Source organism: Saccostrea cucullata, unplaced genomic scaffold (genome assembly GCF_032062105.1).
Source record: "Saccostrea cucullata isolate Sc308-1 unplaced genomic scaffold, CSIRO_AGI_Scuc_v1 ctg760, whole genome shotgun sequence".
NCBI classification, from domain to species: Eukaryota; Metazoa; Mollusca; class Bivalvia; order Ostreida; family Ostreidae; genus Saccostrea; species Saccostrea cuccullata.
Genome location: NW_026920159.1, coordinates 43,564 through 169,379, shown reverse-complemented (window position 1 = coordinate 169,379; position 125,816 = coordinate 43,564). Strand labels below are relative to the sequence as shown.

General features: G+C 33.9%; 3 protein-coding genes, 1 non-coding gene and 1 pseudogene across 4 annotated transcripts; 1 reads left to right on the top strand and 4 right to left on the bottom strand.

The window, feature by feature from the left end:
- Window positions 1-4,657: 4,657 nt before the first annotated feature.
- Window positions 4,658-17,185, bottom strand: LOC134244382 (uncharacterized). Its single transcript, XM_062726663.1, has 5 exons — window positions 17,113-17,185; window positions 16,498-16,761; window positions 14,491-15,045; window positions 12,806-12,903; window positions 4,658-4,926 (listed from the first exon to the last, which is right to left on the bottom strand). Exons 1-5 carry the CDS (start codon window positions 17,183-17,185, stop codon window positions 4,663-4,665), a joined length of 1,254 nt encoding a protein of 417 aa, XP_062582647.1. The 3' UTR covers window positions 4,658-4,662.
- A 2,221-nt stretch (window positions 17,186-19,406) lies between these two features.
- On the bottom strand, window positions 19,407-36,511 carry LOC134244371 (uncharacterized). The gene is made up of 5 exons (XM_062726652.1): window positions 36,304-36,511; window positions 20,459-20,530; window positions 20,135-20,311; window positions 19,748-20,098; window positions 19,407-19,411 (listed from the first exon to the last, which is right to left on the bottom strand). The coding sequence occupies exons 1-5, from the start codon at window positions 36,509-36,511 to the stop codon at window positions 19,407-19,409; spliced, it is 813 nt and encodes a 270-aa protein (XP_062582636.1).
- On the bottom strand, window positions 36,452-71,726 carry LOC134244362 (uncharacterized). Its single transcript, XM_062726643.1, has 7 exons — window positions 70,790-71,726; window positions 58,344-58,607; window positions 56,421-56,972; window positions 52,027-52,124; window positions 43,232-44,455; window positions 37,509-37,551; window positions 36,452-37,356 (listed from the first exon to the last, which is right to left on the bottom strand). The coding sequence occupies exons 1-7, from the start codon at window positions 71,724-71,726 to the stop codon at window positions 36,809-36,811; spliced, it is 3,666 nt and encodes a 1,221-aa protein (XP_062582627.1). The 3' UTR covers window positions 36,452-36,808.
- Window positions 71,727-89,291: 17,565 nt separating this feature from the next.
- Window positions 89,292-89,364, top strand: Trnaf-aaa (transfer RNA phenylalanine (anticodon AAA)). The gene has a single exon. It is a non-coding gene; the product is annotated as a tRNA-Phe (tRNA).
- A 15,177-nt stretch (window positions 89,365-104,541) lies between these two features.
- On the bottom strand, window positions 104,542-113,708 carry LOC134244351 (uncharacterized; annotated as a pseudogene).
- Between the last annotated feature and the right edge of the window lie 12,108 nt (window positions 113,709-125,816).

The window sequence follows — 125,816 nt, the reverse complement described above, 5'->3', positions numbered from 1 at the left end:
TAGCTACAGTGTATCATAGCTATAGTAATGAACTAAACTTTGCAGAAAGATAAGAAAAGTGTAGAATAATTCTTTATGTACAAGTATTTAGCGAAGCTTAACAAAATGAAAAAAGTTTATAATAATTTTTAGAAAAGCATGTTTTAGAAAATTTACTATTGTAACTATTCAACCATTCAATAATATAATCACATACGAGAAATTTATCATTATTTGGTAAACTGGTTTGCCATACTTTTCGAACTGGTCAATAAATCTGAAGTAAACCTGATGTCATTGAGATAGTTTTTATTTCGAAGGGTCCTGCGTATGTAAAAAGAAGAAAAGTAGGATGGAAGATAATTGTATTAAGAAAATATAGTTTAAACAGGCCCATTGGGAACAATTCTCACTTGAGAAAAACTTTAGCTCTTGTTTTCTTCACCAGATTCCCCTTCGTGCTCTTCTGGCCCCACCTTTACCCAGGGGTCATGATTTGAACAGTTTAGACTTGAAACCTTCCCAGGATGTTTCACAAAAGTTTAAGCTATTCTGGTCCACTTGTTCTTGATTAGATTTTTTTCAAAGATTTTTTCCTTAAAACAAAATGTACAATTGTGGCATCGTCCTTCCTCCAGGGGTCACAATTTAGACAAGAATCCCATGGGTCTTTAGGTCACATGAGCATCATATAAAAACTTTATAGCATTTGAATTTTGTTCATGTTTTACACCAATGGCCAATGTTAAAAAGATTTTAAAAGAGCATCAGTGCTAATTATAACTTTACACTAACATGATTATTGTGATAACGTAACAGTTAGAAGCAAAAGGAACAAAAAAAGAGGTCCATTGGTCAGATCCCTAATCTGAGCACATTAGCTAGGAAGCACCCTTCCTCATCATCACTACCCTGACAAAAAAACTATAGTTAAGTATAGTTTGTTTTAATTAACTATAGTTAACTATAATTTATTTTTTGGATCGTGGCCTGTGCTTATATTTTAATTCTTTGCTGAAGGTAGTCAGATATGCATGTTTTCTGCAAATTTCAAGAACATTGCAATTTCTAAATGAGAGCACCAAGTGTCTATTTTGTTTTGATATATGAAATGGGAAAGAGGGTGATAGTTTATTAATTGATATAAGTACAGGGTCATTTTATACATAAGATAACTCTTTCTCTTTCGTTTCCCTTTTTTGAAAATTACTATACGAGGGGTTATCAAAAAGTTCGCGAACTACTCTATATCTAAAAAAAAAACACCACGATTCAAATAAAAAAATGGTACACACTTAGCATACACGTTCTATAAATATCATATGCTGAATAAAGTTTTGCTTCTTGTTAGTGACGTCATAATCTGAAAATGACGTCAGTATGTAGGACACTTTTGACAAAATATGGTTATCTCAGTCGAATTCGAATGTAAAATTTATGGTATGTCTTAGAAATTCCTTTGCAGTAGCTTATAATAATTTGTACACAATTTATTTAGACAAAAGACTTCCTATAAATTAAATCAATGTTTGGACTGATCGTTTGATGGTTAAAAGTGATACTTGTTCTGTGTGAAAGCAAGTTTGAAAAGAAATGTGTTTTTCATTAAGCAATTAACAATCAAAGACTTCCAATTTACACTTTGAAAAATAGTTGAATATCTTGACAGTAATATAATTATTAAATACCTAAGATATCTTAGACTATATCGGAAACTAAAATGGTACGGCCACGTTTCACACTCAAGTGACCTTGCAAAGTCTAACCTGCAAATGACAGTTAAATGTGGACAAAGACAGGGAAGACAAAAGAAGAGGTGGGAAGACAACATGCCTGAATGGACTGGACTGAGTTTTGCAGAAACCCAAAGAGCGACTGAAAACTGAGACGTATGGATAAAAGTGTGGGATAGGTCTTCGAAAGTCCCCCAACGACATCAACGAAGTCAAGGGATAGGTGAAGGTGAAGAAGGTGAAGATATCTTGTACTTTACAGTTAAAACATACTACATATGATTAAAAGGAGGAGCCCAATCTCTATCAACCTTGAAATAAACGTCTCTCCCGAGACAAAGAATTTTGATGGTTGCCATGCTTACTTTTGGAAAAGATATTCTAATCCAGCCATTCTGTTGCCGAGATTTGACCATTTCTGACAAATGAACTGTTCTTGTTATAAAAATTAGCTTACATGGAAAACAATGTAAAACTCAGAAAAATCTTTCAATTTTCTTCACAAAACACTAAGGAAGGGTCAGTTGACCGCCTCTTTCGAGTGATTCGCGCATGAGCAGAACGGGGTAGATGTGCATTAAAATCGGAGATGACTAATTCAAAATATAATCAACACTGAAAACAAATATTGTTTCTTTTATAGAAATGATTCAATTAGTTCGCTAACTTTTTGATCACCTTTCTTATTCTTGTTTAGCAGAACGCACATCGTAAACAGGTAGACAAAAACAGATAGCAATATAACATATAGAGCCTCGCGTGACCTAAAAAGAGCCTTTGTTGGATCCTCATCAAAATCATAATATAAATTTATGTCTTGAAAAATCTTAAACTGAAGCGAGAACTTACTCTATTTTGCATTTGAAAATTGTATTTTCATAACGTCTATAAGCAATATTTGCGTCAATGGGGAACATTTTCTACTTTCTCCTTTAGAAGATACATGTATGGTAAGGAAAGAAATAGAAATATATGTATTTTTTAAATTGATCGAATGACCTTGGGCTTAGATCAAGACCCATCTATAGGAAATTATTTAAAAACCTGAATACAAATTACGTCGACCACATGGCGCAGAGGTTGGATGGTCAGCTCTACAGTCGCAAAGTAAGGAGTTGATTCTTACGTCATGGGTTCGAATCCCACTGTGGGGCGCTGAGATCGGTCCATCGGATGAGACCGTTTTAACCGAGGTCCTGTGTAACAGTAGGTGCTGGCATGAAAAATACCCTTCCCTGCTCAATGGCCGAGAGTGTCAAGTATAGGACAAAATTTGCAGCTTTCCACTGGCAAGTGATGACGTCTCCATATGAGTGAAAAATCATCGAGAGGGACGTTAAACAATATACAATCAATCAATCGAATTATGAACTTCCAATGCCTCCATGAATCATTTATGAACTGGACACAAATGTTAATAATTTTGTCCTTGGTATTTAATAAAAATCAGGTCATGATGATACACATAAGTTATAAGCAGTCTCTCTGCCGTTGTGATTTTACAATGATTTGAAGCCTCAACATAAATGCAGACAAACTAAGATGAGACCATTTTAACCAAGGTCATGTGTCACAGGCCCCTCCCTGCTTAATGCCCCTGAATGCCAAGTATAGAACAAAATTTGCGGCTCTTCACTGGAAGGTGGTGGCGTCTCCATGAGTGAAAAAATCATCAAGAGGGATGTTAAACAATATACAATCAATCAATCAAATTATGAACTTCCAATGTCTCCATGAATCAATTATGACCTGGACAAAAATGTTAAAATTTTTGTCCTAGGTTTTTGGTAAAAATCAGATCATGATGATTCACATAAGTTATAACCAACCTCTCTGCCAGTGTGATCTTACAATGATTTTCCACAGTTAAAGCCCCAATATAAACATGATAAATGCAGACAAACTAACAAAAGAAAGGACAAGATGATTATTACATACTTTGCTAATGTTAATCTTTGTTTACCGTGGGTGTAAACATTTACGTATAGTTACCTTTTCCCAGAAACTCAGAGTCTTTTGTACATTTATGACATGTTTTTTCTGTTGTTGACACATGCACTCTGTTTCTTCATCAGTTTTAATTTGGGAGAGATCATCTGCAAGGGAGAAAGATGAATCTTTTTCATCACAAATAATGTAATGACATTTGAATCCTTTGTGGAATACTTTTGTGCCCATAAATGTTTCTGTCAGTTTTTTTATGGCTTTTTCAATGGATTCTCCCATTTCATTTGATACGCCTTTGTCTATAGTCAGTGGTGTGATTCTCAATACTTGTAACTGGATATCATCATTAGATATGCCAACAACAGCAGTGTGTTGTTTGTGACTAAACACTGCTGCTGTTTGATAAAGACAAGGACTTCTTTGATTGTCTTCGTTTTTTGAAACTCTCCATTTTAGAGAGCTCATGCAGTATGCCACCAGTCTGTAGAACACAAACATGGCAAAAGAAGTGAACCGAAAGCATAAAATGGAGGAGCATTCCCCTATTTCTTCATAGTTTGCTTTAAATTGGTGTTTGTTCATACATGGGACATACCATGACATGTTGCCTTCTGATACAGCCTCAAAAGTGTCCAGAGGTACAAGCATTTGAAGCTTCTCCATGTACGACATAATTTCACTCTTGTGTTCCAGGTACGAGGGTTCATCTTTCCATAGAGCGTCTATCACTTTATCTTTAAGTTCACCCGTTTTGTTGAAAGATTTCCATTCTGTTATTAATCTCGTTTTGCAGTCTTCATTAATATGGTTTTTATCAGCAATAATCTTGCTGAAAGCTTTAGCAAACCACTGAATGTCAAGTACTGCATGTTCCCTCAATTTCTCTTCATTATAGTATAAAACAAGGCCATTGTCATGGAAACATTTTAGAAACATAGACATTTCCTCATCACTTTTAATTTGGTATTCATGGGGAAGGGATGCATTGAGCTTCCAAATTTCACTACGGGGGCAAAACTTTCCAGGCTCCTTCATATAATAACTGCTCCATTAAAGCCCATGAAGAAGGTAACTCAATTTTTGTATTGTTCTCATTTGTAAATAGTTCAACGATGGACTTTGTCATGGAATCCAGGTTTCTTTTCGTGTGATCATTAAGTTTAACTAGACCCACTGTATATGTACGGTCTTTAAGAGATTCTTTTAACCAATCTCTGTCCTCAGCTGGTACTGCCTCCCAGAATTCCTCAAAATACTTCTCTATCTCCTGAAAAGGTAAATAAAGACATACATTAAAACATAATATGAGGCCCAAGAGCCAGAACACTCCAATGATTCTAACAGCATTCACGTTTTTAACTACATTTTAGGTCACCTGAGCAAACTCACGTGACCTATTGCTATCAATTATCATCTGTCGTCATGCGTCGTCTGTCCTGCATTGTATATTAACCTTTGAACATTTTCAGCTTTTTTTCTCAACTGCTCAACCAATTTCAACCCATTTTTATACAAAGCATCTATGGGTGAAGGGGAACAAAAATTGTGGATTTTATGGAACCTGCCTCACTGGGGCTTGAGTGGAGGGGTCAAAAACATATATTAAACTAGAACTGTCCAAACGGGACAAAATACCCCCTGCTGGGTTTTTCAGAAGTAAGTTCTTCCATAATAAAGATATGTATCGAACATGAATAATGAAATTTTTATTCCAGTGACCATAAACTTCCCCAAATGACCTTGGATTAAGGTCATGACACACCCTTAGGTCATGGGCAATCTTTGAGTGAAATGAGAACCTACCAAGATTATCCGTAAGAAAGATATGGACCGGACACGAATCATGAAATTTTTCTACCAGTGACCTTGAACTTCTCCAAATGACCTTGGGTCAAGGTCATGACACACCCTTGGGTCAAGTGCAATCTTTGTGTGAAATGAGAACCTACTAAGTTTATCCATAAGAAAGATATGGACCGGACACGAATTATGAATTTTTTCTACCTGTGACCTTCTCCAAATGACCTTGGGTCAAGGTCATGACACACCCTTGGGTCATGGGCAATCTTTGTGTGAAATGAGAACCTATCAAGTTTATCCATAAGAAAGATATGTATCAAGCATGATTGATGAAATTTTTCTTCCAGTGACCTTGAACTTCCCCAATGACCTTGTGTCAAGGTCATGACACATCCTTGGGTCATGGGCAATCTTTGTGTGAAATGAGAACCTATCAAGTTTATCCATAAAAGATATGTATCAAGCATGATTGATGAAATTTTTCTTCCAGTGACCTTGAACTTCCCCAATGACCTTATCCATAAGAAAGATATGGACCGGACACGAATTATGAAATTTTTCTGCCAATGACCTTGAACTTCCCCAAATGACCTTGGGTCAAGGTCATGACACACCCTTAGGTCATGTGCAATCTTAGTGTGGAATAGTAGATTCTAATGTCCCTCTGTAAGAAAGATATGGACCGGACACGATTGCACAGACAGACGGATGGACAGACAGATGGACAGACAGACAGCTAGACGGACAGACAGACAGACGGACAGGGTGATTCCTATATCCCCCCAAACTTCGTTTGCGTGGGGTATAAATATAACAAGAGGCCAAAGCCCAGAACACTCAAGTGAATCTATTGATTTGCCTGTTCTTTACTCCATTTTTTTTCAAAATGTCATTTTATTCTCATGAAAAAATCTTCTTCATTAAATTCTAGAATATTGACCTGCTACTATGAACAAATCTTAATTATTAAAGCCATAATATGGAAAGAGGTCCAAAGGGTTCTTTTTCCTAAATATTTCATCTAAAACTTTTATTTATAGCATACCTTTACAACGAAGAAAGATTCCAAATAAATATGACAAATCAGGTTTCCCCGTTTCCTTGAAAAGAATACTAGTAACTGTATTTTAAATTTATATCTCCTTGTATTTTCATGTAAATCCTAGTAAGTGCTCATTGTGGCTCAATCCTAATTCCGAGGGTCATGATTTGAACAAAATTGAATGTATTTTACTAGCAGCTGCTTTTAAATATGACCGACATGGCTTTGTTGTTTTATGAACACTAATTTTAAAGACCTCTCTACTTTTTTAAAAAAAATAAAATTCTGATCCCTTTTTTCTGCCATTTCATAGACCAAAGGGGACATACAAAATAACAAATTATGACTTTGCTGTTCTTCAGAAGACAAAAAGCTTTTCTTCCCTGTATATTTCTATGTATGATCCCCTCATAAAAGTTGGATCCCTTGTTTCCCCACCCTGGGTGTCATGATTTGAACAAACTGGAAAATATATAAACTTTCTTAAACAAGAGGCCCATGGGCAACATCGCTCACCTGAGCACATCGACTAGGAGAATGCACAAATCAGATCAGAATTGAAAAGTTTACTGAGATGGTGGGGTGGGGTGGGGTGGGGGCTTGAATTCTAACACTACTTGAGAATGTCTCTATATCAATTCTGCATTTAACTTATAGAGAGAGTTCTCTATATATTCCTATGTAAAACTTTGATCTGCCATTGTGGCCCCACCCTACCCCCGGGGGTCATGATTTGAATGAAATGAAATGTACACTACATGAGGATGATTCCACATGAGTTTCATCTTTCCTGTCCCAATGGTTCTTGAGAAGAAGATTTTAAAGATTTTTTTCTCTATATTTCTATGTCAAACTTTGATCGGCATTTTGGCCCCACCCCTGCCATGGGAGTTATGATTTGAACAAACTTGAATGCACACTATTTGAGGAAGACTCAATAGGACTTTCAACTTTCCTGTCCCTATGGTTCTTGAGAAGAAGATTTTTGAAAGATTTTATACGAGGGCTGTTCAATAAATAATGTCATGAGCTGTATGACATATAATACCGATACCGATATCATATGACATTATGAGCTGGACTTTCTCTCATTATTTAATCTTTAATGAATTTATAACAGTTCATGTGACCACTTTTCATCACATAGTTTCATTGTGAGAAGCTAGAAAACAAGGGCTATTCGAGACACTGCATTATAAATGAATGGTAAAGAAGAAGTACACTAGAGTGAAAATAAAAGCTTCATTAAAGCTGCTGTTGAACTTGTTAAGAATCTCAAAGAAATATTCACTGAAATATGTGACATTTACAGCAACCAATGTCTGTTTTATAGATAAATGAGCAGTTGAATTTTAATGATAAAAAAATTATATAATGGGTATCAAAAATGGGTACCGTTCTTGCCAAAAAAAATTGTAACAACTGATGTACTCTTTGCAAAATTTAAACAAATAATATTTAATAATGTTTGATTGACTTTAAGACAAAAAGCAAATTCAACAGACATCACTGGGGGTACTTTACACTTTTTTCAAGAAACGTTTGACGGTAAAAAAAAAGCTTAGTACTCAAAGGTCATTATATATTTTGAAAAATAAGTGAAAACGACAGCGTGTAAGAATGTCTTAACAATTGTTATAAAATATCAGTAATTGTAGTTATACACGTTTGTGTTATATTCAAACAGATAATAGAACTTCAATCTATTGCTTAAAATCATCAAAACAAAATTTACCATAAGATGTACTTGATAACAAGAGGCCCAATGGCCTTGAATCACTCTTCTGATAAATTGTACAATCTATCACTTCTATTAGAAGCCTCTAACTCTATTAGTATCATAAGACCCAAAATGCATCAACTTACAAAGTTTGGTAATATTTAGCCAGTTAAGACTGAAGATATTATAATATAATTATAAAATACCATAAGTAGGTCACAGTGACCTACCTTTTGATTGAAATTTTCTGAGGACTCAAGATACATTAATTGACAAAGACTGATGATTCTACTGATGATTCTAATTAAATAAGTACTTGAGATATTCAAAAGTAGGTCACCATGACCTACTTTTTGGTCAACATTCTCTGAAAACCCAAGATGTATCAACTAATAAAGTTTGATGATTCTAAGCCAATTAGTACCAGAGATAATTAAATAGAGCCATCAAATGTCAAAAGTAGGTCACAGTGACCTACATTTTGGTCGACGTTATCCAAAAACCCAAGATGCCTAAACTGACAAAATTTGATGATTCTAAGCCAATGAATACCTGAGATATTCAAAAGTAGGTCGCCGTGACCTACTTCTTGTTGAACATTCAATGAAACCGTAAGATGCCTCAACTGACAAAGTTTGATGATTCCGAGCCAATAAGTACCAGATATAATGAAATATAGCCATAAAATGTCAAAAGTAGGTCACAGTGACCTACTTTTTGGTCGATGTTCTCCGAAATCCCAAGGTGCCTAAACTGACAAAGTTTGATGATTCTCTAACCTAATACGTACCTCTGATATATTTAAAAGTAGGTCACTGTGACCTACTTTTTGGTCGACAATCTCCGAAAACCCAAGATGCCTCAACTGACAAAGTTTGATGATTCTTAGCCAATAAGTGCCTGAGATACTTAAAAATAGCCATAAAATGTCAAAAGTAGGTCACTGTGACCCACTTTTTGGTCGACAATCTCCGAAAACCCAAGATGCATCAACTCCCAAAGTTTGATGATTTTAGGTCAATAAGTACCAGAGATACTTAATTATAGCCACAAAATGTCAAAAGTAGGTCACCATGACCTACTTTTTGGTCGTCACTCTCTGAAAACCCAAGATGCATCAACTCACAAAGTTTGATGATTCTAAGCCAATAAGTACCGGAGATACTTAAATAAAGCCATAAAATGTCAAAAGTAGGTCACCGTGACCTACTTTTGGTCGTCACTCTTACAAAACTAAATATGCATCCACTCACAAAGTTTGATGATTCTAAGCCAATAAATACCTAAGATACTTAAATCTAGCCATAAAATGTCGAAAGTAGGTCATCATGACCTACATTTTGGTCGACATTTTTCAAAGACCCAAGATGCATCTACTGACCAAGTTTGATGATTGTAGGTCTGAAGGTAATCAAAATATGCATTTTAAACAATTTGAAAACAAATGTTGGCAAAATTCAAAAAGTAGGTCACAGTGAACTACTTTTTCATAAATATGTTTTAAGGTCCCTAGATGCATCAAAGTACAAGATTTGATGATTCTAAACCTCCCAGTGTCTGAAATAATGGGATTTAATGTTTTTAAAAGGATAAGTCATAAAGTTCAAAAAGTAGGTTACGATAACCTTTTTTTACGTTGACATTCTTCGAAGACCCAAGATGCATCAACTGACAAAGTTTGGAGACCATAGGCCTTAAAGTGTCAAAAAATATGCCTTCAAATCAATTTGAAAACAAATCCCTGCAAAATTTAAAAAAAAGGTCACTGTGACCTACTTTTGAGTTAACATGATGTGAAGTCGTAAGATGCATCAACTTACAAGATTTGATGATCCTAGTCCTTATAGTAAGCAAAATATACACGTTTTTATTAATTGTAAATTTAGGTCAACTTTGAAGTGACCTTGAGACCACGCCCTTTGCCCCAGGGTAATTCCCCGTGCAAATTTTAATCTTCGACATATTCTGTTCCTTGTATGTAAGTTTGGTGAAAATCTGCCTGGTGGTTATGGAGAAGAAGATTTTTTAGCAACCAGTACTTTTGGTTTTGTTTTCCTGATTATCTCCCTTTTTTTAAGGGTCCCAACCCTTATTTTAGTATAAATGGTAGCCCTTGGGCCAAGGGATACCCTGTGACAAATTTGGTACTGATTGGCCAAGGGGTTCTAGAGTTATGGCCCATATTCTAAAAAGTTTACGCACACCGCACAAATGGCCATAGCATTAGCTCTTTGAGCCTTTGGCTCAGAAGAGCTAAAAACAGCGAAGGACTGACAAGTGCAAAGAATTGCAAGAGCACAAAGACAGATTTATATCCAATTTCTTAAATATTAGTGGTATTGTTGTTCAAATTCGTATTCGGGGAGACAGATTAGGTTCTGGAGGAGTCTAGAAAGCAAAATTTTTGCCACAAAATTGAAAGATTCATGAGAGGAAGGACCCAGAATCAGGAATCCACTACATTAAATTTCTTCATGACAGCGGCCAAATCCACACGCCCTGAATAGTAAAAGGATATTTGGGATAAAGAGAAAATTAATGTTTTTTCACATCAACAGTATTCGCCAGATCTTTGACCTTTTGACTTGATTCTATTTCCAAACTTGAAAAAAAACACCTTTCAGAAGGAAGAAACAAGTCCAGGAAATCATTGGATCTGCCATTTTCCAGTATATTAAGGGTCATGCTCACAAATGAGTTCTAAAAACAATCAGAAATTGGATAAAAAATCTTACGGTCATGTGTTTTATTAAAAGAGATTAATAAGTTAAATCATGAAAACTAAATAATTAAAAAGCTTCTTTTGCTTCTTTCCGAGCACCGAGGGCATTATTTATTGAACAGCCCTCGTATTCCTATGTAAAACTTTGATTAGCCATTGTGGCCCCACCCTCCCCCCGGGGGGTCATGATTTGAACAAACTTGAATGTACACTATCTGAGGATGATTCAACATGAGTATCATTTTTCCTGTCCCAATGGTTCTTGAGAAGAAGATTTTTAAAGATTTTTCCTACATATTCCTATGTAAAACTTTGATCGGCCATTGTTGTCCCATCCTACCCCCGGTGGTCATGATTTGAACAAATTTGAATGTACACTATCTGAGGATGATTCAGCATGAGTATCATCTTTCCTGTCCCAATGGTTCTTAAGAAGATTTTAAAGATTTTTCCTATATATTTCTATGTAAAACTTTGATCGGCCATTTTGGTCCCGCCCCTGCCCCGGGGATCATCATTTTAACAAATTTGAATCTGCACTACATGAGGATGATTCCACATGAGTTTCATCTTTCCTGGTCCAGTGTTTCTTGAGAAGAAGATTTTTTTTAAAAATGCGATTAAGTTTTCACTAATTCATAATTATCTCCCTTTGGAAGAGGGTGTGGCCCTTCATTTGAACAAATTTGAGTCCCCCTTACCCAAGGATACTATGTACCAAGTATGGTTGAAATTGGTCCAATGGCTTTTGAGAAGAAGATGAAAATGTGAAAAGTTTACAACACCAACGACGACAGACAATGGATAAATTTTGATCAGAAAAGCTCATTTGAGCCTTTGGCTCAGGTGAGCTAAAAATCATACGTTAATTTTTATCTGATCAAATGAGTCTTGAGATGAAAACTTTGGAAAATGGCATATTTTATTTATTCTTAATTATCCCACCTTCAAAGCCGATGTGACCTTTTTTGATTCATTTTATAGGATGTTTCGTGCCAAGTTTGGTTGAAATTTGTCCATGCTGCTAGGATAAGGCTGCACATAAAAATTAAACTGTTCAAACTGTAGTAACTTCAATGAACACTAATTGAATTTAATAGGGAATTGTGTGATGTTTATCCAGTTTTGTATAAATTGAAATAAAGAGTGGGAAAAAAACCCTTCTTATTTTAGTTAGTTAAATTCCCCGTAAAATGTTTTTAAGAAGTAAATATTAAACCTGCCCCCAGCACTTTCCATGTACCAGAGATGACGATTAATTTATCTATGTAACAAACTTTGAACAATTATTTTGTTTTGCACTTGTGCCGAGGCGACCATTGTGCAACATATAAGAATATCATAAATGCCCCACAAAATCAACAAAAATGCTTTATCTTAATGCCTGATTAAACTATTATCCGCAATTTTAGGCAAGGACTACATATTGAAATTAAAATCTAGCTCAAAATAAATTAAATATTTAAGGCATTTAATTATAAGCCTTCATACAGCCTATTATAACTCTGCAGTGGTTCTTGAGAGGAAGTCGTGAATCTGAACAAACAAATGGAAAACTAGACAGCTAGACGGACGAGTGACACAATACGACCAGGAAACCTTATCAAATGTGTTAAAATTGTACCAGTTGAATTTTTTAAGGTAGAAAGGTAAAAAAAAATAATGATGATAACAGCAACAAAAGTGGATATAAAAAAACGTCTTTTGGTTAGCTTGCCAAAAATAGTGTCTGAGTGAAAAATTCTAGAGAGGGACGTCAAACATAAACAAACAAATGTTGAATAATTTATTTTTTTTCTTTTTCTAATTTACGCTCAGATGGAAATATATAGATCTGTTAGCATAATAAAGCCAATGCTAACATCAGTAGATTTTCTTTCTGTGTGTGTGACAACGAGAAACAATGGTGCCTTAGTGCCTCCAAATTTCTTGATTGAGGTTATCCAGAACTTAAGGTAGTCTGGAAGAACAAATAGAAGAAAATGGAGATAACGAACAGTATTCAATATTAAAGTCCATAAAACAATACAATAAAGGAGCAGAGCAAACACGGACCTGCGAAACATCAGAGGTGGGATCAGATGCCATGGAGTAGTGAGCATTCCTTGCTGTAGAGTATCATAATAGGATAAAACAGACTGGTGTGTGAGCTTAGTTCTACTGCATTATACTTAAAACAGTACGTACTAGTGGAATTTGTACCTTTACTTCAAAAATATGTTAACATGCTTTAGTATTTGATAACTTATTTTTCAAAACACTTTGCTTACTTTTGCGAAAAAAATCTTTAATCTTTAATTGGGAAACACAATTTTCAGGAAATATGGTTTTTGCATGATTATATACTCAATAACCATGATGAAACATCTTTGGGTTTAACAGGATTAACGGGGCTCAAGAAGACACTTGATATAATAAAATTATATATTTTACCGAGTAACCGGGTATACGATCGGAAAAACGTTCGAGTACAAATGTAACCGATTATCAAACATTGACCAAGTTGATATCCCTATTAGAATTAGAAGTCTTAACATGCGTTCTCTGTAAGCACCAAAAAATCTTGGAAACGACATATCTCCGATTTTTATGAAATTTGCCCCACAGTTGCACCTTGGTACAAAACCAGCAAATATATTGATAGTTTGAGTTGTCTCTCTGTTTTAGGTAAACTCCAGACGAGCAGATGGTCTGCTCAGCAATGTGTTTATAAAACAGGAAAAAAAGAAGGGCACATGGTTTATGGTATTTAATGGTAAATGATTTAAAAATTATAGTAAAACTCGGTTATTACGAAGCAAGGGGGGCCAAAAAATTACTTCGCTACATCCGTAATTCATTATATCTGTATAACATGTATAAGAAATATATTACATTTATATAGTTGGGGATCAAAGATGCGTTTATCATATCCGTGAAATCGCAATATCCGTGTTCAAACTAACCAAATTCTACTGTAAACATTATTGTTTACATTGTTATAATTTGATAAATTGAACCTCTCCTTTTAAATTCGGTTTACGATATTACAAGTAATTGATGTAAATCAAAATACTTTAGTATCACAACATGATATAATTATACCTTTGTAAGCCTTGATATTATGACATTATATAATATCAGAAGGTTATTTTCATAATTTCCATTGGCTGAAAGGATGTCACATGATAATCCTCCTTTTGCAATAGGGACGTGAAAGCGCGTTGGCGAAAAATGATATCGCACGACACACCGTTCTGATGCATTGAAGTTACGTAAGAACATGACGGCATAATATAGGAAGAGTGTTTTTAACAATTGTAACGTAATGACAGCCAAATCCGTTTAGTTAGGACTGTGATAGCTAGTGCATTTACATTGAGTAATTATATAATATAACTATTATGGACTTCAGTGAACGGCTCGGTCGCTATCACTTTCTGTGTCTTCGGTCAATATTAATTGCCATAAATCCTTAACACATAACCACATTTCGACCTAGACTCAAGTCCATTTTTGTATAATGTCTAACATTTGTAACGTCTTGATATCACGTTTCCTGTCTTACCTTTGTAAGTCCACACAGAGAAGATTGATCCTTCCTGGTTATCTTTCTCTTTACTGACAATATTGTCAAACCTCTTAGTCATGTCCAACACAAGGATGAAGAAGGCCTTTGGTGTTACGTAAATTTGGTGGCAAGCATAATACGCTAACTGACCAGCAAAGTCCAGCATGCTTACTGTTGGAAACTTTTCTTTCTCAGACAAGATTTTTTCCAAAATTTCATACTCAACCATTGCTTGTGCCTCTGAGGAGAGAACATTGGTCATTATTTCTACTGTATTCTCTTCTTCGCCTTCACTCGGGGACATAGACTTTTCCATATTCCCTTCTTTCTTTTCTTCTTTGCCTTTAGTTGGAGAACTGGACACCTCAACATTCCTTTCTTTCTTTTCTTCTCTGCTGTCTGTTACTTCAGTGTCTTTATCAGAACTTTTTGCATCCAAATTGTCTTCATTTTCATTCGAGTTGGAGGTGTCATCTGCACTGCTCGGTTCTGGTTTCAATTCTTCAGCGTTTATCCTGATAAATGCCTTCAATGGTGAGTCATCACCAGCCACTGTAAAAAAGGAATTTTGTTATTTAGTTAATAATATCTTTTTAAAACACATCATTTAGTGGCAATATATCTCTTTTATCAAGCTAAGGATTAAATACAAACATGCACTTTTACAATTTAAGCTGAGGATTAAGAACAAACATACACTTTTTACAGTTTATACATACAGGTAATTAAATTGTGTTCCCATATATCTTCACAGATAAATGATGGAGTAATTTTACATTGTAGTTAAATGTGAAGTGTTTTGTGGATATGCCTAATAATAATAATTTAAAAACAAACAAAAGGACCATGGGCAACATCACTCAACTAGGCAAAATGGCTTTATCATGTTAAAAAAGGAATAAATGCATAAAATGGAGGCTGGTTTTAATTTTTTGATCTTGAGTCTACGCCTACTAAGAATGCTTACTTATTTCGTTGCTTAACTGTGTTTTTTTCCATAAAAGTTTGAATTTCATTTATCCCCCCCACCTAAATATGTTTATTTTTTCCTACCCCAGTGGTCCCTAGGGTTTTATAATGCCCCCACTAAATTTTAACTACTGTATTTGTTAATCATCTTTACTTGGAGGAGGATGAGGTCCTTCATATGAACAAGCTTTAAGAGACCTAGGGGTCTCATATGTCACCTAAGTATCATGAAACATTTTTTTTTACTTTCCAACAATTGAATATGGTTCAGTACACTTCCTGTTTAAAAGCAGAGGCCATGTCATTCACACTTTTTAAAGAGACACCATTTCTTGTCATAAGTATACACTTAGCAACCCTTATTTGGTTACGAAATATTCATTGGGGAACAAAAAATGAATTTCAACTATTCATTAATAATAAGAAATAATCAGTAGTGCCTCACCTCAAAGGAACCCTTTACCTTGGGTTCCACACATTTCAGAATTTTGGAAAAGACAACTTTACTCATGATAAATGTTTGATTACTACCAAGAAGCAGATTTCCAAGCATTAATTCATTTTCTGTATATAATTAGAGAATCCCTTAACATGTACCTTATCCTTGACCCAGTTGCCTTGAATTCAAAATTCTGGAAGAAGGAAACACGTTTATTATCACTACGTACTAGGTAGTTTATCTGCTCAATATCATGGAGCAGAGGAAAAGATTTTCAAAGAAATTATGCATTTTTGCTTTATAATCAAAAGAGCACTGCCCTAAAATCAAAACTCCCGACCCAAGGGCCATGAAGTTCATAATTTAAATGATTCACCCTTCTTCATCGGGGTTGTCTGGGAAATACCTGGGGTAGAAAGGATGACTGCACTTAAGTACATCAATTTTGCGTTTCGTTCTAAGTCATTGAATTTTGACGGATTTATGGCATTTTTATTATTTTTTTAATTGGAATTGCAATAATGTTTGTGATTCACTGATTTAATGTTCCATTCAAGTTTCGTTCTTAAAGGGAAAATGTACAGAAATTGTTTTACCTTCTAAAATTCCATCTCTAACAATGAAGAGATGTTTATGGACTTCCAGTCCCCTGGTGGACTCTGTAACTTCACCAACATTTTGATGTTTCCCTTTAAATCGATTCAGCAGTGTTGTTAGTCCCTTTGTCGACTTTTTCACGTCACTGTGATTTTGGCATTGCTCTCTTAATCGCTTCAGTAGTGTTGTTTTCCCAGCCTCGCCACATCCAACAAGTATTCCTCTGGCATGAAAAACAGTGGTTTTCTCCTTTTTCAGAAAATCTACAAAACAAATAAAAACATGAAAAAAACTGATTTAATTCTTTACATTTCAAAACAAAACGCATATTTTTGACAGCAGAGCTTAAAACAAGTAAAAATCCTAACCCGACTAGTTTATTGTGCTTCATGGAAGATGTAGAACTTAATAGCCCTCTGACTGAGAAAATTTGGATAGATTAGTCAGTTCTATTGTAGCAATAATAATTAATACATTCAATAATCCAAGGATATTAGGTCATGTCAATGAGTTAGATTTTAGGTCAAATGATAAGAACAGGTCTACTGAATTTGAGTTCAGGCCAAGTTTTGTTGAGGTCAGTTCTAATTAAGATGAGGTCAGGTCTAGTCAACATGAGGTCAGGAGAAGTGAAGATGAAGTCGGAAATAGTGAAGATGATATCAGGTATAGTGAAGATGATGTCATGCCTAGTGAAGATAAAGTCATGCCTAGTGAAGATGAAGTCATGTCTAGTGAAGATAAAGTCATGTCTAGTGAAGATGAAGTCATGTCTAGTGAAGATGATGTCATGTCTAGTGAAGATAAGGTCATGTATAGTGAAGATGAAGTCATGCCTAGTGAAGATAAAGTCATGCCTAGTGAAGATGAAGTCATGTCTAGTGAAGATAAAGTCATGTCTAGTGAAGATGAAGTCATTTCTAGTGAAGATGATGTCAGGTATAGTGAAGATGATGTCAGGTCTAGTGAAGATAAAGTCATGTCTAGTGAAGATGAATTCATGTCTCCTGTAAAAAAAAGTCATGTCTAGTGAAGATGAAGTCCGATTTAGTGCAGATGAAGTAAGGTGTAGTGAAGATGAAGTCAGGTCTAGTTAGGATGATATCAGGTATAGTGAAGATGATGACAGGTAAAGTGAAGATGTGGTCATGTCTAGTGAAGATGAAGTCATGTCTAGTGAAGATAAGGTCAGGTGTAGTGAAGATAAGGTCAGGTGTAGTGAAGTGAAGTCAGGTTTTTAGAAGTCGAAAACGTGAAAAGTTTACAGAGTGACAGACAACTATACGGACAGAAGACGGACAAATCTGACCAGAAATGCTCAATTTAGCCTTAGGCGCAGGTGAGCTGAAAATGAATCTCCTCATATTGCAATTACCTCAATACAGAGTGTATTAAAATTTCAAGCATCTTCAAAATGTTAAATGAGTAATTGCAGAGAAAACTATGACAAAAAATTAGTTCTTATTGTACAGACAGACACACAGATAAACAGGATATTGACAACAATTAAAACAAATTTAAATCCAATCATATGCCATGCCTAAACAAAGAGCATGTTACAATTCTAAGCATCTTCAATGAGTAGACAATTGTTGTTGAAAAAAAATGATGAGAATTTTTGCTTTGTATGGTACCGACAGACACACGGATAAACATGAAGTTGACATATTCATACAAAAACGAATCCCGCCATATGGCATGTTGCTAAAAGAATTAAGCAACTCTAATGAAAAAATACTAAAAAAAAAAACTGTGGAAAAAAGACACACACCATGACTTCATTTTCATTTTGGCAAAAAAAGAAATAATATAATACATCATGCACATGAGGAATGTCAAAACAACACGCAGTGTAGATTTTCTAAACACCTGCTATAGAAATGCACAACATTCCTGGACAGAGCTTTGTTAATATCAATGATGTCTATATCTCACTGTCAACTTGTACAAAATACCATCTGGTAACTGTACAAATTCTTTTTCATGTACATTGATTGATTGAATGATGGTTTATTATTTGACGTCCCTCTCGAATATATTTCCCCGTCTAAGTTGACCTACAAACTAGACAATTGGACTGTTACTGATTTACTCACTTTACTACATGTAGGAGTGGACAATAAAAGGTCAACCCAATAGAAGATAATATCAATAAGATTTGTTTTACATCTATTTCTTTAGCCAAAGAAAGCTGTCCATAAAGCTCCTGGACAACATTGATAATTACTGACAAACATTGAGAGTCGTTGTACATGTAATTTATTAGCCAAGGACAGAAGATTTAACATTGTTTGTGATCATGGGTGATGTAGGACAGAGTCAACTGTACTATACATACTACTATTAATGCATTTTAACCTGTCTCTTATATCCATAATGTCTGATGTAGTGTTTAATTTAATTCGTTATTATGAGTATTATCATCACTTTTTATTTATTTATTTTTCTCTTTTAATGCAAACAAAGTGGATAATATTTTTTTTAAATAAAATATCACTGGGCTGTTTCCAAGGTTATCTTATAAATCTACTATGTGTGTGGCATATGTACATGCTCGCATCTTTGTATTTTTAATCATCCTTAATTTTATTGCTTTTTTTTATATTTTTAACTGTGATAGTCGGTTAAGAAATCTACAGAAAACATGTTGACTTTACATTAATATTTACTTACTTTCAAATTTAATGCAGAATCAGTAGTTTGCCAAACATAACAAACAAATGACAAAGTTATAACTAAACCAATTACATATTAAAGAACTCTTAAGCATTTTATCTGAAATGTATTTACTTAAGTTATCAAAGTAATAAATAACAGTTTATGATTTATGTATCCTCATATCATGTATTAGTAATAATTCTTATTACTTAATTCAACAAGTTATAATAGAATTAATTATGTAATTTAATTACACTAAATACAATACAAATTTTAGTTAATGTCTTGTAAAAACATAAAAAAAAACACAAATAATAATTACTGTAAACGTATTATATTTGGCTATTCATTCTTTTTAGCGCGTTTTATGGGAAGACACTTCCGCTAATTCAAGTACAACGCTAAATGTTTTGTACTTATATACATAAATAAGAATGATAAGAAATGTGCTGAATTAAATCTACGCTAACTTGTTCAATTTCCGCCAAACATCATACACGGTAAATATAATACATTTACAGTAATTGTACACAAGTAACATTGTACAGTCATGTAAAACAAAACACACAATTATACTGATGTAATACTTACCAGTCAGGGAGTGTTCCAGTCTGTGAATGTTCACTGTGTTGTTGTCGTCTGATCCCATCCAGACACAGTGAGTTCTGTTATCATAACTCAGACCCAGTGGTCTGTTTATCCCGTGTTGTTCTCTTTTTATTTGTGACAGGAGTCGCCCGTCACTGTCAAGTATATGTATCATGTTGGTAAAATAATCACACACCAGGATGTGTGACAGCGCATCAGTACAGATTTCATGTGGATCTAGTCCTGATCCTGATGGGTGACCTGTGTAGGAGAAGCGGTGTCTACCTCTACTGTTTGTCACCACCACAGCATAACGGCCAATGTCAGACACAATTACATCTCCATTGCGGTTCTCTGTGATTTAGATAGGATATTCATAAAGCTCCTGACCTGTGTTGTCATTCTCTATGGTCTGTATGTGTTCTCCTGTGTTAGTATACCGGTTTACCTGGCTTGTATCTTTATCACCTCTATACATCACGACCAGCAGGTCTCCAGTGGAGAGGGAGCTGTAGACACATTTTGGTATCCATGGTGATGTGTACGGTATCATCTTTACTTTGTGATCTGTAGAAAGTTTAATAATATTACGGTCACTGTCTATATAAATTAAATAACTGTCCCCAGTCACAGTATGTGCGCCACGGACACCTCTATTTATATTTGTAATATGACGTAGTTCATCACCCGCCATGTTTGTCAGTATGAGATTACCATCACCATCAGCGATCCAGACCCGGTCTGGTGTCACGTGGGTAATGTGACGACCACGTCTAACACCTGGCACTGTGATAGATTTGTGTAACACCAATCTATACATCAGTGAAACCTGACATTTATTTCATCTTTATCCACTGGATTCAGATTCTCGTGTTGATTTCTTCATTATCTTTAAATAACAAAACTTTGTTTTAATTATCTAAATCAATAACAGGGTTCTGTTTACATTACAATATGTGTATATTCATTTAACAATGTCTTGGTTTTACATAACATATAGAAAAGAAAAGAATTAATACCAAGATAACCACTGTACTGAGTACTCATCTCAGTGTTATAACAGCCTCCATGTCTCCTCAGTCATACCTGTTTAACAAAGCATTTATCAATTAAAACACCTAATTATAAATAATGAAATGATGGAAAACTTTTAAGGAAATAATATAAGACATTCTATAACATTGTATTTACCTTTATTGAGTCAATTTTATCATTTACAAAAGAATTACAAATAAAATAACAAGGTTGTGCAGCATTCAATCTTGATGTTCTTAATAAAAAGAAAATAAGATACACTCTGTATTAAAGCATGATCAAAGTTTTTTTTTAATTTTTTTTTTAAAAATATAGAGTTATATTACGTAACAAATAAAATAATTGATTACCACATCAATTTCTTGTATCTGGTAACAACAAGTTTGTCTATTTTTAACTTGCTTTTTGTCACAGTTAATGAAAAAACACATTTTTTCACATTATTTTTAATCATTCTTAAGACAAAAACTTATTTCAATTACTTTCTTTCATTCAATTATGATTATAAATCTAAAATTAGAATTATACATGATTTTTTAAATACAAACACACACACACCCTCACACACCACACCGGAACAAAACATGTACTTAAACACATGTACTGTATCTCTTTTTGGTGCAATAGGCCAAAAAATGAATCTTACTTTTTACAGCATTTTACTTATATGTTTCTCAATCTTTTTGTTTTGACAGTCAACAAAATGGCGACATTTACCTATTCTTACTTTTTGTACTCTTATATTAAAAATGAATCAGCTCAAAATGATTTTGATACAGATATTTTATTTTAAAGGAGTTAATCCATAAAATGCAATTTTTATAAGATAAACATTGTGAATATAACAATAGGCCCATGGGACAGGGCGCTCACCTGAGTCACCTTGCTGTTCTTCATTTATAGATTTGTTTATTTAATTAATATTTATATTTTCCCATGTTAAATTTTGATCACATTTATGTGACCCAAACTTACTCCCAGGTGTCATGATCTGAATTAATTTGAATCTTCACTATCCGAGGAGATTATGACAAATCTTAACTTTTCTGATCTCAGAAAAAAAAAGATTTTAAAGATGTTTCCCCTTGATCATTGTTTATATCTTTATTTTTAACTCAGATGGCCCACTGTGACCCACCCTATCCCTGGGGTATCAAAATTTGAACAATCTTAAATCTGCACTACCTAAGAATACTTCCATATCATTGCAAATTATCATGGCTTTGCTTTTTTATAGCAAAATATTTTTAGGTAACATGAGCAAACTCAGGTGACCTATAACAGTCCGTTTTCGTTTGTCGTCGTACATCCTCCGTCCTGCGTCAGGGTTTCTTGTGTTAGGGCGGAACCCTATGGATATATAGTGAAAAAACATCAATTCTTTGAAAATCTCCTTAGCTCCAAGGTATTAAACAAACAATTTGCAATTGAAAGTACATAGTTATAATGAGTGAAAATGCCTCTTCCCAAATTGTGATTTCTATGGCCCCATGGGTCAGGGGTTCTGGTGTTAAAGCGGGGCTTTTTTGGTTACATAGTAAAAATGCAATAAATTTTAGAAAATATTCTCTGCTCCTGGGTATCTAATAAACAAACTGAGTATAAAGTTATAATAAGCGTGAATGCTTCTTCCAAAAATATGAATTCTATGGCCCCTAGTGTCAAGGGTTTTGAATTATTAAGGGCAGGGCTCTATTGATTTTATAGAAAAAATGCATTTATTCTTTAAAAATCTTTTCTCTGCTCCTGTTTATTAGATAAATTAATCAAGTATATGATTATGTTAGATAATGCTGCCTCTTTCAAAATTGTGAGTTTCATGGCCCCAGGGTCTGGCTTTCTTTTCCTCAAACTTCCAAAATTTGTTGGCAAAAAGTATGTGATTTTACAGTTTTTTAATCACCTCCTCTTGAAAGAGGGCATGGGTCCTCCTTCAAAAAAACTTAGCAAAGAAGATTCTTTATCACAAGTTTGAATGAGGAATTGACCCAGTGGTTCTGGAGAAGTTGAAAAATGTGAAATACAGTATTTACAGATGGATGGATGGACAGACAGCTAGATGAAAGACAGACAAAAATGTGCTTAGCAAAGCTCACTGGTATCTATTAGCATATACATGTATGATGTATGAAAAATGGGAATGGGTCAAACTTTCACTTGGAAAAGATGGTAAAATGAATTATTTCCCTTATCAATATGGTTTATCTTATATGCAGCGGTGACAGAGGAAGTATAAACAAATTATTTTTGGCTTTATGATTTTTTGCAATTGAATGAAATGTAAAAACCTGTAATGTGATGATTTCTGGGTTCTCTTTTCAACTGCTCAGCACTTTTGGGAAGTTGTCAAAAATTTCAAAACGCTAACCTTTTTTCCTATCTAGCAGGTAACACGAGATTTAATTGGTTAATAATTTGGGTCTTGTGCGTAGCCAGGCGTATGTTTGTGCAATGTATGCACAAACGTCCACATCTTTTTTCAAAGGTGAGAGAGGGGGCGTAATTCCCATGTAATTTTGTATGCTCTTAAAGCGTACACTTAATTTTGCTATAGATATTTAAAACAAATTATTTTTATGTTTGAGTGCATAATGGTAAAATTATGTTAGGCAATATTAAGCAAGATATTAAGCTTGGACCTACCTTAAACGATACATAATGACTTCGGAAAGGATATTTGAACTTGATAATGTTATAAATGTACTAAAGATAAGTTTATTTGCGCTGTACAGAAATAAGATATGAAATGAGATAAAACAAGGAGGTAATGAGGTAACTGTGATAAAGTGATTTTAACCGATTTGATCAGCTGAGTATTATTCATCATTTTGTTGGCTTAATATTCGTTAATATGGTTTCATTTCCCAACTTTTGATAGTCATGCTTTCGATTGTTAGAGATTTTCCACTTAATTTTTTGTAAGACCAGCTAAATTGTTCTTCAACGGTGAGAAGAGTGCTATTCAGTTAAGTTATTATTATACATGAAGATTTTTTTATTTATTATATCAATATTTTGACGAAACCTCGCCTCTTTGTAAATTTTATTTTTTATGAACTATAATATCAATGAGATATTCTGCCCTCAATGGTAAATGGCGACAAAAGTGAAAACTCTCGAACATTATACAATCAGTCAATTAATCAATTAAGGTATACCAGTACTACTTCTATATTAATATTAAAGAACGAATTATTTGGTTATATTTTTAAACTATTTAAATCCCCGTGTATGTAAAGCAATTTCGATAATGATTAAATTATCCTATTGACTAATAAAGTGGGATCAGGTGCCATGGAGTGAGTAGCCCCTGCCGACCGATCACACCCGCTTCTTGTCATAATGGGGGAAAACGGAAAAAACGTCGTCAATTAAGTGTATAAATAATGAACTAGCAATAAGTATGAAAAACGTTAGTCAGCATTTGACTCAATTATAAATTGTATTCCATCACAAGGTCATTGTTTCGACCATGGAACTAAATGATGACTTCAAACGAGCCTCCTGAAATTCTTGTTTTATCAACTTGTTTGTCAATAATTTTACTCCTCGTATATATTATTCATACATGTATGTCTAGCATGAGTTATGTAAACTTCGTATTTAGGTGAGGAAGGTATATCGCTGCATAAGTAAGGAAATTTGATAGAAAAGATATCATGTTTATCATAGAGCTTGGTTGTTATATTACCATTAACGTCTTTTTGAAGTAAACTGTAAAGATATGAAACAAATTTGTCAGACTCTGTGGTAACTTTTATCTCAAGCTCACCAGGATATATCGTATCGACATAAGAATGGAAATACCTCTGTTAATTGATAGTATGTCAGTCATTTTGAAATTTTTTCATTACCAAAACACGGGAAATCAATCAAGGCAACATTGTACAATGTCACATATAGGTAATGGGAAATGATATTAGTCAGTGTCTTTGGGAGATCTCTAAAAGTGAAGTGCTGAGGTTTTCTAATGAAAGATACCAAGACTTATGTCATATTTAAAGGGTTGTTTCTTATCTCAAGCTCACCAAGATATATCAAATCGACAAGGAAATGGAATTTATTGTTGTTTATTGACAATACGTCGTCGATATATGTAAATGTTGAATTGAAGGCCACAGCAATTGTTTTCTTCTTTTCACGCATAATATTTTGCACAAATTCTGCTTCATATGATTACAAAACTAGGTCTGCTAATAACTGAGTGCAATAGGTACCCATGTTTTTTTCCCAATAGATTGTTGGAAGACCTGATCTCCAAAAATCACATAGATTCTGACAACAAGAAACTCAAGCATCTTTTTGCTGTCAACGTTAAATATAAATCTACATATGCACATATGACCGGCAAGTCATGGTGACCAAGTTGTGAAACGTTCTTGATATAACGATAAACAAAAAATATACAAAACTGATCAAGTTGAAGCGGTACAGCACGGTGCTGCAGGGTGGGTATGGTAAGATCACAGAAGGACATCGTGTGTATCCATTTTGCTACAAACTCTACACAAGCGCAGTTTGCAATCACGGAGAATCAAAGTCAGGAACAAACTCAAATGCAAGATAGTACATTGTCTTATAGCCATTCATTCAGTCCAACTTACCCCCTCCCCAGTAAAACTTTTTGGGCATCTTATTCCCTCATCTTTTTTACGGTACAGTCTACTAAAGATTATTAAGGGAAGAGATTGTCGGGCAGTGTTGTCTCGTTTTCAGATAATGAGCAACACAAACTGGAGGTTGGCAATTTGAACCAGTGAAGACCTAAGTTATATTATCAAATGCGGAATCGCTTAAAATCGGTGTGCCTCAGGGCTCGGTTCTTGTACCCCGGTTGTACTGTTTGTTTTCGAAACCTATAGGAAATATATCGGCTTGGCCGAGATCAGGTACCCATGTTGGTTGCAGATTGACCAAAAAATAAAGTCAAATGAAAAGTATTATAAAAATGTTCTTTGTAACACTACATCCCTTTGGCAGATATTCTGAAATTTCTGTCCATTTTTGTCAAGCGGTTTAAAAGATTTCGCTCTTACTATAAAAGAGACCCAAGAGGGCAACGGACTATACATATTCAGACATAACATTTATCTTTATCATATTCAATTGGACAAAAATATATAATTCAAATAGAAACACTTCACAAAATATTGTCTGAGCAAAAAACATCACATAATATAGTTAGTCCTTTCCAAATATAAATGTTACAGTATGTATAGGACATGGGTTATTCTGTTAATCTTTGAGAGTTTTTTTACTCTTAATATTTGGACATTTAAAACAATATATGTTAAAATACTTTCATTTTTTTTAAAGAAACTGTATTTGGGAATGATAATTTCAAACTTATTTGGTAATATTCAGAGAAAAACTGCGTCAGGTATTTTATGATTGGCTATTTTGAGACCCTGGGTTACGGACTATACATAGAGTATTTTTCATATAAGAAGAGGCCATACAAAAAATAGTTGCTTTTATAAGTAAATATTTGCTAAAATTATTATTTTGGTGTCCACAGGTGTTTAAAAGATCCTTCCAGTAGGAAATTAAATAAAGTTTTACAAATGTACTGTGAAAATTAACAAAAATAAATTAAAATCTAATATAGGTTCCCTATATAAGTAAAATATGAATTGTCAGAACTAACTAAAACATGTCAGAACCACATGTAATTGGTGTTTCCATAAAAAAATATTGTCTAAAACCATCTAAAGACCAAGAATAAACTTTAATTTAGCATCTTAGAAGGTCAAATTTTACGAGAGCACGGGGGCTACGGACTACACCGTTAAAAGCTCTATTGTGGACAATCATCTTTAAGAAAATATTATAATATGTTCAATCCTTGGGAAATCTTTATTATTTTTGTTGGTTTCTACTAAAGTTCACAGAAGTTTTTAGTATTTATAATACTATATTGCTTAAATATCAATTGTCTAATGTACTGTGTACTTTCAATGCCAAATGGGATTCAAGTTCAAACAATAATAGCATCACTGATGTTGAAACAAGGAGTTGGTCCTTATGTTTTTGGATCAAATCCCTCTTTTATGGGATGTGAAGACTGGTTAGTGAAAACTAGTAAACAGTTGAACCACATTTTGTGGTTAGGCAGTCAGGAAAAAATCTCTTGCTGAATTAAAGTATCGTTATATGGTCTTTAAAATTGGTAAACTATTTGAAGATATACAGCCCTTTTGTAAGTAGGATCTGTGTGGCCAAATATTCATTTTGAAAAGTTCCAAAGCTAATTATTACAAATGGATTGATAGTATGTAGCATAAGAAGGAAAACTTTATCTTATACATTCAGAAATAGGCTGTGACCACAAACGGAACAGGACAGATTACAGAAGCAAACCTTTGGTTGAATATGTTAATATTTTGACACTATATTTTTAATTAAACAGTCGATTATGTATTTAAAACCACTGTACGTGTTCGAATGAACATATTGTTATGATGTTGTTATTGTATCAATAATGTATCTGACTTTTTCTGATAGTTGTAATATTGGGGCTACGGACTATACAGGGCTACGGTCACCAATCACTCTTCTATAACTTCTTTTAATGTTGTTGTAAAAGTTATTCATTACTGTTTTTATTCTTTACTGGTTATTATGAAAATATTACACAAGAGCATTATAAGTTATACATTATTCTGTTGAATCCTTATTTCATATACAAGGATGAAAACTTGGAGTTTATGACAGCAGATATTAAACTTCTTAATTCTCCGAAAATCACCGTTGGAGTTGTATATAGACCGCCTGATTCAAACGCGCAATGGATGGATGATTTCGAGGAGCGGATAGAAGAAATATCAATCACCGGCACTGAACAAGTAATCATGGGTGATTTTAATATAGATCAATTAAAAACTTCAAGTTTTAAATCCATGATGGATGTCTGTGGTCTAATTCAAATCATTAATGAGCCTACCCGCGAGACGATAGACAGCAGTACTTTGATTGATCATATATATGTTAATCATCCCGTGCTCTATAATTCCAGTGGAGTAATACCAATCGGGCTGAGCGATCATCACTTGGTGTATTCGGTTCGAAAGAAATTTAAAGGCGATCCGCAACTAGACCATGTTTACGTTAAATATAGAGATCAAAAGAAACTTATTGAAAACGATTTTATAAATGATTTATACGCCGTTGATTGGAATTTGATAAGATCACTATCTGACGTAGATAGTATGTGGTCATCTTTTCGCACTATGTTCATGTCAGTTGTCGACAAGCACATGCCCATAAAAGAACAACGTATTAGAAGCGATTCCGAAAAATGGATAAATGACGAAATTCTCTCGGAAATGCGACAGCGGGATATCCTTCACCTTCGGGCTTTAAAGACTCGTGATCAATCCGATTGGATACTATAACGGGCGGCGAGAAACAGGGTAGTTACTATAATAAACGATGCAAAACGTGAGTTTGTGGAAAATGCTATTGATCAAGCCAACACAAAACCAAAGGACATGTGGAGAGAGTTAAAGCAATTTTTACCAACGAAATCAGCATCGGCTTCACCATCATACTTAGAAGTGAATGGCGAATCGGTTTCCAATATAAAAGACATGGCCAATAGTTTTAACGACTTCTTTTGTAGCATCGGACATAAATTTGCTGAGAAATTTGATAATTCCTTACCAGAAATTGAACAGTTAATGCCTAAAGGGTCTTTTAGTATTTCAAACATTTCCATAGATTTTGTCATAAAAGAAATAAAAGCAATGTCAAATTCTAAGGCTACAGGTTTGGATGCTATTTCTGTATAATTGTTGAAAATTAGCTCAGATGTTATTGCCGACATTTTAACTTTTATGATGAATAAGTCTATAAGAAATGGTCACGTTCCATCTGAATGGAAGAAAGCTAGAGTTACTCCCCTTTTTATATCGGGTGAAAATTTTATTCTTAACAATTATCGACCAGTGTCAGTTTTACCAATTGTTAGCAAAATCATAGAAAGGCATGTTTTTAACTCTTTTTATGAGTATTTGAATAATAATAATCTTTTAACGGAACATCAATCTGGTTTCAGGCCAAAGCATTCATGTGAAACGGCCTTGCATAACATCATTGATAAATGGTTAAACAATATAGACAATGGCAATTTAACTGGTGTTCTTTTTATTGATCTTAGTAAAGCTTTTGACACTGTAAATCATGCAGTATTGTTGCACAAACTTTTGTCATATGGCATATGTCAAAGATCTTTTAACTGGTTTCAGTCTTATCTTAGTGGAAGATCACAATGCGTTAGATGGAAAAGTGTCTTATCTGATGAAAAAGATGTTACAATAGGAGTGCCACAAGGATCTATATTGGGGCCTTTATTTTTTATTTTATTTGTAAATGATTATCCAAATTGTCTGAAGCACTCAAATGTCAATATTTATGCAGATGATACGTCACAGGATGTGTCACATAAATCTATTGATGTTAATGAAGAAAGGTTGCATGATGATCTTTTAAATTCTATGAAATGGATGAAAAGTAATAAGCTTACGATGAACTTAAAGCAAACACAATGCATGTTGATTGGTACTGCACAAAAGCTCTCAAAATGTAGAAAATTGTGTATCAAAGTAGGTGATGTTGTATTAGATACTATTAAAAGTGCCAAACTACTTGGTGTACATATAGATGAATGTTTAACCTGGTCTGTACAAATTGAATTTTTATGTAATAAGCTTTCACAAAAATAGGTATTTTACGCCGTCTTCAAAGTTTTATGTCGAAGGCAGCATTGTTAAAAGTTTATAACACTGTTATTTTTCCTCATTTTAACTATTGTTGCACTGTTTGGTGTTCAGCCAAAAACAAGAGTTTTATTGATAGAATTTTTAGATTACAGAAAAAGGCCGCTAGAATTATCATGAATGTGAAAGACATTCAAACTCCTACTGTTGACATTTTTAGTGCTCTTAAATGGATGCCTATACATGATTATTTTATATATAGAAAACTTGTCCTTGCTTTTAAAGTTATGAAAAGTTTGACACCAGAATATTTGCATGTTTTTAGATATGTTAGCCAGGTTAGCTCTAGGGCAACAAGGAGTAGTGTTAGTGGCCTTTTATACATTCCAAAAGCACGAACAGAGTATTATAAACGATCTTTTAATGTTTCAACTGCAATTTTATGGAACCAGTTGCCTGACACTGTTAGAAACTGTAATTCTTTAGCTTCTTTTAAATCTGCATATTTGCAAAATTATAATTTGAACAGGTGAAGAATTTTTTTTTCTTCAATGAATATTATCGTATGGTGTCATATTTAATACTAGTAGTTTATTTATTATTATGTACAAATATGTCTGATATAACATGCTATGTATGTATTTCTTTTTACTCTAGTTTCTACTCTCTTTTTTTTTATATCTGTCTGTAAATATGTTTTATACAGGACCACAATGTAAACTAGTCATATGTACTAATTGTGCTATCCTGTCTAAATAAAAGAATTTATTATTTATTATTATTATTATTGAACACAAATAAAAATGAAATACGGGGCTACGGACTATACCAAAAATTAGATCGGTATGCAAAACAAATTACAAAGTGTGCACACTATTTACCATATAACCACTATATTTTTCTTAAAGAACTTTTTTTCTTAAGTAAAATAAAATCTTTCAAACCAATTTTATTTGCTCTTTATCTGCTGGAAATAATGCATTAATTAAAACATTCAAAAATCTTAAATTATATAACAAAGTTATATCTGCATACATTTATTCATATTTTCCACATTTTTTTATCCTTTTTCTGTTTTGTAAAAAGTAAATTTAACCAGAATGATTTCTTTATCACACAATGTATCTATTTTGGAATGCTTTATTCAAAATAATATAATTTAACCATTTTTTAAAATGTAAAAAATCAAGTGCAACAGCATAACGCTTCAAAAAGCATGAATTCGAGACTTTATTCTGTTGTTTTTTCAAAGATGCAGGTTCTATATATGTACTATGATACACCAATGGAAAGCTCTCAATCTGCTCTTTGCAATGCAACCCAAGACATTTAGAATAATTGTAACTTTAAAGAGTTACGTCCATATAACATCATTCATGTGGAAATGGGCACCTAATCTTGGCCAAGCCGATATGCAAGCGTCATAAAATGCGGTACACTGCTATGCAGATGATACCCAAATATATCTCGTTATTGAGCCAGACGAAGACTTGAATAATGTGGCCTCTTCTCTTAATGCTTGTCTAGTCGACATAAAACAATGGATGTCCACCAATCTTTTAAAATTAAATCATGAAAAGACTGAATTGATGTTCTTTTGTCCAAAACATAAAATAAAAGACGTTTCTGCATTCAATCTTGTTTTTGGAGAGAGCTCAATTAGTGACTCGCCTTTTGTGAAGAACCTTGGAGCCTATTTCGACCAGACTCTAAGTATGGAGAAAAACTGCACTTCAATAGTTAGAACATGCTTCAATAATATCCGGAAAATCGGTCGCATCCGTCCGTACATCACTGACGAAGCATGCAAAACCTTGATAAATTCACTTGTGATTTCCCGCCTCGATTATGCAAACTCGTTGATGTATGGCATAAATAAGCAACTTGTGAATAAACTGCAAAAAGTCCAAAATACTGCTGCGCGGCTGATAACTTGTACCAGGAAATCTGATCACGTGACCCCAATCTTGAAAGATCTCCACTGGCCCCCTGTCCAATAGAGAAGTCAATATAAAATACTTTTGTTTGTATACAATGCATTGAACAATCGTGCTCCAAATTACTTGTCCGAGCTTCTCAAAATATACTCTCCCTCCAGGTCCTTGCGTTCACAGTGTTCTTTTCTTTTGGATGTTCCTAAAGTTAGAACTGTTACGTACGGCAGTCGTCGATTTGACTACGCCGCCGCCTCACTATGGAACTCTCTCCCTCTGTATCTTAAAAATTCCAAATCTGTTTCCGCTTTTAAAAAAAGACTTAAAACTCACCTCTTTGAACGAGCTTACGAGGGAATGTAAAATATTGTTTTTATAGTGATATATATACCTAATGTAAAAGGACATTGAACTGATCAAAATGTTTTTAATATTTTTTATTTCGTGCTCTAGTGATCGAGTACAGGTTCCTTTAATATTTATTATTATTATTTTTAAAAATGTTTCATAAGTTGTAAATTTTTTAAAATGACTCCCACGCAACGTGATTTTTTACGGTCTTTTAGTACACATAAAGTCTTTTAGATATCTTATTTTATGCATAAATATGTATCATGTATTTTTTAAGGTAATTTGTTCGCCATTTTGTAAGCTTATATCTATTTTAATGTGAAGCGCACTAGAGTGTCATTATTATAATGCGCTATAGAAATTATTGTATTGTATTGTATTGTATTGTATTAACAGTAACGCATTCCAAAATCTAAATAGATTGTATTTTTCAGCTTTGAGCATTTTGCTCTGAGGTATTTACAAAAGCAAACAAAAAAGAGAATTTTTAAAGGCATTTATTAGAAAGATGATGAAAATTCATTATGTTTAAGTATATAGACGATCTAGTGTCAAAACCAAACTTATTTGAAAACCAGAAGTCTCTGTCGAGACTGAAGCTCTACTGGTTTGTACTTATAGCAAAGGAAGAGAAAAGTTCTTAAGAAGTTGGGAATTAAAACTTTACCACAGCAATAGAAAGAATAATGATCCTTGATTAAGTCTCTTTATGTTCTTAGTATAGTCTACTTGCATGCCACATTATATTACAATCTGACTTAAAATGCAGGAGGAGTAGCATTTTCGAGATTTTTTTAACAGAAATTCCTAATTTTAGTGACCATGGCAACACCGTTCATCGAAATCAAAAACAAATATAAAGAATAACGTATCTTAGTGTAGTCTACTTGTGTGCCAAGTTTTATTGAAATCAGACCAAAAATGTAGGAGGAGTAGCATTTTGAAAGAATTTCACAGAAATTTCTATTTTTAGCAACAACGTTAACACCGTTAATTGAAATCAAAAATCGATACACAGAATTATGTATCTTAGTGTAGTCTACTTGTGTGGTAAGTTATTTAAGGAATAACTGTCTAGTTTTGAGGGTATGCAAGGGCATCAACAATAGTGGGAAACATGGGATAATTTGCATAACGGGCGAATTTTACTATAAAAAATAGTCCCCAAAAAACGAAACAATTTATTGACTACTTATATTTACCGTGGTCAAATATAAACATTTATAAAATAAACAAGAAAAGAATTTTATATGATGATCAAAGTAATCCTGTTGACTTTAATTATATATGTGACCTAGATTCAGGTTGTCGGAAGCACGAATATAAATAAGCACTATGTCACTTCTCCGCCGCCATATTGAAAACAATGTTGCTGAAACGGGAGCTGGTCAGCATGGTCAGGAAACCGATTTGTATGGATGTTATAATAACAGAAGAAGTTGAGTTGCTTAAGAAGTCGGATGGTAATGACTAAGGGACGATGTCTGTATCAGATGATAGAGTACGTGCAGATCCATGTGGCAATGTCAATTTCTCCACGTGGCTGTTACGGAAGTGGTGTTCTCGGACTCGCGAGACCTCGGTCATAGTGGACAGCGTTGCACAAGTGACTTGCTTTCGAGCCGAAGATAATTCATTATTTATTTTGTTTGTTAAAAAATATATTTCATATCAAATTACTTGGTAAACAATTAAAACATCTATTTTTTTTTGGGTATATTTATACGCCAGTGATATACATGCAGGTTGACACCTGACCTTTCAGTAATAGAGAAATATACATACCACAGGATATTATCATGAAATTAACAAGAAACACTTTTGTAGTGTTTATCGTAGAGAAAACAATTGGAAATGGAAATATATTGAAATCAGACCAAAAATGTAGAAGGAGTAGTATTTTGAAAGAATTTCACAGAAATTTCTATTTCTAGTAACCACTGCAACACTGTTCATCGAAATAAAAAACCGATACACAGAATTATGTATCTTAGTGTAGTCTACTTATGTGTCAAGTTATATTGAAATCAGACCAAAACTGTAAGAGAAGTAGCATTTTGAAAGAATTTCACAGAAATTTCTATTTTTAGTAACAACGGCAATACATGTACCGTTAATCGAAATCAAAAACCAATATACAGAATTATGTATTAGTGTATTCTACTTGTGTGCCAAGTTATATTGAAATCAGACCAAAACTGTAGGAGGAGTAGCATTTTGAAAGATTGTTTACAGACAGACAGACAGACAGACGGACGGACGGACGACGGACGCATTACTATCGCATAAGCTCTTCTGGTCTCTGACCAGTAGAGCTAAAAATTAGGTTGTCACTTTTCCTAAGGATTAAGAATAAGTTTAAAATTTGTGAAAGTGCAAGAATGTGTCAATCAAACCCATCAACAAATTTGACGCTTTAATAACCTTTAAATGAAATATTTTTTTAATCAATTTTTGTGAAAAATGCTATTAAAGTATATAAGTCGAAACATTATAGAAAAAAATAATAATTTCAAATCTGTGTCAAAGTACCTTTAAGAAACGAGAGGAAGGATTAGAACTGAAGGGCTCAATTAAGTGACCAATAATCATAAATACTTTCATTTACAAATAACAAACTAGAAAGAAACAAAAATTGTGATAATTGTGCACAAAAAATGAAGCAAAAGCATATGCTCTAGAATTCTAAATTAAATTTACAAATATCGCTTAGGATATGGAGATAACGAACAGTATTCAACATCAAAGTCTATACAACAATGCAAAATAACAAACACGGACCTCCGAAACATTTGAGATATGTACAGATATATCTAGCAACATGAAAAAATCAAATGAAAAAATATGAAAAACCTAAAACTAAAAAAAAAAAAAAACAGGTCAAATTTATGTACACATTCTAAACAATAAACAAATAGTTTATAGCAGTTTTTTTTCCTCACATTGTATCAATTTTAAAGAAATACATTCAAGTAACACTAAAGGATACATTTGTATTCATTTTTATAAGACCAAAAGTATATAAAGCACAATATACAAAAAAATATTTGGAAACTACATATCGACTTCCAATTGGCCTTAAAATGAAGTGTAACGCAAGGACGAAATATTACTTTATTTCTATTTTCTTATAAGGGAATTCACATTGTTATGGGAAAAGGTGTCCTTTAAACAGATTAAATTTTCACATAAAGAGACAATATTGGCATGTTGGTTTATCAAATTTACCATTTCCGAAAAAGATTGGAGAATAAGACGGGTGAAGTGCCTATAAATCGACAGATAAGAAGTGAAAAATTAAATCTCAATTATATCCTAATATTATTTGATATTTCATCTAATGCTTAAATGCAAAATCTCTACAGTTTACAAAAATCACACAAAGACTGAAAATGTATGCCTATGGAAAAGTACACACACACTGAAAAAACTATCAGTTTCTCATAATTAACAATTTATTTTTCATATAAGTGGGTCTTCGTTCCATTTTTACCGGTCACGGTAGCCTAGTGGTAGAGCGTTCTCTTTGTGATCGGGAGGTCCGGGTTCGATTCTCATTCGTGGCGCCGCGTCATACCTAAGACGTAAACAAAGGTAGTGACTATTCCTTCGCCAAGCGCTCGGCACTAGAAGTGAAAGTCACGGGTCTTTCGGATATGACCTCAAAAACGTAGGTCCCTTGTCACGGTAGGTGCTGGCACGATAAAGAACCCTTACTGCTGAATGGCCCTGAGTGCCGAGTATAGGTCTAAATTTGAAGCCCTTCACCGGCATATGGTGACGTCTCCATATGAGTAAAAAATTCTCAAGAGGGACGTTAAACAATATACAATCAATCAATCAATCGTTCCATTTTTTTTAAAGATAATCCTAAAAGTTTGCAATATACAATATATACAAAATATGCATTTTTTTTACAAAGACATGGAGCAAAGACCAAATAGTACCTTAAAAGTACACTTTTATGGCAATATATTCGCATTTTGCCAAGAAATAGTTCAAGTCCTTTAACCCCCTTCCCCGCAGTCACGCATACATCATTTCCTTTTTCTAAAGCAAAATCACGCATATACTGTTTTCCCACAATCACGCATTTACACGCACTTTAAAAAGTTCATTTAATCTTTAATGAAGTGCCAATTTCATTCTATTTCATTCTTGCAAAAATTTCATAAAATAAGAAAAGTTTCTTTATTAAAATATGACGTCATATTATTTAGGCTAAACGTTTGAGAAACGTGTACCACGCTTTAAGGTGCTTGCGGGTAAATGTTAAATTTCTATTTCTATGACGTGAATATTTAAGTATATGTTGCATACATTTCAATAAGTTTTAAAGAGTTAAGTCAAGGGTCATATCACTAGCATGATTTAAATGCCAACAATCAGCGTAAGACATGTAGCATATTGGTTAGTGCGTTAGTCTCAAAGCAGTATCATTCTTTTTTGGATTTTTATTTCTAGGGCTCGAATCCCAGGAATACCATCTAATATGTTATTCTTCATTTAGACAAAAAATCACCAGTTTCTGCAGCACCAACTTCTGTGATTGTGTAATGTTTATAATGTATACAGGGTGTTGTTCGTCTATCGTTGGGACGATGACCACTGCCTTGACTGCCTTGTTTTGCTGCAGACGACGTGTTAGCTTCACGGCTCTTGGCGCCCTCCAATGTGAACTGCGGCTCTCCACCCACACCTGACTTGTGCTGCAACTTCCAGTGAGTCATGGTTGACACTGAATGCCTTGAAGGAGGCCTTTAGGATGTCCTAGAATCATTTTTGGGTGGCACCACGGGGCAAACTTTCCTTCCAGTAGTTCACCTAAGTTAAGTTTCTTGGGGAGTCGATGGTCTGGCATACGGACTGTGTGTCCCGCCTAGTTTATGATTATATACATGTATATGATATAACTAGTCATCAGTTATTATTTCTATGAATGCTCTACACAGGTATGCAATGCATGGGTCCTTACAAAATGTAATATACCGAATTTTATATATATGCGATTCCATATCTTTTGCGTCCTATTTAAATTTCCAATGCTTATTCAGCAAATCAATGATATCGCTTCGTTCTATGAACTTCAAACCTCTACATATGTCCTTACGGCTTAAATTTGGACGTCTTTCTTTCAATATCATGAATGATTTATGCATCCTTTCTTTAACAAATGTCATGTCTTCCTCGAGCTGTTCTATACATACATGCGGCAGACCTAAAAATCTCAGCAAATGCGTGTAATCCTTTGAAAGGTTTCCCTTTAATATATCGAAGTCACTCTCTGAAACAGGTTGTTCAGGCATTGATATATCACTACATTCAAAGTCTGACACCTGAAAAGTCTCAACGTAATCGGCGGCTTCTCCGTCTTCAGCGTCACGTAAAATTCTCTCCAACTCTCTTAGGTGATCCAGTGCTGAATTTTTGCATTTCCATTTATAGAGAATTCTAAATCTATCCTCTTCAACATTGGATGTTTCTTTTATATGGACTCCAAAAGTCGAAGCAAGCAGGGAGGTGGATGGAATCCCATGAAGTTTTCTGGACACCGCATTCAAAATCAAATCAGTAGCTTAAATTAAAAGATATTATAAAAGATTCCACAAATAATATTCCTTATTTACAAATTTTGAAATATCAATATTTCAGTAAAATGTTCTCTTTCCCAAAAATATCAAAATCATGAAAAATAAAATGGTGAAAGCCAACAATGCTGATACATACGTTGACCGGATTCTTCAACAATTATATTCTCTTCTTGGTGTTCCTGTTTGATAAAAATATTATTTTTGTTATCATATTCTCAAAATCTTATTATGCTTTTCATGTACAAGAATTTTCTGTATTATTGAATCTTCGGTATAATTAACCACACTCATCTTGTTTAGTATTCTAAATATATGATGAAGGAGCTTAGTTGTACATTTAATTTCTTCTATTTGAAAATGATTTCTAATAATTTGCTATGAGAGGACACTTTAATGTCGGACATGATAACTTTTTTCTAAAACAAAATTAGCCTTAATAAATGGGAAGAAACCAATTATGTATAAACATAAGAAACCATATATTTTAGCTGACACGGGGTTTCAGCCCCAGATGAACAAGCTATCATCAAAATACCAAAGTAAGTCAACATTACCACCCGCTAAAATATCCCCCTGAAGGGCACTTTATTATATGGGAAGATACTCTTTTTGGCATGAAGGATATCCAGATAACACTATAACAAACAGTATTTAATACAAAAGTTCAGAAAACAACAAAAATACAGGCAGAGCAAACACGGATCTCCAAACATCAGAAGTGGGATCAGGTGCCATGGAGGAGTTGGCATCCCCTCCCGACGGGTCACACCCATTGTGTGCTCTATGTCATGATTGAAAAATATTGCAAAAATTATTTGCAAAACTTAGTACCTGATACAAGAGGCAATATTTCAGGATACACTACAAGGAATTCTTTAAATTATTCTTTGCCAAAATATAGATTAGAACTCTACAATAAATCATTTATTCCCGATACCGTAAGAAAGTGGAATTCCCTTAGTCTAAAAACAAGAGAGGCAACTTCTATTAAAACTTTCAAAAATTATCTTCAAAATAGTAATGTTAAACCTCAGAAATATTTTTCTTATGGAAAAAGGTTTTTGAACATAACTCATACAAGATTAAGACACAATTGTATTTTAAAATCTGATTTATATCGCTGTAACCTAATTACCAGTCCTAATTGTTCTTGTGGACTAATAGAGGATACATATCATCTGTTTTTTGTTTGTAAACATTATGTAAAAGCAAGAAATTCCTTAATGAATAAGCTACTGTCATTAAATTATTTACATATTATAGATGTACATTTAATGCTATGGGGCGATGATTCTTTAACTTTCGAACAAAATGCTGAACTTTTTAAGAATATTCAAACTTTCTTAAATGAATGTTGACGTTTTTCAAAATAATTTTTTCTCAACATCTCAAATTATTTCTGTATATTTAAAGATTCTATTCCTGTTTATTGCTACAATGTATACAATGTATATAGTAGACCATATGTATATATGTTTGTTTTACTTTGGCAATTTTACAAAATGTTATATTAGGAGAGGACTATCTAAGTTACAGAACTTGTGTCCGATCCTTTTGACTTTGTCAATAAAATATGTTCAATTCAATTCAATTCATTGAAAAATAACCAATTAAATAAGAGGGAAATCCGTCGTCAATTCGATTTGAGTTGCGTCAAGCGAAAAGGGACCTTCGTGACCAAATTTTCGAAAATCGTTTTTTCGCCGTTTCTGAAAGATCTAGTTTTTCTGAATATTTTGATACCAAGCTTTTTATTATATGCCTTTGAAATTCAAATTAAAATTCCAATTTAAAACAATGCAAAATTTTAATCTAACAAGATAACGCCGTAAAACGTTGAATAACGTCACATAACGTCATGTTGATAATTGGAACGCCATTCATGAAATACCCTTTAGAACTGGTTTTAAATCGTTTTTTCAACTTGTATTTTAAAGTTTTTTAAATATATATTTCTCGATATATTAGCATTTTTATTGTAAATTAGTGGTAACTTAAAGGTTGTTGAAAAAAATATACTGTAGACGTACTTTTTTCCAGGGGGTCATTCAATTTCTGTTTAATCCACGGGTAGAAAATTACGCGGATGTTCTAGATTGGCACTGTATGCCTTACATTTATATTAAGTACGCTATGGCCGAGTACGTATATAATGTTAAGTAATACCACACGTGAAAAAGTACTTTTACAGTAACCTAAATGTACATGTACATATTGAAATAAATTTGTATTTGAAAGGATCTTGACCAGCTAGGACAGACCGCTGACCATTAATAAAAACAATAGAGTTCCCATCCTGAAATCATCTCGCAAGACATTCGTAACAACATGATATTTTTCAAGATAAATAATTTACATGTAGTGTTCAGGGAATTCACCGAGTTTCTACGATTGCTCGCAGTGGGGTAAAAAGAATATCTAACATCACTGTTCAGGCATGTAGTAAGGTCTTAAGGATTGATCCTGGTCAAAGTAATGTTATTGCTCTTTCGGTATAATCGGCAAACTCGCCTTTCCGAAAAACAAATCCTGAAGCAGTACCTAAATATTTTATGGTTCTTCTCTGAACTAAATTTTGAGAGCGGTTCAGGGGATGAAACTTCAAGCTTCGTAATTTTTACCTTTAATTATTTCACACTTCTTTCAAAAACTATTTCCCTTCATTTTAAATTAATTGAAAATTATATTGAAATATAGAAAATCTAGAAAATTATAAATTCAAATCAGAATAAACGTGTTTTTTTTAATCCCCTCCAGTGATGCTACTTGTTTGTGTGAAAATTTAATTAAGTAATACTATACTGGTACACATATTGTATCAATAATTGTGATTTTACCATACATCAGTGAAATTAATAAAATTTTTGAACAGTTTTGTACATTGGGAAAGGGGGGAGGAGGATGTCTTCTTCGAAAATGAGCCCGGCATATTCTGCCTTAAACAAAGTTGCGTAAATTCAATGCATTCATTCATTCAGTTCGATTTCTGTTGTTCAATGTGAAAAAACGTGCTTTTTATTCTCATCGGAATTATCAAGGAGTTAAATTTAATTTGCTCTGCACTAAAAATACCGAAGAAAAATGCCTAGGTTATGTAATATATATATCTAGGCTTGATGCACCACAATTCAGTGTCAGACGTTAAATTCGACTATCAGAATGTACTAAAATGGTTTAAGCTTATGTGCCAACTTTTCACGAGTTAGTCTGATCCTTAATTTATGAAATATTTTATTGACCAAGTCAGGGTCCCAATGACATTTTAACTTGCAGATATACAATCTAAACATCACTTGAATATAGAAGTACATTACAGATTTACATACATGTAAATTGAATAATCAGTTAAATGGGCGTTGGAAGTAAATTGAAAGTGGGGGCTAAACCAGCAAAAAGGTAAAACCCAATTTCAATGCCTACCCCCCCTCCCCGGTTCTGACGCATATGAGACAAGTGAAATTCATATTTTATGGATGCAACTAATAAAATAAAGATGGTTGAAAATGGGTCTCACCCCTGAAAATCAATATGTATTTACGCTGTCATCGGTAAAAAAATTCTAAAATTTGTTCTCAGCATGTGATTGTAAGCATAAACTTCAATTATTTGCATTTTTTATGAGTAGATCTCGTTATGCATAATTTGCACACTACAGTCGTTAATCCTCGGCTTACTGTGCTACAGTAACACATCGTATACGAGACATCCGAGGAGCTCCGAGGGATATATGTGTACGCAATTACACCTCCCCCCCCAAAAAAAAGATCATGAAGTAACCAATAAATGATGATTGTGGGATAAAATTCAAAAAGCGTATTTAATTTTTTTTTTATAATCCTAACTTTTCTTTCTTATAGTCTGGTTATGGTTGGTTAAAATAAAAAAAGGTCAAGAATAATTTCCATAATTCCTGATTCTTCAAAGCAACTCCATTTGCGGAAAAGGTTATTTTACAAAGAGAAAAAGGGAGTCATTAGACAAAATTATTTCCAATAGTTCATAGAATTCATAAAAATAAGTGTTCGTAAAATATATAAGCAAATAATCAAAAATCCCAAATATCAAATTATCATGATACTCTGCATATATCGTCTATAAGTAAGAAAGGATACAGAGTTTTATCGAAGAATTTTTTTACATAACTTAATTGATGAAGTGAATTTCAAGACAATAATTCGGTACTTTGTTTATTGATCAAATATATGAGCAATGTTTTATTTTAAAAATAGCTAGGGGGTGGGTGGGTTGTACCCAGTGTTTTCATAGTTGTAATGGTCAATCTAAAAAACATAAAGTATTAAATTAAATACGTAAAAATGAAAATGAACAAAATTAATTTATTTTAAAAACGTAAGAAAGAAATAAGAAAAAAAATTACGTAAAGAAGAATTATTCTTTGAAAGGCTCTCCTTTCCCGTTTCATTAGTAATAAAACATCTATAAAAAAAAAGGTGGGGGTCAAATTTAATTACATATCATGTAAGATTATAATCTCAAGATGTGTTCATATTTATAGTATAGTATAGTATTTAATACTATTTATAGTATATTTACAGTACTGCTTTTCCCTGAAGTTATCAGAGAATAAAACTAACGGCCTTCATGCGTCTGATTTTACATGGCCTACACAGTATTTCCAATTCGCTCGTCAGTAATTTTCGACTACAACTTTACCTTAAGTCACCGAGTTTAGTTTGAATTTACTAAAATTAATTTAGGCAATGAATACAAGACCACAAATTAGTTTTGAAAATGTCCAATGTTTATTATCTTCACATTTAATTGTGTCACCTCAGAGTGTTGCGCCAACGTGTACGTGTTATGAGTAAATATGGCAGTCCGTATGGGTTTCGCCGCTTCATCCTTTATGACATGGCTGTTTCTCAGCTGCTGCATTATTATTTTTTCCTGATATGAATTTACAAAATGCTGTTGCAACCATGCTAGAATCAGTTAACTTTATTCAAATATTAATCTTGGACAACAAACTGTGGGCACTGAGTCGCCAATTCTCGGGCCTTTCTGTCTAACGGAGAAACAATCTGGAATGTTTCACACATATCCCCCCCCCCCTAATTAAAGCAAAACAAAAAAAAAACATTGAAATAAATGCAGGGATCACTTGCTTATCTGTCAAAAATGGAGCTCGGCCGTAAAGACCGAAGAAGCGTTTGGTTTCAGATCTTAATGAGATAGTCAGGTACATTAATTTGTTGATGAACATTTTTTGACAGCTCAATAATAAAACCATTCATAAACAATCAAAATTAAATAAGTTTATAAATTATTTTGGAAAATTACCAGTAAATCTATATATTGACGACATTAAACATTTTTTCAAGATAGTTTTAGACGTGTCTTTTTTAAATATATATATGTATTCCGATAATATATTTTTGTTTTGATTTATATCGTGCGATTTTTTTTTTCATCGGCAAACACGCAGATGCGACGTCATGTCTTTGAAGCGCTATTGTGACGTAATTACGTTCATGTCACGAAGGTCCCTTTTCGCTTGACTGAACTCATTTATAAATAATTGACTAACAATAAGTATGGTAAATAAAGAATCCAGAATAGTTTTGAAACCCACGATAAATTACACGATAACATTCTTAAAGAGGAGAACTAAAATTTTAAGACTTTATTCGCGAGGTGAGCATCAAAATAATGAAGATATTTACAATTCTTCACTCTGTGTGCCTTATCTATCCGAATTTTCATCGATCTACAGTTCTGCAGCAAATTCAGAGGGTATCCTGCAACATTCATGACAAATACTAGAGAGAAAGATAAGATGATTCTTCCATTTCCCTTCAGTTTAAGTGTGTCATGGGCATTAACATGAGTAAAAATTACCTTTTCCCAGTATCTCAGAGTCGTTTGAACATTTATCACATGTTTCTCCAGAAGATGACACTTGCACTGTATTTCTTTTTCGGTTTTGATATTGGAGAGCTCACTTGCTAGGGTGAAAGATGAATCTTTCTCATCACAAATATTTTTTTGACATTTGAATCCTTTGTGGAATATTTTGGAGCCAATAAATGTTTCTGTCAGTTTTTCTATGGCTTTTTCAATGGATTCCCCAATTTCATTTGATACATCTTTGTCTATAGTCAGTGGTGTAATTCTCAGTACTTGCAACTGGATATCGTCATTGCATATGCCAACAACAACCGTGTGTTCATTGTGATCAAACACTGCTGCTGTTTGATAAAGACAAGGACTTCCTTCATGGTCTTCGTCTTTTGAAACACTCCATTTTAGAAAACTCATGCAGTACGCTACCAGTCTGTAGAACACAAACATGGCAAAAGAAGTGAATCGAAAGCATAAAATGGAGGAGCATTCCCACATTCCCTCGCAAAAGTCGGACTTAAACTGCTTTTTATTCATACATGGGACATACCATGACATGTCGCCTTCTGATACAGCCTCAAAAGAGTCCAAAGGTACCAGCATTTGAAGTTTCTCCATGTACGACATTATTTTACTTTTGTGTTCCAAGTACGATGTTTCATCTTTCCATAGAGCATCTATCACTTTATCTTTCAGTTCCCCCGTTCTGTTAAAGGATTTCCATTCTGTTATTAATCTCGTTTTGCAGTCTTCATTAATATGGTTTTTATCGGCAATAATCTTGCTGAAAGCCTTAGCAAACCACTGAATGTCTAGTACTGTATGCTCCCTCAATTTCTCTTCATCATAATATAAAAGAAGGCCATTGTCATGGAAACATTTTAAGAACACAGACATTTCCTCATCACTTTTAATTTGGTATTCAAGGGGAAGGGATGCATTGAGCTTTCGAATTTCACTCAAGGGCAAAACCTTCCAGGCTCCTTCATATAATAACTGCTCCATTAATGCCCATGAAGAAGGCAACTCAATTTTTGTATTGTTCTCATTTGCAAATAGTTCAACTATGGACTTTGTCATTGAATCCAGATTTCTTTTCGTGTTGTCATTAAGTTTAACTAGACCCACTGTATATGTACGGTCTTTAAGAGATTCTTTTAACCAATTTCTGTCCTCAGCTGGTACAGCCTCCCAGAATTCCTCAAAATACTTCTCTATCTCCTGAAAAAGTAAATAAAGTCATACATTAAAATATAGCATGTGGCCCAAGGCCAGAACACTCACCTGAATCTATTGATTTGCCTGTTCTTTACTACATTTTTTTTAAATGTCATTTTATTCTCATGAAAAAATCTTCTTTGTTAAATTTTAGAATATTGATCTGCTACGGTGAAAAAATCTTAATTCTTAAAGCCATAATCATGATAATATGAAAAGAGGCCCAAGGGATTCTTTTTCCTAAATATTTCATCTAAAACTTTTATAGCATATCTTAACAACTGAGAAAGATTCCAAATAAATATAATAAATCAGGTTCCCCTGTTTCCTTGAAAGGAATACTAGTATTTTAAATTATTCCTTGTATTTCCATGTAAACCCTAGTAAGTGTTCATTGTGGCTCAATCCTATTTCCGAGAGTCATGATTTGAACAAAATTGAATGTATATCATACTAGCAGTGCTTTTATATATGACATGGCTTTGTTGTTTTAGGAACACTAATTTTTAAGACATCTCCACTATGTTCAAAAATAAAATTCTGATCCCCTTTTTTCTGCCCTTTCCTACACCAAAGGGGACATACAAAATAACAAATTATGACTTTGCTGTTCTTCAGAAGACAAAAACCAAAAATTTAAGCTTTTTTCCCTATATATTTCCCTTTATATTTCTATGTACGATCCCATCATAAAAGTTGGATCCCTTATTGTTTCCCCACCCTAACCATGCTAACCCAGGGTGCATGATTTGAACAAACTGGAACAAGAGGCCCAGGGGCCACATCGCTCACCTGAGCAAATCGGCTAGGAAAAAGCACAAATCAAATCTGAACTAAAAAGTGTACAAAAGGCTGGGGGTGGGGGATGGGGGCTTCAATTTTAATACAACTTGAGAATGCCTTCATATTAATACGGCATATGACTTTGCTGTTCTTGAAAAAAAGATCTTTTTTAAGCATTTTCTTCCTATGCGCAACTTCATAATAATTTTAATTTGATTCCCCACTGTTTCCTTTCCTACTCTAGAGGGCCATGATTTGAATAAATCTAAATCTTCAATAAATGAGGATGCTTTCATGTATATATGACTAGACATTACTTTTCTGTTCTTGGGATTTTACCTCTTATTTTTCTATGTAACATTTTGATCCATCATTGTGGCCCCACCCTACTCATACGGGGTCAAGGGCATCATGGAAACAAGTTATTTTTGAAATAATTTGTTTCAGTTATTAAATATCAACATTTTGGGTTATCTTTCCCTGATTACGCTTTTCTTCAGTAACTTATTCCAGATATTGATACTTTACTATTCATTATTGTAAACTTACTGGCATCTGAAAGGCTTTAGTCATGCTGTGCTTGGGTTATTAAGTACCGGTAGATGGTTCATGACAGTAAAAGTAATCTATCTTTAACACTTAACACACTGAAATCCAACATATTATAACTTATTTCATTGATTTCATCCTTATCCCACCTCACTTTAAAACTCTTGCACAAAAATCTACAGCTTTGCACAAACAAGAGGCCCATGGGCCGCATCGCTCACCTGAGCACCAAGGGTAGGAAACATAGGTAATCAGAGATTACAGAGCTCACCTCAACGAATGTTGTCTTTAAGTAAGGCAAAGTCACACAATTAACCAACAAAAAGGTGTACATTCCAAAAATGAAAATATTTAAGCAATTTTGATCTGATACTTTGAAAGAGACCTACATAAAAAATTTAATCTAGTTCTTCTTCATGAAAATGTAATCAAAATCCAGCATCTAAAGCAAATTTGAGAGTTTTCATCTCTTGATGCAACATTTGTGCAAGTTTGGTTTATACAATGTTATATAAGCCTTATAGTTTTTTGGAAACAGACCTGCAACCATAACTTTTACCTGGTCTATTATCTGAAAAATGTATGTCGAATTCAGCATCCAAAGCAAGTACATTAAAGTGCATCCTAAGATGTATCGTCCATGCAAATTTGCTCATTATAGGGCTCATAGTTAATTGGAAATGAAACATGAATCAAAAACTAACATTTTCACTCATCCACAAAAAGGAGGTCAGATTCAGCATCCAAAGCGAGCCTGGTAGTATGCATCCTTAGATGTATCATCCATGCAAGATTGGTCATTAAAGAACTCTAATTACTTGAAATGAAACCTGCACCAAAAACTTTAACCTGTTCACTCAACCAGAAAATGTAGGTCAGATTCAGCTTCCAAAGCAAGCCCTCTAGTGTGCATCATTAGATGTATCATCCATGCAAGTTTGATCAACATAGGGCTTAAAGTTACTTGAAAATGAAACCTGCACAAAAAAATTTAACCTGTTCACTCAACCAGAAAATGTAGGTCAGATTCAGCATCTGAAGCAAGCCCGGTAGTATGCATCCTTAGATGTATCATCAATGCAAGTTTGGTCATCATAGGGCTTATAATTACTTATAAGTCCCATGACCAATCATGGATTTGCTATTTTTTAGAAAATGATTTTTAAAGAATTTTCCTATATATACCTTTAAAAACTTTCGTCCACCATTTTGGCCCCGCCCTACCCCCGGAGGTCATGATTTGAACAAACTTGAATCTACACTACCTGAGCATGCTTCCATATAAATATGATGAATTATGGCTTTGTCACTCTTGAGAAGAAGATTTTCAAAGAATTTTCCTATATATTTCTATGTAAAACTTTGGTCGGCCATTTTGGCCTTGCCCTACCCCCGGGGGTCATGATCTGAACAATCTTGAATCTACACTACCTAAGCATGCTTCCATATAAATATGATGAAATATGGCTTTGTCATTCTTGAGAAGAAGATTTTTAAAGAATTTTCCTATATATTTCTATGTAAAACTTTGGTCGACCATTTTGGCCCCGCCCTACCCCCGGGGATCATGATTTGAACAAAATTAAATCTACACTACCTGAGCATGCTTCCATATAATTATGATGAATTATGGCTTTGTCATTCTTGAGAAGAAGATTTTAAAAGAATTTTCCTATATATTTCTATGTAAAAATTTGGTCGGCCATTTTGGCCCCGCCCTACCCCCGGGGGTCATGATTTGAACAAACTTGAATCTACACTACCTGAGCATGGTTCCCCATAAGTTTCATCTTTCCTGGCACAGTGGTTCTTGAGAAGAAGATTTTTTAAATATGCCACCAAATTTTCATAAATTCCCAATTATCTCCCCTAGAGTGAGGGCGTGGCCCTTCATTTGAACAAATCTGAATATCCTTCACCCAAGGATACTTTGTGGCAAGTTTGGTTGAAATTGGCCCAGCGGTTCTTGAGAAGAAGTCGAAAATGTGAAAAGTTTACAGATAGGCGGACAGACAGACAGACGGACAAACAGACAGACAGACAGACAGACAGACAGACAGACAGACAGACAGACAGACAGACAGACGGACGCCGGACAATTAATGTGATCAGAAAAGCTCACCTGAGCTTTCAGCTCAGGTGAGCTAAAAATGTAAGACAAAGAGATTGTACAATGATATCCAAAGATTTTAGGAAAATTAGTCTCAATGTTGGCAAAATTGGCGGAAGATGTGTAATTGACCTCTGAAATGTTAATGAAATGGAATTATTTTTCATTGAAAAATATCATGTTATTTTCTTAATATCATCATAACTGCTCAGAAGATAATAAGTTTGTTGAGTCTATTAAAAACAGTACATATATTTACAATTTTCCTAGCCTTAAATCATCTTAAATCAGCAGCAAACTCAAAATATTAATGTTTTTTGCAAAACTAATAGGTGTTCTACTTTTTAATCATTAACTCAAATGAGTTACTTTTTTGTTTAGTAATAAATAAGTGAAGTAACATAAACAAGTTATTTTAGAAAATAACTTGATTCCATCATGCTGACTGTTGACTATTGAGAATGAGATCAAAAGTGAGCTCATCTAAGTTTTATGGCTCTCAGGCCAAGTTGTAGGGGTTATGATTTGAACAAATCTAATTCTACAATACCCAAGAATCTTTCCAAATAAATATTTGTATCACTAATCATGCCTTTGCTATTCTTGAGAAGAAGATTTTTTGAAATATATTTTAATGTAAAATGGATCCTCCAATGTGGCCCACCCTATCCCTGGGGGTTATAATTTGAACAAACTAGAATCTACACTACCTGAGGATTATTCCATATAATAATAAATATCACTAATCATGGTTTTGCAGCACTTGAGAAGAAGATTTTTAAAGATTTCCCTATATAGTCTTATGTAAAACTTGGGTCGGCATTTTTGGCCCCACCCTACCCCCAGGGGTCATGATTTGAACAAACTTTAATGTACACTACCTGAGGATGATTCCACATGAGTTGCATCTTTCCTGGCCCAGTGGTTCTTGAGAAGAAGATTTTTTTTTAAAAAATCCTATATATTCGTATGTAAAACTTTGATCGGCCATTGTGGCCCCACCCTAACCCCAGGGGTCATGATTTGAACAATCTTGAATCTACACTACCTGAGGATGTTTCCACATGAGTTTCATCTTATTTGACTAATTCATAATTATCTCCCCTTTGAAGAGGGCCTGGTCCTTCATTGAACAAACTTGATTCTCTTCACCTAATGATACTTTGTGGAAAGTTTGGTTGAAATTGGTCGGGCCAAAAAAAAATTATAGTTTGTTTGGAATTGTCGCCCACCTCTTTAAAATAACCCCCGCTCAAAAAAATTTATTGGCAAAACATTAACAATATTTTTTTTTATCGTTTCATCGTCTTACCTTACATTGTTAAGTACAAGTTAGTTCGTTCGTCGAAATAGCTTTTTAAAGTCGGGTTTGAGCTCACATAAATTTAACAACTCGGGTCAATAAAACGCTTTCTTCATAGTATTTATGATATAGCGATTATAGGTGGCGATTTGACAAAATAAAAGCCGCCAAATGTCAGACCATGTTGGAAACATTCAATTTCAAGCATTGTGTTGAAGAGCAGAACATTTATGCATCTCTATAAAAATCAAACGTGAATAAAAATTAAATTAAATGATACATCGATACCTGGAAAGAGTTATTGTAATAGATTGCACATTGAACTTGATAAGTTAACTCCGTCATGTTGAAAAAAAATCGTTCAAATCCCACTTAAAAATTACATGGATCAGAAACGTTTTATCCCAAATACTAAAGGAAAACTGTTGTCTGTCAGTATGACAAGTCTTTGAAACGTAATATTAAAATTGATGCATGGTTAAAAACTCAAGAATGTACCTCCCAGATTTCCACAAAACATCCCAACTCTTCTCAAGAAATTTTGTGTGGTTCAAACTGTTTGCAAGCGTTGTCTTAACAAAGGGCTAAATTTCAAAGAGAAATGCTATGAAATGGACAGATAAAAGTATTGTTTAATAAAGATTCTTAAAATAAACTAGAAGTTTGATGCTGAAATTTAACTTTTAATAAATGAACAGATCTTAACATCTAAATGAGATTAATATTTGAGTACCGTTCTGTGTTTTTTTTTTAAAATTGGACAAAATAATATTAACAAAATAAAAGGAAGAGGATAATAAATGAAAATTACCACTGTTCATTGATATTTTTATTCTTTATCATTTAGCTTCAACCTTTGTGCAACATATAAGAATTCGAATATCATAAATGCCCCATGTGATCAAAAAAATGCTTTATCTTAATACCTGATTAAATTATTATCTGTACTTTTAAGCAAGGATTACATATTGAAATTAAAATCTTGCTAAAAAAAATTTTAAATATTTTTAAGGCATTTCAGCCTTCATACAGCCTTATTATAACTCAACAGCGGTTTTTGAGAAGAAGTCGGAAATCTGAACAAAGAAATGGAAAACAAGATAGCTAGACGGGCGAGTGACACAATTTGATCAAGAAATCTTATCATTTGTGATGAAAATGGACAAGTTGAATTTTTTAAGCTACAAAGGTAAAAAAAAAACCAAGAGGCCCATGGGCCACATCGCTCACCTGAGTAACTTTTGTGATGCAGTTCTTTACCAGATTTCCCCTCCTCTTATATCTATTGTGGCCCCTTACCCCCCCATCTTGATTTTTACAATTTAGAATCTACACTACCCCAGGATGCTTCCACCTAAGTTTCAGCTTTCCTGTCCAACTGGTTCTTGGGAAGACAATTTTTCCTATATATTTCCATATAAAAATCAGATTCTCCATTGTGGCCACGCCCTGCCCCGGGGGTCATGATTTTAACAATTTAAAATCTACACTACCCCAGGATGATTTCACATTTGTTTCAGCTATCCTTGCCCACTGGTTCTTTATAAGAAATTTTTAAAGATTATTCCCATGTATTTCTATGTAAAAAAATTCTTATTGTGTCCCCGCCCTACCCTGGGGATCAGGATTTTAATAAATTAAGATTCTACACTACCCCAGGATGCTTCCATATTATTTTCAGCTTTACTGGCCCACTGGTTCTTGAGAAGAAAATTTTTCCTATATATTTCTATGTAAAACTTGGAATTCCTATTGTGGCCCCGCCCTACCCCCGGGAGTCATGATTTTAACAATTTAGAATCTATACTACCCAGGATGCTTCCACATATGTTTCAGCTTTTCTAGCCCACTAGTTCTTGAGGAGAAGATTTTTAAAGATTTTTCCTATATATTTCTATGTAAAACTTGGATTTCCAATTGTGGCCCCGCCCTACCCCCGGGGGTCATGATTTTATCAATTTAGAATCTACACTACCCCAGGATGCTTCCACATATGTTTCAGCCTTTCTGGCCCAGTAGTTCTTGAAAAGATGATTTTTAAACATTTTCCCCACATATTTCTATGTAAAACTTGGATTCCCTATTGTGGCCCCGTCCTACCCCCGGGGGTCAAGATTTTAACAATTTAGAATCTACACTACCTAAGGATGCTTCCAGTTAAGTTTCCGCTTTTCTGGCCCACTAGTCCTTGAGGAGAAGATTTTTAAAGATTTTTACTATATATTTCTATGTAAAACTTGGATTTCCTATTGTGGCCCCGCCCTACCCCCGGGGGTCATGATTTTAACAATTTAGAATCTACACTACCCCAGGATACTTCCGCGTAAGTTTCAGCTTTCCTGGCCCAGTGGTTCTTGAAAAGAAGATTTTTTAATGATCCCACCCTATTTTTGTCTTTTCTTGATTATCTCCCCTTGAAAGGGGACATGGCCCTTTATTTCAACAATTTAAACTTCCCATCCCCCAACGATGCTTTGTACTTTTACTTTGTACTTTGAACTTTACAAAGTTTGGTTAAAATTGGTCCAGTGGTTCTTGAGATGAAGTTGGAAATGTGAAAAGTTTACAGATGGACGGATGGACAGACAGACTACACACAAAATGTGATCAGAAAAGCTCACTTGAGCCTTCGGCTCAGGTGAGCTAAAAATGATAACAACAACAAAAGTGTATCAGAACATCTTTTGCTTAGCTACCCAAAAATAGTGTCTGAGTGAAAAATTATGGAAAGTGACGTCAAACATTGTTGTATCATTTATTTATTCTTTTTTTAATTTACGCTCAGATTGTAATACATAGATCTGTTAGCATAATAAAGCCAATACTTACATCAGTAGATTTTCTTTCTGTGTGTGTGACAACGAGAAACATTGGTGCCTTAGTGCCTCCAAATGTCTTGATTGAGGTTATCCAGAACTTTAAGTAGTCTGAAAGAACAAATAGAAGGAAATTGAGATAACGAACAGAATTCAATATCAAAGTCCATAAAATAATACAAATTCTACCACGGTTATTGAAAACTTCAAAGGAAGCCGCCGGACATTATTCTCCAATAAATCACGAACGTCATCAAGAAATTATCAGATCAGAAACACGTATCAAATCTGAACAATTCAAATGCATGTTTGGCTGTAGAATGAAATACTTGTTTAGACCGCATCGATGTGTCGTCTTTTGCAGTATAAACACTGTACATTGCACCAAGTTGCTGATGAATGTCGGTTTTTATAGCTAAGCGGGGCTATTCCACGGGCCTCCCTACACATTAAACAACGTGATTTTAGCAGTAAAACAAGAACATGATTTTGTTTTTGTATATTCATTTTAACTGATCAATACATATAACGAACAAAATTGTAATTTAAAAAGACTATTTTTTATGCAACGAAAGCTCAAATCGTCTGCATTCCATTTATAGGTAAGTCAACAAAATTTCTCTCTGGTGTTAAAAAGAACAGCGTATTCGAGACATGGTGACCTAATTCGTTTCTCTATAGAGGAAACAATCGGCCGTCTTTATCGCCCTTGGTAGAATAGAAATAAATTCCTTGTTGTCGTGAATGATGCAGAATAACCTCCTCGGTCTCGAAATGTTGTTTGAAATATAAAAGCCTCGGCTAACGCCTCGGCTTTTATCTTTCAAACAACATTTCTCGACCTCGGAGGTTATTCTGCAACATTCACGAAAACGCGGACTTTATTTCTTAAATAAGAGCAGAGCAAACACGGACCTTCCATCAGAGGTGGGATCAGATGCCATGGAGGAGTGAGCATTCCGTGCTGTAGAGTATCATAATAGGATAAAACAGACTGGTGTGTGAGTGTATTTCTACTGGATTATACTTACAACAGTGGAATTTTGTAGCTTTACTTAAAAAAAAATGTTTTAATGCTTTAGTCTTTGATTACAATACATCGCTTAATTTTCAAAACACCTTGCTTACTTTTGCAAAAAAAAATATTTAATCTTTATTAGGGAAACAGACTTTTCAGGAAATATGATTTTTGCCCCACTGTATACTCAATAACTATAATAAAACATCTTTGGGTTTAATAGGACTTAACAGGGCTCAAGAACATACTTAATATAATAAAATTTTATATTTTACCGTGTAACCTGGTACACAATCGAAAAAACGTCCAAGTAACCGCGTATCAAATATTGACCGAGTTGACATCCCTTATAGAATTACAAGTCTTTATGTTTTGAAAGCTTTTCCATCGAAAATACTTCAAATCAAAAATTGTTTTCTTGAAGACAGCATTTGAACATACTGTCTAACGGATTTTTTTTATGTGCTGCTAATTTTTACAAGTTTAATAAATTTAAAAAAAAAATTAAACGCGTAAAATTTCACATAGTTTATAAACAGCTCGTGTAAATTTTCAACATTGTATGTATAAAAATAATGCTAATTACCATTAAGCTCACTCCCCAGAGGCTATATAATTAGAAGTGTTGGTATTTTGAGCACTTTTAAGCCAATCATCAATTGAGTTCATACAGGTAAATCTCAATTGATTTGTATAAATTACACAAACATCATCCTTAATAAATCAGTTTGACCTACTTGGTAACTCTTTTTTGTATTTTTAACGAGACGCATAATTTCTGATAATGACCTAAGTATTACAGGTCTTCCATTTATACACGTTTCAAATCTTTGACCCCTTCGATTTAATTATGATAGTTTCAATTGCCTCTCTGTTTTCAGTAAACTCCAGACGAGCACGTGGTCTGCTCAGCAATGTGTTTATAAAACAGGAATAAAAGAAGAACACGTGGTTTATGGTATATAAAGGTAAATGATGAAAAATTATAGTAAAACTCAGTTATTTCGAAGTAAGGGGGGCCTAAGAAATTACTTCGCTACATCCCTAATTCATTATATCCGTATAACATGTATAAGAAATATATTACATTTATATAGTTGGGGATCAAAGATGCATTTATCATATCCATGAAATCGCAATATATGTGTCACAGGGTGAATAAATTATTATTATAATAAATACTATATAATTTATTCATTAATAATTTGTTACCTAATATACTTATCATTTCATTTCCATCATCATCATTTTCATCTATTATACAGCATAGTGAATTACAGTACTCTGGAATTTACTATGTGTTCAGTCATTCATAAAGACATTCATTGATGTTCATGGGGTTGAATGCTCATTGGTTGGTTTGAGAGTGTGAAAGGTCAAAGGTGTTTGTGTCAGAATGGGTGCGGTTTGAAGGTGTATGATTGGTTGATATTTCAGTGTGAGAAGTGTGTGAGTGGTTTTACTAGTTTGGTACCAAATACGCATGCTTGGCGCCAAACACCCTTAATAACTCACTCCACCCTAAGACAGTCAGGAGGAAGGATGAATTTATCTCCTCTCCAAATATAAAGTCTCTCATTTATGATTAATGAAGACGATGTAATATCTGTCTAATCGGTAAGAATTAATTTACCAACGTTGCTCTGAATGTATTAAACACCTTATCAATTAATTATCTAATTAATCGGAACAGTTAAAGTAATCTAAAAGAATTAAATGTGTGAGTGTAAGTGTATGAGTGTATTCATTTATATTTACAGGTCACCTTTAATTATTATTCTTGTAATATCCATCATCAATAGTAATTGAAACATCATAGATAAAGAAAAGAACCCACCAGCTGTGTTATTGTTGTCTATAAATGGAGTTTTAGATAAATTACGGCTGTGACATATGTGTTCATACTAACCGAATTTTACTGTATACATTATTGTTACCGGCCGCCAGGAGGCGGTCGGTTATATGATATGAAAGTTTTAAATCGCTGTGCGTTTCTGCGGAGTTAACAATTTAAATAAAAATATTCAACATCATATCGCCGGCATTATAATATTAAACAAAGATTGTCTAAATAGGAAAAAGCACAATAATCGTAAAATTTAATTTTATAAATAATGGGGTAAATATTTTATCCAATCCTGAGTGACAAACTTTGATATAACTGAGGTGCGGAGAAAATTAGTACGAGTGTTAGGCATAGTCTAAAACAACGACCGCGTTGTTAACCAACAATTTTCCTTTCTCTTTTTAAAACAGGATCTGCTGAATTAATTTGAAATGAAGTGTATATTTAAACATTTCCTATGGATGTTTTTCAAAAATGTGATGAAATATTGATTTCTTAAAAGCAAAGAATATTACGACATGTTGGTCCAGGAGACTAGGATAGAGCGCGTTTTACAATGTGCCAAACATTTTCCCGCCACATCTCAACACCAAAACAAAGAGATTGAAAGAGAAGAAATGTAGTGGTGGATCTAGAAGGAGTTGGGAGGGGGGTTAACATCATCTAAGAGAGAGCGAGGAGCCCCACATGTTATATATTTGTTGCGTTTTTATTAAGGTAAAGCTATAGCTAAGTTTAAACTTCAGTTTTTGTACTTTTTATGTTAAACTACTTAAACAGCAAGTTGTACCAAACTGAGTGCAGAGACGCAGAGGACTATGCATAGTTTATATATCTGCCTAACATGTAATATTGTACATGCATTATGCGATCTGCATTGTCGCATGCATTTTTTTTTCATGTCACGAGGATATTTTCAGTGGCGTAGCATCGTTTTTGAAAATGGGGGGGGGCCAGCCAGAGAAAATTTTTTTTTACTTACCAGTAAAAGTTGACAAGCAAAAAAAAAAAATAAAGAAAGGGTAAATGAAAAAGTTGCCCAAAGTCGAAAATCCAATTTTTTTTTTTTTTGGGGGGGGGGGGGGGGGGTTATAGGTAAACTTCTTATCAGTGTCAACTACTTTTAGTACCAATCCTAATACTACATTCCGGTGATCACTAAAAGTCTAAAGGTGGGGGCCAACAAGCCTTTCAATTTAAAACATTTCCTGTAGTATAAGTAAGGTTGGGAAAAAAAGTGATGAATATAAGAATTTTTTTTTAAAACAGCAAATTTCAGTTTCTGAAAGGAACTTCAACAGTTATATAAATTGGTTTGCGGCCGATTTTTGCCGCTTGCGTCAATATATTTCTTGTTTAGATTGTTATAATTTAATAAATTGAACCTCTCTCTTTTTACAGTCAGTTTTCGTTATTAAAATGAATTACTGTAAATTAAAATACTTGAGTATCACAACATTATATAATTATACCTTTGTAAGCCTTGATATTATGACATTATGTCTTACTTTTTAATATCTTGATATCACTTTTCCTGTCTTACCTTTGTAAGTCCACACAGAGAAGATTGATCCTTCCTGGTTATCTTTTTCTTTACTGACAACCTCTTCAAACCTCTTGGTCATGTCCAACACAAGGATGAAGAAGGCCTTTGGTGTTACATAAATTTGGTGACAGGCGTAATATGCCAACTGCCCAGCAAAGTCCAACATGCTGACTGTTGGTAACTTTTCTTTTTCAGACAAGATTTTTTCAAAAAGTCCCTCCTTAACCATTGCTTGTGCCTCTGAGGAGAGAACATTGGACATTATTTCTACTATATTCTCTTCTTCTTTTCCTTCAGTTAGTGACCTGGACATTTCGATATTCTCTTCTTTCTGTTCGTCATTGCCTTCAGTTGGAGAACTGGACCTCTCAACATTTTTTTCTTTCTTTTCTTCTCTGCTATAAATTTCTTCAGAGCTTTTATCAGTACTTTCTAGTTCTAAATTGTCTTCATTTGTATCGGAGATGTCAAATGCACTAGATGGGTCTGGTATCAAATCTGCAGTGTTTATCCTGATAAATGTCTTCAATGGTGAGTCATCATCTGCCACTGTAAAAAAATTTAAAGATTTCTTTTTAAAGCACATCATTTAGTTGTTATATTTCTTTTTTATCAAAACTTATGATAAAGAAGATAAATTTTACTGGATGTATCATATTTTTTTGAATAGATTATTCAAAGCAAATTAGAACTGTCCAAAGGGGACAAAATACCCCCGGCTGGGTTTTCAGAAGTAATTTTTTCCTTAATAAAGATATGTATCAAACACAAATTAGAAAATTTTTCTTCCAGTGACCTTGAATTTCCCCATATAACCTTGAGTGAAGGTCATGACACACCCTTGGGTCATGGGCAATCTTTGTGTAAAGGAGAACCTACCAAGTTTATCCATAAGAAAGATATGGACCGGACACGAATTATGAAATTTTTCTTCAAGTGACCTTCAAGTTCCCAAAATGACCTTGGATCAAGGTCATGACACACCCTTGGGTCATGGGCAATTTTTTGTAAAATGAAAACCTACCAAGTTTATCCATAAGAAAGATATGACCTTGAACTTCCCTAAATGACCTTGGGTCAAGGTCATGACACACTCTTAGGTCATAGGCAATCTTTGTGTGGATTAGTAGATTCTAATGTCCCTCTGTAAGAAAGATATGAACCGGACACGATTGCACAGACAGCTCGACGGACGGACGGACAGATAGACAGCTAGACAGACGGACAAAGTGATTCCTATATACCCCCCAAACTACGTTTTCGGGGGGTATAATAAAGAAATACAAAATCCAACATCCTTTTTACTGTTCATAAGTAATTTTTTTTAATATATACATCTTCACGGATTATTGATGGAGTAATTTTAGTTTAAGAAGCAGATTTCAATGCATTAATTCATTTAATTAGAGCCCCCTCTCAATCTTCTACTTTATCCCTGACCCAGGAGCCTTTAAATTCACAATTCTGGAAGAAGGACCCTTGTTCATTATCACTATATACTAAGTAGTTCATAACTGCTAAATACCAAGGAGCAGAGGAGGAGATTTTCAAAGAAAAAGTGCATTTTTGCTTTATTATCAAAAGAAGCTCCGCCCTAAAATCCCAACTCCTGACCCAGGGGCCATGAAATTCATAATTTTTAAAGAGGCAGTACATTTCTTTCTCAGGGTTGACTTGGAAATACCAGAGGTTGGAATTACCAGTGGTAAATACTGGTATTTCCTGTCCTGGTAAATACTACAAAGAATGAGTGCACTTAAGAACGTCAATTTTGCATTTCGATTTGAGTCATTGAATTTTGACAGATTTATTGCATTTTTGTCTTTTTATAATTGGAATTGCAATAATGTTCGTGATTCACAATTAAAATTCAATTCAAGCTTCTTTCCTAAAAAGAAAATATACAGAAATTGTTTTTACCTTCTAAAATTCCATCTCTAACAATGAAGATATGTTGATGGACTTCCAGTCCCCTGGTGGACTCTGTAACTTCACCAACATTTTGTCGTTTCCCTCTAAATAGCTTCAGCAGTGTTGTTATTCCCCAGGTTGACTCTGTTACTTCACCACGATTCTGGCATTGCTTTCTTAATCGCTTCAGTAGTGTTGTTTTCCCAGCCTCACCACATCCAACAAGTATTCCTCGGGCATGAAAAACAGTTGTTTTCTCCTTTTTCAGAAACTCTACAAAACAAAAACAATAATAAAGAAATAATAAAGACTGATTTAATTCTTTACATTTCAGAAGAAAACACATATTTTGACAACAAAGCTTAAAACAAGTAAATATCTTAATCTGGCTAGTTTATCTTAAATGCTTCATGGATGATGTAGAACTGTAGCTATATCTGACTGAGAAAATTTGGATAGAGCAGCCAGTACTGTTCTATCAATATTATAATAATTAATACATTCAATGATCCATGGATATTAGGTCAGGTTATAGAGCTTGATGTCAGGTCACATGATTATGATAAAGACAGGTCTAGTGAAGATGAGTTCGGGCCAAGTTTTGTTGAGGTCATGTCTGTAGTGAAGTTAAGGTCATGTCTGCAGTGAAGTTAATATCATGTCTGTAGTGAAGTTAAGGTCTTGTCTTTAGTGAAGTTAAGGTAATGTCTGTAGTGAAGTTGAAGTCAAATCTTTAGTGAAGATAAGGTCATGTTTGTAGTGAAGTTAAGGTCAAGTCTGTAGTGAAGTTCAGGTCAAGTCTTTTGTGAAATTTAGGTCAAGTCTTTAGTAAAGTTAAGGTCATGTCTTTTGTGAAGTTAAGGTCATGTCTTTTGTGAAGTTAAGGTCATGTCTGTAGTGAAGTTAAGGTCTTGTATTTAGTGAAATTAAGGTCTTGTCTTTAGTGAAATTAAGGTCTTGTCTTTAGTGAAGTTAAGGTCATGTCTTTAGTGAAGTTAAGGTCATGTCTTTAGTGAAGTTATGGTCATGTCTTTTGTGAAGTTAAGGTCTTGTATTTAGTGAAATTAAGGTCATGTCTTCAGTGAAGTTAAGGTCATGTCTGTAGTGAAGTTAAGGTCATGTCTTTTGTGAAATTAAGGTCAAGTCTTTAGTAAAGTTAAGGTCATGTCTTTTGTGATTTGTTAAGGACATGTCTTTAGTGAAGTTAAGGTCATGTCTTTAGTGAAGTTAAGGTCATGTCTGTAGTGAAGTTAAGATTATGTCTTTAGTGAAGTTAAGGTCATGTCTTTATTAAAGGTAAGGTCATGTCTGTAGTGAAGTTAAGGTTATGTCTTTAGTGAAGTTAAGGTCATGTCTGTAGTGAAGTTAAGGTCAGGTCTTTAGTGAAGTTAAGGTCATGTCTTTAGTAAAGTTACGTTCATGTCTGTAGTGGAGTTAGGGTCATGTCTTTAGTGAAGTTAAAGTCAAGTCTTCAGTGAAGTTTAGGTCATGTCTGTAGTGAAGTTAAGGTCATGTTTGTAGTGAAGGTAAGGTCAAGTCTGTAGTGAAGTTAAGATCATGTCTTTAGTGAAGTTAATGTCATGTTTGTAGTGAAGTTAACGTCATGTCTTTAGTGAAGTTAAGGTCATGTCTGTAGTGAAGTTAAGGTCATGTCTGTAGTGAAGTTAAGGTCATGTTTGTAGTGAAGTTAAGGTCATGTCTTTAGTGAAGTTAAGGTCATGTCTGTAGTGAAGTTAAGGTCAAGTCTGTAGTGAAGTTAAGGTCATGTCTTTAGTGAAGTTAAGGTCATGTCTTTAGTGAAGTTAAGGTCTTGTCTTTAGTGAAGTTAAGGTCTTGTCTGTAGTGAAGTTAAGGTCATGTTTGTAGTGAAGTTAAGGTCATGTTTGTAGTGAAGTTAAGGTCTTGTCTTTAGTGAAGGTAAGGTCATATCTGTAGTGAAGTTAAGGTCATATCTGTAGTGAAGTTAAGGTCATGTCTGTAGTGAAGTTAAGGTCATGTCTGTAGTGAAGTTAAGGCCATGTCTTTAGTAAAGTTAAGGCCATGTATGTAGCAAAGTTAAAGTCAAGTCTGTAGTGAAGGTAAGGTCAAGTCTGTAGTGAAGGTAAGGTCATGTCTTTAGTAAAGTTAAGGCCATGTCTGTAGTGAAGTTAAGGTCAAGTCTATATTGAAGTTAAGGTCAAGTCTGTAGTGAAGTTCAGGTCATGTTTTTAGTGATGTTAAGGTCAGGTCTTTAGTGATGTTAAGGTCATGTCTTTAGAGAAGTTAAGGTCAAGTCTGTAGTGAAGGTAAGGTCATGTCTTTAGTGAAGTTAAGGTCATGTCTTTAGTAAAGTTAAGGTCATGTCTTTAGTAAAGTTAAGGTTATGTCTTTAGTAAAGTTAAGGTCATGTCTTTAGTGAAGTTAAGGTCATGTCTTTAGTAAAGTTAAGGTCATGTTTGTAGTGAAGTTGTTAGGATGACTAATCTTGTTTATTTTCAATGAAGAGCCCTAAAGCTATTCTGTTCAAAATTAAAATGCATTCAAAAATCTTAACTAAGTAGTACTGGCATAGAGTACTTAGCTACTTAGTTGATACAAAAATGTGTTATGAACGATTTTAAGCTACTCTCTTTTTTAAGTATAATTCCCCTTGCAGAAATAAATCCTGGAGGGTCAGGAGAAGTCGGGATATCCTGGGATTTTCCTGAGATATCCTGACATGTCCTGCTCTCCAAAATTTCTGCTCCTGACAATTGTCAAATCCTGAGATGTCCTGATATCAGGTTCAGGATTCTATCAGGACATGTCAGGACTTCATGTAAACGCTTCCCCAGAACAGGTTCTTCCCAGGATTTTTCAGGACTTTTACAAGAGTTCTAGTCCTGACACAAGGAAATCTCAGGAATTTTGCTATTTTCTGAACTAAAACAAACTGAATCAAATAAGTCCTGGAATAACTTGAGATCAGGACTGCTCAATTCAAAGTCCTAGGATATCCTGAAGTCAAGACTCAATATCTCTATGTGGTCCCTTCATTACAATTGCCCATGTGTTAAGTGTTAATTCTTTCTGATGATAGCATCACAAATGATTGGGGGCCAGGCAGGAGTTTCTTTAATTTATTGACCTTCTAATCTTCATCCCATCAATTTGTAAATGCTTTCCTCAATCTAAACAACCTGTTGTGTCCCCCACTGTTACTTAAAGTAGAGCAGTATCCAATGAGGAGGGCCAATCAGGATTTGTGCGCCTTCTCAGACCAGTTCAAAATTTCAATGCAAACTGATGTTTGTGAGGAACATGAACGTATTTATACAGTAAAGAAGTGAAATATGCTTTGGGAAATACAATGTGTCATCACCATATTGAACTAGGTGTCAACATTTAAATGTTAATTGTGTCTTATTATGATGTCCATGAGATAAGGAAATATCGAAGATACGAATGACTTGGATGTAGTACGTGAGAGGAAAATTTCAAAGATTTGCTGGTACTCAAGAATGTTAAGAAAAGGGTATGTGCATGGGCTTTAAATTTGTATTTCCATCCCTCATTTCAGATTACTATGATTATTAAGCATAGTATCTTAACATCTGTGTTAATTATAAATTAGTACTTAATTTACATATAAATACAGTATGTTATCAGTAAATACAATATATGTGTAAAATAAATGTACATGAATTACATCATCAGACATCATGTAATTATTGTTTTATATATAGTTTTTAATATATGATCAAACATTTTCCTAAACAATTCTTCCAGATTCTCTGTAGTTTCTTTGAAGAACTATACATAAACAAGGTCAAATGTACATCATTAAAGTACACAGCTCACTGCTAAGTACTATTTTATATATTATCTTTATTTCTTTCAGTGTAATTTGCTAATTTAACATTGATGCATATGAGTTTTTTATTGACTGGTCTTTCATAACCAACTGAACTATGAAAAAGATCATATTTTTATGCGCCTGGATCGATAGATCCCGGGCGTATATTGTTTTTGTCCTGTCTGTTTGTCTGTTGTCAACTTTAACCTTGGCCATAACTTTTGAACAATAAGAGATAGAGACTTTATATTTGGTATGCATACTCCACTAATAAAGTCCTTTCAAATGACATCAAGGTCAATGACCTTGTGACCTTGACTGTGACCTATATGCTAAAAATAGCTTTTTCCACTGTTTGTCATAAATTTTTAACCATAGGAGATAGGGACTTCATATTTGGGATGCATACTCCACTAATAAAGCCCTTTCAGTTGACAACAAGGTCAATGATCTTGTGACCTTGACTGTGACCTATATGCTAAAAATAGCTTTTTACACTTTTTGCCATAACTTTTGAACCATAGGAGATAGGATCTTTATATTTGGGATGCATACTCCACTGATTAAGTTCTTTCAAATGACACCATGGTCAATGACCTTGTGACCTTGACTGTGACATATATGCTAAAAATAGCTTTTTACACTTTTTGCCATAACTTTTGAACCATAGGAGATAGGAACTTCATATTTGGGATGCATACTCCACTGATTAAGTTCTTTCAAATGACACCATGGTCAATGACCTTGACTGTGACCTATATGCTAAAAATAGCTTTTTACACTTTTTGCCATAACTTTAAACCATAGGAGCTAGGGACTTCATATTTGGGATGCATACTCCACTGATTAAGTTCTTTCAAATGACACCACGGTCAATGACCTTGTGACCTTGACTGTGACCAATATGCTAAAAATAGATTTTTTGAACTTTGTTGCCGCCGGGCGCATAGTGTTTCACAAACACATCTTGTTTTTTTTATTTTGACCATTAATATAAACATTATTGTGATAAATTGTTTTAGAATAATAAAGTATCTTAATTTAATACTTTACAGGCCTAATAACAGAATGCATCCCTGGAGTCAGTGTTATCTTCCTTGCATCATAAAAGACTTCTTAAGTTCCAAAGAAAAAAATGATTAAATAATAATTTGCAAAAATAATAATTCTATTGTCTTTTTAGTGTACAGAGGGACATTGTCCATATTTAATTGCATTTTGAGAACTTGAACCTGTTTTTGAAAGCAGTGACAAAATCACAGAGGTCATTATGACAATAAGGGGATTGTTGATCTCAGGAATATCTCAAGATATCCCAGGATTTTTACACTTCAAAGTCAAATTCCTGAGGCCAGGATGATGACAGGATTGTATTCCCAGGAAATCTTGAGACATCCCAGGATTTTTGTACTACCATGAAACATGTGCAATATTCCTAAGGTCAGGATAATTGTGGTCCCAGGAATTCTCGAGACATCTCAGGATATTTTGCTTTACCAGGATGTCCTGTGAAATCCTGAGAAATCCTTGTTCCAATACCATCCTTGCAATTCCTGAGGTCAGGTACCAGGATAATCCTGAGATTTCCTGGGATTTTTAACCAAGATATCTTGAGAAAATCTCAGGAAATCTTGGGATATCCTGGTCTATTTTCACAAGGGTCTTTTAATCAAAGACATTCCAAATTGAGAAATTCGACAATTTTAAGGATTTAGATGTATAACAAGGCACTTCCGGTAAAAATGACGGCGTTTGCCGATGATTGCCGATGTCGTAACACTGTTTCTGTCTAAGAGTTATCGACCGTCGTAAACAAGCATGGCTCTTCGTGAACACGGCTTGATAGACGCTGGCATTATACATGCCATCAGAGCAGAGAAAAATACTTAACAGAGGAAAGAACAAATGTTAGATTGATAGAAAACCATGATATAGTAGTTTTGTTAGACAAATTGCTGCATAAATAATCTTTTCAAAGTAAAATACATACTTGGGTTTTTCCATGTTCTAAAAATAGCACATCTTTCGATGTAGCACATCTTTCGATGTGTATAGAAAATGAGGTAATTTTTTTTTTATTTCTTTAAACTATGTAATTTTTCAACAGATTTTCGTTATTTCTAGTCGTTTTTCAATAAACATAGTAAAGAAACACAAGGAAGTGTGCATCTATAATCATGTTAATTCGCTAAACTAGATCTAGACCGCAGTTACAGCTACAGATCGGTCGAGTCATGTATTTGCATAAAAAAAATTCCCTGAGTTTTCTCTGATGAAAAAAAAACATTTTCTGTGCGAAACCATGGACATAACAGATGTTTTTTATTGTATAACTACATGACTGTATACTAAGGTTGTGTTTCCAAAATGAAAAAAAATCTTCCTGGTTCTAAATTAAAGGTTAATAAAATACTCGTAACAAAGAGAAAATTAATAAAATAAAATAAAAAAAGAACAAAACTTAAAGGACTAAATAATTTCTACTACATGTATTATTTAAAAAAAATAAACAAGAGGTCCACGGGCCTTATAGGTCACCTGAGTATCATGTAACAATTTTCCAGCGATTGCAATTGGTTCATGTTTTAATCCAAAAGCCATGAAATTCACAAATTTTGAAGGAGGCACCATTGCTTATCAAAGGGCAGATTTCAAAGCATTAATTTATTTTTAGTCAAAGTACCCCCCTGGTACCCCTGACCCAGCGGCCCTGAAATTATCTTTTTGAAAGAGGCCCCTTTCTTCATTATAAGGCCAGTATTTTTTTATGTTTAGGTTTAGTTATGAACATGAGAATAAAAAAGTCCCGAAGGAGAAGGAAATAAAATTTTTTTTTTGATAAATCAATTATTAACATTTGTACATTCTTCTTTTATGCTATTCTAACATGTCTAATTGGCTCCTTACTACTGGACACATAATGCTTACAAATAGGAAAGAAGAACATTTAATTGCTTATTTCATCATCTGCCAGTTTGGGCCAGTTATATAAATTTTGTGATTATGGTCAAAATATATTTTAAAAAATCAATTCTTTAAAAGTCTTTCAATATATCTTATTTTTTTAATATGTGTTAGGTGAATGTGTAGACATTGTTCTAAAATTTACTTGATGCCTAAAATTATAATTCCTATCATAATACAGACCGGGAGTATTGGGGAGTAGGGTGAACATCTTGCCTTATAATAGTTGAATTTTTTTTTATTTCTTCAGGTTATTGTTTATTTCTTCCTCAAATGGACCTAACTTCTCCATGTTCTCCCATAGTTTTATTCATTACATCTGATGCATAAGCAACCCTTTTCTGAAGAATGATGCTTAGACTGTAAGCTATAACAGAGACCTAAACAATGTCGCTGGCAATATGCAATAGCTACCACGGGCAGTTTAAAACCTGGGGGAGGAAAATAATTTACAGACAGATATTTTTGAAACGAATACATAATTATTATCTCACCAGCATGTCATTGTGCAATAAAGTCGTCGGCATTTTATTTGTCCTTTGAACGGGTGAAACGTTTTGAATGGCACTCGTACCGATGAATTTTACACTAATTTAAACCAAGCTAGCTTTATTTACCCGCCGTTTCATCTTAAAACCGGAAATGCGATTTCGTAAATTTGAAATCTCGATCCCGACTCAAATTTGACATCAGAAAGAAAAAAAATTGTTTTATTTTTTTCTGAAAATTAAAAACCTTGAGCGGAGGGTTTGTAAAACAGAAAATAAAATAAATCCTGGCCTTAAATATGTAATTAGATCATTAGTATAATAACCAGAAGCAAAGGATAAGATGTTCAAAGAATTCATGCATTTCACTATATAATCATTAGAGCCCCACCCTAAAACAAGAACCCCTGACCCTGGGGCCATAAAATTCACAATTTTGGTAGAGGCACTCTTGCTCATCATAACTATGTACTTAGTTGGTTTATTTAATACCCAGGAGCAGAGAAGAAGATTTTCAAAGAAATAATTCATATTCACTACCTACTTATTTAGCCCCGCCCTAGCACTAGAACCCCTGACCCCAGGGCCATGAATTTCACAATTTTGGTAGAGGACTCATTGCTGATTACAATCATGCAAACACTTTGACTGCTTGATGTCCAGGAGTAAAGAAGAAGATTTTTAAAGATTGCATTAATTTTAGTGGTTTTGGCCCCACCCCTCAGGCCCCAGGGGGGCAGGGATCATGAAATTCACAATTTTTGTTCCCCTTTACCCATAGATGCTTTGTGTCAAATTTGGTTGAAATTGGTTTAGGGGTTTTAGAGAAGAAGCTGAAAATGTTCAAATGTTAACACACGACGGACGACGGACAAACACGGATGGCAATAGGTCACCTGAGTGACTCAGGTGACCTAATAAATAAAAATAGGGAAAACACATTTGGTTTTTTAATCTAGGTATTCATTTCATAGAGAAAAAATACATGGGGAGGGGGGTATCATAATAAATATTTATATTAAACTTGATTTCATTTTCATGATTTTTGCAATTCTCTGTACATATGAGGAAAAAATACCATACTTTTTTAACTAACATAAGAACAAGATTACATGTACATTTTTTTTATCTCCCAGAATTATATATCAGATTTATTACATTTTTAACAATGTCCTTGATCTATTAACCTTGAAAAAAAAAACGTATTTATACACTTGTACAAGAACAATTCTGGGAGATAAAAAAAATGTACATGTAATCTTGTTCTGATATGTAGCTCATCTTTACTTATAAGTGAAGTATTAACGAAATCCGTTCCTCACTTATACTTACTTTGACTTATAGTACACTTATAAGTAAATTTCAAAATTTATAAGTGACTTATAAATTGCTTATAAGTGGATTATAAAACACTTATAAGTTTCTATTAGTTTTTTCTGTAAGGGATAACAAACGTAAACTAGATGTACTGTGAGCAATCTCACAATATATCCCTGCTGCAATTTCTAAAGTGCCTATTTCAAATTTTGTAAATGTGACCTGGAACTTTTCAAAAAATTGACACATCCTCTGGTCGTTTAATGGTCCTAAATAATCCTCCAGTAAAATATATACATACGATGTATCTCCTTTAGAAAACTAGAGGCATGTTACGAATTTAATAGTTTTTTCTGTCAGTGACCTTGAACCTGTGGCGTTGACATTGGCTCAATTTTATGACACATCCTCAGGTCAAAAAATAACTTTGTACTAGTTAAGCACGAGCTTTTGATGATTCTCCATCCATTAAAAAATTTTAGTCCTGATAAGTGCTGAACACCTTTTCTGTCAGTGACCTAGAATTTGCCAAAATGACCTTGAATGAAGGCAATGACTGTGAAATCATCTAACCTTCAGTGTTTAAAAGTAAGACTGATTTGTTTCTTTCACATTTATCCTCATCACAATGATAAATCACTGTTTCATCCATTTAAATTTTTTGACAGGCTTTTAGTAAAACAAATTGTCTGTTAACCAATGCTCACTTAAGTAGTAACCCGCTCTGATGTGTAAATAAACTCTGATGTGAATAATTATACACAAGTTCAACAATGGCAGCCACTTAGCATCGTTTTTGAAAAGGGGTAGTGGGGGGGGGTAGCCAAAGAAAATTACATTTTACTTACTTGAAACTCAAAAAATCCAATTGGGGGGGGGGGGGGATAGAGGCCGATTTTTTCCAATGCCGACTCCTATCAGTACCAATTTATCTGTATTCAACATGTGTCAACACTACATTTCCCTAGTATATCAATTTCCCTTAGTATGAAGTGTGTGGGGGGAGGGGCAACAAGCCTTTCACTTAACATTCCCAATAGTAAAAGTAATGTTGCTTCATGCCTGAATGGGCAAAACAGAGGGATGAACATGAAATCTACATCAGATATTAGATTCATATAACAAGATTCCTATGGGCTACATTGCTCACCTGAGTAAATTTGGCCATTGCTGTTACTTACCATACCCCCCTATTCCCTGCCCCCCTTTCATAATACCTTAAACCCTACCCCCAGGGGTCTTGATTTGGATAAGTTCATTGAAAATTAACACTACTCCAGGATGCTTCCACATGAATCTCAGGTTTTCAAGAGGAAGATTTTTAAAGATTTTTCATATATATTTCAATGTCAAACTTGGATTTTAGAGAAATTTAGAGAATCTACATTACCCATGGATGCTTCCACCTAATTTTAACCTTTTCTGTCCCAGGGGTTCTTAAGCAGATTTTTTAATGACCCTACCCTATTTTTGTCTTTTCTTGATTATCTTTCCTTGTGAGGGGACTCGACCCTTCATCTTAAACAATATAAACTGCCCTTAACCCAAGGATGCTTTGTACCAAGTTGGTCAAAATTGGCATAGTGGTTCTTTTTAGAAGTCGAAAATATGAAAAGTTTAGAGAGGGACGGACGACTGACAAAATGTAATCAGAAAAGCTCAATTGAGCCTTAGGCTCAGGTGAACTAAAAATGAATTCCCTCATATTGTGATTACCTCAATAAAGAGTGTATAAAAATTTCAAGCATCTTCAACATGTTCAGTGAGTAATTGCAGAGAAAACTATGATGAAAATTTACTACATATAGATAGTTTTCGATAGGCCTGAATTTAGCGAAAGTTACCTCCCGTTGGTCGCCATATTGGAGGTCGACTCTGTGATTTTCCCTCTTTGTCTTACCAAGTTTAAGAGGTTGTAGCAGAAATATTTGGTGGAAAATCTTTAATAAATATTTTTTTTTAAAATAAAAGAGGCTTTAAAAAATTTATATACAGTACTTCAGAAAAATAATGATTTCTAATTCAAAATAGCAAATATTGAAATTTTCAATAGGTTGAACAATGAAGGAATATGAGCATTGGACCTCCAGTATGGCGGCCAACGGGAAATAACTCTCGCTAAATTCTGGCCTATCGAAAACTATCTATTGTACAGACAGAGACACACAGATAAACAGGAAGTTGACAACAAATTAAAACAAGACTAAAACCTATCATATGACATGCCTAAACAAGGAGTGTGCAACAATCTTAAGCCTCTTCATTCTTCAATGAGTGGACAGTAATTGCTGAGAAAAAAACCTGATGAAAATTTGTGTTAATCAGATACATAAAAAATGAATCCCACCATATGCCATATGACCTGTAAAAATAAAGAGTGCTTAAATTTTAAGCACCTGCAATGAATAATTACTGGAAAAAACTGTTAAAAAATTGTTTCAGACAGAAAGACACAAGGGTAAAACAATAAAAGCCCCTCTCCTTTAGAGCGTTGGTATAATTATTTAATTCTGCAATTTGGCTTCATTTTCAGTTTGCCCAAAAAAATATTTAATATACATCACACTGCACATCAATCATGTACATGTAGAATGTCAACCCAATGCACAGTGTAGATTTACTGAACACCTGCTACAGAAATACACAACATTCCTAGACAGAGCTGTGTTAATGTCAATGGTGTTTATATCTCACTGTCAACTTGTACAAAATGTCATCTGAAATGTCAAATGAAAATTGGTAAAATATTGTAGTCACCAAGATTGAATTTTGTTTGAATGGGATGTTAAAAGAACCATATATCAACTATGACATTGACCCCTCCACATCACTGATCTGCGATACCTGCACCCCCACCCCCAATCCACCTATATTACACCTGTAAACCCCCCTCCCACTCCATCCCTTGTACAACTGCCCACTCCCCATTTCCTGCTGAAGTTGATCTACAAACCAGACAACTGGACTGGTACTGATTTACTCACTTTAGTACATGTACAGTACAAACCAGACAACTGGACTGGTACTGATTTACTCACTTACAAATTAGTACATGTATAGTAGTCAAGTGACAATAAACTGTCAACCCATTAGAAGACAATATCAATGAGAGTCATTGTATATGTATTTCATTAGCCAAAGAGAGAAGGTTAAACATTGTATGTGATGTAGTACAGAGTCTATGTCAACTCTACTATACTATATACTTACTACTATTAAAACATCTCAACCTGCCCCTCATGTTTGACATAGTGTTTAATTTAATTCGTTATTATGAGTTTTATCATCACTTTTTATTTATTTATTTTTCCCCTTTTTTATGCAAACAAAGTGAATAATATTTTTTATAAAAATCACCAGGCTGTTTCCAAGATAATCTTAAAAAATCTACTATGTGTTATTGCATGCTTAATCATGTTAATCATGTTTAATTTTTGTTTTCTGTGATATTTTTATCTGTGATACTCGATTCAGGAGTTCTACAGAAAACATGTTGATTGTTATGAATTGTACAAAATGTCAACTTTACATTGAATTTACTTCCTTTCAAATGCACAAATAACTAAACCAAGTACACATTAAATAACTCTTAACTGATTAAATAATAAGCATTTTATCCTGCATGTATTTACTTTAGTTTTCATGTTATAAATAACAGTTAATAATTTAAATGTATCCTCATATTTGTAATAATTCTTGTTACTTAATGCATCAAGGTATAATAGACTTAGTCATTTAATTTAATTACACTAAATACAATAAAAATGTTGATTAATGTCTTGTAAATATATATATAAAACACTGATAATAATACAGTGTACACACTGAACGTTGTAAAACAAAACACACAATCATACTTAAGTATAACTTACCAGTCAGGGAGTCCCCGGTTATAAGTCTGTAAATGTTCACTGTGTTGTAGAGTGATCCGATCCAGACACAGTGAGTTCTGTCATCATAACTCAGGCCCCGTGGTCCGACTATCCCGTGTTGTTCTCTCTCTATCAGTGACAGGAGTCGCCCGTCACTGTCCAGTATATGCATTGTGTGGGTGTTATAATCACACACCAGGATGTGTGACAGCGCGTCAGTACAGATTCCATGTGGTGCTAGTCCTGATCCTGATGGAGGACCTCTGTAGGTGAAGCGATGTCTCCCTCCTCTGTCTGTCACCACTACACAGTCCCGGTCAGACACAATAACATCTCCATTGCGGTTCTCTGTGATGTATCTAGGTACACTATACAGTCCCTGACCTTTGTTGTTGTGCTGTATGGTCTGTATGTGTTCTCCAGTGTTGGTGTAACGGTTTACCTGGCCTGTATCTGTATCAGTATTATACATCCCGACCAGCAGGTGTCCAGTGGAGGGGGAGCTGTAGACACACTGTGGTCTCCATGGTGCTATATAAGGTATTACTGTGGTCTTTATTCTGTGATCTTTAGACAGTTTAATGATGTTACGGTCACTGTCTTTATAAATTAAGTCACCACCACCAGTCACAGTATGTAATCCAGTATCATATTCACTTAAATCTTTCACATGATGTAGTTTTTTACCCGCGGTGTTTGTCAGTATAAGATTGCCTTTATTATCACTGATCCAGACCTGGTCTGATGTCACGTGGGTAATGTGACGACACCCACTAACACCTGGCACTCTGATAGATTCCTGTAACACCAATCTATACATCATTGATACCAGGCATCTATTTCTTCTCTGTGACTTTATTATCCTGTGTTGATTTCCTTCTGTAAATAACATTGTGTCATAATTATCTACATCAATAACAGGAGTCTGTTTACACATTTAACAATGCCTTAATACATCAATAAGAGGGCTCTCTTCACAATATACTCATTAACTCAGATTTATTCATGCTTTGGTTTTATAAACTTACAGAGAAGAATTAAGACCCAGATAAATATAAATACCTTTATACTGAGAACTCAATGCTTTGTCTCCAATAATAACAACCTCCAAGTGTTCTCAACCAAACCTGTCCAACAAAGAATTATTTATATATCAAAACATATAATATAAATTGTGAAATGCTGGAAAACTTTTTAGGTAACAATATAAAATCACTAGACATTGTATTTACCTTTAGTGGGTCAATTTTATCAATTACAAAAGAATTAGAATTATAAACACTGATTTTTTTTAATAATATATATTTTACAAGTTGTGCCGCATTTAATCTTGATGTTCTTAATAAAAACAGAATATGATACTCTCTGTATTTAAAGTACTTGGACACAGCTTTGAAGTTAATTTTTCTGTATAGTATCACGAATTATATATTTTAATAGCATTTCACACAAAAATTAATTAAAAATCTTATTTCATTTAAAAGTTATCAAAACTTTAAATTTTTTGGCAGGTTGGATTCTTGCACTTTCACAAATTTTAGCTTTATTCTTAATCCTTAGGAAAAGTGCCAATCTTGTGTAATAATGAGAAATACTAAAACTTAAATCCAGAAATATAATTTTCTTCAGAGTAGAAACGTTAGAAAGCAAACTCCTTCAAAATTATCCTCATTCCTTTGTGTACACAATGTACAAAGTTTAGCAAATCGAGCACACTCGTGTTATGTACACAGTTTTTGTAAACAAGGCAAAAGCCTGTTATTGTTTGATGTTTACAATTCACCGGATGCGCGTAATCGCCAAAGTCTGCTCACCAGAACTGCACGGACTGACAATATATTGTGTGTTTGTTTTGCTCTCGACTCTGAATTTTCTGGATTATAGTATTATTAATGATATTTTTCATTAATACACAACAAGATTGCCAATTTTCGTAAGGATTAAGAATAAAGTTAAAATTTCTTAAAGTGCAAGAATTTGTCAATAAAAACAGCAAAAAACTTTAAGATTTTATAATAACTTTTAAATTAAATAAGATTTTTTATCAATTTTTGTGTGAAATGCTCTCAAAATATATATTAATTCATAATATTATAGAAAAAAATTAACTTCAAATCTGTGTCCAGGTACCTTTAAAACATGACGTAAAGTTTTTTTTGAACAGTTATATACATGATATAGTGCAACAGAGAAATGTTTACCACATCAATTTCTGGTATCTGATACACCTACTGGTTTGTTTCTTTTCATCTTCCTTAATTCTCTGTCCTAGTCAGTGAAAAAAGAAAACAAGGGACATAAATATTCATCATTCTTACAAAAACATATTTGTTCCTTCTTTCATTTAATTATGTGAAAATAAATTATAATTTCTTAAATTAAACAAGATGTGTTTGTGAAACACTGACGCTCCTTCATGGCAATTTAATGTATCAAACATTAAATTTTTCTTATATGCAAATTTAATTATTTGGTACAAAAAGTAGGGTATTCTCACTGGAAAACAATTGTGAAATTTGCAAGTAAGCCAATGTTTGAGTTTTTTCAATGGTCAAGGTCAAAAGGTCAATGTAATTTGGTATCAAATGAAAGGTCCTTGCCATAAGGAATACTTATGTAGAGCATGAAAGCCCTAGTCCTAAAAGTTCGGAAGTTATGGCTAAGTTTCAAGTTTTTTTTTTAAAAAAGTAGGTCAAACTCCACGGTCAAGGTCAAAGGGTCAAGGTTCTTGTTATGAAATGAAAGGTCTTGTCACAAGAATAAAATATGTAAAGTATAAAAGCACTAGCCCTAACCCTTTAAAAGTTATGGTCAAGGTTTGGTTAATTAAAGTAGGTCAATCTCAAAGGTCAAAGGGTCAAAATTCTTGGTGTCCAATGAAGGGTCTTTTCACAAGGATTACATATATGAAGTATGAAAGCCCTATACCTTACCGTTCAAAAGTCATGGCCAAGGTTAAAGTTTTTCACAAGTACAGAAATCTACAAGGTCAATGTCAAAGGGTCGAGGTTGTTGGTATCAAATGAAAGGTCTTTTAACAAAAATTAAAAAAAAGTTATGGGCAAGGTTCAAGTTTTTGCAGAAAAACAGGCAGAGAGAGAGACAGACAGACAGAGAGTCAGCTAAATAGACGGACGGACATGACAAAAACTTTATACCCCCGAAACTTTGTTTACGGGGGCATAAAAATGTGATCAGAACAGTTCACTTGATCTTCAAAAACTGGATTTTTAGCATGTATGTAAAGGGGAATAACCCAATTTTCAACTAGGAAAAGATTGACGATGGAGTTATTCCTCTTATCAATATGTCAATTAATTTGATCAATGCTGCAGTGTTTGACTATACATACAGATATAGCAGTGCAAGAGTGAATGAAAAATAAAAACCTGCATGGTGGTGATTTCATAGTCTTCTTTACAATAGCTCAGGCAAATCCTTGGGAATCTGTCAAAATAAATTTAAACCATTAACCTTTGTTTCTTATCTAGCTTGTAACATCAGATTTAATTGGTAAGCGACCCGGGTGTAAATTATTCCCCTTATCAATTTGATCAATGCTGCAGTGTTTGACTATATATACAGATATATATATATATATATATATATAGCAGTGCAAGAGTGAATGAAATACAAAACCTGCATGGTGGTGATTTCATAGTCTTCTTTACAATGGCTCAGGCACATCCTTGGGAATCTGTCAAAATAAATTTAAACCATTGACCTTTGTTTCTTTTCTAGCTTGCAACGTCAGATTTGATTGGTTTAATAGCGGCCCGGGTGTAAATTTACATACATTAACTTGCCATGATGTCAATGCACACATAAATATTAAACCCAACTGGTAGATTGAAACACTGTTAAGTTGAGTGGTACATAAGAAAAAAACTAAGGGTGTACGGGCATTTACTCTTTGTTTTATTCCATACACCCTGAGTCTGAGGCCTTTGGCCCTCTGACTGATATTGGTGTCTCGATTGGGATGATACAGGATGTAATGTGGAAAAGGGTATGTGTTTTATATTAGTCCTTCCATCACAGCGGTTGAGCGTTCGCTTCGTGATCGGTAGGCCAGGGTTCGATTCTTGATCACGGCGTTGCGTCATACCTAAGACATAAAGATAGGTAGTGACTGTTCCTTTGCCAAGCATGAAAGTCACGGGTCTTTCGGTTATGACCTTAAAAACATTGGTCCTGTGTCATGGTAGGCGTTGGCACGATAAAGAACCCTCACTGCTCAATGGCCCTGAGTGCTGAGTATACATGTAGGTCTAAATTTGAAGCCCTTCACCGGCATCGGTGACGTCTCCATATGAGTGAAAAATTCTCAAGAGGGACGTTAAACAATATACAATCAATCTTCCATCACACATATGAACAACAGAATTCTATAAATCCCTTTGCAATTTTAGTTACCGTGTAAGTAGGTTTTTTAGTGAGGATTTAATTTTGGCATTATTAGCGAGGGTGTGAAAATCGCTAAAATTGAATATCGCTAAAAATTAATTGCGTATTATTTATAATAGCTTCTTTAGTGTGCATCTAAAATCGCTAAAATAACATCTCGCTAAAAATAAATTACCAGTTTTTAAGGACTAATCGCTAAATTTGCGTCTCGCTAAAATTTCCACTTATACGGTGGTTGAGTTCGACTATTCCACTTGGCAAACAGAGTGTTGACGCTGTTTACAGAGATAAAAGAAAACAAAGACAAGCAAGCCATTTATGGTTTTGAAGATAAATAATCATAGAAGACAATAGTTACAAACAATTTGCCATTGCTTTTCCTCTGAGCATGCTGGCCCTGGGATCATGAAGCATCTAAGCTTGAGTCAAAAAATGCCTTAGATGCTGAATTTTTTCAGAGGTCAAACAGCCCAAAATGAAAATGCCTTCCGATTTTGTATCATCAGTCTGCTGTTATACGCAAATTATGAGTTATCCCAAGAGTTCATGATATGAACACTACATTTAACTGAAGATGCTTCCATATAAATACAAGAGGCCAATGGGCCTTATAGGTCACCTGAGCATTATGCAACAACTTTCCAGTCATCAAATTTGATTCATATTTTAAGCCAGATGCTATGGCATTCACAATTTTGAAAGAGCTGGCGGTCCATTGGTCATCATAATTATACACTTAACAGTTACTTAGTTTGGTTACTAAATACCCATAGGCAGGGTAGGGGAACAAAAAATGCATTTCAACTAATCAGTAATATTCAGCAATAATCAGTAGTGTCCCTATCACACATGAACCCCTGACCCTTAGGCCTAGATCCACATATTGCACAATTTTTGTACATGCATTCTTGCTTTTCAAAAATATTTGATTAATACCAATGAGCAAGTTTCAAACAATTCATTATATATTATTTTCAGTATTTAAAACAAAAGGCCCAGGGGCCACAGCGCCCACCTGAGCACATCGGGCTTGAATTTACTCCAAGTCCAAGACAGACCCTCTGGTAGAGTCAGCGGCATTTAGTGGCATTTGTCCAACACAGACCCTCTGGTAGAGTCAGCGGCATTTAGCAGCATTTGTCCAAGACAGACCCTCTGGTAGAGTCAGCGGCATTTAGCGGCATTTGTCCAAGACAGACCCTCTGGTAGAGTCAGCTGCATTTAGCAGCATTTGTCCAAGACAGACCCTCTGGTAGAGTCAGCGGCATTTAGTGGCATTTTAGTGCCCTATCACACATGAACCCCTGACCATTAGGCCTATATCCACATATTGCACAATTTTTGTACATGCATTCTTGCTTTTCAAAAATATTTGATTAATACCAATGAGCAAGTTTCAAACAATTCATTATATATTATTTTCAGTATTTAAAACAAAAGGCCCAGGGGCCACAGCGCCCACCTGAGCACATCGGGCTTGAATTTACTCCTCCCCCCCTTCCAGGCGGTCATCATTTGAACAAATTAGAATCTACACTACCTGAGGATGATTCCATATAAATATCACTTATCATATTCAGCTTTGAAGTACTTGAAAAGAAGATTTTAAAAGGTTTCCCTATATATCCTTATGTAAAACTTAGGTCAGCCATTTTTGCCCAACCCTAGCCCCGGGGGTCATGATTTGAACAAACTTGAATCTGCACTACCTGAGGATGATTCCACATGAGTTTCATCATTCTTGGCCCGGTGGTTCTGTAGAGGAAGATTTTTAAAGATATTTCCTATATATTCCTATGTAAAACTTGGGTTGACCATTTTGGCCCCACCCTTGCCCCGGGGGTCATGATTTGAACAAATATGAATTTACACAACCTGGGGATGATATTCCACATGAGTTTCATCTTTCCTGGCCCAGTTGTTCTGGAGAGGAAGATTTTTAAAGATTTTTCCTATATATTCCTATGTAAAACTTGGGTCGGCCATTTTGGCCCCACCCTTGCCCCAGGGGTCATGATTTGAACAAACTTGAATCTACACTACCTGAGGATGATTCCACATGAGTTTCATCTTTCCTGGCCAAGTGGTTCTAGATAAGAAGATTTTTAAATATTTTTCATATATATTCCTTTGTAAAACTTAGGTCGGCCAATTTGGCCCCATCCTTGCCTTGGGGGTCATGATTTGAACAAACTTGAATCTACACTACCTAAGGATAATTCAACATGAGATTCATCATTCCTGGCCCAGCGGTTCTGGAGAGGAAGATTTTTAAAGATATTTCCTATATATTCCTATGTAAAACTTGGGTTGGCCATTTTGGCCCCATCCTTGCCCCGGGGGTCATGATTTGAACAAACTAGAATACACACCACCTCCCGATGATTTCACATGAGTTTCATCTTTCCTGGCCCAGTGTTTCTGGAGAGGAAGATTTTTAAAGATTTTTCCTATATATTCCTATGTAAAACTTGGGTCGGCCATTTTGGCCCCACCCTTGCCCCAGGGGTCATGATTTGAACAAACTTGAATCTACACTACCCGAGGATGATTCCACATGAGTTTCATCTTTCCTGGCCAAGTGGTTCTGGATAAGAAGATTTTTAAATATTTTTCATATATATTCCTTTGTAAAACTTAGGTCGGCCATTTTGGCACCATCCTTGCCTCGGGGGTCATGATTTGAACAAACTTGAATCTACACTACCTAAGGATAATTCCACATGAGATTCATTTTTCCTGGCCCAGTGGTTCTGGAGAAGAAGATTTTTTTAAAATGCCATTAATATTTAACAAATTCATGATTATCTCCCCTTGGGAAAGGGCAAGGCCCTTCATTTGAACAAACTTGAATTCCCGTCACCCAAAGATGCTTTGTGCAGAGTTTGGTTGAAATTGGCCCAGTAGTTCTCGAGAAGAAGTCGAAAGTGTGAAAAGTTTACAGACAGACGGACGGACAGACAGACGGACGCCGGACAAAATCTGATTAAAAAAGCTCACTTGAGCCTTCAGCTCAGGTGAGCTAAAAAGTAAAAAGAAAACACAAAAATCCTCAGTTAAGCTTTAGCACTTTCATTTTACAATCTTACAATTTTCAGTATATACATACAGCTCCCTTCCTCTCTATGGAACCACTGACCCTGGGGCCTTGAAATTCACAATTCTGGAACATGCAATAGAGCCCCGCCCTAACACCAAAATCCCTGACCCTGGGACCATAAAATTTATAATTTTTAAAGAGGCATTCTTACTTATCATAACTATATAGGTTCATCTTCTTAATACCCAGGAGCAAAGATTTTTTTTTTCAAAGATTTAATGTATTTTCACAATATAATCAATAGACCCCTGCCCTAACACCAGAATCCCTGACCCTGGGGCCATAAAATTCACAATTTTGGTAGAGGCACTCTTGCTAATCATAACTATGCACTTAGTAAGTTTATTTAATATCCAGGAGCAGAGAAGATTTTCAAGGAATTCATGTATTTTCACTATATATAATCAATAGAGTCCATCCTAACACCAGAACCCCTGACCCTGGGGCCATAAAATTGACAATTTTGGTAGAGGCACTCTTGCTTATTATAACTATGCACTCAGTAAGTTTATTTAATACCTAGGAGCAGAGAAGAAGATTTTCAAAGAATTCATGTATTTTCACTTTATAACATGATAAATCTGGAAATTTTTGCTGTCGATAAATTTTTAGTAAAGAACAAAGTACGTTATAAGCTAAACGCAGCCGAGAAATTTTACTATTTTTAAACTTCGATTTTTTATGCAAGTCTCTTATGTTTCGATTACAATAAGATCAAAGCTAAAGTCAACTTATATAAATATGACGTAATATGTTACAGTGACGTCATAGTACTACTTTAAACCACAGTTGCTCAGCGAAATCTTTTTAGTTTTCATGAAAAATCAGTAAACATTGATGAAATTGAATATGTTCCCAAGCATTAACCACTTTTATTTTTTGTGTACAAAATAAGTGGTTGAAAATCTTTGTCCAGTATTAAATTAGTGTCGGTTAATGAATGGGAACAGTATACATTTTTTATATAAAGTAAGTCCGGAAATCAAAATTCAATATAAGCGTTCAAGATTTTACGTTGATTTTACACAGTATTTACGTAGGAAACGAATAATATAAACAGTTCCTTTTACTACTGAATACAAAAAAATTCATACAGGATAAAATCCACATTTGTTCATAAGTTAAGAATGTAGAGATGATACAAGTTATCATATTTTATAATTATTTTTCAAGTTTATAAATCCCTTAACATTAAGAATGAACCATTTTAGTGTCGGGATTTTCATTGGTTCCATGGTTCAGACTGCGTTAGATGTACAAGAAGGATATGGATATAACAAACAGAATTCAAAATCAAAGTCCGTAAAACAATACAAAATCGGAGCAGAGAAAACACGGACCTCCGAAACATCAGAGATGGGATCAAGTGCCAGGTACAATGAACGCAGAGTGTTTACCTTCCTCAATAATGTGCATTTGATGGAAACATGATAAAATTTATTTGATAATAAATTTATATTTTATATTTTAATTCAAAATTAGTAAGACTTTTTAAAGTATATAGCTATTACCAATTACATAAATTATGCGTTGTTAGTCCTGATGTTTTTTTTTATTGAGGGGGAGGGGGTGGGTGGATTGGGGGTTATGCCATATAATGTGTCTTCAATAATTCCGCGTCTCCGAATTTAGCTTATTTACCACTGCACTTTGCACAACTCATACTTGGGAAAATCCAACAGTCATAAACAACTAGTACAAACAAAAAATAAAGATAAATAATCTTATGCTTCTATTTAATCAATAAATTCACGTAATTTTCCATGAACTTGCCAGCCTATAGGCTAACCGAAGAATTGTCCATTTTGAGAAGCTTATAATATGACATTTTTTTCAATGTCGAAGGATCCCGTGGGGATCCGGGTTAGAATAGGTCCTCAGTAACCCCTTGCTTGTCGTAAGAGGCGACTAAATGGGGCGGTCCTTCGGATGAGACTGTATAAACCGAGGCCCTGTGTCACATCAGGTGTTGCACGATAAAGACCCCCCCCCCCCCCCTCTGCTCAATGGCCCTAAGTGCCCAAATTTGCAGCCCTTCACCGGCAATGGTGACGTCTCCATATCAGTATAATATTCTGGAAAGGGACGTTAAACAGTGAACAATCAATCAATCAATCAATGTCGAAGGTTTGTTCGATGTAATTAAGAAGCAGGACATACTTACATTACAGAACGCTAATTTTATAAGCTTAAAAAAACATTATATTTTGTTTTTAATACACTGCAAAATAAAGAAAAAAAAATTAAAGCCATATTTATAAAGCCCTCTAAGGATGCGTATCATTTTTTTTTTTCAAATTTGGCATCACTGCTATAAAAAAGTTACGCTGACATTACCGCTACCTGTACATTTGAAGGAAAATGTATTAATGTGACCTCAAGTTCGAAACAATTGAGCATTGTGCAGTGCGCCGCCTGTGCAATACGGTTGCTATTTTTCAATACAGGGACGTTGCAACAGGGGGAGGGGGGCTGCCCTCAACCCACTTCTTTGGCCAACATTACCTTTACTATAGGACATGTTCACTGAGGGGAAGGTTCCCCCCACCCACTGTTTACCATAGTATAGTGTTATCAAGGCTTTGTTGGGAAAAAAATGGAAGTGAAAGTAATTTGCCGTTGTAATAGTCGGTCATACATTTTTTTGCTTGTCAAATTTTTGCAGGTATAAGTAAAAAAAATGTTCTCTGGTTGCCCCCCCCCCCCCCCACTTTCGAAAACAATGCTATGTGCCTGCAATAAGACAGATTTCAAGCGCGTTTAAAACGTTGAACCTGGAGAAGGGGGGATGAAGGTACGGTAGGTAGAATCGAACAAAATGCAATACAAAAAGGAAGGTATTGAGAAACGGCTTTTGGATTAAAAGAATACACACTAAATCAACAGCAGAAAGCTAGTCTCGGAAAAAAAGGAAGGGTTGGGGAGGTGGGGGGCGTGCGAACGTTTCAATCATGTACAGAGTTTGTGTTTATTCCCACTGTATTCAATTACCTGAAAGTTTTATTTCCTGCAAATAATTCACGTGTGTGCAAGATTGACTTTCTAAGTATCGTGTGCAGAGTGTTCTTTATTTTTTTTTTAAATAAACTGAAAACATGAAAAAAATATTTTAATATGAATTAAAGCATCATTTGAATTACGTTTATGTGTCATGGTTAAACTCTAGCGGGTTAGTGTCGCTAAAATAAATACTGGTTAGAGTTGATTTCCACCGATTCATCCACAACACGTGCAACATCGTCGCGATGGTCCACTGTTTCCAATTTATTATTTTTTAGATAAAAATTTTAAAAGATACAATCGGATTTAGTCAAACGGAATAATGAATATTGACCGTTTGTGAAATTTGGTTATTTGCATTATCTTTGTGAAAATTGTTTTTATGATAGATTTTAATTTTTTGCAAGTATTATAGCTACCGTCATTTATTATTATCCCTTTCCATATAACCTCAAATTCTGAAAAATTATATACAGGATCTACATAGGTATGTAACGGTGTATTTCTTAAGATATAGAGATGGAAAGAGAGAAAGCTATAAAAGTAACTCGAGCTCCTAGAAAAGGAGTCGTTTTATGTCCTATGTAGACAGTCGGATGTTTCTATATGCATTATATATATTCATGTAAAATCCTGTAATCCCTACCCCATCTCTGCTATGACCCTAATGATCAAATGTAAACATAATTGCAAATAAATCATAAAAATATCTTTGAATGGATTGATAAATTCTATTTAACAGACAATCGTACATCACTTTTATTCATATAGGATCTTTTGTTTGACGCGCAAGAGACGTACATGTACGTCAATGACGTCGTCTAACAAAATGAATGTCGGAACTGACGTTACGAGCGCTTAGAAACCACTTTTTATCATTATTTGCGATGTGTTACACGTAATCAGATATAAGCAAGTCATATATTGCTAGAAAGATAAAGTTCCTAACTTCTGAGTCAGATAAACATCAATTTATTTCAATGTTCGGTGAAAATCAACCAATAACGTACTTTGTTCTTTGTGATTTCATTGAATTCACAAAAATATTTATCTTAAAAATAAATTACCTATAAGATAATGTAAACAAAACAGTGGTCATTCGCAAAATTTTGAAACCTTAAAATTAATCACCAGCAATTCGACCCGAATTTTGCAAAATAAAATCGACGTAAAAATTTCAAGATTTACGGTAATCAATTACTGAATAGAGCTCCGCCCTAACACCAGAATCCCTGAACCTGGGGCCATAAAATTCACAATTTTGGTAGAGGCACTCTTGTTCATCATAACTATAATGCATTTAGTTAGTTTATTTAATACCAAGGATCAGAGAAGAATATTTCAAAGAAATAATGCATTTTCACTATATAATCAATAGAGCCCTGCCCTAATACCAGAATCTCTGACCCTGGGGCCATGAACTTCACAATTTTGGTAGAGGACTCAATGCTGATTACAATCATGCAAACAGTTTGACTGCTTGGTGTCCAGGAGTAAAGAAGAAGATTTTTAAAGATTGCCTTAATTTAAGTGGTTTTGGCCCCACCCCACAGGCCCCTGGGGGGCAGGGATCATGAAATCCCACAGGCCCAATGGGGGCAGGGATCATGAAACAAGAATATCAACAGTCTCGTTTAAAGTCATCATTTCGTAAATTCTATGGTCGATACAATGACCTTGTCAGCAAATACAATTTATCATTGAATGAAATGCTGACTGACGTTTTTCATACCAATTGTTAGTCCATTATTTATACACTTAATTGACTACGGATTTTTTTCCGTTATTTCCTGATTATGACAATGAGCACACGGCGGGTGTGACCGGTCAGCAGGGGATGCTCACTCCTCCATGGCACCTGATCCCACCTCTGATGTTTCGGAGGTCCGTGTTTGCTCTGCTCTTGTTTTGTATATTTGTTTAATGGACGTTGAGATTGAACACTGTTCGTTATTTCCATATCCTTATATTCACAATTTCTGTTCCCCTTCACCCATAAATGCTTTGTGCCAAATTTGGTTGAAATTGGTTCAGGGGTTGCAGAGAAGAACTGAAGGTGAAAATGTTCAAATGTTAACGCACAACGCACGAAGGAAAACTGATAGCAATAGGTCACCTGAGTTTACTCAGGTGACCTTAAAACAAATCATAGCTTTTCAGTTCTTTAGAAGGAGACTTTTAAAAAAATTTGCTTTAATTACCTACTAGTCTAATCATTCTACTGAAAAATGAGAACTCATTGCAACAGTTTAAATTTTAATGCAGATTTGTAGAAAAGCTATAAGTACCTCACATATAAAAAGTTTAAAAAAAAATCACTCAGGGGAAAGTGGGGAAATCGAAAGATTAAAATTAGGGATCAATATGAATTTAGAATTACCCATTTGCACACCGTACTTTTTCTATATGAGCTTTCTATGACAGACAGCCTGTAAACAATAGCCAGTTAGCATTAAAAGTTGTTGTTTTAACCTGCAGTTTGTTATGCAATCAAAACTAAATAAAAAATATATATTTTTTGATTTTCAAAGAAGTGAAGTTTTGAATTCCACACCGGCCAAATTTCATCTACACATATACGAGGGTCATTTAAAAAGTTCGTAGACTTTTTCATAACTTTTTTATTTAACGTCAAGTTATAACCAAATTTAGTACACATATTTATACAACAGATTCAAATAATTTGAGATAAAAAATTGGAAAATATCTTGATAATTATGAAAATTATGAAATATATAATGCAGAAAAAATGGGGTCACGGAGCAGGGTCAAAATTGACCTGTTTTCTAATTATATACTTTATAATGTCCAGAGTCCTACCTCTTATAAATGACTATTAAACGAAATAAAATTGAATTGTTTAAATTTAGAATTGTTCAATTACTTAAGAATATGCTAAAATTTAATGTAATACATTGCTTCGTTTAAAAGATATTGATCTTAAAAAGCATATTGACTTCATGTAATAAAGCAAAAAATAATGACATCGAAGGACGTCACGGAGCAGGAACTGGAAGTACCGATAAAATTTTGTTTTGCATTCGGAAAACCTTTAAAACGAACTCTCAGAATGCTTGAAGAACTAGGAAAGATATAAAAAATGTGTTATGCTTTGCTTATAGTGGGAATGACTATTTTTTTGTGTTAGAGACTTGGAATCGGGCCATGAACGGTTTGCAATGAATCGAACTATAGTTTGAAAATCTTGTCAAAAAGTTAGTAACGTCATAAAATGTCATGTGCGCTTCACTTTTGTGGAACTTGTGCATGCAAACAAGAGTTATGCTATAAAGAATTTGAAAACATAAATGATTTAATTTAAGGTACTCAAACAATTGTTAGCAAACTAGGTGAAAAGGGATATAGATTCAAGAATTCAGAAAAAGCAACAAACCGTGGATGAAATGAAAAGGCAAAGTATTTTTATGAAAATTTCTCCATGTTGTTTTTGACGTCAAAGTGTTGTTGACCGTGCTCCGTGGTGACAAAACATGCTACTTTTAAAATTGTATAACAGGAGATCCATTAAATCAATTGGAATGAAACTTTACACACTGACAAAAAAAAAGTTTTTACATATAAAAATGTGTTGATCTAATATTTTGTTAGAATAATATGACGATTGAGGACATTGTCTACATATTTTTTGAATGACCCTCGTACTCGTATAATGGTTGCAATTACCATTAATGTAAACAAAAAAGTATGGAACGCTGTTTGTATTCCCAATATACATGTATGTGACATTCCTAAATGTGAATGTGTTTACTTTCATTTTATTTGTAAACACCTGATGGATATTTATACTTCAGTATTTCTGGAATTTATACACAAGAAACAAAAAATGTATGGAACACAGTTTGTAACTATACAAAATAAGTCAAAACAGCCTTTTCTAAACAATTCTGCAAGGAAGCCAGCCTATCAGACAAGTGCAATGTATATCAGAGTTGTTACAATTGCATCATCACAGGATATATTTTGATTAAATATCTTGAAAATTTATCATTTTGAAATAAAGAGTACAGAATTTATGGAATCACATGAACAGGATTTGATTTGAAGGTCTCCAAGTTAAAAAAAAAATCAAATAGTTAATCCATTCAGACATCTCCGGAACTTAAATTTAAACTGTGTGATTCAAACAATTTTTTTGCTCTCCAGATTTACTGCTTATTGCTTTTGCGAACCTCATATAAAAAGCCAATTGATATTGACCTTTTTTCTCTATAAAGACTGCACCATGCATCTATACATATACAAAAGCTGCAGTATATTTATAGTAATGGAAATAATTCGAATGGAATCATTTAGACGGAATTAAATGCTTAAATGCTCTTTTTTTAAAAATTCTAAATGTAACTTTTTAACAAAATATTTGAAACCTATTTATAAAAACTTAAGTTCTCCTTCTAGATAATATAGTCATTTTTGCAACAGTAAAATGCCTGAAGCGGCACTTATTGAAGCTCCATTTTATTGGGACTGGTGATAACGGCATTTCCATGAGCATGCTCTAGAATGTGAACAATTTGGAACACTTTCAAAGTCACTTCTTAATAAGAGCAACATTGAAAAAAGAAAAGTAGATAGATGTGAATCTTTCTACTATAATTGTATATTGTTTAAAGTCCCTCTCGAGAAATCTTCATGCATATGGAGACGCCACCACTTGCCAGTGGAAAGCTGCACATTTTGTCCTATACTCGGCACTCAGGGCTATTAAGCAGTGAGGGATCTTTTTCGCGCCAGTGCCTACTGCGACATGGGACCTCGGTTTATACGGTCTTATCCGACCGGTCTCCACATCCCACCGTTGGATTCGAACCCGCAACGTAAGGATCGACTCCGACGTAAGGATCGACTCCTTACTTCGCAACTCTAGAGCAGATGCTCTTACCACTGCACCATGCGGGTGACTTCCTAGATTAAAGCTAAAGTCTTATAATTTCTATTACTGTTAGGATAAAAATATTTGGGGAAAATATAACAATAATACTTTTACGTATGTATTTGAACAAGTAAAAATTGACTACCAGTATCTACCAAGAGTTTAACATTTAATTCTTCCTTGAAACAAATACTTGGATTGCTCTCTTTTACTTCATTCCATTTGTGTAAGTGTTTTAATTTGACCTTAGGTTTTTTTTTATCAATAAGAATAAAATAATCTACTGTGTGCTTTCAACTGCCCCCCCCCCTCTTTAAGTAACATTACATAGCAACGGCTAAGAATTAAGAAGGGTAACAATATAATAATTAGTAACTGCGCAGAACCTTTGCGCGCACATTTCACAAAATTTTGTACTCCATGCAATTTAATTACTGTTGATTCGGCTACATCTTGGTCAACAATGATCATTTCCAATGGATAACAATTTCAGATTTTATCATAAAACGTGTCTTATCTTCATATTACTGAATGTAGTTGAGGGTATAATTACACTGAAAAAAATCTTGAAATATTTTTGGAATATCACCATCCATGAAGCAACATTGACTGCATGTTGCTATGTTCTTATCACATCGGAGGGCGTAGTTTCAATATATGGAGGGTAAAAAAAAATACATTGATCCACTTAATATGAGTTAGGTTGCACTTTTATTAAACTCAGGAAAAGAAATACCCTGTAGGGTACCCGGATGTGGGGTGGGTTCAAGTTCTGATCAAGCAAGAACCATCATACTCATTATAGTGTACCAGCATTTTATGATACTGATGTAAACAGAGTATTTTTTTTTTATTTCTGAGCATTTTATACAAGTTACCAACCAATCATATTGCAGGGACTCAAAACTGGTGTCACGTGTTGAAAGAAAAATTTTCTGAAGGGTGGACAACACAACTACAATGTAATCTATAGGGAACAGCTTTGCTGTGCGTAAAAAAAATTCAGATTTCAGAATATTTTTTGACGAAAAAAATTAACAACCTTCCTAATCCAGAATAAAAGCATAATAGAAACATAACAAATAAATCTATTTCGGGGAGGAATGGGATTCTACGAGATCTTCTCACAATTTTCTTTATATACGGGGAAAACCTTGCAGTTACAGGAGGGATTCATTTTTTTGGGAGGGGGGGGGGGGCATTTTCTGCTACTTTTTCATAAAAAAAATTCTTATTGGGGGATGTCCCCTGACCCCTCTAAATCTGCTCCTAATTATTTTTGGATATTACCTTTCATATGAATTCAAACATTTTTATTATTTCATAACTTTTGGTGATTGAGTATATTCATGCTATACTTAGCATTGCTGAATACCGAAATTTTTCATGTAAAATTCATTTATAATGTATCCATGGTTACCACCTATTTACATAAATCTTTTAAATAATTTCTTTGAAGCATTTATGGCAAAAGAATGCATTCTGAGTATGTGTTTAAACTAACGTAGTGACTGTATTCGTGTTTGTAAAGGTTCATTGTTCAAAAGTAGGTGATATTCTCAATTTACATTGTTTCCATGGCAACCAACACATATAGTTACCCATATTCAATATTTTTCCAATTCAGTTTATTCAGTTAAGTTTATTTCCCTACTTACATGGTTTTTATCAAAACCAGTAAAGAAGTTTCTGCTTTACATTGTTCGTTTATCATTTAATCAGAGTGAACACAATACGTCCCAATAATGACCTCAATTTTTCAATTTTCCCATGTATAATTTTTTCTAAACTTTTTGTTATATATTCAGATCATATCATAGATTGATTAAAACTAACTTTTGAAACTGTTGCAATTAGTTCACATTTTGATGGAAAATTTGATAATTTGACTAAACTATACCGCTACTCATGCAGTATGCAAAACATTGTTTGTTTATTGTGGCCCCACCCTACCCCTGAGGCATTATTAGAATATTAATCTCTTATATCAACACTTCCTAAAGATTTGTTCATGTAAATATCACCACAGCAAAAAAAATTACATTCATAAATTTATATTCAGTGCTTATAACTAGTTCAAATCCATTAAATTTATTTTTTCCAGGCAACTTGTATAATTTTTCCTCTTTATACCCTCCACTTGAAAAGCTGTCTGGTATATAGTATGGTATGTCCGTCTGTCTGTACATCCATCCATCTGTTACGCTTCATGATACCCATCTCTTATCTGCAACTCCACTCATTTCATTAAATGAAATTTGATGAAACTATCACTGAATTTTTATAACATATTGTCATCGTGCACTTCCAATCCGATTAAAATCAGATCCTTTGATCCGCTCACAAAGATCACTACTCAAGGATCTGAAGAAACCCCATTCAGGGTCATCTCCTGGTGACCCTTCTTATAAAAATATTCATGTAAATTTAGACCAATCAGAGAGATCGTACTTAAGCGACATACGGGAAAACGAATATAGAAGTGAAAGTAGCTGCGGCGAAGATTTTATCGCTTTGTATAAAACAAAGGGCTAAAACACAAGACAAAAGCAAATATTTATAATATTTCTGTACAGAAAAGACTGTGGTCCTTCTGTTGATAAGCTTTAAGCATGGACACTACCATTATATCCATACGGAAGGCAGTGGGTATCATTTAGTGAGCTCATTGCTCACAGTACCTATAGATTTTTATGGTAATAACATCAAATACAGTCCAACCATGATATTGCTGAAAAAAATTACATTGTCCACAAAAAGTGAATTTTAATGAAAGACTGATGTAGGAAATTAGGCTGGACTGAGGACATTGGCCTGGATAGCTCATTGATTAAAACACCTGACTAGAAATACAGGGGTCTCGGGTTCGATTCCCGGTCTAGCCATTTCTTTACAATATATATATATGTATTTATGAATTTTCAATGTATGTTTACTCATTCCTCCTTTCCATACTACAGATGGTACCGTGGCCTACCTTGTTCAGGCAATTTATATTTACCAATGTTTAAGTCCTGACAAGGTGAACTTGAGTTGTGTCTTCGAGGTCGAAGACTATTTAAGGAGGGGTGAATGTAGGAATATAGGCTTGACTGAGGACATCAACCTGGATAGCTCAGTGGTTAGAGCACCTGACTAAAAATACAGGGGTCCCGGGTTCGATTCCCGGTCCAGACATATGTTTTTATTATACATGTGTATATGTATTTACGAATTTTCAATGAATGTTTACTCATTCCTCGTTTCCATACTACACTGATCTAATTAATTTGGAAAAATAAATTGTAGTCAAACAATTTCCCATCAAAGACTCCCCCACCCCCCTCTTTTGGAATAATTCAAAATTCCATTCACCCAGGGATGAGATCTACAAAGTTAAGTTAAATTTGGCCAATTGGTTCTGAAGATGAAGTTGAAGATGTGAAAAGTTTACATACAGACGGAGGGTGGACAACAAGTGATCAGAATAGCTCATTTGAGCTTTCAGCTCAGGTGAGCTAAAACGTTTAAAAAGTATATGTAAAATTATCATGGTCTAATCAAGATTTCTTTAAAATCACAAAAGAAACTGACAATGTCCAATTTATTTTATAGGCCTAATTAAAGTAATTATACTTCCTTGTCCTAAATTGTAGTCTATCATCATGATCATAACACAGGAGTCTGAAGTTTTTATCGTCCAAAAAAAAAAAAAAAAAAAAAAAAAAAAAAAAAAAAATCCGGAAAAAAATTTTCCTACCCTTAACTAAAAAAAACCCAAGGATGGCAACGTGTTTTGGGGGGACCCACCTAAACAAATAGATCTGGGCTTGGCCAGAAAAATCTGGCAACTAATTCAGTTTCCGGAGCGTTTTTGTTATTTATTCAATGTGAAAAATTTAATCTGCTTGACGACTACGGGCCGTTCCTAGCCCTTTTTCCACTTTGACAGCTCATCCTGGACTCCATGCCACTAAACCGGAAGAGAATCTCGCAGTGTATATTTGACGTTTATAAAAACTTGTTCAAATTAAATAAAATAAATAATTGTTCAACGTAATTTTATTCAGTTATTTTAAATATATTTAACAGAACTTTTAAAAGTTATTTATTTTTTTTCTTACTTGTACGACGATGTGTACCAGGGACAGATAATTCAGTTTTTACAAGCGCCAAATTTAAATCACTGAATAGCCATGTCGACAAAGAGCCAAACAGTTAGACTAAGCGCCCTTATAAAGCATTATTTTGTTTGAAAAATATATCTTTTTATTGATCACGTATGGTAACATAAAATTGTACATGAAGTTTTACATGCATTTTTTTTGGTTCTTTTCTTCAATTACGTCATATATTCACCTCGGAGTTCACTTCCGGTTTAGTGGCATGGAGTCCAGGATGAGCTGTCAAACTGGAAAACAGGCCATGAACAGCCCGTAGTCGTCAAGCAGATTTGATTTCTTAACTTGAATAAATAGGACAAACACTCCGGATACTAAATTAGTTGCGAGATTTTTCCGACCAAGCCCAGATCTATTTGTTTAGGTGGGTCCCCCCAAAACACGTTGCCATCCTGGGGTTTTTTTAGTTAAGGGTAGGAAAATTTTTTTCCGGATTTTTTTTTTTTTTTTTTTTTTTTTGACGATTAAAACTTCAGACTCCTGTGATCATAATCAAAAATGAAACCGAAATGGGAAAAAAAGATTACCAATTACTACTTTCATGTAGCCGATAAAATATTGCTTTCTTCCATCTACCATGAATTTGTAGGTTTTTATACCCGATCGATTTTAGGCTGATATGTACTCAATCTTCTCTTTTCAACCACGCCTGCTTGGTTTGGGCCCCTTAGAGTACATTTTGTATTTCGATCCCGATGTTTAATCGGGTGTTGCTTAAACGCGGAATGGAAAACGGAAAATTTATGTCAAACGAATAACATAGATTCGATATATAAATCAGATATAATAGCAATATTCTTGATGCAAAAGTCATACCTAATAAAATATATTGTAAACTATTATATATATTCATGAATCATACACACCCGCCGCTCAGAACTGTTGTACACAGCCAGGCGCGTAGCCAGCATGGAAAGGAAGTGTACGCAGAAAACGGTCGGGGTCTGGGGCCGCCCTGAGACCCCCATGCAGTGGGTCCAGCGCGAAGCCCTGGTTTGGGACCCAGGGGCAAAGCCCCCGAAAGCTTCTGGATCTACGCAATTTTCAGTCATTTTCTCGCAAAAAAAATCACTATAATATCACTTTTCTCGAGCAAACACTTACTGTTGAAGCGAAAGATCTATAAAATACATACTAACTAGACTCAAGGTCCTGAGTATTCATCTGAGCTTTTCAAACAATTTTTTTTAAAGAAAGTTCATTTCTAAAAGAGATATTACTTGAAATAGGGAGAAGGAAAAAGAAATTACTAGTATGTACATGCATAATATATTTATCATAGGCATCAGAACCCGGGGCGGGGGGGGGGGGGGGGGCTCCCCCCAGCCACCCATCCCTAGTTACACACATACTTTTTTTTGAAAAGGGAGCAATGGTATAGGCAATAGATTTTGGAGCGTACATTTATAGGCTTAGCCCACCCCCCTCCCCACTTTCAACAGGAACGTCGCAGATTAAGCCAAGGAAGGTGAAGTACGTGGTAGTGTCTGGAACAATTTGAAAGGAGTTTGACACCACCACCCCCACCACCCCCCTTCCCCACGAAGGAGGAATTTCATGTTTGGGCAAAAGAAATATTTTACTTTTTTGGCTGGTCAAGTTTTATGTACGTTGGATTTTTTTTTCTCTTCCACTTAACCTCCCCACCCTTCCGACTCCAATGTTTGTAAAGATAAATATACTGCAGTAACTGGTTTTTGTCATTCAGATTATGCAAGCAGTTATGATTAGCAAATCCAGGAATCTTGAAAGGGGCAGGGACAGTTTGGGTTTGGGTAGGGGACCAGAACCACATAAAAATATCAAATTAAATTTAAAACTTGTTTATATTTTGGACAAAAAAAGGGGAGCAGGCCTTTTGCAACTTGTCAAACCTTTCCGATAGTGTTGTCACGATGATCGATTAATAATCGATGATTGGTCGGCTGTCGATTTTAGACAATCGATTGGAGATTTTAACAATCGATTAATCGGTTAATCGATTAATCGGTATATTTCAGCACATATCTTTTTAATAGTTTTCTGACTTTTATTTCAAGAACAGGCTCTTGTTATCAAAATTTACATCTTTCAATGCATGTTGTCATTTACTACCTATTTTAAAATACATGTACTTAAAATCTTTTCAAAATAAATCATAAGATTATGATAGGCCTATTTGTATTTCTAAACGGAAGAAAATAAACTACTTTTCAGTATTTGGGGGAATTCACTTTTCATATCATGCGTAATCACAAGGATTTGCAATATCAAATGTATTATTATAGTTTAAAAAATGAATTCCATATATATTTTAGATGATCATGTAAATTAAAACCTGATCAGTCAATGCTTATGTTTCCCAGGCCAGGTAATTAATAATCATGCAAAAATCTGTATTACTGAAATTGTTAATCAAACTGTTTTTAGAATTTCGATCTGTACAATGCACCTTTACTTACATTATTATGTTCCCCAAACGAAGTTTGGGAACATACTGTTTTTACTTTTTCTGAATTTTTTCTTTGTTCTCCGGTACTTTTTTGTCCGCGAGTGTTCTCGTAAACTACTCATCCGATCTAGGTGAAACCTTTTTAGAGTCACTAGGTATGTTATGTAGATGTGCCGAACGAATGTCATTTTGCATGTTTTGCGCGCGCGTGCGTGAATGTGCGCGCACGTGTAACGCGTGAAATGACCAATATAATAGATTTAGCCGTAACTTTTTAAATATTGGATGAAATGCTTTGAAACTCATAATATAAGGATATAATAGTAGTATAGACATGATGACATGGTCAAAATAGCAAGATCTCACGCGCATGCAGGTGCCCTTCGCTGCGATTGGCTGAAACTAAAAGTCTAAATATCTATTTTGTTTTCCGACAAAATCCTTTGAAATTTTGAACATAACCTTACATTATGAAGATCTACAGCATGATATATAAAAATAATCATAAACGCACGCACATGCACGTGTGCTGCAATCTGATTGGCTAAAACTTCAAATGCCTACAACTTTCTTGGTTCTCAATATTACAGGGTGAAATTTCAAATATGAATAAATAAAATGATTACCTACATTATACTACTATTAAAAGTAAATGCATGGACGTGCATGCACATGCGACCGCACACAATGTATTAAAAGGCAGTGTACTTGAGTGTTAGATGTTCATGCAGAATTAAGAACTTCTAAATGTCAAGACATGTAACATACTGAAGCATGCAGATTTTTTTACCCTTGACCTTGAAACTTAGGTCAAGGTCACGGGTAACTTGAATAAAATGTTGATATTAGCTATTTGCCAAAATCACCTTGACCTATGAACTTGAAATCGACCTTACATATTGTTTTTACTTTTCCTGAATTTTTTCTTTGTTCTCCGGTACTTTTTTGTCCGCGAGTGTTCTCGTAAACTACTCATCCGATCTAGGTGAAACCTTTTTAGGGTCACTAGGTATGTTATGTAGATGTGCCGAACGAATGTCAATTTGCGCGCGCGTGCGTGCATGTGCGCGCACGTGTAACGCGTGAAATGACCAATATAACAGATTTAGCCGTAACTTTTTAAATGTTGGATGAAATGCTTTGAAACTCATAATATAAGGATATAATAGTAGTATAGACATGATGACATGGTCAAAATAGCAAGATCTCACGCGCATGCAGGTGCCCTTCGCTGCGATTGGCTGAAACTAAAAGTCTAAATATCTATTTTGTTTTCCGACAAAATCCTTTGAAATTTTGAACATAACCTTACATTATGAAGATCTACAGCATGATATATAAAAATAATCATAAACGCACGCACATGCACGTGTGCTGCAATCTGATTGGCTAAAACTTCAAATGCCTACAACTTTCTTGGTTCTCAATAATACAGGGTGAAATTTCAAATATGAATAGATATAATGATTACCTACATTATACTACTATTAAAAGTAAATGCATGGACGTGCATGCACATGCGACCGCACACAATGTATTAAAAGGCAGTGTACTTGAGTGTTAGATATTCATGCAGAATTAAGAACTTCTAAATGTCAAGACATGTAACATACTGAAGCATGCAGATCTTTTTACCCTTGACCTTGAAACTTAGGTCAAGGTCACTGGTAACCTAAATAAAATGTTGATATTAGCTTTTTGCCAAAATCACCTTGACCTATGAACTTGAAATCGACCTTAAACTTTGTCCTTGACCCAAGGCTAAAAAGAAACATGAAGTACACGCACATGTATCTAGAAACACCTTTCAGAGTTTATTTCGGTTGACAGGTTAGAAGTTAAGGAGGTGGTGGTTTTTAATGACCTTGACCTTTCATCCAAATGTCACAATCAATCTTGAGTTCTTGGAATAAGATACAAGATTCAACTCCAACGTTAAATAGGTTAAGAATAAAAATTCCCTCCCCCCCCCCACACACACAAACAAATCAAATTAATGGCAACGTAGAAAATCACTGTTAAACTCAAATATCACCTCGGACCCACATAAAATTTCAGGAAAACTGCAGAAAAGAGCTCCAGAAAAGTGTATTAAAATATTTCAAGTGAGTTTCCAAAGTATATAGAAATTATTAATTTATACAGAAAAAATTACAAATCCTGTCGTGTTTAAAATTAAAGTGCAGATGACCAAAGTTGGCATATAAGCCATTTATAGCCTATTTATTCAGATGTCGTTAATAGCATTCAATTCTACTGATTTGAAATAATATTATTGTACCAAGCATCCTTTGTTTAATTTACCTTTGAAATTTATTTGAATTTTTTTTTAGAATTACGCAATCCCCAGAAATACCGATTTTCGGTATATTAAAAATCAATATACATGTACGTTCCTTCGTAAAATAATCAGATATTTGCATTCATGAAAAAAATATTAATAAGAAGGTGTTAAACAATATTGGTCACATTAGCTGCCACGAATGTCTTTTTAAACATCTCTTGTAAAACCCAGAGAGTAGCCCCCTATGCATTGGAAAAAAATGAATAGTTCCGGTCAAAAAACCTTTATATATTTATTTACAAAGTATATAAAATTTACCAGGCACAGGTATCAGAGTTGTCAAAATGGCCTGAGAGGAAATATTCAAAAAAATTCTGAACAGAAAGGAAAATCCCTTTTCCATGTATGGAACTACTATTGAATAAGTTCATTTTGATTGGTTAGGTATTGACATGATACTCTTAGTCGACTTTAAGTTAACCCTGCCTTGTTCCTGGAATAAAACCAACTTTGAGCCCGAGGTTAAAATAAGTAGAAAAATAAAATGTGTATCGATATATTAAAAAAATGACATATGCTTGAAAAATGGTATATTTATGTATGTTTTTTTTTCTTTGATTCGCGGGATAGAAAGATATATATGTTAATCGCTTAATCAACAAGCCATAATCATCTTGCATATACATGTACATGTACGTGTGCGCGCATGCAAAACGTTAAACAATATTTATTTGATATCATTGCAACTTTTATATTCTTAAATGAAATCCTGGGATACTTAGCATATTTATAAAAGGTCTAAGAGGAATAAGGCACGATAAGGGACATGGGGAGCGTTTGGGGAACATCTGTAACGGTCCCCGTTACAATTAGCACTAGTTTAAAAATAAAATTCTAAATTTTATATTTAATGTAATGCCTTTTTTATGCAAAGGGTTACCGATTCGATTATTGGCCGATGATCAGTTGGTTAGGGCCAACCGATGCCACCGATTAATCGATTCTGATTTTCAACCAATTTGACAACACTACTTAATTTCCGATGAGATTGAAATTGAAACTCACCCCATCCCACACACACAAACATTGCATACAGACAAACTTTAACTTCATTGAATGTAAAGATGCTTCATTTAATCTACCACAGGAAAGTTTTCGAAATTTATTTATCCAGAATTTAAATACTAGTTTATAGAAAACGGACCCATTTATTAAATTTTAAGTTTTAATATATTTTTCATGAATTAAGATTTTAAATTAATTTTTGTGTGAAATGCTATTAAAATATTTCATTCGTGATATTATACAGAAAAAAATTAACATCAAATCTGTGTCCAAGTACCTTTAATTAATGTCTCTTAAATTATAATGTATAGTGGGGTATTTTTGTGTCCCAGCGTTTATTTTGGGGTTTGATGATTAGTTCCTATTGCAAACATGTTGAATAAGTGTACTAAATATAAATTGTGACAAAAATGTCCAATAAGCCCCGCGGGTTGAATATCGGGGGGGGGGAGCGGGGGGGGGGGGGGGATCCAGTCCACAAGTACCTGTGATGTAGTTCAAAGTGCTTGCGACATCCAACAGAGGTGTAGTCACCAACTTAAAAGTTGGCGGGGGCCCAACTCCAGAAATTCTTAATTTGACAAGCAAAAAAAAAATTAAAAAGGAAAAGTTCCCCCAACTCGAAAATACACCAGAACTATATAATGTGTAGATCTCAATGAGTGGTACTGTAATTTACAACATAGTCCGTCAGAACAATAGTGTGTAGGTCTCAATGAGTGGTACTGTAATTTACAACATAGTACATCTGAACTATAGTGTGTAGATCTCAATGAGTGGTACTGTAATTTACAACATAGTCCATCAGAACTATAGTGTGTAGGTCTCAATGAGTGGTACTGTAATTTAAAAGATAGTTCCTCAGAACTTTTGTGTAGATCTTAATGATTTGTACTTTTATTTACAACATTTATAGTCAATCAGAACTATAGTGCAGATATATTAATGAGTGGTGCTGCAACTTACTAAAAGGCCTATCAGAATCTTGAGTGTTTGAGAGCTGTTTCACTTTACAAAATTAGAAAGTCAGAACCTTAGGTTTTTGCTAAGTATTACCGTGATTTACCACAGAGGCCAATTAAAATGGGTGCATATCATTACCGCAACATTTTCAAAATTTTCATTGCCGCTACAAAAAAACTTACGTTACCGCTACATAAACAAGAGGTCCATGGGCCCACATCGCTCACCTGAGCACAGTGGCTATGAAAAAGGAGAATTGGTTTAAACATGAAAAGCTTAAATCCAAAAGTAGTCCCAAGACCAATCATGGCTTTGCTATTCTTTAGAAGAAGATGTTTAAAGAAGTTTTCTACCTATTTTTATGTAAAACTTTGGTTGGCCATTTTAACTCGGCCCCTACCCGCAGGGTCATGATTTGAACAAACCTAAATCTACGTTACCAGAGGATGAAACCATATAAATATGATCAAATATGGCTTTGCTATTCTTGAAAAGAAGATTTTTAAAGAATATTCCTATATATTTCTATGTAAAACTTTGGTCGGCTATTTTGGCCTCACCCTTTCCCTGGGGGTAATGATTTGCACAAACTTGAATCTACACTACCTGAGGATGCTTCCATAAAAATATGATCAATTATGGCTTTGCTATTCTTGAGAAGAAGATTTTTAAATAATTTTCCAATATATTTCTAGGTAAAACTTTGGTCAGCTATTTTGGCCCCACCCTTCCCCTGGGGGTCATGATTTGAACAAACTTGAATCTACACTACCTGAGGATGTTTCCATTTAAATATGATCAAATACAGCTTTGCTATTCTTGAGAAAAAGATTTTTAAAGCATTTTTCTATATATTTCTATGTAACACTTTGGTCGGCCATTTTAACTCGGCCCCTACCCCGCAGGGTCATGATTTGAACAAACCTAAATCTACATTACCAGAGGATGCTTCCATATAAATATTATCAAATATGGCTTTGCTATTCTTGAAAAGAAGATTTTTAAAGAATATTCCTATATATTTCTATGTAAAACTTTGGTCGGCTATTTTGGCCCCACCCTACCCCTGGGGGTAATGATTTGCAAAAACTTGAATCTACACTACCTGAGGATGCTTCCATATAAATATGATCAAATACGGCTTTGCTATTCTTGAGAAGAAGATTTTTAAAGAATTTTTCTATATATTTCTAGGCAAAACTTTGGTCAGCTATTTTGGCCCCACCCTTCCCCTGGGGTCATGATTTGAACAAACTTGAATCTACACTACCTGAGGATGCTTCCATATAAATTCTTGAGAAGAAGATTTTTAAAGATTTTTTCCTATATATTTCTATGTAAAACTTTGGTTGGCCATTTTGGCCCTGCCCTACCCCCGGTGGTCACGATTTGATAAAAACTTGAATCTACACTACCTGGGAATGTTTCCCCATACGTTTCATCTTTCATGGCACAGTGGTTCTTGAGAAGAAGATTTTTAAAACATACCACCAAATTTTCATTAATTCCCAATTATCTCCCGTTGAATGAGGGCATGGCCTTTCATTTGAACAAACTTGAACAAAATGTAGCGGTAATGAGTTGAAATTTTTGGCAATGTAGCAGTAATGTTGACCTCCCATTTGAATCTCACCGAGTGACAAATCATCAGGATTTATTCAAGTTAACATAGGCGAATAAAATTACAAATAAATTTTTCCAAACGAATTAGGAATGTCAGGCTCTGCTGATACATCAATAAAATCACTGTTTAATTTTTTTTTTAAATTCATAGATTTATTTGATAAAATAAAATTATCATCTTAGAAATATTCATTAAACAAACAAGAAATCAAATAATTCCCTTTTATTCCGTAAACATGTAAAACAAATACTGGAATCGTAGAGCAAAAATTTTTTAAACTCATGAATCAAAATACATTTTAAATGATTTTACATGATTTCTGAAATCACTTTTATGCAATTGCACATTTAGGTCATCAATGGTATATATACATTTCAAATAGCATTTTAATAGCAGTGTTTAAAACAAGTCGAAAGAATGAAATACACAATGAAATATATATGATCAAGAATTTTTTTTTAAACATTATTTAGTAAAACAAATAATAGCTCCCTCTTTTTTAACATCTACGAAAGAAAAAATATATATATCTCAATTTATATTTTTGGTAGTTTTTAGGTGTAAGCATTTTAATCACTTAAAATCCACTTAATTTTCTCTTATTTTCATGTTTGATTCTCCTTTAATTTTAATGGAGACCATAATTAATTGAAAATGAATATACATTACATTACTAAACTACATAAATATATAAAGTTTATTGATGGCTACTTCTATTTCTAACATTTTTTTTATTCATGGCACAATTAGTTAAAATTAAATATACACAGCTTAGAATACAAAAATTTATGCATCACACAATTTAAAAATTATTAACAATTAAAAACAGCATAAAAATCTCCATGGAATGTGGGAAAAAAAGCTCTAAAATTACAAGCACTTGAAAACTTTCGAAAAAGATTGGAATGTATTAAATGTTAAGCTGCAATTCAAAACCAATTGAAACACAACTTAATACATGAGAATGCCCAGCATCCTCCAAGCCTGCACTTCACTAACACATGTATAAACTGTAAAAAACGCTGAGAAAGAAGTTCACTTAACCTATTTGTATTGAAAATTAATGATCTTTACAATAAAATGTCCCCCGTCTAGGCCAGAAAAAAGTCAAGACACCATGTACCCCCCCCCAATTTTTTACTGTTACCAAGCAACCAGTGTTTAAAATACCTTACTGAATTTGTTTTCAGGAGCATATCGTGACCAATAACATATTAATAAATTTGTAGTTTTAAAGTTAAATCGACAATATAAAAATTACCATATGTACCCAAAACACTACTAATCTACTTAATATTTGATTTTTTGTATGCACTTCACTGACGTTGTTAATGTACATACATGCATATGAGATAGGTTAAATTCTTACTAATATTTACAATAACATGGGATAAAACACTTCTTATTCATGAAAATTTACTTAGCACAGGGCGTGTTTTTTGTGTAGCAATATCAAAAGAGTAGCACTTTAACCTACACATAATTCAAATGACATACTGGGTATTCCTAATAAAATCTATATGTAAAGCTCATTTAAGCCATTATGAATAAGTATCAAACTTTACTACAAAATTACATTTTCATCAATAATTTATGGAGTACTTTTCAAAAGCTGTATAAATTTATGATATTTTCTAAGCAGTATGAAATATTACTTTTAAGTATAACTTCCACAAAACAGAATTTTATGAATTTGTAAAGAAACCTTACATAATAATATAAACTTTTCAAGTTCTACTTCAATCTTAATACAACATAAAAACCTGTACAATTTCAAATACCAACTTTGTATTAGTGTTGGATCAACTTCAAAAGGGTGAACAAGGGTTTCTACATTTTAAATATAGACCTCTATAATGGAATGACTTTCCAAATTAAAGCAAAAAACAAAATTAATGAAATAATTTTCTGTCAACATAAAAGCAATATAAAGTGTACAATGTACTTAAAATTTTTACAGGGTCCTCCATTATTTGAAATTTTACTGTGTTGCAGGGATACTTCACGGAATTTCGCGAACAAATTCGCAACTGAATCACAATTCATTATAATTACAAAATATAACAAGCACTCGCTCATTTAAAAATCGCTAATTCGCGAATGGTATGATCGTACATACTGATAAAAGGAAAAAAAACGTTCTGAAAAGCAGAGGTAATTCTGACTGATAGTAGAACTACTTAACATTTTTGAAAGTAAATTAGCCGTGTTTACTTATCAGGTTTCTTGATCGAGTTACTGGATTACAAAAAAAGAATTTAAGAACAGTAAAATATTTAAAAGAAATTCCTTGAATATGCTTAAATTTCAAAATTTTCGGCAATTTATTTACATCAATTAATGATTTCGGTAGGATGTTATGTTTGACTTACAGTGCCTACATTATTCTAGAACGGTGGCTCTATAGGAAAGAAATATTCAAATATTTTTCATAAATGATACAATGTACAATGTATTTTATTTGTCTTTGTTCCGTCATTCGTAAAGTCCAGCGGGAGTCTAGGAGATAATGGATTGATAACTCAAAGTAAAGACCTAGTAATTAAGTGTTATAACTATTTCAAAGACGGTATGTTTGTTTGTTCAAAGTTTCAGTAAGGGAGAATCTGTGTGTTTAGATTTTCTAATTATCACAACTCTTACTGTGTCGGCAAATGTTTTACTGTGTCGCATGCATAAAATTTGAATTGTTACTGTGTCGGAGAAAATTTAACTGTGTTGGGAGCAACACAGTTAAACAGCTTATGGAGAACCCTGTTTTTACCTCTAAAATGTATATTATTACATTTTCAAAAATTGCATAACAAATGCATGATATGTAATGTATAGAATTGATATGTATGAAAAATAGATGTGAGAAAAAAATCATACAGGTGCTCAAAAACAATATTTGAATAAATATGTTGCACTTTATTCATGTATATGTAGACTTATGGAAAACTTACACTATTAAGTATACAATATTATGGTTAATACAGGTGATGAATATTCATTTATACAACAGTAAATACATTATGAATTAACATACACTATTAAGTATACAATATTAGGGTTTATATACACGATTTCAAAAATTCGCGCACTCAAGTTACTTCCCTTTACTATGACGTCAGACGAGGAAACTCGAATCGCTTACATCATAAACCTAAAGCGAAAGAGTTATCAATTTGATATCACAGGCCCAAACTTTACTTATTTTTCTTTTAATAAAAAATAATATAGCCCTTACCTAGTGTTTATTAGTAGGTATAGGGGTATATATTATTCCTTATTAAAAGAAAAATAAGTAACGTCAGGTGCCTGCGATAGTTATCACATGTTCATTATATCTTTTCTTTTTCACCTGATTTCGGTATCATAATTGTACTAATAGAACCATTTATTGTTATTGATGCTTTTAACATTTTTTAAAAATACAATTAATCTCATTTATAATTACATGTATGAATTAGCGGAATCGTTGCGCTGGTCAGGTACACAGAATCATTTTCTTTCGTATGTACATCATGTACATTGTACACGTGTATACCATATAACCCCCCCCCCCCTTCAAAAAATATTTTTAAAGAAAACTTGTAACCTTTTCAACAGTTTTTTTTATATATGTTATAAATATATTTCCTAACAATTTCGCATGTTCTGAAATCATTGTGTGGGAAAAGGTTTCCGGAAGAAGAACTGTCATTTGCTTCTACTCCAGCCACCAGTCTTCGAAATGAGATCTATCTTTCACTTTCACTTTTTCTGCATTGTTTATACTTTTACTTGTCACATGCATTGAATATTCAAATATTGCAAAATATGAAGAGATCAGGGTCTGGATCACTTACTTTGAATGTTGTACCTGTTGTTAAAGCCCATATATACTTAGTTACTTACCCAACTGAACAGGCGTGATATAGTTTCCGACTTTAATTTTTTTTTTACATAGACACTCCGATATTTCAGCGATTATTCCAGCTCAGTTTTCTAACACATTTCATGTTTAATAGATACATGTAACACAGATGCGGGATATTGTTCATCTAAAGTTATAATATTGAACAACAGGGGCATGCAGCTATCATTGTCCGTTATAGCTCTGCCGACACCCGCGATTAATCCATGACTTATTTTAAAGATATTAATTAAAAGATATCTTGTAGGAATAACTTTTGAATTTTTTTTATTTCATCAATCGAGTGGCTTGCGTGATAATTTGCATAAAAATCTGACAGCTGTTCCTTATATTTACATGCTCTTGAATGGACGCTTATCCACGTGCTACAGGTCCCGCTTCAGTCTCAATCTGACCACGTCCCGCCCGCACGTGTTTTTTTTTAAACCGCACCTATCGATGAACTAGTGCATTCATGAAGAATTAAATAGAGGATATTCAATGTTTTGTAGATGAATATGGAAGTTTATTTATTTCACGAGTGCCAGTGGGACAGGATTTTTTAAAAATATTTCCACGAGTGTGAAGCACGAGTGAAAATGTAAAAAAAAAAAAAAAATCCTGTCTCACGAGTTTATTTCGAAAATGTAATCGTATTAAATTCTAGAAACAGACTATCTATTAAGATCATTGATGTAAAGTTCCGTGATAAGTTTCAGTTCTTTTTAAAATCTGAATTAAATAGATTATGAGCGACAGGTAATGCACGAAGTGATTTGATATCTTTTTATATAGGATAAAAATCTTTTTAAACATTCATTGCATTCTCTTTAATTGGAACTATTTACGGCTGAGAATCCATCTCGAAATTGTAAATTTTATTAATGAACGACATGAAGATTTGCAGTTGAATTCGTTTTTCAACATTTTACATTATTTCCTTGTCGAATACATACGCGTACAGTAGGCCTAACTAGTTACCAAACCATGTGTGTATGTTAAATAATTGAGACTTAGAATTGAAATCAATCATTTAGCCTAATTTAAAGTCAAGATGTTATAACGGTATACTTTTAAGTGATATTGAAAAAATCTTAATTGGTCAATGTGTTGTTGTAGAATGACTGACGTATTTATCATTGTTTACATAACAGTGAGCGCAAAAATGAAAGTAGATACATGTATTAAACCTTACATGCCCATTGATTATCAAGACAACATCTTCATCATCGTTGCAAACCACGGCCAACATGTACGCTCCTCTCCCATTCTGGCCGTGGTTCAATGAGGAGAGAATTCTTCGTAGCTCATTAAAATATTGACCAATGCGAGTAAAGCATAGTCGGATGATGAACTTTATCACGACCTCCCTATATCCAATCGCAGTAAAGGAAACATTTCTTGGATACTGTTGACGTCAGTTGTTGATTTCGATTGCGATGGAAACAAAACTTTGCACTGAATGAATATGACGTCACAATAGAGAGGCTTGAATATTCAAGAATACGACACTTTTTGTGGTCAAGCAGCCACGGGTAGGAGAGAGCTATATAAGCGGACTCCGGACCGTGGCTTGAGACGATGCATCTTCATTTAATTCATGTACAGTACAACGGATGTAAATTTAATAATGCAAGTTTTCTAACACAAAATTGTTTCCATTTAAGTACTTACGTTCAACTATGTTTTGAATCTTGTGCATTGTACCATGTGTGAATCTTACGTTTATCCTCATTTGACGTCATCAATACATAAGGTAGATAACTCTCCCGCAAGAGGGCGCGACTTTTTGGAATCGTGTATACAGGTAATGAATATTCATTTATACAACAGTAAATCCATTGTGAATTAACATACACTATTAAGTATACAATATTAGGGTTTATATACAAGTAATGAATATTCATTTATACAACAGTAAATACATTATGAATAAAACCTATCCTAATTCAGCACATAGAACACATTTAAAAATCATATTTTAAGTACAAAAAAAATATAACACTAAAAAAAAACAAAAAAAAAATTAAATGCAGATAAATTTGTTCACACTAAACTGCAATCAGCCAAAAATGAAAGAACATCCTGCATCAAATGGAGACTCACAACCACGAGATGGAGTTATGAAATTTATAAATGTATTTTTTTATTATGTGTGGTTACTATGGATGATTACTATGTGTGGTAACTATGTGTGGCTACTATGGCTGGTTACTACGGGTGACGCTATACGATGCTCTCATTCCCCACCGCATTGTTCTGACCCTGCTGAAGTCGACTCTGCTGTTCTGTTAATCGCGTCAGCACGTCCCACGAGGAATTATGGGATAGCTCGCTGCCGACAGAAGGACTAGGATGGGCAGCTGGTGTCGTCCCCAGTGGAGAAGGATTAACTGCCAGGGGTACACCACCTGATGTGAGGGGATATTGTTAGTAAACACAGAGCTAGTCACTGACCCTGTCTCTAAGGCTTCCCCACTGTTCTGTTTGTCCGTCATCTCACACAACATTTCCCAGTTTGACTTTTTCCTGGGAATAGGTGCAGGCTGAGACACAGTTTGACTGTATTGTCAACAGGCGGAGGCGGCCCCACAACTAGAGATCCCTGACCGTTAACAACATAAGGAGGTGGCTGGGACGGCACTGCACCGGGTGGTTGATGCTGCAGAGGTAAGGTGGCGTAACCTGGTGGTAGTCCATAGGGTACCACATACGGCTGACCCTGAGGCCCCATGGGATAAACCACCATTCCAGGCGACACTGCTGTCAGTTCCTGTGGAGCCTCCACTGTGTCTTCTGCAGCGGGAGCCTCTTTCTGAGATTTGGACTTCTTCATTTGTGCTTTGGTAGGAGCCTCACTTTCAAATGCTACTGCCGATTGGAATTTCCTGGGCTTTGGTTTCGGTTTTGGCTTTGGGTTTTCTGAACTTTCTTTCAGTGATTCCCGACTCTTTGATTTTTCCCATTTTTCATTTTTAAGTTCATCACCTGTGTCAGAATCGTTACCTCTTGACTTACTGCGACTCCTGTGTTTTTTATTTGTAGTTTGCGTTCCTGTTGCAGACAGACTTTTTGAGCGACGTTTTCTCTGCACCATCCTCTTTGAATGGACGATAACCAATTTGTCGTCCCCGACGATAACCGATTGGTCGTCCCCGGTCTGTGTTGCTGTCTCCCTCAATGTTTGTGTTGCTCTGGTTGCTTTTTCGCTGCGTCTTCCATTAGAATTCAAATCTCCCAGCGATTTAAACATTCTGTCATTTTCATGCCGAGATATCGGCTGCACATGGCCATCAGAGTCATCGTCATAATCCGCGGGTGAATGACCCCGTGACCTTTGACCTCTTGGTCTGCGGTAATAGTCAATGTCATCATGAGCAAAGGTTGACCCAGAAACTTCAAGGTTCTTCAAGGTTCTTTGAATTTCTCATAGAGGTCTAATTAAAAGTTAATTTTTTTATCCCGTAAGAAAAGCTTTATAGATTCCAATGTTTATTAACATGATATGAAATTAGAATTGATTTATGGAGCTTTGCAAAGAACATTGAAGCACATTGAGAGGCTTATAATGAAAATTGTTGCATGAAAATATTTTATTTTCAAGCTTCATTTAAAAACTTTTTTAAATTAAATAATAAATTAAAGAGTTGTTCTTCCTGGCTGAGGGTCGAAGTCCCTTTAAGCGTCGATGTTCGAATCTTATCTAGTGTTACCGTATTTACCACATAAGCCAATCAGAACGTCAGATATTCACTGAGTGTTACTGTAATTTACAACATAGACCATCAGAACTATTGTGTGTAGGTCTTACTGAGTGGTACTGTACTTTACAACTTAGTCAATCAGAACTATAGAGTAGGTATCAATGAGTGGTACTGTTACAGTAATTTACAACAAAGTCCATAAGAACTACAGTGTGTACGTCTGAATAAGTGGTACTGTAATATAAAACATAGTCCATCAGAACTTAAGTGTGTAAATCTCAATGAGTGGTACTGTAATTTACAACATAGTCAATCAGAACTATAGTGTGTATGTCTCAATGGGTGATACTGTAATTTACAACATAGTCCATCAGAACTATAGTGTGTAGATCTCATTGAGTGATACTGTAATTTACAACATAGTCCATCAGAACTATAGTGTGTAGATCTCTATAAGTGGTATTGTAATTTACAACATAGTCCATCAGAACTATAGTGTATAGATCTCAATGAGTGGTGCTGTAATTGCGTAGACCCTGCGGTCCACGCAGTAAATATATAAGCGGAGTTAAACAGGATGCCATGGGCTTACGACAAGCTACGCATGCGCGAGAATGCTGGAGAGTTTGCAATCGCATTATCTCGGGTCTTTCCGTCAGACGCGGGTATGTTAAGGCAGCACACGGACCAGAATTCGGCGAATTAAGACTTTTTTATAATTATGTAACACCAATAAATCGGAAAAGTCAAGCATAAAACTTTTGTTATAAATATGCATTCTACAGACTTCAATTTGACTTATTCTACATGAAGCACTTCACCCCGACGTCATCACGTGACGTCTATAATTAGAAAATATGCCTTAATGAAAAAGTGAAAAGTTCAACACTACCCCGGGGATAATTAATTTCAATTTGTAATAATAATTATGTAAAAACATCTCTGTGCCATGAAAAGTGCTGCTAGAATCCTACTGTCCTATCACAGAAATAATTATTCAACACTTTCTGACGAAACCTTCCCAAAATTTTTTCATTTTGTTCATAACATTGAAAAAATGCATTAATTCCCGAAAACCATACGATTCTAGCAGCACTTTTCAAAAACAAGAGAATAAGAACTTTAGATAGACACAAAAATTAACTTTCAAAGTGTGCGGGGTAGTGATGAACTTTTGCATCTTATTTGTTACGAACGACAGAGGAAAGGCTGATCGGCAAGTAAACACCCTCCCTGCTTTAATTCTACGAAGAAATTGTTGAAGTATATTACCATATCTTATTCATAAGCTTTAAATATTCCCACATGAATCACACATGATCTTCATTCTAAATGCTTTTAAACTCCGATTCCTTGTGTTTGTTTACATGAATTTTCGTTACGTTTCACTTTCACTTTGCTACTGCATGATCAACAGTTATGACGTCACGGGTTTGGTATTTAACTCCTGTGATAACTACAGAGACCCAGAAACGACACAATTCTGTTTGTATAATGCATCTGCATATTTTGATTAATTTTTACGACCTCAAATCAATCTTAGATATCGATTATAAGAAATTGTTATCTCTAAACTTCACGTCATATAGCTTACTATGACGTCATATCATGTAGGCAAGTTGAATATTTGGTTGTAACCTTAACCTACCTGCGGAGGTCGGAAAAACAACAAAGCCAGTCGGAAGGGCCCGAGAATGTTGATTGGGAGAGTTTGCCCTCTTCCTAAGACAGCTCACCCGCGAATTCGCCCTATTCGAGAATATACCTTGTTCATTGGCAAATTTCGCTTTTTAACCTGCATATCGTATTCATTTATTTAATTCTATGGCAGATGCATTTTAAAAGTAGGAAGAACTTGACTATATCAGCATTTGTTTTGTGCATCACGGCTCCCAAAATAATTCGATATACAGCAATCCAAGTATAGCGCGATACATGCCTGTAGCAAGAGTTTTCTACATTGAGGAAAGGGGGGGGGTGAAAAAAAATCTTACAAAAATATAGCCCATAATTTTTAAAAATGACAAAACTATATAGGCCAATCGTAGATAACATCTAACAATTTTGCTATTAAAGTACTGTCAGTCAAAAAAGGCAGATCATAATAGAAACTGTGATCAAACTTACATGAATATTCACTAAACCTAGAAATTCGGTTAGAAACACATGCATATGGTCCACGTATTGTAGTCCTTTTTTAAAGGACAGATTCTTGTTTACAACATAGTCCACCAGAACTATACTGTGTAGGTCTTAATATGTGGTATTGTAATTAACAACATTGTCTGTCAGAACTATAGTGTCTGGATCGCAATGAGTGTGTAATTTACAACAAAGTCCACAGGAACTATAATGTGTAGATATCAATGAGTTGCAGTGTAATTTTGAACATAGGCCGTCAGAACTATAGTGTGTAGGTGTCAATGAATGGTACTGTAATTTGCAACAAAGTCCATCAGAACTATAGTGTGTAGGTCTCAGAGTTCTTGTTAATATTCACTTTAAAAAAAAAATTATTGTGTTTTGTTTATATACTCACCGTCAATGAAAACTCTCTAATTTTAGGGACCTCAGTACATTTCATGATCTGCACACAAAAAGGCGTTCGATTTGCTTTATATTTTTCCTTAGGTTGAAAGTATATGCATCTTCCTAATGTTCATTCCCAACAAAACAGAATTGTAAAGTATCAGAATTCGGGAATTTATAATAATTCCACATCAACACGACAAACATGAACAATTTGTAAATAAATAAAATTATACGGAAACACATTTCACACACCAGATAGGGATTGTTTATCGTATCTAATTATGCGTCATTAATTACTTTCACATTCATCTTGTGCATAAAATCAAATTTATTTATGAATGTATAAATAATGTAATGATAAAAATGTCTAAAATTTTGGCTAAAAGAACCCTCTTTCTTCTTGTTTAAAAATCTTTTCTTTTTTATTTATCATTCGAACATATTTGCAGAATATGTCTTCAACATTTTAGCAGAGACAGTGATAGTTTCAGAAATATAGCGTTTGAGAGAACATAACTGTTGATCGTTTAATTTCGCTGAGTCATCAATATTTTTCCATTTCTTGGCGACTTAAAAGGAGGGGGGGGGGGCTAAAGGCTTCTTGATTACCTCTGACAAAACAACTTCGACTGTGTTCTACATGTGTCCAAGAGACCTCTCTTTGAATGTCAAGGTCGGTTAAACTCGGTCATATATTTTTTTAATCGTAGGGAAGATTTATTCATCAAATAAAAATCATATACATTGTAGGTAAACAAAAAGCAACCTGTTATTTTCTAACACAATATACGACTACAAGTAACTAGAATTCATGTTTATTTTTTAAACACATTTTTTCATTATAGATGAGTATTAAGAAAAGTTATTGCCATGAGTAATACGTATATCATAGATAAAATAACTAAAAGAAAACTGTGACATATTTTCTAGAACCAATCAGATATTACGTTGTATTAGCATATTATAATGAGGCATAAGATAGCGATATAAAAAGAAATATAGAAGGTAAAGAGGTAAAATTTACCCTGTCTATCAAATAGTATAATAAAGAAAGGAAGTGGCTACGATTTTTATGAAATTTTAATGTCCGATGAGGAATTGTATTCCCAAAAAGTAAGACAAGAGTTTTCAAGGCAATTGATCATTCCATTATTTCAGTTTGTTCATTAATATGTTCATAAACAATGTATTTTAACTTCATGAAAAGATGTACACATTTGATTTGATTTTTATTTATACCCCCCCCCCCAAAAAAAACCCACACACACAAGAAAATCCTGTTCATATGGCTTCTCGCTCTCAATTTTCACACAAATGCATAAAATAAAGGTAAAATAGTATATCTTGTATCGATTAAAATGCGACGAAAAAATTAACGGTGTCTTTGAATAAAAATTTCATGCTAAATCGACATAAAAAAGAAACTCACATTCAATTAGCTATTTTCAAACTGTTTTCTCGTGGGTATTTATTTCATCTTATGTTATTTTCTTCTTTATAAAAACGTTGGTATTCTATTATTGCAGAGATATTCAATTATTACTCGCTTATACTGTACTCTCTAACTGTAAGGAATAAGTTATATTTCACGAAAAAGGGACGCCATACATTTTTCAGTAAAAATACATAACACTTCGTTAGTCGTTTAATTTCTTTAAAGTTTCACATTTTGTGAATATTGCACAAAGTAGAAAATTAAGTATATGGAATACTTTAATGGGAAATAAAGACAAGCGAAGTGTAGTTTTTTGTTTTTAGAAATTATATTGAAAAATAATAACGTCATTGCGTCCTCTTTGGTACCCCAGCTGTGTTTGTCGTGTGATTTTAAACTTATTTGACAACCTTATGAATTAGGTTAAATAAAAATAAATCCACAAGATACTGATGTACAAGTAACAGTTACTGGCATAATGCGCCGTTGCTTTATTTTTTTGTTTTTATAGAAAGTTGCACGGAATACCCGATTTCGCGGATTCAACAATCCCCTAATATCGAGTATTATACGCGATTTCACGGATAATACCAGATTTCGAGTTTTCTCTCCGACCTGTTTAACGGTTGAATGAATTTCTTTCCTCTGCCAAAAGTTGCTTTTTAGCCCTCTTAACAGAAATCAAATTTCTTTTGCATTTTTAATAAAAATTTTAACAATATTTTGGCTTTTCAAGGTTTTGTAGCTGTTAATCATAAGTATTGTACTAAAATGCCAGGGAAAAAAATCTTTCTTTCTTTACCGGATGTGATGCCTATATTTTATCAAATTGATTGATTTTCATTGTTAATGCATGAAATTCTAAAAATAAAGAAAAAAGGAGCTGCAGATGCAAATATACAATATATAACGACTCATCAGGCTCATGTGTTTCAAAAGCATAAATGACAGTTTCTTGACCGGAAGTCCAAGAGTTACTATACTACGCCAAGTTAGAGAAAAATTGACCGCAGTATCTGAACAACGGGCAATAAAAGATGCCCAAGAATATTTATTTTGCTCAGATAAAGACATTGATAAACATAATGCATGGTAGAAATCAGACTACATATATTTTGTATATGGCAGAATAGCATGTTTTGATTAAGTGGTCGGAAGGGGGGGGGTGTTTTATTTAAATGTTATCTGTTAAGAGGGCTAAAAAATTAACTGTCGGTAATGGAATGAAAACCATTCAAGCATTAAATAACTGATTTGGCAAAGTAAAAGATGTCCTTACTTGTTTGGTACATAGATATTTCCCGTATATAATTTTTCCCCCTAAAATTAGATATTTGCGTTTTTATTGACAGTGAGTATATATTTATATTACAATATAATTGATATAATTACACATGAATATTTAGGATCTTCCAAAAATATTATAAATATTTTAATAACTAAGCCGATTTACTACAGATTAAGTGGATGGGACTATTTTTGTCTTATTTTGTACTTGACCCGACCATTTTGACAAAAGATTTTGACATTTATATGACAGGGCTGGATTAAAAGTAAAAACAGTTTTTTTTTTCTAAATACCTATGAAATCATAGGAGGTTAAAAAAAACAAAGTACCTCTAAACAAAATATAATTAAAGCGATTTTTTTTAATCTTAGATTTAAGAGTTTTATGTTTGTTATCAATTAAGAATTATGAATTATTGAAAATGAAAAAAAAAAAAAACCAGTTCAAGCAGAACAACAAATAAATGCCCCCCCCCCCCGCACCTATGGCCGATAATAAGCGATAACTTTTCTAGAGGGTCAAAGTGTGATGACATAAACTAAAGACAGATCAATATTAATGTCTCTAAAGAGACGGTCGATCACAAAATTATCATTACTAGTATCAGGAATAAAATTGTTGGCAAATATCGGAGGGGGAAGAATTGTCCATGAATATTTTGGCAATGTCTTTAATTGACATGTTTTACTTTCTTTCCTGCTTACGGAGTATGAATAATGATTACAAGTACAGCAAAAATCTATTTTTTATCATGTGGAACTTTAAGCACCAGAGACCTGGTATACTGATGTATATCTTTCGTTCGAAATTTCCTAATTTATGAAGAGACATCACCATATATCAGTGAAGGGCTTCAAAGTTAAAATATCTTTATTTGGCACTCAGTGCAACTGAGCAGTGAAGGATTTTAATCGTTTCAACGCCTACTGTGAAAGAGAATTTCAGTTTGTAAGATATACACATGTAATACCTAGGACCCACAATTTTCACTTCAAACTGCAGAGCCCTATGTGAAAAAGAATTTTAGCTACCTTTTTATTGACTTATGTTATCCGAATGAGCTTAGGCTCGAACCCACGGCCGTTCGGTCAAGAAGCGAGCTCTCCACCAAGTGAATAAGTCTAGACAAGCAAGAAGTTGTGATCAAGATGATTGATAGCAACTTATTGTAATTCTGTCATAAGTCTTAGCCATATTATTTATGTTTCATTTTTAACGTTTCTACTCTTTTCTTCGAGCGAATATCGATGCTACTACAACTTTTGATGAAGTCAAAACACATCTAGAGTTATTTCCTTCGGTCACTTTTCATTCTCAACATAATGCATGACAGTCCGACATTATAATCCAAGTGACATTAAAGATGACTAGAGGTACTGTGAGCAATGATACCCCCGCCTCTCATATGAATATAATAGCAGTGTTCATTTTTGCTATCGAAATACTAAAATATAAGTTGGATCAAAAAGTAAAAAAAATGTAGGTGCTCAAGGGCAGTATGCAGTAAAGATTCTCGGAAAGTTTTATCAAATTTCAACTTATGGTATAAGAGGAGAAAAGAAGGAGGTACCCAAAAAAGTAACAAACGGACGTACTATCCGGACAGGACATCCTGATTACTGAATACCCTCCCGTTTTTCAAGCGGGGGATAAAAAAGAAAGCATTTAAATGTACAGGAGTAAGTTTGTCGATCAAATCCAAAGAAGTGGAAAATTCAACTGTCTTCGAGAAATGATTTTATATGTTATTAGAACTTTTATATCAGAATTGAATGGAAAATAGCTAAAAGAATAAGATAAAATTTGTAACTAATGTTAATCTTTCGGATCAATCACACCATAAATCAATTTGTGAGGTATAAATTTAAGAAAAGATACATTTTTCTAATCAAATAAAATTAGCTTTAATTGAACAATTAATATTTTTGTTTCAACAAAGGATGACATGAACAACAATGTTAAAGGTCAAGTATAATATTTTTTGTTAAAATTCATAATTACTCATTATTGTCAGCCTCTGGGGCAATATAAATGACATTCTGAGGACTGTTTATTTTTTTGGTACCAAATTCCATTACTAATCGTCGTTTAAACTTACCTGTGTGACAAGTGGATCATTAATTGTAAATCGCTTATCTCCCTTGTTGCGTGACGTCATCAGAGACAGCATGAAATAGGAAGTGCATGCTTTATTGCCGTGTTTTGAACATTATTGTTTGCGAGATGTTGCCATGTGGGCTTTTAACTGTACCAATCAATCGGAACAAGACATGAGTATATATTTAAATTCTTACGCACCTGAAATTGAGGGAAATATAGAAATTCAATTTAAAAAGAGATGTTTTTGAGCCCAATAAACACGAAACACTATAAATATAAGCGATATTTTACATAAACCAGTGTAGGCTACATTTTAATTAATTACAAAATTATCTCACGAACTTCTTGGTTTTATTTCAAATTTAAATTGCATTTTTTCAATTCGTCAGTTTAGGTATTAATAGCCGCAATACTGTTTTGAGGAAAAGTTTTTTTTTTTTATTCTTGTTACAGTACTCGACAAGATCACAAGTACCGGACGATTGGTTCATGTACTTTGCCCCGTCCCCCCTACTGAAAATAAAACTAAGCAAAATATACATTAATTCCTTGTCCGTCATACCAATACTTCGATATTTTATATTTTCCGCACTTGTCAAGTTTTAGAGATTGGCCTTTTACATTAGAGCATGCACTCGGTATATACATGTACATGACTGAACATTATACGCGGCGCCAAGTCAAAAGTAAATAAACCGGCGTAAACCTCTTACATGCTGGAGTAAAAAAAAAAAATACTAGCAATTTTCATATGCTGTGAAGGAACAGTCTCTAAAATTTGACTGACAAAAATCGGAAGGTGTGGTAGAATAGACAAGGCATTGATTATCTGCCAAGTTATAGTGTCTAAAAAAAAATCTCAGTTGGGATGGGGGATTTCCCGGACCCCCCCCCCTCCCCCCCTAAATCCGCGCATATCTGTCTCAGAAAATACTTACTCAAGAATGCGTTCATTTACTTCCAGTTGTCCCTTTTCTAGAAAATTTTCGTTTTAAAATTGTTTCCATTACATATTTATTAAAACAATAAAACCTCAGTGTTCATGCACGCAAGTGATTGTTTCTCAATTTATTGCCCGCAGTTTTGTTTTCCTCCAGCACTTATTTTCTTTTGTCCCGGCGTCTTGACATAGATACTTCAGGCTTAAGAGCATATGAAATCAGAATGTATGCTTAAAATAGTTTGGTTTTCTTTTTTCTAAAATAAATTAAGGTGAAATAATTCATATTAAAATATTTTTAGAATGAAAGCGCTATGTGACAAAGATTTTCAGGCCTGAATGAAGCAATTAATGTCCGTTGAGGGGGACAACAAAGAAATGTTACTTCGAAGTAGTAACGGGAGGGGGGGGGAGGCAAATAAAAATTACTTGTTATGCATAAATTAAAAAGGTGCCAGACAAATGTTTATTTACCACAGATTCTTAGGGACGGGGAAAATTCATAGCCTCTGATACTAAAACAGAACGTTCTGTTTTAGAATCGGAGGGTATGAATTTATAAAAGACTTAAACTAGCATTCTTTCCCCTTAAATTTTGGATTTTTCGGTTTGTAATACTTTATGAATACATCATAGAAAAATATTGTTTTTAAGTAAAAAACGCACGGGGGTACGGAACAACCGGGGGAGGGAGGGGATTTCTGTTGTTCCGTTCACTGTTCATTATAGTATACATAGCATAAAAAATTCGCTGTGTGCCCGGTTCAAACGGCTATGCAATGTAAAAAAAAAAAAAACAAAAAGAATTCTATACTTTTTCACAAAGTAAAAGTCCTGGTCCTATATGATGAATAAGAAACAACACATAAAATCAATTTTCCGCAGTTAAATAATTTTTGCGGAAATATTGAGCAGACTCAGTAAAGGGCATTAAATACAAATTACATGTATGTACATTCGTTAGCTTCTGCGATGATCCCTTGTCAGTTGTGTTATTTTAATTTCCACTTTCACCCTTACCGGCTTCGGACGAAACAGAATCGGTCGAAGAATTAAGAATTATCAATTTGCGTACTTTCTTGACTCAAATATATAAAGCCTATTCTTAACAGACAAATCTACGCATAACTCTGATATATTGATCAACATTACTGTTCCCCAAAATTTGCCATAAATTTAGATAACCAAGAGCATTTTTTACTATACTTATGTAACTAGATTTTGTCGAGTGTCTCAAATGACGTCACAAAAAGGGGTAGTAACTCTATTGATGAACGTTATTTTTAGCGATATTTGAACAGGTAAATAAAGAAAACAACGAGGTTTAAAATAAAACGAATATTGTAATTCCCTCTTTTGAACCATTGTTTACAACTATATTATATACAAGTATATTTATTTCCTTGATATTTGACCTTTAAGCAAATTAAATGTTTGACACCTACCTTGAATGATTCTCTCTGGCATGCCAAATCGTGTTGTTTAAACTTGATAATGTTATAACATTTACTAACGATAAGTTTATTTGCATTATACAAAAATAGATATGAAGTGATATGAAACGAGGACCGACTAAGGCTAAAGTGTATTAAAAAAAATACAAAACCAGAAGAAGAGTATCTCAAGAAAAGACAGCTCTAATAACTATTGTATTAAATTTTGCAAATTCATAACTACTTCGTTTACTGTTTTTCTGAGTCTTTTGTCTGGAAATTAGGACAATAAACAAATAAAATGGCTGTTATATGACCGATATTTACTTGCAACTGATAAGATAATAATCATTGTCCACAAATAAGGTGAATCTTGTATGTCCACAAATAGAAACCGATTATTTCTCATTAGATCTTAATATAAAAGACACTATATCAACTAGATCTACATAAATATAATACTTCTATAATATTTTTTTAGTTATTACTTGTTTTGATTTTTTTTTCGTCTAGTATTGACATGAAACCTGAAAAAAATCGCAACATTAAATCATCAAAAGAATTAAATATATCCAATCCTCCGCTAGGAAGGATAACTCTGAAAAAAGTTATTAGTTCAAAAGTCTCAAAACACTCATTATAAAGCTTGAAATAAAAATATTTTCGTGCAATAATTTTCATTTTCTGCATCTTCATATGATTCAAGATTCTTTAAAGTCATAGAAATGATTTCTAAAAAAGATGATACTTTTACTCTAATAAGGAAGAAGGATATGGAAATAACGAACAGTATTCAATATCAAAGTCCATAAAAAAATACAAAATATGAGCAGAACAAGCACGGACCTCTGAAACATCAGAGGTTGGATCAGGTGCCATGGAGAAGTGAGCATCCCCTGCTGACTGGTCACACCCGACGTGTGCTTTTTGTCAGGATAGGGTAATAATGGTAAAATCCACAGTCAACTCGTGTATAAATACAATGGACTAACAAATAGTATGAAAAACGTCGGTCAGTAATTCAGTTATAAATTGTATTTGCTGACAAGGTCATTGTATCGAACATAGAATTTACGTAATGATGACTTTAAAAGAGACTGCTGATTCTTGTTTCATCAACTTGCTTGTCAATAATTAACTATTAATCTTCAATATTTATCCATTTCAACAGATCATGTGTACTTTTAGTTGAACTTTTGCTGCTATTCTCGAGGGAACGTAACTTAAACAAGTGTTGCATTGTGGGTCCAAATTACTGCGTCAAAAAATTCTATCGAATAAATGTGCAGTAGTCCGAATTTTCTCGTCGCACAGGTGTTGCTTTAAGAGCTCGCTTCAAACACAAATTGGCCGATTCATTAATTTTTAAACAGTGGGGGCGATGGCGGAATAAATAGGAGGAAAGATTATTCTCCTTTAATTCCCACATTTCCTTAAAAGCAAATAGTTCAATAGATTTTTGACAGGGTTATTTTAGTAGTATCTTTTGTTATATTTGTTGGTATATGCATTTACATCAGTTTGTGAGATATATTAATCAATGATCATACAGGCCATTTTACTCTATGTTAAAACAGTATGCGTTGATATCAGAAAAAGAAAGAATATTTCATTCAGTGTTGGGGGTTGGTTGCCAAGACCCAACACAGTTCCCTTTAAAAAGATCACAGACGTCTTTATTAAAAGTTGAGGGAGCACTACTGGAAAAAGTATATTTTTGAAATGTTTTGCGTACACCCACCACCACGATTGTTTTTACAGGCCTACCATTAGCCATTAAAAAGAGCACACGGCGGGTGTGACCGGTCAGCAGTAGATACTCACTCCGCCATGGCACCTGATCCCACCTCTGATGTTTTGGAGGTCCGTGTTTGCTCTGCTCCTATTTTGTATTGTTTTACGGACTTTGATACTGAATATTGTTCTTTATCTCTATATCCTTCTTACATAAGACACGTATAGATATCCCCACATATAAGTAGTTTTCCTATAGAGAAAATAAAAACACTGAAAGATATTAATTTACCAGATTTTTTTACACAAGGCAAAAGTTGTATGTAATCATAACTTTCAGTAATAATTCTAGCATAAATACAAATACACAGTACAAAGAAATGTTACCCAAGACCATTCTAAACTCTATTCTTTTTTCGTATGTGACCCCCCTCCCCCTTTTTTTTATCGCGTCCAAAAAAGGTATCAAATTATTTGCCTGCAACGAAATTCAAAATTTAATTAAATGCTTGGTTTTTAGGAAGTTTCTTCCGACTTACTCCTTTCTCGCATTTCACAGTTTTGAAATTCCCAAATCCTCCATTGAAAATAAATTTCCATCTTTCATTAATTTTTACTTAGAAGAAAATACTAAAGTTATAGATTTCTATAGCTTTGTTTTTACAATAAGTTATTTTTTACTCTGTTTCACAGATCTACAATTAAAATGGGGGTGGGTGCGTTACCATACAATTCCAAGAATGCATTCGATGTCGATATCGACGATATTGTCGATATCGTATCGATATCGATCCTTTTTGTAGAATTTATTTTCATTATGTGGTATAACATAATTTTACAAGGTCACAAGCGATGTCAAATTCACTATTAGCATGAATATGAAATAAAATTATGATAACGAAAGGGAAAGTGGTTATTATTGTTTTATATAAGGTTCATAGTAAGATGTTGGGTAAGGGTGAAAGTTGTTAAATATATTTTAACAATCATGAATCGATATCGATACGATGTCGTCCATATTGACGATATCGACAGTAGGGTAAACTAATTAATCAGAAAGTAAACATGCACAAGCGCTGCATGAAGAAATAGAACTTATTGTCATGGGATATGTTAAAAATAAAGATTTTGTATTAAGGTGAAGGTTAGTTAAGTTATATATTTGAACAACCGTGATTCGATATCGATACGATATCGTCGATGTCGGCGATATCGATGGCAGGTTTAATCTTCTGTTAAAGTAAAGTTATTAAACATAAATACACATATAAAGTAACAGGGACGGTTTTTACAAAGAGTTGAGCAAACATGATTCGATATTGAAGTGACCTAGTCGATATCGACGATATCGACACTCTAGGGAAAGTTTTAAAAAAGATAGTGTTCAAATAACTCATGTTAGATTTACAATACTTGTATTATAGATGGAAATCATAATTCTTTGAACAATCATGGTTCGATATCGGCACGATATCGTGGATATTGACAGTAAGGAAGATTTCTTAAAACAGAAAGTAATGTAATAAACACACAAGGATAGAGAAATATTATAGTAACCTATAAAAAAGTAATGTGTCGATATCGTAACTACATCGTGTCTTGGACATAATTTGGCGTTACGGTCCAACCCTTTGGAATTTGTAAAATTATTTAATGTGTAAACTAAACTAACTAAAAGTGATCCTGCCCCTCCCCCCCCCACCCAGAATACGTTGATCTATGTTAAGTTGGTATGAAAAGTCATAGATATGAGGCATAGAAAGTAAAGCACCCACCCCACCCTCAACTTCATAATTTTGCACATTTAGGAAAGCAGTTGACGTTTTTGTTTTTTTTTTCCATGTCAAGAAATTCCTGGTTAGATTGTTTTACATGGACCCCTCCTTGAAAAAAATCCTGGATCCACAAGTGGTATTGTATAAATTCACATCAATATCAATATAAAGAAAAAAAAATAATCGAATATGTGTGCAGTTTGCAGTAAGCATTGAACAGTTTGCAGTAAGCATTGAACAGTTGGCAGTAAGCAGTGAGCAGTTGGCATTGAGTAGTTGGCTGTCGTATATGGAATCTATAATGAATGTCAAACTCATTTTATATAATTATACTTCCTTGTCCCTTAGTTGTAATCTATCATAAACAAATGAAACGAAAGAAAAAAAAATACCAATCACTACTTTCATGTAGCCGATAAAATATTGCTTTCTACCATCTACCATGAATTTGTAGGTTTATATACTGGATCGATTCTGGGCTGATATGTACTCAATCTTTTCTTTTCAACCACGCCTGCTTGGTGTGAGCCTCTTAGAGTACATTTTGTATTTCAATCCCAATGCTTACATAACATGCATTGTATTTCATATTGATTTTAAAACACAGGCCTTTGGATCGCTTAAAACATTGTGGGTGTAAAGAAAGAAGAAGGCATTTCTATATACAGTCAATATGACATTTTTTAAAACATGCTAATTTCGACGAATTTTTATTTTTATTTTAATGAGGGTATTCAGACACACTTAGAACAAGATGTGTTTGTGAAACACTATGCGCCCGGAGGCAACAAATTAAAAAAAACACATTTTTTTAGCATAAAGGTCACAGTCAAGGTCACAAGGTCTTTCATCTTGGTGTCGTTTGAAAGTTCTTATTAGTTAAGTATGCATACCAAATATGAATTCTCTCTCTTTCATGGTTCAAAAGTGATGGTTAAGGTTCAGAAGAGCTATTTTTTGCATATAATACACAGTCAATGTCACAAGGTCATTGACCTTTGTGTCATGTGAAAGGGCTTTATTAGTGAAATATGCATGACAAATATAAAGTCTCTATCTTTCTTTGTTTAAAAGTTATGGCAAAGGTTAAAGTTTGCCGACAAAAAAAGCTATATTTAGCGTATAGGTCACAGTCAAGGTCACAAGGTCATTGACTATGGAGTTTTTTGATAAAACTTAATAAGTGTTATATTTATACCAAATATGAAGTTTCTATCTTTTATGGTTCAAAAGTTATGAAAATGGTTTAGTTTGCGAAATACATCTATTTTTAGCATATAGGTAACAGTCAAGGTCACAAGGTCATTGACCTTGGTGTCATTTGAAAGAGCCTTATTGGTGGAGTAGGCATACTAAATATGAATTCTCCATCATTCATGGTTCAAAAGTTTAAGTTAGGTGAAGACGAAGACAAAATAGATAAACAGACAAACAGGACGAAAACAATATACGCCTCGGATCTTTCAATCCGGGCGCATAAAAACACATAATACACGAAATTACACCATCCTAGCTGAAACCAAGAGCCTATGGTATAAATTTGATGAGAAAGTAGCTGGTAGATTTAAAACATGTATGGATTGGGGTTTGCAAAAATCCCCCCCCCCAACGCCACAAAAAAAATTGAAGGTTACAGGCCCGGATCCAGGATTTTGATCAAGGAGGGTCCAGCCAAGTAAAAAAAATGAATATAACACAGAACAAATGGCAAGAAATTAGTCCTGGATTTCAACAATGTTCATTCAGTTACAAGGGTTACATTACCCTATTTACAAGTAATACTTTCTCATTAATTTATTCTCATTTTTTTCATGATTACAGTGGTTACAACGCAGTTACTTTGGTTTGAAATGGGTTACAATAGTAACTGTGGTTTAAAATGGGTAATACAATAGTTATTGTGGATTAAAATGGGTTACTATGTTTACAACAGTTACAAAAAAAATGTGTTGTAATTTTACATATTATTTGAAGAAAAAGCCTCTAAGTAGATTAAGAAAACAAATCTAATTGGGATTTCATGGTACAATGTTCACTGCTTTTGTGGTGTTATTTCAAATATTGATGTATAACCATGTGTTAAATTTTTAGATTTATGTAACCTTTGCTACTGAAATAATTAGTCCTATAACAGGGTTACAAATGAACATAGTTGAAATTCAGGACAGGCACGAAATTTCGTTGTGGTGGGGATTGGGAGGGGGAGGGGGTAGTGACTAACATTTTTCAAAGCCATATTACTTCTGAATTTAATTTTTTCCTTCATTTTCTTGATATCACTATCAATGGTAAAAAGTGGTTAAAGAAAAAAAGGTAAAAAGTGTTTTATAGACATTTTCTATATTAAAGGTAATATTGGAGAAAAAGGTCCCCCCCCCCCCTTGTTGCTATTCCCTGCAGGACTTATTTCTTGCCATATCTAACCCGGAAAGAAAGAAAAAACAGACCTGTGATCATTCACACAAGACACAATTACACGGATATTTAAATATTGAATAAAAGTATGAAGGGTATATTTTGAACATTGGTACATATTTAGATTAAATCCAACAGAGAGATGGGGGGAGGACAAAATAATTAGCATAATAAGATTAAGATAGAGAGAAAAATTCAACCACAAAAAACATTTAAAAACAAAATAAATTCAAACAGTTGTTGCTGACTCAGAGAGTAACATACCAAAATACAAAAAACAGTTATTAAATTTTGATTAAATTTTGCTTATCAATACTACTTCTTTTACTTTTAATTTTTTTTTCCTTAGTCGTGTATCTCGAAAATGGATGTTAAATGACTGACATGTACTTGTCAACAAGTAAAGTCTCTGAAGATACCGGTACATTTCATTTCCGGAAATCTGCATGGCATATCCGACATTTATTTTAATTTCATTTACGACATTTTTTGTTTTCATTTCCTACATAATTTTGTTTTCATTTTCGGAATTTACCTGTGCGACAATTTAATATTTTACTATTAAGTGAAAATGAAATTTTTAATTTATTTATTGCAAAAGTTTGTTTAAAAATATATTTTTCATAAATTTATTTATTATATACATATTAGTTAGTACATTTTGAATTGATGCAAACATCAAATTGTCCGCAAGCAAAATTAAGCAGTGAAATAAAATCGTTCACATGCAAGAAAAGCACGTTAAGATATTCAAAAGTGAAATGTTTTTTTTTTCAGACTGTCTTAACAGCAAAGTAAAAATTAAAAAAAAAATTAATCAAAAAACATTTTACCGCATTTGTTCAAATACATTCATCGATGTTAAAAAAAAGTCAACGATGAATGATATGAACTTGTAATGAAAATGATGATGTTGGCCTCTCAAGATTAACCCATGCTAATACCCTGAATCTTTGTAACGTGATATTGCCCATGGCTTCTGCAGAGTAGGCTCTGCTGCAAGCTGTGGTGCAAAATGTAGAAAAAATATCTTTGCATCATTACCAGCTGTAGAACATATTCAAAACAATATTTTTACCGAGTTGAATATTCACAATGCACTTTTACACATAGGGGCTTCTCTTCAGGATTGATAAATGTAAAATATATTTTTTTAAAATTTGTATCTACATTAAATAAACTCTAAAAGTTGCTTCAATAAAGATCCTGACATAATTAGGCAAGAAAAATAATGTATTAAAAATAGTACTACACATATATAAATAAATTGGGCTTGTCTTCCAGATTGATCAATGTAAAATAAATGTTTTAAAAATTGTATCTGTATTAAATACACTCTAAAAGTTGCTTTGATAAAGATTCTGACATGATCAGGCAAGAAAAATAATAAATTAAAAACGTACTCCACCAATCTGTAGTGTATAGTGTATGTTAACAGAAGTATATTGGTCTCAGTGAGTGATTCTGTAATTTACAACATAGTCCATCAGAAATAGAGTGTGTAGGACTCAACGAGTGGTACTGTAACTTAAAACATTGTCCAACAGAACTACAGTATGTAGGTCTCAATGAGTGGTACTGTAATTGACAACATAGTGTCCTTCAGGCCTATACTGTGTAGGTCTCAATGAGTGGTACTGTAATTTACAACATAATGCAACAGAACTATAGTATGTAGCTCTCAATGAGTGGTACTTTAATTTACAACATAGTCCACCAGAACTATATTGTACGTAGATCTTTATAAATGGTACTGTAATTTACAATATAGTCCATCAGAACTATAATGTGTAGGTCTCAATGAGTGGTAATGTAATTTACAACATAGTTCATCAGAACTATAGTGTGTAGATCTCAATGAGTGGTACTGTAATTTACAACATAGTCCATCAAAATAATAGTGTGTAGGTCTCAATGAGTCGTACTGTAATGTAATACGTAGTCCATCAGAACTATAGTGTGTAGGTCTCAATGTGTTGTACTATTATTTACAATATAATCAATCAGAACTTTAGTGTGTACGTCTCAATGTGTGAAACTTCAATTTACAACATAATCCATCAGAACTAAAGTGTGTAGGTCTAAATGAGTGGTTATGGAAGAGGTAGAGCCAAGTTATGCATAAAATGGCCATGTACTTATATCAATTATTAAACTATCACTCTCTTTCCCATTTCATATATCAAAATAAAGTAGACACTTGGTTCTTTCATATTCTGTAATAAAATTTCATTTTGAAAATGCATATATTGGAAAACAGGTTTGAGAAGTTGCAATGTTCTTGAAATTTGCAGAAAACACGCGTATTTGACTACCTTCAGCAAAGAATTAAAATATGAGCACATCCCACGATCCAAAAAATAAAACATGTTTTTTGAACTTCAGAAACAGACCTTTCATTATGTATTTGCATATTTTGGATCGGAGGTTGTGCTTTATATGAAATATTGAAAAAATGCTTCAACTTTAGGTCATTTTCAAGGGAATGTACATGATATGAGAAAAATGACGCATTTTATGACGTCATAATGCATTGACTAGATGAGAAATTACGTCACAATAAATATACGTGGTAACCAAAATTCCACGTGATAAATACTGCATTTGCAGCCTAAACTTATCGGTTTTGATTTCTCAGAAATTCTCAGGGCCAAATAAGGCACAAAGTGGCTCTACCTCTTTACAACACAATCCATCAGAACTATAGAGTGTAGAACTTAATGAGTGATACTGTAATTTATTATTATGCTTAATTATTTTAATCAGAGTGCTTGTAAATATTCATTTTAAATAAAAGTAATTTTCATTTATTGTGTTTTGTTCATATATTTATATAAGAATATAAATGATATAGTTACACATGAATTATTAAGGATCTTCTAAAAATATTATAATTATTGTAATAACTAAGCCGATTTACTACAAATTAAGCGAATGGGACAATTTTTGTCTGATTTTGTACTTGACACGACCATTCTGTCAAAAGATTTTGACATTTATTTGACATGTATTAATTTAAAGTAATAAAAGTTTGTTTTTTTTTTTTTTGTAAATACCTATGAAATCATAGGAGGTTGAAAAAACTAAGTACCTCAAAAGAAAATATAATTAAAGCGATTTTTAAATCTATGATTCAAGAATTTTATGTTTGTTATCAATAAAGAATGATGAATTATTGAAATAAAAAAAAAACAGTTCACCAAAGTGCACATTCTAGCACAACAACAAATAAATAGGCCCCTCCTGCTGCCGATAATAAGCAAAAACTCTTTTAGAGGATCGTAGTGTGATGACATAGCAAAAGACAGGTAAATATTAATGTCTCTAAAAAGGTGGTCGATCAAAAAATTATCATTACTCGAATCTGGAATAAAATTGTTGGCAAATATCTGAGGGGGAAGAATTGTCCATGAATATTTTGGCAATGATTTAATAAAATGACATGTTTTACTTTCTTTCCTGCTTACAGAGTATGAATAATGATTACAAGTACAACAAAAATCTATTCTTTATCATTTGGAACTTTAAGCATCAGACACCTCGTATGCTGATGTATATCTTTCGTTCGAAATTTCCCCTTTTAAGAAGAAACATTGCCATTTATCGGTGAAGGGCTTCAAAGTTAAAATTTCATTATTTGACACTCAGTGAAGGATTTTTCTCGAGAAATAGAATTTCAGTTTGTAAGGCATAATACCTAGGACCCGCAATTTTCACTTCAAACTGCAGAGCCCTATGTGAAAAAGAATTATAGCTTCCTTTTTATTGACTTATGTTATCCGAATAAGCTAAGGTTCGAACTCACGTCCTTTCGGTCCAGAAGCGAGCTCTCCACCAAGTGATTAAGTTTAGAGAAGCACGAAGTTATG

Coding starts and splice junctions, on each gene's coding strand:
- LOC134244382 (XM_062726663.1), bottom strand. CDS start 17,185: ATGACATCATCTTCACTATACCTGATATCATCTTCACTATTTCCGACT. Junction 16,762..17,112: donor TTCACTTCTCCTGACCTCAT/GTTGACTAGACC, acceptor TTTGTTTTGTAG/ATTTTCTGAAAAAGGAGAAA. Junction 12,904..14,490: donor CTCTGTGTGGACTTACAAAG/GTAAGACAGGAA, acceptor TTGTTCTTCCAG/ACTACCTTAAGTTCTGGATA.
- LOC134244371 (XM_062726652.1), bottom strand. CDS start 36,511: ATGACTCACTGGAAGTTGCAGCACAAGTCAGGTGTGGGTGGAGAGCCG. Junction 20,531..36,303: donor AGTTGGTGCTGCAGAAACTG/GTGATTTTTTGT, acceptor AATCTATCACAG/TGCCAGGTGTTAGACGTGGT. Junction 20,312..20,458: donor CTGGATCGCTGATGGTGATG/GTAATCTCATAC, acceptor AACTTTCTACAG/ATCACAAAGTAAAGATGATA.
- LOC134244362 (XM_062726643.1), bottom strand. CDS start 71,726: ATGTGTAAACAGACTCCTGTTATTGATGTAGATAATTATGACACAATG. Junction 44,456..52,026: donor CAGAAAGAAAATCTACTGAT/GTAAGTATTGGC, acceptor TTACTTTTTCAG/GAGATAGAGAAGTATTTTGA. Junction 37,552..43,231: donor CTCTGAGATACTGGGAAAAG/GTAATTTTTACT, acceptor TTTATCAAACAG/GAACACCAAGAAGAGAATAT.